This window comes from Bubalus bubalis, chromosome X, assembly GCF_019923935.1.
Source record: "Bubalus bubalis isolate 160015118507 breed Murrah chromosome X, NDDB_SH_1, whole genome shotgun sequence".
Classification (NCBI taxonomy): domain Eukaryota; kingdom Metazoa; phylum Chordata; class Mammalia; order Artiodactyla; family Bovidae; genus Bubalus; species Bubalus bubalis.
The window spans coordinates 75286785-75409505 of record NC_059181.1 but is presented as its reverse complement, the minus strand read 5'-3'; the positions used below and the strand labels follow the sequence as shown (position 1 = coordinate 75409505).

Sequence of the window (122721 nt, the reverse complement as noted above, 5' to 3'; positions counted from 1 at the left end):
GGAAGGTATTACATAGTACACTGTATCTGTGTATGTTTCTATCCTTTCTAGTAGGATATAAGCCTTTTGATAGAATTATAATTATTTTTTCACCCTATATTACAACCACCATGTGAGTTCCTACTACATACCAGGTATTATGGGTATAAAAGCTATGAAGTGAAAGTGAAAGTCGCTCAGTTGTGTCCACCTCTTTGCGACCTTATGGACTATAGCCCATCAGGCTCCTCTGTGGAATTCTTCAGGCAAGAATACCAGAGTGGGCAAGTTGCCATGAGCTTCTCCAGGGGATCTTCCCAACCCAGGGATCGAACCCAGGTCTCCTGCATTGCAGGCCAATCCTTTACCATTTAAGCTTACCTGGGAAGCCCATTTAAAAAGCTATACAAAGATGATTCAGTTATACCACAAAGAGCCTTGTAAATTAAAAAAAAAAATACTAATCTAGTTTTAGTTTTTATTTATTTATTTATTTTAATTAGAGGCTAATTACTTTACAATATTGTATTGGTTTTGCCATACATCAACGGGTATACACGTGTTCCCAATCCTGAACACCCCTCCCACCTCCCTCTGGGTCATCCCAGTGCACCAGCCTCAAGCATCCTGTATATACTGCATCAAATCTGGACTGGTGATTCGTTTCTTATATGATATTATATATGTTTTAATGCCATTCTGCCAAATCATCCCCCTGTGCCTCTCCCACAGAGTCCAAAAGACTGTTGTATACATCGGTGTCTCTTTTGCTGTCTCGCATACAGGGTTATTGTTACCATCTTTCTAAATTCCATATATATGCATTAGTATACTGTATTGGTGTTTTTCTTTCTGGCTTACTTCACTCTGTATAATCAGCTCCAGTTTCATCCACCTCATTAGAACTGATTCAAATGTATTCTTTTTAATGGCTGAGTAATACTCCATTGTGTATATGTACCACAGCATTCTTATCCATTCATCTGCTGATGGGCATCTAGGTTGCTTCCATGTCCTGGCTATTATAAACAGTGCTGTGATGAACATTGGGGTACATGTGTCTCTTTCAATTCTGGTTTCCTTGGTGTGTATGCCCAGCAGTGGGATTGCTGTGTCATATGGCAGTTCTATTTTCAGTCATTTAAGGAATCTCCACACTGTTCTCCATAGTGTCTGTACTAGTTTGCATTCCCACCAACAGGGTAAGAGGGTTCCCTTTTCTCCACACCCTCTCCAGCATTTATTGCTTGTAGACTTTTGGATAGCAGCCGTTCTGACTGGCGTGAAATGGTACCTCATTGTGGTTTTGATTTGCATTTCTCTGATAATGAGTGATGTTGAGCATCTTTTCATGTGTTTGTTAGTCATCTGTATGTCTTCCTTGGAGAAATGTCTGTTTAGTTCTTTGGCCCATTTTTTTGACTGGATTGTTTATTTTTCTGGAATTGAGCTGCCAGAGTTGCTTGTATATTTTTGAGATTAGTTGTTTGTCAGTTGCTTCATTTGCTATTATTTTCTCCCATTCTGAAGGCTGTCTTTTCACCTTGCTTACAGTTTCTTTTGTTGTGCAGAAGTTTTTAATTTTAATTAGGTGCCATTTGTTTATTTTTGCTTTTATTTCCAATATTCTGGGAGGTGGGTCATAGAGGATCCTGCTGTGATTTATGTTAGAGAGTATTTTGCCTATGTTCTCCTCTAAGAGTTTTATAGTTTCTGGTCTTATGTTTAGATCTTTAATCCATTTTGAGTTAATTTTTGTGTATGGTGTTAGAAAGTGTTCTAGTTTCATTCTTTTACAAGTGGTTGACCAGTTTTCCCAGCACTACTTGTTAAAGAGATTGTCTTTTCTCCACTGCATATTCTTGCCTTCTTTGTCAAAGATAAGGTGTCCATAGGTGCATGGGTTTATCTCTGGGCTTTCTATTTTGTTCCATTGATCTATATTTCTGTCTTTGTGCCAGTACCATGCTGTCTTGATGACTGTGGCTTTGTAGTAGAGCCTGAAGTCAGGCAAGTTGATTCCTCCAGTTCCATTCTTCTTTCTCAAGATTGCTTTGGCTATTTGAGGTTTTTTGTATTTCCATACAAATTGTGAAATTATTTGTTCTAGCTCTGTGAAAAATACCATTGGTAGCTTGATAGGGATTGCATTGAATCTATAGATTGCTTTGAGTATTATACTCATTTTCACTATATTGATTCTTCCGATCCATGAAAATGGTATATTTTTCCATCTATTAGTGTCCTCTTTGATTTCTTTCACCAGTGTTTTATAGTTTTCTATATATAGGACTTTAGTTTCTTTAGGTAGATATATTCCTGAGTATTTTATTCTTTTTGTTGCAATGGTGAATGTGACTGTTTCCTTAATTTCTCTTTCTATTTTCTCATTATTAGTGTCTAGGAATGCAAGGGATTTCTGTGTGTTGATTTTTTATCCTGCAACTTTACTATATTCATTGATTAGCTCTAGTAATTTTCTGGTGGAGTCTTTAGGGTTTTCTATGTAGAGGATCATGTCATCTGCAAACAGTGAGAGTTTTCCTTTTTATTTTCCAATTTGGATTCCTTTTCTTTTTCTGCTCTGATTGCTGTGGCCAAAACTTCCAAAACTATGTTGAATAGTAGTGGTGAGAGTGGGCACCCTTGTCTTGTTCCTGACTTTAGGGGAAATGCTTTCAATTTTTCACAATTGAGGATAATGTTTGCTGTGGGTTTATCATGTATAGCTTTTATTATGTTGAGGTATGTTTCTTCTGCTTTCTGGAGAGTTTTTATCATAAATGGGTGTTGAGTTTTGTCAAAGGCTTTCTCTGCATCTATGGAAATAATCCTATGGCTTTTATTTTTCAATTTGTTAATGTGGTGTGTTACAATGAGTGATTTGTGGATATTGAAGAATCCTTGCATCCCTAGGATAAAGCCCACTTGGTCATGTTATATGATCTTTTTAACATGTTGTTGGATTCTGATTGCTAGAATTTTGTTAAGGATTTTTGCATCTATGTTCATCAGTGATATAGGCCTGTAGTTTTCTTTTTTTGTGGCATCTTTGTCAGGTTTTGGTATTAGGATAATGGTTACCTCATAGAATGAGTTTGGAAGTTTATCTTCCTCTGCAATTTTCTGGAAGAGTTTGAATAGGATAGGTGTTAGCTCTTCTATAAATTAGTTTTATTTTTATAATAAATTATGTGGGCTATCACAGCAATAAATACCAAATGTAAGTTAATGTATAGGAGAGTATCTAAATCCTACCCTGGGGAACTGAGAAAGGATGAGTTTGAAGAATAAGTAGGAAGTTGGAATGAAGCGTGACGAGACAAAAACAACACTGAGACACTAGCACAGGCAGAGAAAGAGGTAATAAAAGAGCAAAGCATGTTTATGAAGCAAGTGGTATTATAGATAACATACTGGGCGGGCCAAGAAGTTTGTTCAAGTTTTTCTGTACAGTGTTATGGAAAAACCCAAATTAACTTTTTGGCCAACCCAATATTATATACTTGATAGTAGGGTGGGTGGGGAGACGGAAAGAAGGATTAAAGTTTAACTGGGATCATATATGAAGGCCTTGTATGTCATGCTAATGGGTCTTGATTTGATTCTGTAGACAATGTTGAGTCACTGAAGATCTCAGGAAGACAACTATGTCATAATAATCTGATAGATGGGTTAGAAGAATAGGGTAGCAGACACTATATATTAACTTAAACTGAACACCATTCCAAATCCCTTACCACTTGCCTTTCTCTTCATAGACAAAAATGTAATTTGCCAACCTTAAATTTGACTTACAAGACAAATTCTGGTTAAGATATAGACAGAAGTCTTTTGAGAGGGATTCTAATAAATAATTTAATTCTCTGATTAGAGGGAGTCAGAAGTATCTGGTACAGTTTTTTGTAACCCCTTTTCCTACTTTGAATGTGTGTGTTCCCGAGAGGTATAGGAGCCATTTTGTGATCATGAGGTGAAAAATCAACATGCTAAAGAGTAGAGTAGAAAGAGAAATATATCTAGATCCTTGATGACACCAATGAGTCACTATACCAACTCTGTACTGACCAATTCCAGACTTTAAACAGACTCATTTATTTAAGCAGCTACAGTTAACTGGTTTACTGTTACTTATAAGCAGAATGCAATGTTAAGTGACAGAAAGCAAGACTGATGGCAAGCAGATTGACCAGAAGCATATATAATAATCCAGGAAGTGATGATGAAGACCTGAATGAGAGTAAGGATTAGAGAAAGTACAATTGATTTGAGAAACACAGAAGTGAGAGACATGTAGAGACAATTTAGTTTTAGGTCTTTTGATATTGGGGCTTCCCAGGTGGCTCAGTGGTAAAGAATTCACCTGACAATGTAGAAGATGCAGGTAGACCTGGGTTCGATCCACTGGAGGAGCAAATGGCAACTCACTCCAGTATTCATGCCTGAAGAATCCCATGGACAGAAGAGCCTGGCCTCCTGAGAAACCTGTATGCAGGTCAAGAAGCAACAGTTAGAACCAGACATGGAACAACAGACTGGTTCCAAATTGGGAAAAGAGTATGTCAAGGCTGTATATTGTCACCATGCTTATTTAACTTATATGCAGAGTACATCATGTGAAATGCCAGGCTAGATGAAGCATAAGCTAGAATCAAGATTACAGGGAGAAATATCAATAACCTCAGATATGCAGATGACACCACCTTAGTGGCAAAAAGCCAAGAGGAACTAAACAGTGTATTGATGAAGGTGAAAGAGGAGAGTAAAAGAGCTGGCTTAAAACCCAACACTGAGAAAACTAAGAGCATGACATCTGGTCCCATCAGTTCATGGCAAATAGATGGGGAAACAATGGAAACAGTGACAGACTTTGTTTTCTTGGGCTCCAAAATCACTGCAGCCAATAAATTAACATAGCTCCTTGGAAGAAAAGCTATGACAAACCTATGCTGTGCTGTGATTAGTTGCTCAGTCATGTCCAACTGTTTGTAACCTCAGGGACTGTAGCCTTCCAGCCTCCTCTGTCCATGTGGATTCTCCAGGCAAGAATACTCAGTGGGTTGCCATGCCCTCCTCCATGAGATCTTCCCAACCTAGAGATCAAACCCAGGTTTCTTGCATTGCAGATGGATCTTGTCTATTAAAAAGCAGAGATATCACTGTGCTGATAAAGGTCCATCTAGTCAAAGCTATGGTTTTTCCAGTAGTCATGTATGGATGTGAGAGTTGGACTATAAAGAAGACTGAGTGCCAAAGAATTGATGCTTTTGAACTGTGGTGTTGGAGAAGACTCTTGAGAGTCCCTTGGACTGCAAGAAGATCCAACCAGTCAATCCTAAAGGAAATCGATCCTGAATGTTCATCGGAGGGACTAATTCTGAAGCTCCAATACTTTGGCCACCTGATGCGAAGAGCCAACTCATTAGAAGAGATGCTGATGCTGGAAAAGATTGAAGGCAGGAGGAGAAAGGCATGACAGAGTTTAAGATGGCTGGATGGCATCACTGACTCAATGAACACGAGTTTGAGCAGGCTCTGGGAGATGGTGAAGGACAAGGAGGCCTGGAGTGTTGCAGTCCATGGGGTCACAAAGAGTCAGACACGACTAAGTGATTGAACAAGTATTGATATTGAGAACCTCTATGGGATATACAGGGCTTTCCAGGTGGTGCTAGTGGTAAAAGAACCTGCCTGCCAATGAAGGAGACGTAAGAGATGTGGGTTCGATCCCTGGCTTGGGAAGAACCCCTGGAGGAGGGCCTGGCAACTCACTCCAGTATTCTTGACAGGAGAATCCCAGGATTTCTGGAGAATCCCTGTGGGCTACAGTCCATAGGGTCACAAAGAGTCGGACATGACTGAAGCAACTTAGCACACATGCACATATTGGATATAAGATAGACATGACTAATAATTAGAAAAATAGATACACACTTCTGGAGAAATATGGAAGATGGAAATATTAATAATAAGGACGTATAAATGATGCTTGGAGTCAGTGAAGTATGTTGAATGGAAATGAGAGAGCATTGAATGAGAAAAGACAAGAAATGCAAACTGAGGAGCCTTAACATGTAAGGGATTCAAAGCAAGAGAAGAATGAGTAACAAGAGGAGCAGGAATAACACTAAAAGGAGTACTGAATTTTAGGAGGGAGTAGTTACGAGTCAATCATTACATAAAATTCAAGTAGGTACAGAGGATGAGATTATTAGATAGCATCACTAACTCAATGAACATGAATTTGAGCAAATTCTGGGAGATAGTGACGGATAGGGAGACCTGTCTATGGGGTCACAAAGAATCAGACATAATTTACTGAAAAACAACATAGAGGCAAAGGTGTAGCAAGTTATAGAGGAATTGAAATTGAGAACTTAAGAAAATGACATTAATTACTGTTTTATGAAGTCTGAAAATCATAGGAAAGAGAAAGAAAAGATAGCTCAAGAGGAAGAGGGAGTTAGGGAAAGGTTTTTGCTACTGTTGTTTTTGGATAAAGAGGATTTGAAGCTGTTAGAGACTGAGGAAAAGAAATCAGTTGAAAGAGAAACAAAAGACTGAAAATTAAACAGGATGGAATATGGTACTAGAAAAGACGGAAAGGAGATCTGGAACACAAATAGAAGCATCAACTTTAGAAAAGGGGGATGCATGGCTGAAAAGAGGTAAGTCTTGAAAACAGATGGGAAGAAGTTGGGAAAGACTATGTCTAATAACTTATTTTTTTCCTCTCTGTAATAGGAGACATAGTCTTCTTTGGCAGGTATAGGAGGCTTCAGAATAAGAAAAAAGCAAAAGAGTTCCAGAAAAACATCTATTTCTGCTTTATTGACTATGCCAACGCCTTTAACTGTCAATAAACTGTGGAAAATTCTGAAAGAGATGGGAATACCAGACCACCTGACCTGCCTCCTGAGAAACCTATATGCAGGTCAGGAAGCAACAGTTAGAACTGGACATGGAACAACAGACTGGTTCCAAATAGGAAGAGGAGTACATCAGGGCTGTATATTGTCAACCTGCTTATTTAACTTATATGCAGAGTACATCATGAGAAACGCTGGACTGGAAGAAGCACAAGCTCGGATCAAGACTGCCAGGAGAAATATCAATAACCTCAGATATGCAGATGACACCACCCTTATGGCAGAAAGTGAAGAGGAACTAAAAAGCCTCTTGATGAAAGTGAAGGAGGAGAGTGAAAAAGTTGGCTTAAAGCTCAACATTCAGAAAACTAAGATCATGGCATCTGGTCCCATTACTTCATGGCACATAGAAGGGGAAACAGTGGAAACAGTGTCAGACTTTATTTTTTTGGGCTCCAAAATCACTGAAGATGGTGATTGCAGCCATGAAATTAAAAGACGCTTACTCCTTGGAAGGAAAGTTATGACCAACCTAGACAGCATATTAAAAAGCAGAGACATTACTTTGTCAACAAAGGTTCGTCTAGTCAAGGCTATGGTTTTTCCAGTAGTCATGTATGGATGTGAGAGTTGGACTGTGAAGAAAGTTGAGTGCCGAAGAACTGATGCTTTTTAATTGTGGTGTTCGAGAAGACTCTTGAGAGTCCCTTGGACTGCAAGGAGATCCAACCAGTCCATCCTAAAGGAGATCAGTCCTGGGTGTTCACTGGAAGGACTGATGGTAAAGCTGAAACTCCAATACTTTGGCTACCTCATGCGAAGAGTCGACTCATTGGAAAACACCCTGATGCTGGGAGGGATTGGGGGTAGGAGGGGAAGGGGACAACAGAGGATGAGATGGCTGGATGGCATCACCGACTCGATGCACTTGAGTTTGGGTGAACTCCGGGAGTTGGTGATGGACAGGGAGGCCTGACATGCTGTGATTCATGGGGTTGCAAAGAGTCGGACACGACTGAGTGACTGAACTGAACTGAAAACCTCTCCTGGAGACCAGAATAGGAAACTACATAGGAATCAGTAGAAGGAAAGCTAAGCAGCACTGAGGCGTCCCATGTAGCACATGGTCCTCTCAAACAGACTTATTTTTGGACATCTAAGAGGAATTAGCATTAATTAAACAAAGAGACAAAGCCAAGCACATGTCATAAAATATGTATATTTTATTATATCTCTGGTAAATGCAAAACAAACAGGGGGGAGGGAACACAACCTTCCACACACCATTCTAATTTAGCTGATATTAATTCAGAAAAGCTACAGCAAATATATATGTGTATATGTATATATATTTTATATATACACACTTTTTTTTTTTTAATAAACACCCTTAAAGTCATGAAATGCATCCTAATACTTCTACCTCTGCCTCCTCAGTGATCATTTAATGTTGTTTGGATTGTATCCAGTTTGCGTTTTAGTCACTAATGTGATTTTTCAAACTGTACATTAGAAGATGTAAGGGGAAAACTTGGTTTAATTTATATCCTATGCATCAGTTACACGTTACATGATTTTTTTCACCATTATTTGAAACTTCACACGTCTTGTAGTTCTCTATGCAGACTATTTCAGCTTCTAGTGCTGTACATATCTATATCTTCTGGATGGGACTGCCCGTGATCCATGAACTTGAGGTCAGGCATAAACTGTGTAGCACCTGATAAAGTATTAAAATGAAAAAGAAAATTAGTCATTAATTTAACAAAATTCTTGTTGATATGGGGGGCACATCAATGAGCAAAACAGATAAAAATCTCCACAAACATGGACCTAACATTCAAGTTGGGCAAAGGAGAAAATAAGTTAAGTAAACGGCATGTCAGATGGTGGTATGCAGAAAAATAAAACAGGGTGGAGAGGCATATGGAGAGATTGGGTAATCTGCAATTTTAAACAGGGTGGCCAGGGAAAGAAAGCCTTATATATTTGAGCAAAGAACTGAAGAAGGTGCAGGTATGAGCCCTGTAGCTATTTGAGGGAAATGACTTACTGGAGGAGCAGGTGGCAAGTGTAACAGACTTTAGGCATGTCTGAGGAGCCATAAAATAGCAAATATGGCTGTAACAGAGTTAGCAAGATGTGCTGATGGTGGATGCAATGAGTGTGATAGAAGTCATAATCAGAAAACAGTGGAATGCTAGGCCACACAGGTCATAGGAAAGTTTTTCTCTTTTATTCTAAGAGATGAGAAGTCACTGGACAGTTTTGAGCAGAAGTGTAACATAATATTATGTTTTTAAAAAGATTACTCTTGGCTATGGGTAGAAGAGAGTGTAGGGAAATAAGCATAGAAGTATGGAGACGAGTTAGGAAGCTATTATAGCAGAGAAGACTGCAGTACACCAGGATGGAAATGCTAATGGCTTTTATTAGGGCAGTGGAGGTGGTGATAACTTAAGGACAGGATTTCCAAAATGGATTCAGTATGTTGTGTGAGTGATACTCTTTAATTTGAGAAACTAAAAGAATGGAGATGACATTTACTGAGATGGGGGAAATGTAGAAACATGTTTTGTTGTTGTTGTCATTCAGTTGCTCAGTCGTGTCCAACTCTTTGCAACTTTATGGACTGTAGCCCACCAGGTCCCTCTGTCCATGGAATTTTTCAGGCAAGAATACTGGAGTACGTTACCATTTCCTTCTTCATGGCATCTCCCCCAAATCAGGAAATGAACTTGCATCTTTTGCATTGGCAGGCAGATTCTTGACCACTGAGCAACCAGGGAAGCCCCAGAAGCATGTTTGGGAGAAGGTAAATTAATTGTTGAGTTTTGGGTGTGCTATATTTGAATTGCTATCTAGACATCACTTCATGGCAAATAGATGGGGAAACAATGGAAACAGTGACAGACTTTGTTTTCTTGGGCTCTAAAATCACTGCAGCTATGAAATTAAAAGACGGTTGTTCCTTGGAAGAAAAGTGATGACAAACCCAGAAAGCATATTAAAAGCAAAGACTTTACCAACAAAGGTCCATTTAGTCAAAGCTATGGTTTTTCCAGTGGTCATGTATGGATGTGAGTTCAGTTCAGTTCAGTTTAGTCGCTCAGTCGTGTCCGACTCTTTGCGACCCCATGAAACGCAGCATACCAGACCTCCCTGTCCATCACCAACTCCCGGAGTCCACCCAAACTCACGTCCATCTAGTCAGTGATGCCATCCAACCATCTCATCCTCTGTAGCCCCCTTCTCCTGCCCTCAATCTTTCCCAGCATAAGGGTCTTTTCAAATAAGTCAGGTCTTCGCATCAAGTGGCCAAAGTATGGGAGTTTCAGATTCAAAATCAGTCGTCCCAATGTACACCCAGGACTGATCTCCTTTAGGATGGACTGGCAGGATTTCCTTGAAGTCCAAGGGACTCTTAAGAGTCTTCTCCAACAACACAGTTCAAAAACATCAGTTCTTTGGTGCTCAGCTTTCTTCACAGTCCAACTCTCACATCCATACATGACCACTGGAAAAACCATAGCCTTGACTAGATGGACCTTTGTTGGCAAAGTAATGTCTCTGCTTTTTAATATGCTGTCTAGGTTGGTCATAACTTTCCTTCCAAGGAGTAAGCGTCTTTTAATTTCATGGCTGCAATCACCATCTGCAGTGATTTTGGAGCCCCCCCAAAAAAGTCTGACACTGTTTCCACTGTTTCCCCATCTATTTCCCATGAAGTAATGGGACCAGATGCCATGATCTTAGTTTTCTGAATGTTGAGCTTTAAGCCAACTTTTTCACTCTCCTCTTTCACTTTCATCAAGAGGCTCTTTAGTTCCTCTTCACTTTCTGCCATAACGTTGGTGTCATCTGCATATCTGAGGTTATTGATATTTCTCCCTGCAGTCTTGATTCCAGCTTGTGCTTCCTCCAGCACAGCGTTTCTCATGCTGTACTCTGCATATAAGTTAAATAAGCAGGGTGACAATATACAGCCTTGACGTACTCCTTTTCCTATTTGGAACCAGTTTGTCGTTCCATGTCCAGTTCTAACTGTTGCTTCCTGACCTGCATATAGGTTTTTCAGGAGGCAGGTCAGGTGGTCTGGTATTCACATCTCTTTCAGAATTTTCCACAGTTTATTGTGATCCACACGGTGAAAGGCTTTGGCATAGTCAATAAAGCAGAAATAGAACTCTCTTGCTTTTTTGATGATCCAGCAGATGTTGGCAATTTGATATCTGGTTCCTCTGCCTTTTCTAAAACCAGCTTGAACATCAGGAATTTCACAGTTCACGTATTGCTGAAGCCTGGCTTGGAGAATTTTAAGTATTACTTTACTAGTGTGTGAGATGAGTGCAATTGTGTGGTAGTTTGAGCATTCTTTGGCATTGCCTTTCTTTGGGATTGGAATGAAAACTGACCTTTTCCAGTCCTGTGGCCACTGGTGAGTTTTCCAAATTTGCTGGCATATTGAGTGCAGCACTTTCACAGCATCATCTTTCAGGATTTGAAATAGCTCAACTGGAATTCCTTCACGTCCACTAGCTTTGTTCGTAGTGATGCTTTCTAAGGCCCACTTGACTTCACATTCCAGGATGTCTGGCTCTAGGTGAGTGATCACACCATCATGATTATATTGATCGTGAAGATCTTTTTTGTACAGTTCTTTTGTGTATTCTTGCCACCTCTTCTTAATATCTTCTGCTTCTGTTAAGTCCCTACCATTTCTGCCCTTTATTGAGCCCATCTTTGTATAAAATGTTCCCTTGGTATGAGAGTTGGACTATAAAGAACCCTGAGGGCCAAAGAATTGATGCTTTTGAACTGTGGTGTTGAAGAAGACTCTTGAGAGTTCCTTTTACTGCAAGGAGATCAAACCAGTCCATCCTAAAGGAAATAAGTCCTGAACATGCATTGGAAGGACTGATGCTGAAGCTGAATCTCCAATACTTTGGCCAACTGATGTGAAGAACTGACTTACTGGAAAGGACTCTGTTTGTTTTTTATTTTATTTTTTAAAATTAAATTTATTTATTTTAATTGGAGGTTAATTACTTTACAATATTGTATTGGTTTTGCCATACATCAACATGAATCCACCACGGGTGTACACGTGCTCCCCATCCTGAACCCCCCTCCCACCTCCCTCCCTGTACCATCCCTCTGGGTCATCCAGTGCACCAGCCCCAAGCAACCTGTATCCTCCATTGAACCTGGACTGGCGATTCGTTCCTTATATGATATTATACAAGTTTCAATGTCATTCTCCCAGATCATCCCTCCCTCTCCGTCTCCCACAGAGTCCAAAAGACTGTTCTATACATCTGTGTCTCTTTTGCTGTCTCGCATACAGGGTTATCGTTACCATCTTTCTAAATTCCATATTTATGCGTTAGTATACTGTATTGGTGTTTTTCTTTCTGGCTTACTTCACTCTGTATAATAGGCTCCAGTTTCATCCACCTCATTAGAACTGATTCAAATGTATTCTTTTCAATGGCTGAGTAATTTTTGGGCTCCAAAACCACTGCAGATGGTGACTGCAGCCATGAAATTAAAAGACACTTACTCCTTGGAAGGAAAGTTATGACCAACCTAGACAGCATATTGAAAAGCAGAGACATTACTTTGCCAACAAAGGTTCGTCTAGTCAAGGCTATGGTTTTTCCTGTGGTCATGTATGGATGTGAGAGTTGGACTGTGAAGAAGGCTGAGCGCCAAAGAATTGATGCTTTTGAACTGTGGTGTTGGAGAAGACTCTTGAGAGTCCCTTGGACTACAAGGAGATCCAACCAGTCCATTCTGAAGGAGATCAGCCCTGGGATTTCTTGGGAAGGAATGATGCTAAAGCTGAAACTCCAGTACTTTGGCCACCTCATGCGAAGAGTTGACTCATTGGAAAAGACTCTGATGCTGAGAGGGATTGAGGGCAGGAGGAGAAGGGGATGACAGAGGATGAGATGGCTGGATGGCATCACTGACTCGATGGACGTGAGTCTGGGTGAACTCCGGGAGTTGGTGATGGACAGGGAGGCCTGGCGTGCTGTGATTCATGGGGTCGCAAAGCGTCAGACATGACTGAGCGACTGAACTGAACTGAATACTCCATTGTGTATATGTACCACAGCTTTCTTATCCATTCATCTGCTGATGGACATCTAGGTTGCTTCCATATCCTGGCTATTATAAACAGTGCTGTGATGAACATTGGGGTACACGTGTCTCTTTCATTCTGGTTTCTTTGGTGTATATGCCCAGCAGTGGAAAAGACTCTGATGCTGGGAAACATTGAAGGTGGGAGGAGAAGGGGACGACAGAGGATGATATGGTTGGATGGCATCACCGATGTGATGGACACGAGTTTGAGTAGGCTCCAGGAGTTGGTGATGGACAGGGAGGTCTGTCGTGCTACAGTTCATGGGGTTGCAAAGAGTCGGACACAACTGAGTGACTGAACTGAACTTACTGAACATCTGAATACATATACTGAGTAAGCAGAAATGTGACTCTAACGTTCAGGAGTCTCCTGGGCTGGTTTATAAATTTTATGTTCCTAAGGTATAAATAGCATCTAAAACTATGGGACCATATGAGGTCATCCGTAACATCATAAAAGAAGTCCAAAGAATGAGACCTTTGGATACTCCAAGTTTTTGAGGTTAAGAATATTAGGAGAATATAGCAGAGAAGACTGAAGAAACAGCCAGTCAGTGAAGTAAGAGAACCAAGAGTAAGTGATATCCCACAGGCCAAGTAAAGAGACTGTTTCAAGGACGAAGGAATAATCATTTCTGTTAGAAATTACTGATGGATTACATAAGATAGAGATTGGGAATGGAACCTGGATTTGGCAGTGTGGATCAATGTGATCTTGATAAGCTGACTGTGTACCAGGCAAGATGCCACATTATTTTCATGCATTATCTCAGAATAACACTGTGAGATAGATGACATTTTTATATTATTCATGTTTTACAGATAAGGACATTTTAATGTAGATAGGTTAAGAAACTTGACCAGTGTCATCAAGGTGATAAGCATTGGAACCAGGACTGAATCCAGTTTTGTCTGACTCCCAATACAACAACCCTGGATCTTCTGAAAAATGGGGGTTAGAGTATGCAGAAGTGTCACAAAATGTCACAAACCCTGGGGTTAGAGTAGTCACAAAATGTCACAAAATTGTTTTTAGTATTCAACATAATAATATATACAAAGTGGTACATATAATACCCTGTGTATGTTAAGTAGGTAAGAATAGTTTTTATATTTATTTTGTGACATACACTAAAAATATTTTTCACAATTTTTAAAATTTTAAATATTTTTCAAATTCTGATTCATTTTGAAATGATTTTTTTTTTTTTTTACATTTGAGACACATCTTTTTGCCAGAGAGAAATTTAGTTTCTAGTTAAAAGTGAGAAATAGATTTACATACAATTATTTATTTTACATCTACCTTTTCAGAAATAGTTTCTGTTTTATAAACTGGGATAGCTCTATATGTAACTTCACCACTAAGTATATTTTAAAAACAGCCAGATCTTAAATAATCACTACGCATGAGAAGAATACAGTTCTCCATAGACTTTTAACCTGGAATCCCTTTGGAGGAGGGGAGTCTGTGGAAAGAATTCATATGATCTATGAACTTGGATAGGGGAAATTTGTCTTTGTTTTCATTAACCTCTGACTGAAAATGAATGTCTTCTTCAATAATGAATGCAGGCAACAAACCACAATACTATCCTCTAAGAATACCTTAGACTCTGTCACTAATAGAAACCATAGATATTTTCATATCACACTGCAGTTGCAGATATCTTGAAATATTTATACTTACTACCACTTCAAAATTATACCCTTTTTCAGTATGTTGTTAATTATTGTTGATTAATACAACTAGGGAAGCTCATACATTACTGTGTATTTTGTTTATGTATTTAAAAACATTCTGAGATGAGGTCTGTAGTACAAGTAGGTTAAGAAACAGTGTTCTGACTGCTCCTTTTCCAAATGTATCTTCCTGGTGGAAGCTTTTGGTCAGTACAAGTGAGAAATATACTAAGAAATAGTTTTATCAAATAGACATACTATAGTTCAGTTCAGTTGCTCAGTCATGTCCAACTCTTTGCAACCCCATGAACCGCAGCACGCCAGGCCTCCCTGTCCATCACCAACTCCCAGAGTCCACCCAAACCCATGTCCATCGAGTCAGTGATGCCATCTAACCATCTCATCCTCTGTCGTCCTCTTCTCCTCCTACCCTCAATCTTTCCCAGAATCAGGGTCTTTTCAGATGAGTCAGCTCTTCTCATCAGGTGGCCAAAGTATGGGAGTTTCAGCTTCAACATCAGTCCTTCCAATGAATACCCAGGAGTTATCTCCTTCAGGATGGACTGGTTGGATCTCCCTGCAGTCCAAGGGACTCTCAAGAGTCTTCTCCAACACCACAGTTCAAAAGCATCAATTCTTTGGCGCTCAGCCTTCTTTATAGTCCAACTCTTACCATAGACATACTATAGTAAGCATTGAGAAATACTTATTTTATATAAGTCTGAATGTGTCTGATTTGCTTAAAAATGTCCATTGACTGACTAAGTTTTCTAACACTCTACTAACTTTCTTAATTTATATTCTTGTTCAAAATCTGGTCAAATAGTCAGCTCACCTAAATTTGAAAGGCTCTGTTACCTTTAGATCCCCATCTCTCAAAATTTGTTGAGAGGCTTCAGATTTTTTGTTTATTCATAGCTTATGTTGGTCATTATTAACTAGAGGAATGTACATACAGAATTCCCTGTGGAGCTTTTCCTATAATCCACCTGCTTGGAGGCCTCACCTCTGGAAATTCTAATTTATAATTCTTATGTAGAGTGAATTTTAGAAAAAAAAAAAAAAGAAAGAAATTCAAGAAATTGTGATGTGGATCCCTCTGGCTTAGAACCACTTAGCCTAGGTCATTTGATTTCTGCCTTTTTAAAAAGGGTTTGTCTCATGCTTTTCTGAGTAATTAAAGATTATACCTTTCCTCAAATATTTCTTAATCCCTTTTGATAAAAGGCTCTCTGTCCTCCCAAAGAATTAGCCATCATAAAACTCTTCTTGAATCTCATTCTCCTAATCATCAAAATGATTTTCTTTGTATTTTATCATAAATCTCAAATGAAAAGCTATTTATGCTTAGCTTTTTATAGTCGACTTAAAAAAAAAAAACTGCTGTTATAGCAAACAGGTAAAGAATGAAGATGTTTATTAAAAAGCAATGAATTATTGTCTCAAATAGCCATTAGGTATTATCTGTTCATTGATAATTTAGTTCACTCCTTATCTCATTTATATTTTAAGCAAGTTAGGTATCAAAAATAGGACAGATCACTAATAAATTGCTGAGTGAAGTTATGAATATTAGAGATTCTATTTTTGTTTCTTCTGTATAAAATCGGGATGATACTCAGTATTCAGCTGTCTCAGTAACTGAAACACTTAAACATATTAATCATTGCAAAGTGCATTCTCACACTGATCTATTCTTTCCATTCTTTTTTCTCTCTGGCTTCAGTTTGTCTTTTTTATCCTATATTTGAGTTCATTATTTCTGTCCTCTTTTTGTATACAATCTGCTATTAAACCCATCCAATGAGTTCATAATTTCAGATACTGTATTTTTCACATCTAGAATATCCACTTGATTTTTTCACAGATTCCAACTGGCTGTGAAATTTTCCATCCTTTCATCTATTTTGTTCATCATATTTTCCATTTGATATATTAGTCATAGTTATTTTAAAGTGCTTTTCTTCTAACTTCAATATTTAGATCACCTGTGGATCTGCTGTAATGTTTTTTTCTCTTTTCTTAGTCACATCTTCCTGTCTCTTTGCATGACTAATATTTTATTTGTAGGACTTCCCTGTAGCTCAAATGGTAAAGAATCTGCCTGCAATTCAGGAGACCAGGGTTCTATCCCTGGATGTGGAAAATCCTCTGGAGAAGGGAACAGCAATCCACTCCAGTATTCTTGCCTGGAGAATCCCATGGACAGAAAAGCCTGGCGGGGTACAGTCCATGGGGTTGCAAAGAGTTGGACACGACTGAGTGACTAACACACATTTTATTTGTATGGTGGACACTGTGTAAAAAAGAATTGTAGAAGCTCCAGATGATATCATCTGCCAGAGTGGGGACTTTTTTCCTTTCTTGGGGAGGGGTAAAGTATTGATACTTATCATCTCCAATCAGGCACTGAGCTGTGTTGCAGTTTATAGAAGAGTTGGTCAACCCTGTTCCTCAGGTATGGTACTCTCTAGCTTCTGATTGACAGCTTGAGTTTCTGTCTCCCTAACACTAAAAGACTGTAGGAAATTTTGTTTTGCCTTTCAGGATTTTGATTTTGGATATTTAGTGTCATGACCCATATAATAATCTGGGAAATATCATGAGGGGAACATGAGTCATGTATGTATGGAACACCTCATCCCTCTAAAATAGGAATCAGCAAATCTATTTGCAAAGGACCAAAGTAAACATTTAAACTTCGTAAACCATAAGGTCTCCATCACAACCACTCAACTCTGCCATTTTAGGGTGAAAACAGCCACAGACAATACATAAGTGAGTGTGGCTGTGTTCCAATAAAACTTCGATGCACGATACTGGATGCTTGGGGCTGGTGCACTGGGACGACCCAGAGGGATGGAATGGGGAGGGAGGAGGGAGGAGGGTTCAGGATGGGGAACACATGTATACCTGTGGCGGATTCATTTTGATATTTGGCAAAACTAATACAGTTATGTAAAGTTTAAAAATAAAATAAAATTAAAAAAAAAAGAAAAAAAAATAAAATAAAATTTGAATTTCATACAATTTTCACTTGTCATGAAACATTTTTCTTCTGATATTTTTTTAAACTATTTAAATTACATAGGAACTATTCTTGGCTTGTGAAATGTGCAAAAATAATTAGTGAGCCAGATTTAGCACAAGGTCCATAGTTTGTCAACCTCTATTTGAGAGGGATATTAATCTTGTGAGACTGTGAAAGATTTCATTCTACTTTCATCATATTTTGAAGAAGTCCATGTCACCAAATTTCCAAACTTGTGATTCCCAAAATAAAAGTTGTCACCAAAAATGTATATGGATGATAGAGGACAATCAAACTCACACTGTGAGTTACAATATATTGTTGGACAGTATACACAATCTATTCTATATGGTGAGAAGTGGTGGCTAGGGACATGCTCCCCTGCTAAGTAATGTGCTCCCAAAATGTGCTCAATGGCAAATTTGTTTATTGGCAAAATGGCACCCCACTCCAGTACTCTTGCCTGGAAAATCCCATGGATGGAGGAGCCTGGTAGGCTGCAGTCCGTGGGGTCGCTAAGAGTCGGACACGAATGAGCGACTTCACTTCCACTTTTCACTTTCATGCATTGGAGAAGGAAATGGCAACCCACTCCAGTGTTCTTGCCTGGAGAATCCCAGGGATGGTACAGCCTGATGGGCTGTCGTCTATGGGTTCGCATAGAGTTGGACACGACTGAAGCGACTTAGCAGCAGCAATGATATCTCTTAACACTCGTTGAGAATTTAGTATGTGCTTGACATTGTACTTTTTGCTTTACATGCAATATTTCATTTAATCCTCATAACAATCATGTCAAAAAGATACTATTATTGACTCTCTTTTATAGATGAAGATACTGAGGCTTGGGGTATTAGATAACTTGCCCCAGGCAATAGAACTAGTAAATGTTGGATTTAGGATTAAGATTCATGTTCTATCTTAAAACCTATGTTCATGATCACTACTGTTTTTCACATAATAGACCTTTGGGATTGCATATGAAATGTGGAAATAATGAGTCTCAATTCTGGGTCTACTATATAATCAACCCTGAATGATATACGATAACGATGAATAGTACTGAGTATCTCTTTCCTCTACATGTCTCCTTAGGATGCTTTACATATACCAGATTACTTATGATAGGCAGTAAAAGGTTCCAGAATACAGATGTGAGAAGAAAAGACGTTGGCTAGGGATGGACAAGGCAATGGCACCCCACTCCAGCACTCTTGCCTGGAAAATCCCATGGACAGAGGAGCCTGGTGGGCTGCAGTCCATGGGGTCGCGAAGAGTCGGACACGACTGAGCGACTTCCCTTTCACTTTTCACTTTCCTGCATTGGAGAAGGAAATGGCAACCCACTCCAGTGTTCTTGCCTGGAGAATCCTAGGGATGGTGGAGCCTGGTGGGCTGCCGTCTATGGGGTTGCAAAGAGTCGGACACGACTGAAGCAACTTAGCAGCAGCAGCAGCAGGGATGGTCTGGTCCCGCTGATAAGCTCTAACATCTCCACAAAAATCTCTGGAGTTGACAGGCATTTAGAGAAATGACCAGATATATTATATACTTGAGGGAATATGGGCAACTGTGGATTATTCAGAGAGTCTAAAACCTGTACAACTTATCTTGATTAGAAAAGAGAAGTGACAGGAAAATATTAAAACTCAAATCAAGTTTGTTACTCAGTGAGAGCTTTTATAAAGATTAAGTGATAGGGGAGGAGACTAAAATCCCCTCAGAGGAAATTAGAGACTAAAATCTTGTTTTAAATTAGATAATCTATATGCAAAGGAGGAGCTTGGACTTCGGTGTCAAGAATATCTAGACTATAAACAGAACTCTATTTGTAAACTATAATTTTGGGCAAGTTACTTAAGCTCCCTGAATCTCAGTCTATTTATCATAAAATAATTATAATTACATACACACCAGAGTTTTTTTTTTTTTTTTTTTCTTTTTGGGAGAAGATTGAATAACACATTTATAGCTCTTTGCCCCACAGCAGTTGCTCAGTAAAGGGCACATATTCTCATTATTCTCTAATTCTCTACTTCTGAGTTGGTCCTATTTCCTTTGTAATAAGATGACTTGATGCATAGTATCATTTACTTAGTACAGATAAACCTACATAAGCCAATGACTGGTGAGTTTATGTGAATATACTATTGAACTGATATGTTTCTTTTTATCACGGTAAAACCATGATGTTTAGAAAGTATAACTGTCACATTTTGATCTCGCATAGTTGCCTGTATCTAATACTAGCAAAGATATTAGTATTATAATTTGTGCTATTTTTACTATTTTATCTTGAAAGTTTTCCTAGTATCTAAACTAAATAAAACTGACTGTGGAAGCAAAGATGGATGGGGATAGAACAAGAAATGGAAACCTGGTATTTCTTCTATGTAGATATGACATATTGTTATAGCCTATAACTAGAAGAATCCAGAAAGACACATTTTCCTCTACCTGATTGAGAACCTCATAACCTAAAAAGACACACAGACTACAGATATGAGGACAAAACATTTATGAAAACACATAAATAAATTCAAACTACTAATTATAATACTATAAAGTTATTTAAGAAAATAATTTAAAAAATGAATTATTCCAAACAAACCTGATGTAGATTTTGTCTTTGTTTCAGAGCTGAGTTCTGTTGGCAAAGGCACTGAATGTTTCAGGTTGTGAGTTGTTTCTGCAGGTGTTTCTGTTTCATCAGTGCTTCCTAGCTGTTTAACAAAAAGATTTTTCTTTCATAGGTAAATCATTTTACTAAAACAATAAAATATCCTAAAAAATTATAGCATGCAAGGTAGTATATTCCTTCATCTTTTTTCATTCCATCCTTGACCTCTGTCTAGGACATTCACCTAAACAAAACAGTCTACGTTTTTAGTCCATTTAAATTCTACCTTAGTTTTTTCTTTATGTTCAGGAAGTTTTTTGTTGTTTTTTGTCCACAGTGATTTAACTGCTTCATACATTTGCTGGCTTGTAGCATATGCCTTTTTCCCAGCTACCTAATTAAAAAAAAAAAGTGAGTCAAATAATATAAATTTTTAAAAGTTAAAATAACAAATATTTTAAAAAATTATGTCTTGTATTTTATATGAAAAACCAGGTCAGAATCAACAGTAAAGCTATAAGTCTCTAGAACATGATAACACAAAGCCTCATTTTCTATATCTTATACAAAAAATTATTTGCCTCACGATATATATTATTTGGAGGTGTGATTTTTTCAAAAGCTTAACAACATGTCACAGAGATGTTTCCATATCAGTTTATATACCAGAAGATCTGCTTCTAATAGCTGCAAAGTCTGTAGTCTATAATGAACATATCATAATTCATTTAACAAATCCCCTATTGATGGGCATATGAGCATTATGATTTAACAAATCCCTTGATGATGGGCATCCTTTTTTTTCTTTAGGCAATTATAACCATGCTGTAATTAGCACCCTTCCACAAATAACTGGGATCATATACCCTTGTGGTAATTCCTTGGGTATATCATTAAAGATGATATACATTTTAATTTTTTATACTATTGCCACATTGCCTTCAGAAATTCAGCACTGTACTACAGCAATTTACACTCCCATCAAGAGTATATAACTATTTTCCAACCCAATTTCTCAGCAGCAATGTTATGAATCTTTTAAATCTTTGTCAAATGGAAAGGCTAAAAATCAATATCTAAATGATCTTTTAAATTTGCATTTATTTGGTTGCTGATGAAGTTAAGCATCTTTAATATCAGATCAGATCAGATCAGATCAGTTGCTCAGTCGTGTCCCACTCTTTGCAACCCCATGAATCGCAGCACGCCAGGCCTCCCTGTCTATCACCAACTCCTGGAGTTCACTCAGACTCACATCCATCGAGTCAGTGATGCCATCCAGCCATCTCATCCTCTGTTGTCCCCTTCTCCTCTTGCCCCCAATCCCTCCCAGCATCAGAGTCTTTTCCAATGAGTCAACTCTTCGCATGAGGTGGCCAAAGTACTGGAGTTTCAGCTTTAGCATCATTCCTTCCCAAGAAATCCCAGGGCTGATCTCCTTCAGAATGGACTGGTTGGATCTCCTTGCAGTACAAGGAACTCTCAAGAGTCTTCTCCAACACCACAATTCCAAAGCATCAATTCTTTGGCACTCAGCCTTCTTCACAGTCCAACTCTCACATCCATACATGACCACAGGAAAAACCATAGCCTTGACTAGACGAACCTTTGTTGGCAAAGTAATGTCTCTGCTTTCGAATATGCTATTTAGGTTGGTCATAACTTTCCTTCCAAGGAGTAAGCGTCTTTTAATTTCATGGCTACAGTCACCATCTGCAGTGCTTTTGGAGCCCAGAAAAATAAAGTCTGATCTGCCTCTTGAGAAATTTGTATGCAGGTCAGGAAGCAACAGTTAGAACTGGACATGGAACAACAGACTGGATCCAAACAGGAAAAGGAGTACGTCAAGGCTGTATATTGTCACCCTGCTTATTTAACTTATATGCAGAGTACATCATGAGAAACGCTGGACTGGAAGAAACACAAGCTGGAATCAAGATTGCCGGGAGAAAGATCAATAACTGCAAATATACAGATGACACTGCCCTTATAGCAGAAAGTGAAGAGGAACTAAAAAGCCTCTTGATGAAAGTGAAAGTGGAGAGTGAAAAAGTTGGCTTAAAGCTCAACATTCAGAAAACGAAGATCTTTAATATATTAGGCCATTTATATTTCTTATTTTGTGGATTGTTTGTTCATATACTTTCTTCATTTTCTTAGAGGGCATTCATTGTTTTCCTATTGATTTACAGAAGCTTTTAATATATTGAAGGATATTATTTAGTCCTGTATTATATATGTGCAAATAACTTTCTCAGTTTTTCATTTATCCTTTAACTTTGTACATGGTATACCGTGATCAACAGAAATGTATGACTTTGATGTAGCAAAATACATTATTTTTTTCTTTCATGGCTTCTGGCTGTGTTTTAAGAAGGCCTTTCGTATCTCAAGATTATACAAAAATGCCTTTCTGCTCTTCTAATATTTTATAGCATTATATCTTCTCATTATATCTTTATTTCACCTGCAATATTTTTGCATGATATTTGGTAAAGGTCAAAGTATTTTTCTGAAATGTCAATTATTCCAACACGTTTCTTGAATAGTCTACCTTTTCTTTACACACTGATCTGAAATGCCACGTGTACATTAATCCTCAAACCAGCATTTATATTGTTGAATTATATTTTAACAAATTAATCCTATTTATTTGTGATAATCATGTAATTAACAATGGCATTAACAAGCTGAGATGCTAATGTGATTTTGCCAACAGAGTTGCCACCAGAGTTAATACCAACTATATTTCCCTGAAAATTAAATGTTACACGTACTGTGTGACATTTAAATATTGTCACACTGAGAATTTAAACAAATACTGAAATGAAGCTATCACTTAAAAAGAGCTTACCTTTGCAATTATTACTGATTGAACAGGGTAGCAAACAGTTGCTCCCAAAGTGGCCAATCCCAATGGATAAGCAATTCTCTTAAATCGAGAACCTGTAACATTCAAACAAACTATTAAACTCCAAACAGATGCTGCCAGACACTTGATGCTTTTAGAACTTTAATGTTTTCTTTGTTCCCCTTTAAGCCACCATCTATGCTAAGTTATTTTTTAGGTAAAAACACCAAACAAGATGAGAGTTAAAATGTCCTTAAGTATTACAGTTCAATTAATCTCCCTTAGTTGTCACATTCAATTTAAGAAAAGTATTCTCAATCTAACATTGATAATTAACTACACAAACGGGGTTGATAATTTTCTTCTTTTTAAAAGCTAGGTATTTTTTCATGTCCTAATAAACCCAGAGTTGTAGCCACAGTTTTTCCAAGTTTGTAACACCATGTTAAACTGAAATGGACTCTTTTCAGATATCTTTTTTTTTTTTACTAAGTCTCTAGAAAGCTGAAATGATCCAGCTAACTAATAAAGATTTTAAAAGGTACATAACTCCTTCATGTCATTGCTTTAGAATACTGAAGTAATAATTTAATAACTGCAAGTAATTTCTAATAATTCATTCATTTTCACTATTGCCTTAATTAAGCATCTAGGAGTCATTTTCAAAGTGTTTAAAGTAGCAAAATTCTTAAAAAAAAAATCTTCCAAATAGAACCTCACTAGGAACTTCATATATAAAATCTATGGACTTGAAGTTACTCCAGTTAGCCTGAGGAAGTGAAGCTCATATCATGCCTTACCTACATGGTTTTTCCAGTATTCCCATACCACCACTGAACACTTTCATGGAACCCTAGATTCTACAGAATAGTTTGAAACCCACTACTCTAAGCCGTAGCTTAGTTCAAACAGACTGTTAGTTCAAAACAGTATGTATCTTAAATGCTTGTGTGGGTACACTTGACTCTAAATATGATCTGGGAAACTATTATAGATGATGCAATTTCTAATTATGGTAAGTACTTTTATTCTCTGGAACAGAATTTACAACTCAGTTTAAAAATTGGACAGTTTATCTGGTATATCAGTAAAATATACCAGTTTATCTGGTATATCAGAAAAATATATCAGGCAACTTCACAGTTTAGGGAAGGTAAAACAAGAAATATTTCTCTATCTGGCTTTGACTATTAGTAATGAGGCCTTCTACAGTCATGTCTACAATAGATTGAGCATTGAGGGAGGTGGGTAGGTAGGCGGCTTCCACCCTTAGTTTTACTTTCCTTTAGATATAGACTTGTTTTGGTGATATTGGGAAAGAAGGTATAATTATATTAAAATATGTCTTGCTCACTATTATCCTAGTATCTGTAGTTTGGTTCTTGATTTTACTGACCTAATATTTCTTAATATAGGTTTCCTTGACTCAGCCAAATTTCTGCTGCTCCTAAACTTGGAAAGTGGCAGTTTTTCCTTTATGTGTCATCTTATTTTATTCTTTATTTACTTTCTTTGTAGTTGCTATACTTCTTAAAACCATTTTAAAATTGAAGCATAACCATTTCTTTATTGATTGACATTGAATAGTATACCATTCTCTAATCAACTATCCAAATGTCTAGTGTATGATGCATACATATGCTTGGATTTATTGTTTTTTTTTTCATATGAATATATATCTATGGAAAAAAATGAAAGTGTGGTTAATTTACAATGTTGTGTTAGTTTCAGGTGTATAGCAAAGTGATCTAGTTATATATATTCTCTTTCAGATTCTTTTCCATTATTGGTTATTACAAGATATTGAATATAGTTCCCTGTGTTATATCATTGTTGTTTATCTAGTTTATATATAATAGTGTGTATATGTTAATCCCGAACTCCTAATTTCCCTCCCTCTCTCATCCCCACTATCCCCTTTGACAACCATAAGTTTTTCTATGTCTATGATTCTATTTTTGTTTTTAAAATAAGTTCGTTTATATAATTTAGATTCCATATATAAGTGATATCATATGATACCTGTCTTTCTCTTACTTCACTTACTATGATAATTTCTAGGTCCATCCATGTTGCTGTAAATGGCATTATTTCATTCTTTTTTTATGGCTGAGTAATAATATTCCATTCTCTCTGTGTGTATATGTACACACGAGATGTATTCTTTATTATTTAAATATTAAAAAGATTTGCATTCATCCTTTCTTTACTTGATATGAAAGGCCAGGTTACAAGAAAATGAATTGCATTTGTGTTCAACTGCCCTACTCCTATAAGTAGGAAATGACTCTAGACATAGTCACTAACTAGCTATATAATATGTACTATGCAATCATTGAATGATTTCCTTTCTCTAGAGCTCTATCTGTAGCATTATATGATTACACTAAACCAACGTCTTTCATACTTTTTTGACCATGACTCACATTGAAGAACAAATTTGACCTATCTTTCTTTGTCTTTTTCTATTTCTCTTTCTCACACACACACACACACTACTGAAACAAAAGTTTCACAATATTTATCCATACTGAGTACAAAACACTCTTATATTTGCTATCCTCCTCTATTTTATTTTTGAATAAAATGCTTCCTGAGAATCACCATATTTATTTCACTACCTACTTATAAACTGAGCTCTGTAACTTAAAAAAAAAAATATTGGGTTAGATTATTCTAGCTCTGACACTTTGGAGTCATTGTGGATGACCTAAGGAACAGTTTCTCTTACAAGTGGATTATGAGAACTGAGTAATACACTTTGGCCAGTTTCCTTTAAAATTGAATTCTTTGTCTTATTGTTACATATGGTGATCTTGGTTTTCAATGTCTTTCCTAACAAATAATTTATAATATGTATGCAATTAGAGGTTGCATATAGTGTTAGAATAAAAACTATGATACAAGGAGCCATTAATATTATCTATAAAGAAAGTGTTAGATCTATTGTGATAGATACATGGGCTATAGTAGAATGCTGGAATGTTCTTATAACTTACAGAGGTTTTATATGTGATTAGGTATACTTGGGTTGAGGCTACTTTAAAGACTAAAGCTGGGTAAACCAACCATAATGTATCTGATGTCAAACTCCAGGCTGGTTCAGACATGTGGTTCAGCTGGTTCTAACCACATGTAATTTAGTTTGGAGATAATGACTGGCATTGGGAGACAGAGGATAAATGGAAGGCGCTCAAAATGCCTATTGACCAGAGAACTGACCAGCTTAGTAAGGGCTTAAGTGAGGAGGGGAGGCAGTAATTCCTACTGAGAGAGATTTCCATACCAGAGATGGAAGATGGGCAAATACAAAATTCACCATGTGCTTATGAGAGTTATTTAATGATGTGCAGAAAAGAGTTAACATATGCCCAAGACTGCTACCATTAGTAAGGTATGCTTGCAAGACTGGCAATTAGCTGGCACCTGGAAACCTGACTGGTAAGTAGTAGTTCACTACACTAACAGAAACTGTTTCCTGAATCACAAGAATGGTTCAGTTCAGTTGAGTTGCTCAGTTGTGTCTGACTCTTCACAACCCCATGGACCACAGTACGCCAGGCTTCCCTGTCCATCACCAACTCCTGGAGTTCACTCAAACTAATGCCCATCGAGTCGGTGATGCCATCCAACCATCTCATCCTCTGTTGTCCCCTTCTCCTCCCGCCTTCAATCCTTCCCAGCATCAGGGTCTTTTCAAATGAGTCAGTTATTCGTATCAGGTGGCCCAAGTATTGGAATTTCAGCTTTAGCATCAGTCCTTCCAATGAATATTCAGGACTGACTTCCTTTAGGATTGACTGGTTGGGTCTCCTTGCAGTCCAAGGGACTCTCAAGAGTCTTCACCAACACCACTGTTGAAAAGCACCAATTATTCAGTGCTCAGCTTTCTTTATAGTTCAGCTCTCACAAATAACATGGTTTATGCTGAACCACTATTGATACTTTCCTTCTGGGAGTCTGGAGTCTTGGTACATGCCAGAAAGACAGTGTTTATATGACTAGCCTCCAATAATAGCCTCGGTCACTCAGTCTCTAATGAGCTTCTCTGACTGACAACATCTCATAAGTACTGTCACAATTCATTAGTGGAGGAATTAGGTGCATCTTATATGTGAACCGTGAACTTCCAGATGTTCAAGCTGGTTTTAGAAAAGGCAGAGGAACAAGAGATCAAATTGCAAACATCTGCTGGATCATCAAAAAAGCAAGAGCATTCCAGAAAAATATCTATTTCTGCTTTATTGACTATGCCAAAGCCTTCGACTGTGTGGATCACAATAAACTGTGGAAAATTCTGAAAGAGATGGCAATACCAGAAGACCTGACCTGCCTCTTGAGAAACCTATATGCAGGTAAGGAAGAAACAGAACTGGACATGGAACAACAGACTGGTTCCAAATAGGAAAAGGAGTATGTCAAGGCTGTATATTGTCACCCTGCTTATTTAACTTCTATGCAGAGTACATCATGAGAAATGCTGGGCTGGAAGAAGCACAAGCTGGAATCAAGATTGCCGGGAGAAATATCAATAACCTCAGATATGCAGATGACACCACCCTTATGGCAGAAAGTGAAGAGGAACTAAAAAGCCTCTTAATGAAACTGAAAGAGGAGAGTGAAAAAGTTGGCTTAAAGCTCAACATTCAGGAAACGAAGATCATGGCATCTGGTCCCATCACTTCATGGGAAATAGATGGGGAAACAGTGGAAACAGTATCAGACTTTATTTTTGGGGGCTCCAAAATCACTGCAGATGGTGATTGCAGCCATGAAATTAAAAGACGCTTACTCCTTGGAAGGAAAGTTATGACCAACCTAGACAGCATATTCAAAAGCAGAGACATTACTTTGCCAACAAAGTTCTGTCTAGTCAAGGCTATGGTTTTTCCAGTGGTCATGTGTGGATGTGAGGGTTGGAGGGTGAAGAAAGCTGAGCACCGAAGAATCGATGCTTTTGAACTGTGGTGTTGGAGAAGACTCTTGAGAGTCCCTTGGACTGCAAGGAGATCCAACCAGTCCATTCTAAAGGAGATCGGTCCTGGGTGTTCTTTGGAAGGAATGATTCTAAAGCTGAAACACCAGTATTTTGGCCACTTCATGCAAAGAGTTGACTCAATGGAAAAGACTCTGATGCTGGGAGGGATTGGGGGCAGGAGGAGAAGGGGACAACAGAGGATGAGATGGCTGGATGGCATCACCGATTCGATGGACTTGAGTTTGAGTGAACTCCGGGAGTTGGTCATGGACAGGGAGGCCTGGTGTGCTGCAATTCATGGGGTTGCAAAGAGTCGGACACGACTGAGCAACTGAACTGAACTGAACTGAACTGAACTGAACTATGACTTATACAAGGAGCCTGGCGGAGTACAGTCATTAGGGTCACAAAGAGTTGGACATGACTGAAGTGACTGAGCATACACACATGACTTACACAACTCTACTGGGAGAAAACTCCTGGAAGCTTGTAATTCATTTCCTCTAAGCTTTGCCTGATGTATCTTTTCTCTTTGTTGATTTTACTTTGCATCCTTTCAATGGAATAAATCTTAGCCATGGATATGACTATAAGTTGACTCCTCTAAGTCTTCTGAACTAACCATCTAACCTGGAAATGGCTGTGGGGACTCTCTCTGTACAAGTGGTATAGTGGAATGAAGGACAAAGTTGGTAGAGATACAGAGTATAAAGATGAAAAGAAATGAAATATATTAACCCTCATATGCTGAATGAGAGTAGTGATTGAGTTGTCTACCTCAGAATCTCCATTCCCAGCTAGCTGATGTCAGTTCCAACAACCTTGGTCAGGATGAGACCAAGAGAGAATAAATTTTTTCTGAGATATATCAGTATCTCTGTCTCAATTTCTTAATATAGTCCCCCAAATATGGGTGTTCACAACTAAGCAGAGAAAAGCAGTTTGAGTGGTTAGTATACATTATTATATAAATGTAAAATTTTCAAGATCATTTTTTTTAATAGCGAGAGATTATTAAGATCTTGTCAAAAATAATGTTATCTAAGAGATGAAAAACAAAATGATAAATTACAATTTTAACAGGAACTGCTCTATATTTTTCAAATTTTATTTTTAAATGACCATGCGGGAAATTCAACTTTTGGGGAGGGTTCAGTTCTATCCATTTTAATATATGTACAGAGTCATGAAACCACCACTACTATCAGGATATGTTCTATCACTCCTAAAAATTATCTCATGCTATCCCTTTGTAGTCACACCTTTCCCCCACTCCTAACCCCTGTGAACCACTGACTTATTCTTTGTCACTAAAGTTTTGCCTTTTTGAGAATAATATGAATGGAATCATACATTGTGTAACTTTTTAAGACTGGCTTTTTTAACTCAGATTCATCAAGATTGTTGTACGTGTCAATGGTTCATTCCTTTTGTTCCTAAGTAGTATTCCTTTGTATGAATGTGCCATAGATTAGTTCACTGTTGAAAGACATTTAGGTTGTTTGCAGCTTTCGGTGGCTATGAATGGAGTTACTATAAATATATCAGGGAAGCCTGGCATGCTGTAGCTCATGGGATCACAAAGAGTCAGACATGACTGGGCGAATGAACAACAATGACAACTATAAACATTAGTGTACAGGTTATCCAGAGTAAATACCCAAGAGTGGGAATACTGCATCTCATAGTAATTACATGTTTAACTTTATGAGAAACTGTCAGGCTATTTTCCAGAATGGCTATCTCATTTTGTATTCCTACCAAAAGTGTACAAGAGTGCTAGTTGCTCTACATTCTCAACTATATTTTGTATGAGCATTCTTAATTTGAGATATTTTTTAATTGTTATTATTATTATTATTTTTTTTTACTTTACAATATTATATTGGTTTGCCATACGTCAACATGCATCCACCATGGGTGAACATGTGTTCCCCATCCTGAACCCCCCTCCCACCTCCCTCCCCATACCATCCCTCTGGGTCATCCCAGTGCACCAGCCCCAAGCTTCCTGTATCCTGCATCAAACCTGGACTGGTGATTCATTTCTTATATAATATTATACATGTTTTAATGCCATTCTCCCAAATCATCCCCCCTCCCCACCCATAGAGTCCAAAAGACTGCTCTATACATCTGTGTCTCTTTTGCTGTCTCGCATACAGGGTTATTGTTACCATCTTTCTAAATTCCATATATATGCATTAGTATACTGTATTGGTGTTTTTCTTTCTGGCTTACTTCACTCTGTACAATAGGCTCCAGTTTTATCCACCTCATTAAAACTGATTCAAATGTATTCTTTTTAATGGCTGAGTAATACTCCATTGTGTATATGTACCACTGCTTTCTTATCCATTCATCTGCTGATGGACATCTAGGTTGCTTCCATGTCCTGGCTATTATAATAGGTATGTATTGTTATCTCACTGTATCTTTTTGAAAAAAAAAATTATTTATTTTTTAATTGAAGGATAATTGCTTTACAGAATTTTGTTGTTTTCTGTCAAACATCAACAAGAATCAGCCATAGGTGCACCCATATCCCCTCCCTCCTGAGCCTCCCTCCAATCTCCCTCCCCATTGAACCCTTCTAGATTGCTATAGAATTCCCTGAATCATACAGCAAATTCCCATTGGCTATCTATTTTACATATGGTATTGCAAGTTTCCAGGTTACTCTCATCATACATCTCACTCACTGTAGTTTTAATTTGCATTTCCCTAATAACTAATGATATTGGACTTCTTTTTGAATCACTATATTTCTAAAAACACAAAAAAGTCTTTGTGAAAGTAAAGTAAACACACGGTACTATAGAATCTAAAAATTTTTTACATTAGCCTATCCTACTAATATTCAATAAGGGATATGTGGTTTTCCTGTAGCAGTAAAATTCAGAAATTAGTATAATAGCATTGAAAGAGGGAATATATATATTTTAACCTTACCTTTTCTTGCTGAAATGAAGCCTGCCAATCCTGAAACTGTAATCACTCCAATTTTTGGAAGAAAATCTCGAGGTGGATTCTTCAGATATACATATGCATCTCAAGAAATCAGTTAAAAATTAATATGAATAACTTACAATTGGGCATTCATATTAGTATGATGAAAAGTTAAGAGATTTGCTAAGATAATAGCAGATGATTCAAACATTCTTGAGAGCCAACTCATTGGAAAAGATCCTGATGCTGGGAAAGATCAAACACAAAAGGAGAAGGGGATGAAATGGTTGAATGGCATCACTGGCTCAATGGACATGAGTTTTAGCAAACTCCAGGAGATAGTGAAGGACAGAGGAGCCTGGCAGGCTACAGTCCATGGGGTTGCAAACAGCTGGACAAGGCTTAGTGACTGAAAAACAACAACAAAAAGAACTACACAAAATAATGATTTGAGAAGCAACTTAAAAAGCCAGTTATAATAGTTACCTGCTACAGAATAAAAATCTTCCTTCCACAGCTTATTTAATAGCATTTGTTTTCTTAATAGAGGTGATTATTACACTTTAATGAAATATAATGCTAGAGTGCACACCTTAAGATGGATTACTATAAATTCCTGATTGTGTATGTATAATAATGGAAATGCTTCTGGCCTTATCTATTTAAACAATGGTATGATACAGAATGGAGAAGGCAATGGCAACCCACTCCAGTACTCTTGCTTGAAAAATCCCATGGATGGAGGAGCCTGGTAGGCTGCAGCCCATGGGATCGCTAAGAGTTGGGCATGACTGAGCGACTTCACTTTCACTTTTCACTTTCATGCATTGGAGAAGGAAATGGCAACCCACTCCAGTATTCTTGCCTGGAGAATCCCAGGGACAGAGGAGCCTAGTGGGCTGCCGTCTATGGGGTCACACAGAGTCAGACACGACTGAAGTGACTTAGCAGCAGCAGCAGCAGCAGGATACAGAAAGAATTGAAATAGATACTTTATTAAGGAACTTTGAATAAGGGTCTAGTAAAACATGCAGCTACTACACTCTGCTTGTCACACTATCCCCAGTAACCTCAGAGTAGTTGTTGCTCTCAGTTAAAACCAATGGTCAGTGTACAGACAAAAAGTAGACGGAGAGTGGGTAGAGGTCCAGATTTCTTGACTTTTTTTTATATGTTTATATGGTTTCTGGTTCCATGCAACCCCAAAAAACACTCTTCTATCATAATTATTTAATGGATTTCATTTATTTAATATTCCTCAAGGCTGATGAGGCATATAACTTGGAATTAATTGGAATTAATCTCTACACACATTATATGATGATACATATACAGGTTATCAGTATCAGCGACATTTAAAGATTTTAGCTAATCTTTCTGTCCCTACCGCCAACACACATTTATTTTGACAACTGACTTAGTCTAAGAAAGGAGCTATATCTGCTGCCAAACTCTATTATCAAATTAACAAGTCAAATACAATTGTTTTCCAACATTAGCTCAAAAATTCTAGGGTGACTGAAGTACTGTTTCCGAGCAATAGGTAGCAAACTACTATGCATTTTAACAGCAAACAGTACTTATTTAACTAACTAATAATAATGGAGATATATTTCTAGTTTATGGTTTATGAATATGTAATATGGGTTTTGTAACCAAAACAGTTTGAGTCCAGGTGTTGCCACTTACTAGCTATGTGACCTTGGTAATCCACTTAACCCTTCTAAACTACAGGTTCGTCATCTATAAAATGGGAGTAAGTATAACACCAACACGAAGAAGGCAATGGCACCCCACTCCAGTACTCTTGCCTGGAAAATCCCATGGGTGGAGGAGCCTGGTAGGCTGCAGTCCATGGGGTTGCTAAGAGTCGGACACGACTGAGCAACTTCACTTTCACTGTTCACTTTCATGCACTGGAGAAGGAAATGGCAACCCGTTCCAGTGTTCTTGCCTGGAGAATCCCAGGGACGGGGGAGCCTGGTGAGCTGCCGTCTATGGGGTCGCACAGAGTCGGACACGACTGAAGCAACTTAGCAGCAGCAGCAACCCTGTTAGGCATTCTAAGGGCTACAGAACTCAAATAAGACACGGTTGCTGATCCTTGAGAATTCAACACCCTGATTGAGCTGTCTAAATCAGTAAGTGACTTAGCAGCAGTAGCAGCATAATACCAACATTCACAGGTTTGCTACAAAATTAAATTAGATAAATTATGTAAAATGCTTATTATAGTGCCTCAACATATAATAATTGCTAAATAAAAAATGTATACCATTGCTTTATTATTGTCATAAACTGCTATATGGAGTATCTTCTGAGTTAGTAAAACATGATAATGATTAACATTCCAGGTATGTTTTCTCACATGTAAACCCTGCAAGTTAAAAAGACAATAGAACATTTCTGAATATAGATGGTTCACTCACCTACCTTTTCCAAATTGCACTGTATCCATTATCCCATTTTTCACAAAGACATAAACGCCCTAAGTAAAAAGGAGGGGAAAAAGGACATCTGTATTTTTGAAGATGTTGATAATTAGATCAAATAGCCCACATCTCTGAGAGTGTATGAAATTTCACCAAAATAAATTTAGCTTCTCTATTATCTATCAGGACACTTCTTGAACTTAGCTTCTCTTCTTGTTTTTCATCTATTTAACATGGATAATACATGTTATTATTTTCCTCATATAAATGGGTAAAGTAATGCCTAGAAAATAATCATTGCAGCTCACAGAAAAGTTATTACAGAAATACAAAGATTTATCATCTTATTTTATGACAGTGTAGAAAAATGAATGGAATTTTTAAAAAGCATGAAGAGAGGTACATTTCAGCCTAGAAGCAACATCTGATTAATAAAAATTTAACAGCAACAACATTAATGATTTGTGGAGAAAACAACAAAAAGCCTAAACAAAGTGCTTCACCTCCCTTTTTCTTAGTGTGCATTCAGTTCAGTTCAGTAGCTCAGTTGCGTCCGACTTTAGGGATACTGTGGACAGCAGCACGCCAGGCTTCCCTGTCCATCACCAACTCCCGGAACTTGCTCAAACTCATGTCTATTGAGTCAGAGATGCCATCCAACCATCTCATCCTTTGTTGTCCCCTTCTCCTCCCACCTTCAATCTTTCCCAGCATCAGGGTCTTTTCAAATGAGTCAGTTCTTTGCATCAGGTGGCCAAAGTATTGGAGTTTCAGCTTTAGCATCAGCCCTTCCAATGAATATTCAGGACTGACTTCCTTTAGGATTGACTGGTTGGGTCTCCTTGCAGTCCAAGGGACTCTAAAGAGTCTTCTCCAACACCACGGTTCAAAAGCATCAATTCTTCAGTGCTCAGCTTTCTTTATAGTCCAACGCTCACATCCATACATGACTACTGGAAAAACCATAGCTTTGACTATATGGACCTTGTCAGCAAAGTAATGTCTCTGCTTTTAATATGATGTCTGGATTTGTCATAGCTTCTCTTCCAAGGAACAAATGTCTTAATTTCATGGCTGCAGTCACCATCTGCAGTGATTTTGGAGCCCAAGAAAATAAAGTTTGTCACTGTTTCCATTGTTTCCCCATCTATTTGCCATGAAGTGATGGGACCGAATGTCATGATCTTAGTTTTTTGAATGTTGAGTTTTATAGTATGCATTAGAAAAATAAATAAGACATTTATCTTAGGATAGAAATCATCCTACACAGTTTTTCAATAGGAACATAAATTCTCTGCAAATCAACATCATATTAACCCATTGGAGGGATTAAAGCTTTAAATTAAATTACTTCTTTTACCTGTTTATATTTTAATACAGGAAATATTGTTACACACATTTTTTTAAACAGGTATTATCTCAATTACATCAGAAGAAAAATGAAGGTATGGTATAATTTACCAGTATCAATTGCCCATTGTCATGCTGTACTCTATCAATGGAACTACAAAACACAATGTAAATATAGTCTCCTTCTATGAACTAGATGCTATGAAATCATGGAATAAAAACAACAAAAGAAAACAACAACAAAAGATTTTCAAAGAAAAGAAAACAGAAATAATTACATTAAATAAGAAAGAAATAAGTTATTGCTATTGACAAAGTATTAGTAACTTTGTCTCAGATACATTCATGATGATCAGGTGCAGAACATGTTCATTGTGTTTTAAAGCTGTACAAACCAACAGGTACCTTAATTGCCACTGAGCTATTTCTCTTTAGGTATTGTCTCTTGAGAAAATGTTACCTTCAAAGTTATAATACTTACAGACCAGTTGATTGGGAATCATGTAACTGTTGAGGAAGAAAACTAGTCACTTCTTTTGGGAAATTTTCCTTAGCTGTGTTTAGGAATTCACTTTTACCACTGGAGGTCACTGCTACCTGAATTTCAAAACACTAAGGAATAGGAGTAGAAAATGAATTTGCCCTCCATGATTCTAAGTTTAATGCAGAATGTAATTTGAGTCAGAGGTAATTTTTAGAGAATAGATTATTTTTAAGAGAAAATTAGAGAGGAAATGTTTACATTGAAGATGAAATGCATTTTAAAGCACCCTCCTTCAACTTATTCAGTTCAGCATATTAACAGAATAAAAAGTTCTTTTGGTCTTAAATTGGGTGACGGTAACAATAGCAATTGAAAGATCTCTCAGGAACAATTTCCCTCACTGAAAATGACTTTGAGGACACGATGGAAAATGAGCTCTCAAGAGACTTCAGTCTGAATCATCCAGATGTTGACATATAGCCTCAGGGGCATGATTCAGACCTTATTAGTTAAGCTATTTCTTGCTAAGACCAAACTATAGTACAACTAGTCAAACTATTAAGAGTGTATTAAAAGTCCATCAGAATTGTTTGACAGGCATAAAATAAAACACCATATATTCATCAGATGTTTGAAATGCCAGCTGAAATGACCATAGTTCAAAGATTTGCTATTTAAGAACATTAGAATTTTCTTTCTAAAAAGAATGGATTAGAAACAAAAAAGGCACAGGGGCTCACAATTGGATAGGTTAGATTTGAGGGAAAGTTGTGTGGTTATTAGGTCACAATGATTAAAATAATAGTACCAACATTATCACTATGACACTGATACTGGAAATGTTGATGTTAGCACACATCTATGTGGATGTGATAATGAAACAACAGTAATGTACTAGCTTATTCCACCATTCTACTCCTGGATAGTGTCGATTCAAAGCTAAGTATTAAAATAAGGTGAATTCTATTTTGCCCAATAGATGACTATAGTCGGAAATGTCTTATGAACCAAACCCAATATGTGAACATTTTACTTAGTCAAATAAGGAACAATGCAGACATAACCTCAGAACTTCATGTAAAAACTCAAACAATGTTTTGTACATGCCATGTGACATAAATGCTTGTTGAACTTCTTTAATCTACGCAGTAGTGGTAGAGTACATTATATATGGCCACAAATTTTTTGCTGCTACTCATACTGAGAGATGGCATCTAATTCCTCTCTCATAAAAACTGGGTTGGCCTTAGTGACTTTATTTAACAACAAAGTATTGTACAAGTAACCTTCCTGGATATCTTAAGATAGGTTGGTGAATTGTGACTACGGCTTCTTGTAACATTTTCTCTAGAAGCCCTGAACTGTACATATAAGTTATCTGACTATCTGAGGCTGGGTATAGATGCTTCAGTCAACATTCCCAGCTGAGCCCAGCCTTCTAGCCATCTGTGATAAGGTACCAGCGATGAGAATGAAGTTGTCTTGGACCCTCTAGATCAATCCATTCACCTGACGAATATCACTGAGTGACCTTTGTCAATAACATATGCGACAGAAGAATCAGCTATCTGAAGTACGATTAAATTTCTGACTTACAAAATCATGAGTTAGAATAGTTACCATTTTAAACCATTAAGTTTTGGGGAAGTTTGTTACACATCAGTGGATAACTGGAACAACTGTTATGTAAGACAAATGAGAACCCTCTGATATTAAACCACTATCAGAATTCACTTACCTTGCACCAGCCAATATAACGACCGGTTGTAGTGCGAATGGATGCAAAGCCCATTTGTAAATGACCAGGCTGCTCTTCAACATATTTAGACTGGAGCGGTGGTGCAGTATATATGGGGAGCTAGAAGGGAAAAAGTTCATGTCAAAAATATAAAATAGCTGGACTTCTTTTTTCTAGCATATGGCAGGATAAGAATCCTTACCAACCTTGCTACTGAAAACAACTGAAAAATGCTGATAAAATATATTTCGCATGTGTGCTAGGTCATTTCAGTCACATCCGACTCTTTGCGACCCTATGGACTATGTTGCCCTCCAGGCTCTTCCAGGAAAGAATACTGGAGTGTGTTGCCATGCCCTCCTCCAGGGGATCTTCCTGACCCAGGGATCGAGTCTGCATCTCCTACGTCTCCTGCATTGGCAGGCAAATTCCTTACCACTAACGCCACCTGGGAAGACCAAAATATATTGTAAACCATCTTAAATGCAGGAATAACCTGGTAACCTGTTTATAAAGACTATTCAAAAGCCAGACATTAAGTGAAGGCAAAAATGCAGAGATGAACAACAAAACCAGCTTTTACCTTGATGTCATTGGCTGTGAAACAGATGGTTATTGGAGTATGGATTCAGAAAACAAAACCCAGAATGAGCTTGAGGTGGGCAATCTTACTGGAGACCATTTAAAAACTGGCATCTCAAGGTGCTGTATCCCAAATTAAGGTTGAGCTAGAAATAAACATTTCACTGTAAGGGACTGTTAAGATAACTGATTGTCTCAAAGATTGGTCACTGAATAGAGAAGAAAGAACATTTCCTAAGAATTGGCAATCACAAGTGAGAACTCATAAACTACAGCACAAAACTATCTCAATAATTTAAGAAATCTCAAATCAAGTATACATGTAGTGTGCTCCCAGGCTGGTATCCCCCACAGATATGTGGCAGATGCAAATGAACAGATCCTCTCTGGAGGAAGCTACGCAGACTTCAAAGAATTATAACAGATAAAGTTCTATGAAATATTAAACCACAATTTTGAAAAATTTAAAAAATTCAAAGAAGCAAAATTAGAAAGGATCTTGACAAGAGCTAGCAGAAACAACAAAGAGCAGAATCAGAGCCACAAAAATGTCAACACTAGAACACATGATATCAAATACATGTATTTTTTTTGTTGTTGACAATAAGGGCTACTCCATTTCTTCTAAGGGGATCCTTGCCCACAGTAGTAGATAAAATGGTCATCTGAATTAAATTTGCCCATTCCTGTTCATTTTAGTTCACTGATTCCTAAAATGTTGATGTTCACTCTTGCCATCTCCTCCTTGACCATGTCCAATTTGCCTTGATTCATGAACCTAACATTCCAGGTTCCTATGTACCATTTTTTGTCTACAGGATTGGAATTTACTTTCAACACCATACCCATTCATACCTGATCATCATTTCTGCTTTAGCTCAGACAATTCATTCTTTCTAGAGCTATTTCTCTGCTCTTCCTCAGTAGCATATTGTACACCTACCAACTTGGGGTGCTCATCATCCAGAGTCATATATTTTTCCCTTTTCATAGGTTCATGGGTTCTCAAGGCAACAATACTGAAGTGGTTTGCCATTCCCTTCTCCACTGGACAACATTTTTCCAGAACTCTCAACCATGACCCATCCGTATTTGGTGACAAGATTCCAAAATGCAGTACATGGGTACAATCTCAAAAATGACAGAATAATCTCAGCTTGTTCACAAGGCAAACCATTCAATATCACAGTAATCCAAATCTATGCCTCAACCACTAATGCTGAAGAAACTGAAGTTGTATGGTTATATGAAGATCTAACCTAGAACTAACATAAAAAACAAACAAACAAACAAAAAACAGATGTCCTTTTCACAATAGGGGATTGGAATGCAAAAGTAGGAAGTCAAGAGTTACCTGGAGTAATAGGCAAGTTTGGCCTTGGGAGTACAAAATGAACTAGAGCAAAAGCTAATAGAGTTTTGCTACAAGAACACAATGGTCATAGCAAACACTTCTTCAAACAACACAAGAGATGACTCTACACATGGATATCACCAGATGGTCAATACCAAAATCAGATTATATTCTTTGAAGCCAAAGATGGAGAAGCAAAAACAAGACCAGGAGCTGACTGTGGCTCAGATCATGAGCTCCTTATTGAAAACTTCAGGCTTAAATTGAAGAAAGTAGAGAAAATCACTAGATCATTCAGGTATGACCTAAATCAAATTCTTTATGATTATTCAGTGGGGATGACACATAGATTCAAGGTATTAGATCTGATAAGAGTGCTTGAAGAACTATGGGGGGGGGTTCATAACATTGTACAAGAGGTGGTGACCAAAATCATTCCACAGAAAAAGAAATGCAAGAAGGCAAAATGGTTGTCTGAGGAGGTCTTACAAACAGCTGAGAAAAGAAGAAAAGCTGAAGGCAAATTAGAAAGGGAAAAACATACCCAACTGAATGCAGAGTTCCAGAGAGTAGAAAGGAGAGGTAAGAAAGCCTTCCTAAGCTAACAATGAAAAGAATAGGCGAAAACAATAGAATGGGAAAGACTAGATATCTCTTCAAGAAAATTGGAGATATCAAGGGAATATTTCATGCAAAGATGGCCACTACAAAGGACAGAAATGGTAAGGACTTAACAGAAGCAGAAGAGATTAAGAAGAGGTAGCAAAAATACACAGAAGAACTATATAAAAGCCTTAAGACCTGCATAACCATGATGTTGTGATCACTCACCTAGAGCCAGACATCCTAGAACATGAAGTCAAGCGGGCCTTAGGAAGCATTACTACAAACAAAGCTAGTGAGGGTGATGAAATTCCAGCAGAACTATTTAAAATCCTAAAAGATGATGCTGTTAAAGTGTTGCACTCAATATGCCAATAAATTTTGAAAACTCCTCAATGGCTATAGGACTGGAAAAGGTCTGTTTTCATTCCAATCTCAAAGACAAACAATGCCAAAGAATGCTCAAACTATCGTACAACTGCATTAATTTCGCATGCTAGCAAGGGAATGCTCAAAATCCTTCAACCTAGACTTCAGCAGTACATGAACTGAAAAATTCCAGATGTACAAGCTGGATTTAGAAAAGGCAGAAGAACCAGAACCCCAATTGCTGACATCTGTTGGATCATAGAAAAAGCAAGAGAATTCCAGAAAAATATCTAATTCTGCTTTATTGACTATGCCAAAGCCTTTAATTGTGTGGATCACAATTGCAGAAAATTCTTAAAGAGATGGGAATACCAGACCACCTTACCCATCTCCTCAGAAACGTGTATGCAGGTCAAAAAGCAATAGTTAGTACTGGACATAGAACATGGACTGGTTCAAAATTGGGAAAGGAGTATTGCATGGCTGTATATTGTTATACTGCTTATTTAACTTATATGCAGATTACATCATATGAAATGCCAGGCTGGATGAATCACGAGCTGTAATCAAGTTTGCCAGGAGAAATATCAAAAATCTCAGATATGCAGATGATACCATTATAATGGCAGAAAGCAAAGAGGAACTAAAAAAACCTCTTGATGAGGTTCAAAGAAAAGAGTTAAAAAGATAGGTTAAAATTCAACATTCAAAAAACTAAATTCACGGCATGGCAGGCATCTGGTCCCTTTCAGTTCAGTTCAGTTCAGTCGCTCAGTCATGTCCGACTCTTTGCGACCCCATGAACTGCAGCACACCAGGCCTCCCTGTCCATCACCAACTCCCAGAGTCTACCCATATACATGTCCATCAGTCGGTGATGTCATCCAACCATCTTATCCTCTGTCGGCCCCTTCTACTCCTGCCCTCAATCTTTCCCAGCATCAGGGTCTTTTCAAATGAGTCAGCTCTTCACATCAGGTGGCCAAAGTATTGGAGTTTCAGCTTCAACATCAGTCCTTCCAATGAACACCCAGGACTGATCTCCCCCAGGATGGACTGGTTGGATCTCCTTGCAGTCCAAACTCTCAAGAGTCTTCTCCAATACCACAGTTCAAAAGCATCAAGTCTTTGGCATACAGCTTCCTTTATAGTCCAACTCTCACATCCATACATGACCACTGGAAAAACCATAGCCTTGACTAGACGGACCTTTGTTGGCAAAGTAATGTCTCTGCTTTTGAATACGCTGCCTAGGTTGGTCATAACTTTTCTTCCAAGGAGTAAGTGCCTTTTAATTTCATGGCTGCAATCACCATATGCAGTGATTTTGGAGCCCCCCAAAATAAAGTCAGCCACTGTTTCCACTGTTTCCCCATCTATTTGCCATGAAGTGATGGGACCAGATGCCATGATCTTAATGAATTTTTCTGAATGTTGAGCTTTAAGCCAACTTTTTCACTCTCCTCTTTCACTTTCATCAAGAGGCTCTTTAGTTCTTCACTTTCTGCCATAAGGGTGGTGTCATCTGCATATCTGAGGTTATTGATATTTCTCCCAGCAATATTGATTCTCATGGCAAATAGATAAGGAAAAAGTGGAAAAGTGGCAGATTATATTTTCTTATGCTTGAAAATCACTGTGAATGGTGACCATAGCCACGAAATTAAAAGACACTTGCTCCTTGGAAGAAAAGCTATGACAAACCTAGACATTAAAAAGCAGAGACATCACTTTGCTGACAAAGGTCCATATAGTTCAAGCTATGGTTTCTCAAGTATTCATGTACAGATGGGAGAGTTGTACCATAAAGAAGGCTTAGTGCCAAATAATTGTTTTTATTTTTCAAATTGTGGTGCTGGAGAAGACTCCTGAGAATACCTCAGATAGCAAGGACATCAAACCAGTCAACCCTGAAGGAAATCAACCCTGAATATTCATTGGAAGTACTGATGCTTAAGCTGAAGCTCTGATATTTTGGCCACCTGATGAGAGGAGCCGACTCATTGGAAAAGACCCTAATGCTGGGAAAGACTGAGGGCAGGAGAAGAAGGGGTGACAGAGAATGAGATGGTTGGATGGCATCACCGACTCAATGGACATGAGCTTAAGCAAACTCCAGGAGATGGAGTGAAGGACAGTGAAGTCTGGTATGCTCCATTCCTTGCAGTCGCAACGAGTTGGACAGAACTCAGTGATTGAACAACAACAACATATGTTTTTACATTTAGAGAAATAAAAGGGGAAATTTGAGTTTAAAGCTAGAGACTACTGAAAGGTTGTTGTTGAATCACGTGAAGACACCGGGATTCTTGGCCCCGGGAGGAGAAGAATTCAATCTAGGGCCAGAGACGAGGCTTGATCACTCAGGGCTTTTGTGTAATGAAGTTCTATTAAAGTATAAAGGAGATAGAGAAAGCTTCTGACATAGGCATCAGAAGGGGGCAGAAAGAGTACCCGCTTGCTAGTGTTAGCAATGAAGTTATATACTCTACAATGAATCCAAAGAATGTCTTGAGGTTATAAAGACCTCACCAGACCTACTCTCATAATTTACATTTTAAGATAACAGAATTAGCCAGAAGGTTTAATCCAGAGACTATCCTCAAGCAGGATACATTATTGTTATATAATCCTAAGGAATGCAGAGAAGGAAAAAAAGTTTGTCCTTCCTCCTTGAGAATTCCAGACCCCTCTCTGCTTGGGGACCCCTAGACTCCTTATCAACCTGCCTAGGAAATGACTCTCTCACTACAAAAATTACCAAAGCTAAGGAAAATAAAGTGAAAGAGAACTAACTTCTAGAACTGGAGATTAAAACTTAAAGAAGTCAGTCGATAAGTTTTGATAGATCAGAAACAGTTTAGAGCTTCTGACGGATTTTGTGAACTAGTAGTCCTGAAAGAAATTGTTATGCAAAGAAATGAAAAAAATATGAAAGTGGTATGTACAATAGATTGAGAACTATCAACTTAGGTCTAATCAGAGTTCCAAAAGAAAGGAGAAAGATTGGGGCAGAAGTAATATTTAAAGAGAATGGTTAAGATTTTTCTAGAACTTACAAACACTTGACAAGTTCAGAAATGCAACATATCCCAAACAGGATAAATAAAAAGTGGTCCACAATTAGACAAACAATAGTGAAACTCCATAATGCCAAGAACAAAGAGCGGGTATTAAAAAGAAAACCAGATAGAAAAAACAGATTACCTTCAAATGAATAAAAATTAGATAAAATTATGAAAAACAACACTGGAAAGCATAATATAATATCTTCAATGTGCTAAAAAAGTAACTTTACTGAGAATTATATATTCAGTAGAATATCTTTGTTTCAAAAATGAGGGGAGAAGTAAGAACACATTCAGACAGACAAAATCCAAGATAGTTTGAAACGAAATGACGTTCAGTGGGAAATTTCAAATCATGTACTTAAGGTAGAAGAAAAATGTTCCCATTGAGAAGGTCTGTGATAGAAGAAAGAATCATTAGCAAAGAAAGTTGTAGATACGTGAGTAAAACTGAAACAATGAAAATATACCATAATAATTGTATGCATGTATTTAAAAAAAGAACTATATCCCTGAAGGTAGTATAAATTAGGAAAGGCTTCCCAGGTGGTGCAGTGGTCAAGAATCCACCTGCCAATGCAGGAGATGAGGGTTCAATCCCTGGGTCAGGAAGATCTCCTAGAGCAGAAAATGGCAACCCACTCCAGTATTCTTGCCTGAAAAATTCCATGGACAGAGGAGCCTGGCAGGCTACAGTTCATGGGGTCTCAAATAGTCAGACATGACTAAGCGTGCACACACACACACACACACACACACACGTAAGTTAGGAAGGGATGACAGAAATTAAAATGTTCTCAGTTTCTAGTATTGTTTGGATGGGGGGTGAATATAATGATGAGACTGAAATGATGGAGTGTTACCCAGCCATTAAAAATAATACATTTGAATCAGTTCTAATGAGGTGGATGAAACTGGAGCCTATTATACAGAGTGAAGTAAGCCAGAAAGAAAAACACCAATACAGTATACTAACGCATATATATGGAATTTAGAAAGATGGTAACAAAAACCCTGTATACAAGACAGCAAAAGAGACACTGATGTATAGAACAGTCTTTTGGACTCTGTGGGAGAGGGACAGGGTGGGATGATTTGGGAGAATGGCATTGAAATATGTATAATATCATATATGAAACGAGTCGCCAGTCCAGGTTCGATGCATGATACTGGATGCTTGGGGCTGGTGCACTGGGACAACCCAGAGGGATGGTACGGGGAGGGAGGAGGGAAGAGGGTTCAGGACGGGGAACACGTGTATACCTGTGGTGGATGTATGTTGATATATGGCAAAACCAATACAATATTGTAAAGTTAAAAAGTAAAATAAAATAAAAAGATGTGAACACAGGTTAAAATTTCTAGGGTGACCAATAAAGAAAATAAAAAGAAGGTAGAGTCAACAAATTCTGTTATAGAAAAAAATTAAGTGTAAACATAAAGCAAAGAAATAAGAAGAGGTAACAAAACCCACAAAAACTTGATATAAAAAATTCCAAAGATATTAAAAATTATAGTAAATGCAAATGGTAAAAATGATCTAGTTAAAAGTCAAAGACAAAAAGAGTGTATTTACAAAATACAGTCACATGCTTTTTATATGAGACATTCCTAAAACAACTACTTAGAAAAGTCAGGGGAAAAACAGGAATAAAAAAATACATATTGGGCAAACAGCCACCAAAAGAAAGGTACTATAAGTTATATGAATATTAGGATAAATAGATTTTAAGACAAAAACCACTACTAGAGATAAAGTGCCTATATTAAGGCCAAAAGTTTAAATAAGAGAGATTACTTTCTTAAACTTGTATGAATCTATTAATATATTCTCAAAATTAATGAAACAAGGAAAAACAGGCAAAATCACCATCACAGAGGGAGTTTAACTTATTATCTATGATGGGTTATCAAAAGAAGATTTAAAAAATAGTAATGAGCAGAAATGGGCAAATGACAACCTGTGGACCAGTCACCTGTTTATGTAACTCAAATTTTACTGAATCACAGCTATACTCATTCATTAATACATTGTCTGTGGCTGCTTTTGTGCTACAACAATAATTAAGAAGGTGTGACAGAGATGCGTATGTTTAAAATATTTACTATAAGGCTTTTTAAAGAAAAAAACTCTATTGACTCCTGGTCTCATGGACACATGTAACACAAAGAATTGAACAACTGTAAAATACATAATATTTTCAAGCACAAATGAAAATATATAAAAATTGAGCACACCCTGTGCCATTTCAGGAACTGAAACTCTCAGGAAGTTTCAAAGGACTAATATACAGAATATGCTAACACAAAATTCCAACAGCTAAATCTTACTTAATGGTAAGAGACTGATTGTTTATTCCCTTACATCAGCAACATAAAAAATGCCACTCTTAATACTTCTAGTCAACATTTTACTGGAGGTTCTAGTCAGTGCATTCAGGCAAGAATAAGAAATAGAAGACAATAAACCTGAAAGGAATAAATAAAACTCTCTCTATTCACAGATGACATGATCTTGTACACAGAAAATCCTAACAAACCCAGCATAATCCCTACAACAAATAAATTCTACAAGGCTGCAGGATAAAATATCAATGCACAAAAATCAACTGTATTGTTATATACTAGCAATAAATGATCTGAAAATGAAATTAAGAAAGCAATTCCATTTAAAACATCAAAAAATAAAATCCTTAGGAATAAATTTAACAAAGAAGTGTAAGACTTGTACACCAAAACCTGTAAAAAATGTTGAAAGAAATAGAGAAGATGTAAATAAATAGAAGGCATCACAGATATCCCAAGTTCTTGGATTAGAAAGTTAATATTGTTAAAATGCCAATTACTTCCCAAATTGATCCACAGATTTCACTTTGAAAATTCCAATTGCCTTTTTTCCCCATAAAAATAAAAATTTTATGCTAAATTCATACAGATGTGAAAGGAACCCAGAATAGCCAAAACAATCTTGAAAAAGAAGAAAAATGTTAGAAGACATGTAGTCCCCAATTTCAAAACTTGTTACAAAATGATAGTGTGTTATAGCTATAGGGATAGACATATATACAAATGGAATAGAATTTTGAGTCTAGAAATGAACCCATGCATTTATAGTCAACTGATTTTCAACAAAAGAACAAAGAAAATTCAATGGAGTAAAAATAGTATTTTCTATAAATAGTACATGGACACCTGAAAACTCACAAAAGGACAAAGTTGGATCCTAACATCATGCCACAGACAAAAAATTAATGCAAAATGGATCATGTAAATAACTATAAGAGCTAAAACTATAAAACTCTTAAAAGAAAACATAAAGGTGAATCTTCATGATTTTGGGTTAAGCAATGATTTCTTGTATACAACATTAGAAGCAATAGCAACAAAACTAAAAAAATAAAAATAAGTTGGACTTCATCAAAATTAAAAACTTGTGTTGCAAATGATATCAATATAGTAAAAGGACAAACCATAGACAATACTTACAAATCATATGTCTCATAAAGAACTTGTATCTAGAATATATAAACTATATATATTCTGAACTTGCAATTCAGCAATAAAAAGGCTAATTACCCAATTTAAAAAATGACAAAGAATCTGAATAGACAATTCTTCAAAGATGTACAAATTATCAGCAAGCAGATGAAAAAATGCTTGACATTATTACTTATTACAGAAATGCAAATCAAAATCCCCACTAGGATGGCTACAATCAAAAAAAGCATACAATAACAAGGACTGGTAAATAAGTGGAAAAACTGGAACCTTAATATACTGCAGGTGAGAAGATAAAATGGTGTAGTTGCTTTGGAAAACAGCCTGGCACTTCCTCAAAAAGTGAAAGCTGATTTACTATATGGACCAGAAATTCCATTCCTAGGTCTATACCCAAGAGAAATGAAAGTAAATGTTGACACAAAATTTATACACCAAAGGTCATAGCAACATCAGCCATAATAGTCCCAAAGTGAAAATAACCCAAATATCTATCAGCTGATACATGGAAAAATATTCGCTGTATTTTCAAAATGAAGTATTCAGTTCAGTTCAGTTCAGTCACTCAGTCGTGTCTGACTCTTTGTGACCCCATGAATCACAGCACGCCAGGCTTCCCTGTCCATCACCAACTCCCCGAATTCACTCAGACTCACATCCAGCGAGTCAGTGATGCCATCCAGTCATCTCATCCTCTGTCATCCCCTTCTCCTCCTGCCCCCAATCCCTCCCAGCATCAGAGCCTTTTCCAATGAGTCAACTCTTCACATGAGGTGGCCAAAGTACTGGAGTTTCAGCTTTAGCATCATTCCTTCCAAAGAAATCCCAGGGCTGTTCTCCTTCTGAATGGACTGGTTGGATCTTCTTGCAGTCCAAGGGACTCTCAAGAGTCTTCTCCAACACCACAGTTCAAAAGCATCAATTCTTCGGTGCTCAGCTTTCTTCAGAGTCCAAATCTCACATCCATACATGACCACTGGAAAAACCACAGCACTGACTAGACGGACCTTTGTTGGCAAAGTAATGTCTCTGCTTTTCAATATGCTATCTAGGTTGGTCATAACTTTTCTTCCAAGGAGTAAGCTATTACTCATCAATAAAAAGAAACTACATAATGATACATTCTATAACATGGATGAAACTCGAAAACATTTTGGTAATTGAAAGAAGCCAGTAACAAAAGGTCATATATTATGACCTTTAGAATCATATAATTCTATTTATATGTCATGTCTGGCATCGGCATTGATCTACTTTCGTCAGAAAGTAGATTAGACCAGGGGCTTAGGAAAGAGTGAAATTGAAGTGATGATAATGGGTATAGGGTTTCTTTTTGTAGTGATGATTTTTTTTCCCCTAAAATTAGCAGTAAGGGGATTTCCAAGATGGCAGAGGAGAAGACGGATGTGAAGTTCATCTGCCCCTACAAACACATCAAGAATACATCTACATATGGAACAGTTCTCACAGAGCACCTGATGAACACTAGCAGAGGACCTTGGACACCTAAAGGACAAGAAAGATCCCCACGTAACTGGGCAGGACAAAAGAAAGAAGAGAAAAGGAAGAGAGGAAGCAGGATGGGACCTGAGTCCCTGGTGGGGAGCTGGAGGTGAGGAGAAGCTCCAACATCTGGGGAAGCCCCTTTATCAGCAAGGAAATCAGATAGGACAGAAGGGGAGATTTGGGGTCTTGGAGGAGAGGTCAGCAATTGGTCAGTGGCAGGGAGGACAGAGGCAGACCTACAGAGGGTTTGTCCCACAGCACTGTGCACCTCAGTCTGAGATGGGTGTCCTGGGGCTAGGTTCTGTAACGTGGGGTTTGGAAAGCAGACTAAAGGAGGATATTGCTGCTGGCTATGAGAAGACAGCATGAGGGGATGAGGGTGAGGAACTCTGAAATCAGGAATGCCTGTGGAGAAAGCCATGACCACTATAGAGGCAACGTGCCACTGTTGAGTGATGCTCAGTTGCGCCCGACTCTTTGCAACCTCATGTACTATACAATCCATGGAATTCTCCAGACCAGAATACTGGAGTGAGTAGCCTTTCCCTTCTCCAGGGGATCTTCCCAACCCAGGGATCGAACCCAGGTCTCCCACAGTGAACACAGATTCTTCACCAACTGAGCCACAATGGAAGCCCAAGAATACTGGAGTGAGCAGCCTTTCCCTTCTCCAGTGGATCTTCCTGACCCAGGAATCGAACTGGGGTCTCCTGCATTGGAGGTGGATTCTTTACCAACAGAGATATCAGGGAAGTCCAAGATGAAGTAGGAGAAAGGCAAATTTATGATATCACTTATATGTGGAATCTAAATAAGGGTACAAATGAGCTTATCTACAGAACAGAAATAGAGTTACAGATATAGCAAACAAACTGATGGTTACAGAGGGGGAGGGGGGAGGAATAAATCGAGAGATTAGGATTTACATATACAAAATGTGCATGTGTGCATGTGTGCTAAGTTGTTTCAGTCATGTCCAACTCTTTGCAACCCCATGAACTGTAGCCCACCAGGCTCCTTGGGATTCTCCAGGCAAGAATACTGGAGTGGGGTACCATGCCCTCCTCCAGGGGATCTTCCCAACCCAGGGATCAAACCTACCTCTCTTATGTCTCCTGCATTGGCAGGTGGGTCCCTTGCCACTAGTGCTACCTGAGAAGCCCACATATACACATTACTATATATAAAATAGATAACTAATAAGGATCTGCTATATACTGCTGGAACTTCTGGGAACTCTGGCCTATATGGGGACGAAAAACTCTAAAAAATAGTTGATATATGTATATATAAAACTGATTCACTTTACGGTACATCTGAAACTAACACATTGTAAATCAATTATATTCCAATGAAAATTTAAAAAAAATAATATTAGCATTAAATCTAAATATTCTAAAACCCAATTATTTCTAAAAAATAACTAAAACATGAATAAATGCTTATGACTTGATTAGGCAAAAATTTCTTAGACATGACATCAAAATCATAACCCATAAATTCAAGAACTGACAAATTCGATTTTATAAAAATCAAAATATTCTGTTCCTGAAAAGACACTGTTAAAATGAGGTAGTGTGTGCAGAACAATGACCCCCACCCAAAAACCTCTTAATCCTTGGAAGCCATGAATATGTTATGTTACAATAAATGAGAGTTAAAGTTGCATATATAACTAACATTAATCAGTTAACCTTAAGAGAAGAAGATTTTCCTGGATTATCTGGGTGGGTTCAAAGTAATCTTAAGACATTAGAAGTAGAAGGGGCACGTGGAAGGGTAATGTCAGGGGGAGATGTGACTGTAGAAGAATGGTCAGTATGCTGTGACACGAGAATGACGTACACTATTTTTCCTAGCTTTGAAAATGCATAGTTTTGGAAGTTTTGGCCACAGCAATCAGAGCAGAAAAAGAAATAAAAGGAATCCAGATCAGAAAAGAAGAATTAAAACTCTCACTCTTTGCAGATGACCTGATCCTCTACATACAAAACCCTAAAGTCTCCACCAGAAAATTACTAGAGCTACTCAATGAATATAGTAAAGTTACAGGATATAAAATTAACACACAGAAATCCCTTGCATTCCTATACACTAATAATGAGAAAGCAGAAAGAGAAATTAAGGAAACAATTCCATTCACCACTGCAACGAAAAGAATAAAATAATTAGGAATATATTTACCTAAAGAAACAAAAGGCCTATTTATAGCAAACTATAAAACACTGGTGAAAGAAATCAAAGAGGACACAAATAGATGGAGAAATATACAATGTTCATGGATCGGAAGAATCGATATAGTGAAAATGAGTATACTACCTAAAACAATCTAAGATTCAATGCAATCCCTATCAAGCTACCAATGGTATTTTTCACAGAACTAAAACAAATAATTTCACAATTTGTATGGAAATACAGAAAACCTCGAATAGCCAAAGCAATCTTGAGAAAAAAGAATGGAACTGGAGGCATCAACCTGCCTGACTTCAGTCTCTACTACAAAGCCACAGTCATCAAGACAGTATGGTACTGGCACAAAGACAGAAATATAGATCAATGGAACAAAATAGAAAGCCCACAGATAAATCCATGCACCTATGGACACCTTATCTTTGACAAAGGAGGCAAGAATATACAATGGATTAAAGACAGTCTCTTTATCAAGTGGTGCTGGGAAAACTGGTCAACCACCTGTGAAAGAATGAAACTAGAACACTTTCTAACACCATACATAAAAATAAACTCAAAATGGATTAAAGATCTAAATGTAAGATCAGAAACTATGAAACTCCTAGAGGAAAACATAGGCAAAACACTCTCTGACATAAACCACAGCAGGATCCTCTATGACCCACCTCCCAGAATACTGGAAATAAAAGCAAAAATAAACAAATGGGATCTAATTAAAATTAAAAGCTTTTGCACAACAAAGGAAACTATATGCAAGGTGAAAAGGCAGCCTTCAGAATGGGAGAAAATAATAACAAATGAAGCAAGTGATAAAGAATTAACCACAAAAATACACAAACAACTCCTGCAGCTCAATTCCAGAAAAATAAATGACCCAATCAAAAAGTGGGCCAAAGAATTAAACAGACATTTCTCAAAAGAAGACATACAGATGGCTAACAAACACATGAAAAGATGCTCAACATCACTCATTATCAGAGAAATGCAAATCAAAACCACAGTGAGGTACCATTAAACCCTCTTACACTGTTGGTGGGAATGCAAACTAGTACAGCCACTATGGAGAACAGTGCAGATTCCTTAAAAAACTGGAAACAGAACTGCCATATGACCAGCAATCCCACTGTTGGGCATACACACTGAGGAAACCAGAATCGAAAGAGACACGTGTACCCCAATGTTCAGTGCAGCACTGTTTATAATAGCCAGGGCATGGAAGCAACCTAGATGTCCATCAGCAGATGAATGGATAAGAAAGCTGTGGTACATATACACAATGGAGTATTACTCAGCCATTAAAAAGAATACATTTGAATCAGTTCTAATGAGGTGGATGAAACTGGAGCCTATTATACAGAGTGAAGTAAGCCAGAAAGAAAAACACTAATACAGTATCCTAATGCATATATATGAAATTTAGAAAGAAGGTAATGATAACCCTGTATGTGAGACAGCAAAAGAGACACAGATGTATAGAACAGTCTTTTGGACTCTGTGAGAGAGGGAGAGGGTGGGATGATATGGGAGAATGGCATTGAAACATGTAAAATACATTTGTGAAACAAAGTGCCAGTACAGGCTTGATGCATGATAAGGGTGCTTAGGGCTGGTGCACTGGGATGACCCAGAGGGGTAGGATGGGGAGGGAGGTGAGAAGGGGGTTCAGGACGGGGAACACATGTACACTCATGGTGGATTCAAGTCAATGTATGGCAAAACCAATACAATATTGTAAAGTAAAATTAATTAATTAATTAATTAAAAAATAAAACATTTTGCTTGCATTAAAAAAAAAAAAAATGAATGAAATGGCCATAAGCCAAGGGAAGTGGTCCAGTCTCTAAAGCTGAAAAAAAGAAGAAAGTGGATTCTCTCAAGATGCTCCAGAAACAAATGCAACCCTGCCAACACCTTGACTTTAGTCCAGTATACTTGTATTAGAATTCTAGCTTAATAAAAACTACAAGATGATAAAATTGTGCTGTGTAAAATCACTAATTTCCTGGTAGTCTTTTACAGAAGCAATGAAAAAGTAATATATAAAGAAGAGATAAGTCACAGTTTAGGAGAAAATATGTGCAAATCACATACTTAATATAGGGCTGAAAGTCCAGAATATATAAAAAATTTTAAAGCACAATAATAACAAACTAAACAAATAACCTAATAAAAATGGCCCAAACATTTTAACAGATTATTCACAAAAAAAGAATGGCAAATAAACACATGAAAATATGCTCAACATATTAGTTAATAGAAAAATACAGGTGCAATGTTAGGTCTATATATAACCATTAGAATAACTAATATATATATATAATGATGTTCAACTTTATCAATAACACAGAAATGCAAATGAAAACCACAGTGAGAAAGTATTTCAATTCCACCTATTTGGCAAAGTCTGACAATATCAAGTTGACAAGAATATGGAGCAACCTTGAATTGGGCTATATACACACAATGAAATATTATAAATTAAGGAGAAATGTATAAATTACAGCTACATGGAAAAATCTGGATGAATCTCAGAAATGTTGAGAATAAAAAAGTATTTGTAGAGCAAAAGAGGAAAATTGGAGAAAATTATATGCAGGTATATTTCCATCAACATATAGTTCAAAAACTTATAAAACCAAAAACATTGTTTAGTAATACTGACATACAAGATAAAGGTAAAAAGTAAAGAAAGGAAGCAATAATCAAAATTCAGGATAGGGTAATGGTTATCTCTGTATGGACAGGGAATGCTATAAGAACAAAGGGATTTTATTTTGTTTTTCCTTTAAACTAGATGGTAGGTATATGGTTGTTCATCATGTTATTTTTATACTTTTCATAAACTGATTAAATAGTCTTTTAATTCTAATCCATAGTCAATAAAAACAAATATAAAACGTAAAAGAATTATGAAAAACTTAATGAGGTAAGGACTTAGTCTCTTCAAAATTACATATTATCTGCTTTATATTCAGGGTGTATCATCTTTCCTTAAGATTTGAGAAAGACATATTTGGGAAGAATCAAGTTTACCAATCAACAGCAAGGGAACTAGATTATTAATAGCTTTAGATCTGATCTACCAGCAACAAATATGAGACAGTTTAGGTTTGGTAAAACTTTACAAGTAATGGGTCACACAATTCTTGTTTTACCATTAGACAGATCACCCTTTGCTACCTGTACCGGGATTAAAATGTTTCTCTTTTCACGCTAATACTTGAAAATTAAATTCACTACATTAGCAACTATGTGTAATTAGGAAGGTCAGAGGTACATATTTTATATTAAAGGAATGTAACATGCATAAAAAGCAGGTACACAGCAGGTAAGGAAGTTTCCCAGCTCCCAAGAAAGGAAGAATATATGTGGATATATGGGTGTTAAAACAGATAAAATCATTTACTTACATGTTTGTTTCTTTACATGTACATGTTCCTTTTTACACTCCCCAATTCAAACCTTATGAGTCATAAAGTGTTCTTGTTCTCTCTTGTATCCTAATCAAAACCTGCTGATTTTTCATTTATACCCCAGTATAAATTAGATCAACAGTCTAAAGAACAGGTTTGTTTATTGTGGTTTATTGTAAGCAAAATTTTGAATATGAACTTTTCCAGGAAGAACATTCAAAGTTTCATCAGATTCTCAAAGGAATCAAAATGGTTAAAATCGGTGCTTTAAACTATTTTCCTTCTTAGATATGGGCATTCAAGCATACTTGAAAGGTTTATTATAAAAATACTTCTTGAAATGATAAACAAAATTGACAAACCCTTAGCTAGTCTAACTAGCAAAAATAAATAAATAAATAAATAAAAAGAGTAGATTCAAATAAAATTAGAAATGAAATACCAGAGATTATAATTGGTGCCTCAGAAACAAAAAGGATCATAAAAGACTATCATGAATAAGTACATGCCAACAAATTGGATAACTTAGAAGAAATCAGTAAATTGCTAGAAACATACAACCTACCAAGAAGAAATGCAAAGTCTGAAGAGACCAGTTAGGAGACTGAGTCAGTAGTCAAAATCCCCTCAACAAAGAAGAACCCAGGATGAGATGGCTTCACAGGTAAATTAAAAATTCAAATACCAGTTCTTCTTGAACTCTCCCACAAAACGGAAGAGGGAATACTCCTAAACTCATTTGATTGTATCACTCTGATCAAAAACAGACACAGAAACTATAGGAAAATAAAACCACAAACCAGTATCCTTAGCGAAGTGAAAGTGAAAGTTGCTCAGGCATGTCTGACTCTTCGCGACCCCATGGACTATACAGTCCATGGAGTTCTCCAGGCCAGAATACTGGAGTGGGTAAACTTTCCCTTCCCAGGGGATCATCCCAACCCAGTGACTGAACCCAGGTCTCCCCCACTACAGGCAGATTCTTTACCAGCTGAGCCACAAAGGAAGCCCGTCCCTAGTGAACACAGATGCAAAAAATTTCAATAAAGTCAGTGAAAGTGAAAGTGAAGTAGCTCAGTCATGTCCGACTCTTTGCGACCCCGTGGACTGTAGCCTACCATGCTCTTCACTCCATGGGATTCTGCAGGCAAGAATACTGGAGTGGGTTGCCATTTCCTTCTCCAGGGGATCTTCCCAGCTCAGGGATCAAACCTGGGTCTCCCATATTGCAGGAAGACGCTTTAACATCTGAGCCACTAGGGATTCCAAGTAAACTAAATTCAACAGCATAGTAAAAGGATTAAATAACAGGAACAAGTGGACTGTATCCCTGGAATGCAAGGATGATTTATCATGTGCATATCAACGTGATACACCACATTAACAGAATAAAAGACAAAACTCATATTTGTCATCATCTCAATAGATGCAGAAAAAGTATTTTATGAAATTCAAAATCCATTCATGAGCGAAAGCTCTCAACAAAATAGGTACAGAAGGAACTTAACTCAATAAACATATATGAAAAACCCATGGCTAACATCAACTGGAAAAAAAAAACAAAACTGAAAAATTATTCTCTAAGTCCACTCAAGTCAGGGATACCCACATTCAAAACTTCTATTTAATACAATATTAGAAATCCTAGCTAGAACAACTAGACAACAAAAAGAAATTAAAAAAATCAAATCAGAAAGGAAGAAGTTAAGGATCTGCACAAGACACAATAATGTATGTTGAAAACTCAAAGAACAACCAAAAATTATGAGAATTAATAAACAAAGTCATTAAACTTCAAAATATAAAATCAACATACAAAAAGTTAGTGGTGTTTCTACACATTAATGGTGAACTATCCAAAAAAATTAAGAAAATAATTCCATTTCCAATAGCAATAAAAAGAATAAAATAGACAAGAATAAACTCAACAAGAGGTGAAAGACTTGGACACTGAAAATTATTAAAAAACTGATAAAGGAAATTAAAGAAGACACACAAAAAGGAAAGATATCCCATGTCCATGGATTGGAAGAATTAATATTGCTAAAATGTCCATGCTGCCCAAAGTGATGTATAGATTAAATGCAACTATTAAAATCCCAATGGCATTCTTTATAGAAACAGAAAAAAAAGTCCTAAATTTCAAATGAAAAAAAGAAAAGAAATCTTGAATAGAAAAGCAAGTTTTAAGCAAGAACAAGCTGGAGGTATCACACTTTCTGATTTCAAAACCATTATCAAGAAAAAGAAATGCAACAAGGCAAAGCGGTTGTCTGAGCAAGTCATAAAAATAGCTAAGAAAGGAAGAGAAGCAAAAGGCAAATGAGAAAGGGAAAGATGTACACATTTGAATGCAGAAGCAACAGTTAGAACTGGATATAGAACACGGACTGGTTCAAAACTGGGAAAGGAGTATGTCAAGGCCGTATATTGTAATCTTGCTTATTTAACTTACATGCAGAGTACATCATGAAAAATGCTGGGCTGGATGAAGCACAAGCTGTAATCAAGATTGCTAGGAGAAATATCAATAATCTCAAATATGCAGATGACACCATGCTAATGGCAGAAATCACTGCAGATGGTGGCTGCAGCCATGAAATTAAAAGATGTTTGATCCTTGGAAGAAAAATTATGACAAACCTAGACAGCATGTTAAAAAGCAGAGATGTTACTTTGCCAACAAAGGTCTGTAGAGTCAAAGCCATGGTTATTCCAGTAGTCGTGTATAGATGTGAGAGCTAGACCATAAAGAAGGCTAAGTGCTAAAGAATTGATGCTTTTGAACTGTGGTGCTGGAGATTCTTGAGAGTCCTTTGGACAGCAAGGAGATCAAACCAATCAGTGCTAAAGGAAATCAATCCTGAATATTCATTAGAAGGACTGATGCTGAAGCTCAAACTCCAATACTTTGGCCACCTGATGCGAAGAGTTGACTCATTGGAAAAGACTCTAATGCTGGGAAAGATTAAGGGCAGGAGGAGAAGGGGGCAACAGAGGATGAGATGGTTGGATGGCATTATTAAATTAATGGAAATTAGTTTGAGCATACTCCATGAGGTAGTGAAAGACTGGAAAGCCTGGTGTGCTGGAGTCCACAGAGTCACAAAAAGTTGGGTATGAGTGAGCGACTGACCAACAACAACAAATCACACTTTCTGATTTCAAAATATATTACAAAGTTATAGTAATCCAAATATTATTATATTGGCATAAAACAGGCATATAGAACAATGTAACAGAACAGACTACACAGAAATAAATATATGCCTTTATGGCCAATCTTGATCTTTGACAAGGGTGATAAAGACAGTGGGAAAAGGACAGTCATTTCAATAAACGGTGTTGGGGGCTTCCCTGGTGGATCAGTGGTGAAGAATCTGCCTGCCAAGGGAGGAGACACAGGTTTGACCCCTGATCTGGGAAGACCCACATGCCACAGTGCAACTAAGCCTGTGTGCCACAACTATTGAGCCTGTGCTCTAGAGCCTGGGAACCACAACTACTGAACCCACATGCCACAACTACTGAAATCTGGGCACTGTAGAGCCCATACTCTGCAACAAGAGAAACCACTGCAATGTGAAGTTCGCAACTAAAGAGTGGCTCCTGCTGACCACAACTAGCGAAAGCCCACACCCACGGAATGAAGACCCAGCACAGCCAAAAATAAATAAATAAAACTATTTTTAAAAAAATGGTGTTGGGAGAACTGGGTATCTAGATGCAGAAGAATGAAATGGGACCCAAATTTCACATCTCATACCATATACAAAGATCAACGCAAAACACATGAAGCACGGCACTCAAAGCCAGTGCACTGGGAACCCAGAGGGATGGGATGGGAAAGGAGGTGGGAGGGGAGTTCACAGTAGGGAGACACATGTACACCTGTGACTGATTCATGCCAATGTATGGCAAAAACCATCACAATACTGTAAAGTAATTAGCCTACAATTAAAAGAAATAAATTAAAGAAAATAAAAAAAGGAAAACAGATTGAAGAATTAAATGTAAAACTATTAAAAAAAAAAGAAACAGGGTTAAAGCTTCCGGACACTGGTCTTAGCAATGACCCCCAAAGCACAAACATAAGCAAAAATAAACAAGTGAAATAACGTTAAACTAAAAAGCCTCTGTACAGCAAAGGAAAAAGTTAACAGGGACAACCTAAAGAAAGGGAGAAAATATTTGCAAAACTTACATCTGATCAAGGTTAACATCCCAAACATATAAGTAGCTCATATAACTTAATACCAAAAACCAACTGATTAAAAACATGGGCATGCTGGGGGCAGAGAGGCCAGTGTGCAACAGCCAGAGTCAGAAGGCAAAGGGCAATCTTGGCCCCAGAGACTGGCATCCTCCACCAAACTGTGAGCAGGCTCCCAGTTGCTAACCAAGTCTTCTTGGGATCTTGGACGGCTGACATCTGCCAGGAGGGTCGCAGCCTGAGATCAGCTTCCTAGAGGAGACACACAGCACACCTGAGACAATGTTCTTGTGGTGCATCCAGGAAACCTCGAATAGCCAAAGCAATCTTGAGAAAGAAGAATGGAACTGGAGGAATGAACCTGCCTGACTTCAGGCTCTACTACAAAGCTACAGTCATCAAGACAGTATGGTACTGGTACAAAGATGGAAATATAGATCAGTGGAACAAAATAGAAAGCCCAGAGATAAATCCACGCACCTATGAACACCTTATCTGTGACAAAGGAGGCAAGAATATACAATGGAGAAAAGACAATCTCTTTCACAAGTGGTGCTGGGAAAACTGGCCAACCACTTGTAAAAGAATTAAACGAGAACACTTTCTAACACCATACACAACAATAAACTCAAAATGGATTAAAGATCTAAATGTAAGGCCAGAAACTATGAAACTCCTAGAGGAAAACATAGGCAAAACACTCTCTGACATAAATCACAGCAGGATCCTCTATGACCCACTTCCCAGAATGGAAATAAAAGCAAAAATAAGCAAATGGGACCTAATTAAACTTAAAAGTTTTTGCACAATGAAGGAAACTGTTAGCAAGGTGAAGAGAGAGACTTCAGAATGGGAGAAAATAATAGCAAATGAAGCAAGTGACAAAGAATTAATCTCAAAAATATACAAGCAGCTCAGGCAGCTCAATACCAGAAAAATAAATGACCCAATCAAAAAATAGGCCGAAGAACTAAAAAGGCATTTCCAAAGAAGACATACAGATGGCTAACAAACACATGAAAAGATGCTCAACATCACTTTTTATCAGAGAAATGCGAATCAAAACCACAATGTGGTAGTACCATCTTATGCCCGTCAGAATGGCTGTTATTCAAAAGTCTACAAAAAATAAATGCTGGAGAGGGTGTGGAGAAAAGGGAGCCCTCTTACACTGTTGGTGGGAATGCAAACTAGTACAGCCACTATGGAGAACAGTGTGGAGATTCCTTAAAAAACTGAAAATAGAATTGCCATATGCCCCAGCAATCCCACTGCTGGGCATACACATCGAGGAAACCAGAATTGAATGAGACATGTGTACCCCAATGTTCATTGCAGCACTGTTTACAATAGTACAATAGCTAGGACATGGAAGCAACCTATATGTCCATTGGCAGACAAATGGATAAGAAAGCTGTGGTACGTATGCACAATGGAATATTACTCAGCTATTAAAAGGAACACATTTGAATCAGTTCTAATGAGGTGGATGAAACTGGAGCCTGTTATACAGAGTGAAGTAAGCCAGAAAGAAAACACCCATACAGTATATTAATGCATATATATGGAATTTAGTAAGATGGTAATGATGACCCTATATGCAAGACAGCAAAAGAGACACAGATATAAAGAACATACATTTGGACTCTGTGGGAGAAGGCAAGGGTCGGATGATTTGAGAGAAAAGCATTGAAACATGTATATTATCATATGTGAAACAGATTGCCAGTCCAGGTTCAATGCATGAGACAGGGTGCTCAGGGCCAGTGCACTGGGACAACCCTGAGCGATGGGATGGGGAGGGAGGTGGGAGGGGGCTTCAGGATGGGGGACACATGTTCACCCATGGCTGATTCATGTTAATGTAAGGCAAAAGCCACTACAATATTGTATAGTAATTAGCCTCCAATTAAAATAAATAAATAAATGTCAAATAATTTTAACAGACATTTCTCAAAAGAAGACATACAAATGTCCAACAGGTATATGAAAATGTGTTCAACACCCACAATCATCAGGTGCAAATTAAAACCTCAATGATATACCATGTCAAAACTGTTAGGATGGCAAAACTCAAGACATAACAAGTGTTGGTAAGAATTTGGACTAAACAGATCCCTTAAACACTGCTGGTAGGAACGTAAATTTGTATAGTTATAATGGAAAACAAAATGGGGGTTTCTCAAAAAGTCAAAAACAGATCTACCATATGATTTGCAATCTCACTTCTGTAACTATATCCAAAGAAAATGAAATATGGATCTTGAAGAGATATTTGTACCTCCCATGTTCACCGCAGCATTATTCAAAGAGCCAGATATGAAAACAACCTAAATGTCAATCAGCAGATGAATGGATAAAGAAAGGTGTATTATGAGTGTGTGTGATACTGAATACTTCAAATTTCATGGCTTAAAAATGTATACATATATGTGTGTGCATGAATGGAATATTAGGATATCCCCCATTTTTGACAAGATGGCTGATCCTAGAGGACATTATGCTAAGAGAAGTAAGGGAGATACAGAAAGAGAAATATTGCACAATCTCATTTATATGTAGAATCTAAAATAGACTCAAAACCAGAGGTAGAATAGTGGTTACCAGTGTGAGGTGAGGTAGAGGGAAAGTGGGGAGGTCTTGGTCCAAGAGTACAAAGTTTTAGTTATGTAAGAAGAACAAGTTCTAGAGATTCAATGTATATCATAGCGACTAGTGACTATGGTTAATAATGATGTATTCTATATTTAACATTTGCTAACAGGGTCAGATATGCAGATGACACCACCCTTATGGCAGAAAGTGAAGAGGAACTAAAAAACCTCTTGATAAAAGTGAAGAGGAGAGTGAAAAAGTTGGCTTAAAGCTCAACATTCAGAAAATGAAGATCATGGCATCTGGTCCCATCACTTCATGGGAAATAGATGGGGAAACGGTATCAGACTTTATTTTTTTGGGCTCCAAAATCACTGCAGATGGTGACTGCAGCCATGAAATTAAAAGACGCTTACTCCTTGGAAGAAAAGTTATGACCAACCTAGATAGCATATTGAAAAGCAGAGACATTACTTTGCCAACAAAGGTCCATCTAGTCAAGGCTATGTTTTTTCCAGTGGTCATGTATGGATGTGAGAGTTGGACTGTGAAGAAAGCAGAGCACCGAAGAATTGATGCTTTTGAACTGTGGTGTTGGAGAAGACTCTTGAGAGTCCCTTGGACTGCAAGGAGATCCAACCAGTCCATCCTAAAGGAGATCAGCCCTGGGTTTTCTTTGGAAGCAATGACGCTAAAGCTGAAACTCCAGTACTTTGGCTGCCTCATGAGAAGAGCTGACTCATTGGAAAAGACTCTGATGCTGGGAGGGATTGGGGAAAGGAGGAAAAGGGACCAACAGAGGATGAGATGGCTGGATGGCATCACCAACTCGATGAACATGAGTTTGAGTGAACTCCGGGAGTTGGTGATGGACAGGGAGGCCTGGTGTGCTGCGATTCATGGGGTCGCAAAGAGTCGGACACGACTGAGCGACTGAACTGAACTGAATTGAAGAGGACAGATCTTAAATATTCTCACCACACACACAAGGAAAATGGTAACTATATAAGATGTCAGATGTTAATTAGCTTGACTGTGCTCATTTCCCAATGTACATATATATAAAAAAAATCAAGCTGTGCACTTTAAATTTGAGAAGGCTTTCTTATCCTTGCTATTCTCTGGTACTCCGTATTCAGTTGGGTATAGCTTTTCCTTTCTCCTTTACCTTTCAATTCTCTTCTTTCTTCAGCTACTTGCAAAGCCTCCTCAGACAACCTCTTTGCCTTCCTGCATTTCTTGGTCACTGCCTCCTGCACAATGTTTTGAACCTCCGTCCCTAGTTCCTCAGGCACTCTATCAAATCTAATAAAGACAGAAATGGTATGGATCTAACAGGAAAAAAAAAAAAAAAAAAAGGTGAAGTCGCTCAGTTGTGTCTGACTCTTTGTAACCCCATACACTAGAGCCTGCCAGGCTCCTCCTTCCATGGGATTTTCCAAGCAAGAATACTGGTGTGGGTTACCACTTCCTTCTCCAGGAGATCTTCCTGATCCAGGGATCGAACCCAGGTCTCCTGCACTACAGGCAGCTTTTACCATCTGATCCACCAGGGAAGCACATGCGAAGATATTAAGAAGAGATGGCAAGAATGCACAGAGGAACTATGAAAAAAAAGGTCTAATGACCAAGATAACCACAATGATGTGTTCACTCACCTAGAGCCAGACATCCTGGAATGTGAAGTCAAGTGGGCCTTGGCAAGCATTACTATGAGCAAAGCTAGTGGTGTTGATGGAATTCCAGCTGAGCTATTTAAAATCCTAAAAGATAATGCTGTTGTAGTGCTGCACTCAATATGTCAACAAATTTGGAAAACTTAGCAGTGGCCACAGAACTGGAAAAGGTCAGTTTTCATTCCAATCCCAAAGAAGAGCAATGCCAAAGCACGTTCAAACTACAGTGAATCTTCAGTCATTTGACATACTAGTAAGGTTATTTTCAAAATCCTTCAAGCTAGGCTTTAGTAGTATGTGAACCAAGAAATTTCAGATGTACACACTGGGCTTCAAAGAGGCAGAGGAACCAGAGATCAAATTTCCAGCATTTCTTTTTTTTTTTTTCCCCCTAAATATATTTATTTTAATTGGAGGCTAATTACTTTACAATATTGTATTGGTTTCGCCATTACACTGACATGAATCTGCCACAGGTGTACATGTGTTCCCCATCCTGAACCACCCTCCCACCTCCCTCCCCATACCATCCCTCTGGGTCATCCAGTGCACCAGCCCAGAGCATACTGTATCATGCATCAAACCTGGACTGGTGATTTTTTTCACATATAATCATATACATGCTTTAATGCCATTCTCCCAAATCATCCCACCCTCGCCTTCTCCCAGAGTCCAAAAGACATATCTGTGTCGCTTTTACTGTCTCACATAAAGGGTTATCATTTGTCAGGGTGTGTTTAACAGGAAGATTCCTACATGCTGTTTCTTACAAGTCCTTTGTTTCTTTTTAATCAGAACAGCAGGCTGCTCCCAGGAACTGAGATAATTGTGTGAGACAGGCTTGAATCTCCTTTAGTAAACATTCTCTTTACGACAAACTTGCTTAGTCTTGATCCCCTTTCTTGAGATATGGATTGTCTCCTGACTTGTGACCATTATTAATCCCTTGTTCCCTTGGTAACGGTTGCTGTACATTTGGTTTTCTGATCTTTATCATTGTTGAAAGAACTTTCTTGTACCACAGACTATATATACTCACAGAAAAATCATTAAGCACTTTTGCTCCATCAGACCTTGGATCCCCATGTCTTTCTTTCTTCCTTCCTTCCTTCCTCCCTCCCTCCCTTCCTTCTCTCTTTCTTTCTCTCTTTCATTCTCTCTTTCACTCTTTCTTTCTCTCTCTCTCTCTCTCTCTCTCCCTCCAGCTCTCTCTTTCACTTTCTTATCGTCGACTCTGGGCCACCAGGTCCCGGTCCATTAAAGGACCCCAACAATCTTTACTGTCTTTCTAAATTCCATATATATGCATTAGTATACTGTATTGGTGTTTTACTTTCTGGCTTGCTTCACTCTGCATAATAGGCTCCAGTTTCATCCAACTCATTAGAACTGATTGAAATGCATTGTTTTTGACGGCTAAGTAATACACCATTGTGTATATGTACCACAGCTTTCTTATACATTTGTCTCCTGATGGACATCTAGGTTACTTCCATGCCCTGGCTATTATAAACAGTGCTGCAATGAACATTGGGGTACATGTGTCTCTTTTATTTCTGGTTTCCTCAGTGTGTATGTCCAGCAGTGGGATTGCTGGGTCATATGGCAGTTCTATTTCCAGTTTTTTAAGGAATCTCCACACTGTTCTCCATAGTGGCTGTACTAGTTTGCATTCCCACCAACAGTGTAAGAGGGTTCCCTTTTCTCCACACCCTCTCCAGCATTTATTGTTTGTAGACTTTTGAATAGCCACCATAAAACTGGTGTGAAATGGTACCTCATTGTGGTTTTGATTTGCATTTATCTGATAATGAGTGATGTTGAGCATCTTTTCATGTGTTTGTTAGCCATCTGTATGTCTTCTTTGGAGAAATGTCTCTTTAGTTCTTTGGCCCACTTTTTGATTGGGTTGTTTATTTTTCTGGAATTGAGCTGCAGGAGTTGCTTGTATATTTATGAGATTCATTCTTTGTCAGTTGCTTCGTTTGCTGTTATTTTCTCCCATTCTGAAGGCTGTCTTTTCACCTTGCTTATAGTTTCCTTTGTTGTGCAGAAGCTTTTAATTTTAATTAGGTCCCATTTGTTTATTTTTGCTTGTATTTCCAATATTATGGGAGGTGGGTCATAGAGGATCTTGTTGTGATTTCTGTCGGAGAGTGTTTTGCCTATGTTCTCCTCTAAGAGTTTTATAGGTTCTGGTCTTATGTTTAGATCTTTAATCCATTTTGAGTTTATTTTTGTGTATGGTGTTAGAAAGTGTTCTAGTTTCTTTCTGTTACAAGTGGTTGACCAGTTTTCCCAGCACCACTTGTTAAAGAGATTGTCTTTTCTCCATTGTATATTCTTGCCTTCTTGGTCAAATATAAGGTGTCCATTTGTGCGTGGATTTATCTCTGGGCTTTCTATTTTGTTCCATTGATCTATATTTCTGTCTTTGTGCCAGTACCATACTGTCTTGATGACTGTAGCTTTGTAGTAGAGCCTGAAGTCAAACAGGTTGATTCCTTCAGTTCCATTCTTCTTTCTCAAGATTGCTTTGGCTATTCGAGGTTTTTTGTATTTCCATACAAATTGTGAAATTATTTGTTCTAGCTCTGTAAAAAATACCATTGGTAGCTTGATAGGGATTGCAATGAATTTACAGATTGCTTTGGGTAGTACACTCATTTTCACTATATTGATTATTCCAATCCATGAACACAGTATATTTCTCCATCTATTAGTGTCCTCTTTGATTTCTCTCACCAGTGTTTTATAGTTTTCTATATAGAAGTCTTTTGTTTCTTTAGGTAGATATATTCCTAAGTATTTTATTCTTTTCGTTGCAATGGTGAATGGAATAGTTTCCTTAATTTCTCTATTTTCTCATTTATAGTGTATAGGAATGCAAGGGATTTCTGTGTGCTGATTTTATATCCTGCAAGTTTACTATATTCATTGATTAGTTCTAGTAATTTTCTGTCATGTCATCTGCAAACAGTGAGTGTATTACTTCTTCTTTTCCAATTTGGATTACTTTTATTTCTTTTTCTGCTCTGATTGTTCTGGCAAAAACTTCCAAAACTATGTTGAATAGTAGTGGTGAGAGTGGGCATTTGTTTCTGACTTTATGGGAAACGCTTTCAATTTTTCAGCAATGAGGATAATGTTTTCTGTGGGTTTGTCACATATAGCTTTTATTATGTTGAGGTATGTTCCTTCTATTCCTGCTTTTTGGAGGGTTTTTATCATAAATGAATGCTGAATTTTGTCAAAGGCTTTCTCTGCATCTATTGAGATAACCATGTGGTTTTTATTTTTCAATTTTTTAATGTGGTATATTACATTGATTGATTTGCAGATATTGAAGAGTCCTTGCATCCCTATGATAAAGCCCACTTGGTCAGGATGTACCATCTTTTTAGTGTGATGTTGGATTCTATTTGCTAGAATTTTGTTAAGGATTTTTGCATCTATGTTCATCACTGATATTGGACTGAAGTTTTCTTTTTTTGTGGCATCTTTCTCAGGATTTGGTATTAGGGTGATGGTGGCCCCATAGAATGGGTCTGGAAGTTTACCTTCCTCTGAAATTTTCTGGAAGAGTTTGAGTAGGATAGGTGTTAGCTCTTGTCTAAATTTTTGGTAGAATTCAGCTGTAAAGCTGTCTGGTCCTGGGCTTTTGTTTGCTGGAAGACTTCTAATTACACTTTCAATTTTTGTGCTTGTGATGGGTCTGTTAAGATTTTCTGTTTCTTCCTGGTTCAGTTTTGGAAAGTTGTACTTTCCTAAGAATTTGTCTATTTCTTCCAAGTTGTCCATATTATTGGCATATAGTTGCTGACAGTAGTCTTTTATATTCCTTTGTGTGATCTCTCCATTTTCATTTCTAATTTTATTGATTTGATTTCTCTCCCTTTGTTTCTTGAAGAGTCTGGCTAATGGTTTGTCAATTTTATTTATCTTCTCAAAGAACCAGCTTTTGGCCTTGTTGATTTTTGTTATGGTCTCTTTTGTTTCTTTTGCATTTATTTCTGCCCTAATTTTTAAGATTTCTTTCCTTCTACTAACCCTGGGGTTCTTTGGTTCTTCCTTTTCTAGTTGCTTTAGGTGTAGAGTTAGGTTATGTATCTAACTTTTTTTCTTGTTTCTTGAGGTAAGCCTGTATTGCTATGAACCTTCCCCTTAGCACTGCTTTTACAGTGCCCCATGGGTTTTGGGTTGTTGTGTTTTCATTTGCATTCGTTTCTATGCATATTTTGAGATTTCTTCTGGGATTTGTTGGTTATCCAGCAGCGTGTTGTTCAGCCTCCATATGTTGGAATTTTTAATAGTGTTTCTCCTGTAATTGAGATCTAATCTTACAGCGTTGTGGTCAGAAAAGATGCTTGGAATGATTTCAATTTTTTTAAATTTACCAAGGCTAGATTTATGGCCCAGGATGTGATCTATCCTGGAGAAGGTTCCGTGTGTGCTTGAGAAAAAGGTGAAATTCATTGTTTTGGGGTGAAATGTCCTATAGATATCAATTAGGTCTAACTGGTCTATTGTATCATTTAAAGTTTGTGTTTCCTTGTTAATTTTCTGTTTAGTTGATCTATCCATAGGTGTGAGTGGGGTATTGAAGTCTCACACTATTATTGTGTTATTGTTAATTTCCCCTTGCATATTGTTAGCATTTGTCTTACATATTGTGGTGCTCCAATGTTGGGTGCATATATATTTATAACTGTTATATCTTCTTCTTGGATTGATCCTTTGATCATTATGTAGTGTCCTTCTTTGTCTCTTTTCACAGCCTTTATTTTAAAGTCTATTTTATCTGATATGAGTATTACTACTCCTGCTTTCTTTTGGTCTCTATTTGCATGGAATATCTTTTTCCAGCCCTTCAGTTTCAGTCTGTATGTGTCCCTTGTTTTGAGGTGGGTGTCTTGTAGACAACATATATAGGGGTCTTGCTTTTTTATCCATTCAGCCAGTTTTTGCTTTTGGTTGGGGCATTCAACCCATTTACATTTAAGGTAATTATTGATAAGTATGATCCTGCTGCCATTTACTTTTTGTTTTGGGTTCAAGCTTATACACCCTTTATGTGTTTCCTCTCTAGAGAAGATCCTTTAGCATTTGTTGGAGAGCTGGTTTGGTGGTGCAGAATTCTCTCAGTTTTGCTTCTCTGTAAAGATTTTGATTTCCCCTTCATATCTGAATAAGATCCTTGCTGGGTACATTTGAATGAGACCTGGGCTCTAGGTTATTTTCTTTAATCCCTTCAGTATTTCCTGCCATTCCCTCTTGTCCTGAAGAGTTTCTATTGAAAGATCAGCTGTTATCCTTATGGGAATCCTCTTGTGTGTTAGTTGTTGTTTTCCCCCTGTTGCTTTTAATATTTGTTCTTTGTGTTTGATCTTTGTTAATTTGATTAATATGTGTCTTGGGGTGTTTTGCCTTGGGTTTATCCTGTTTGGGACTCTCTGGGTTCCTTGGACTTGGGTGATTATTTCCTTCCCCATTTTAGGGAAGTTTTCAACTATTATCTTCTCAAGTATTTTCTCATGGTCTTGCTTTTTGTCTTGTTCTTCTGGGACTCCTGTGATTCGAATGTTGGGGCATTTCACATTGTCCCAGAGGTCTCTGAGATTGTTCTCATTTCTTTTAATTCGTTTTTCTTTTTTCCTCTCTGTTTCATTTATTTCTACCATTCTATCCTCTACCTCACTTATCCTATCTTCTGCCTCTGTTATTCTACTGTTGGTTCCCTCCAGAGTGTTTATCTCAGTTATTGCATTATTCATTACATATTGACTCTTTCTTATTTCTTCTAGGTCCTTGTTAAATTTTTCTTGCATCTTCTCAATCCTTGTCTCCAGGCTATTTATCTGTAACTCCATTTTGTGTTCAAGATTTTGGATCATTTTCACTGTCATTATTTGGAATTCTTTATCAGGTAGATTCCCTATCTCTTCCTCTTTTGTTTGGTTTGGTGGGCGTTTATCCTGTTCCTTTACCTGCTGAGTATTTCTCTGCCTTTTCATCTTGTTTATCAGCATTTCTTTTATATCTTTTTGTTCTATGATTGCCATGGCTAGGATTATCAAAACTCTCTTGAATAATAGTGGTGAGAGTGGGCACCCTTTCTTGTCCTAATTTTAGAGGATATTCTTTCAATTTTTCACCACTGAGGGTAATGTTTACTGTGTGTTTGACCTATATGGCTTTTATTATTCTGAGGAATGTTCTTTTTATGCCTGCTTTCTGGAGAGTTTTTTAATCATAAATAGGTGTTTAATTTTGTCAAAGTCTTTCTCTGCATCTGTTGAGATAATCATATGGTTTTTAATCATTCAATTTGTTAATATGATGTATCACATTGATTGATTTGCAAATACTGAAGAATCCTTGCATCCCTGGAATAAAGCCCACTTGACCATGATCTTTTAAATATGTTGCTGGATTCTGTTTCCTAGAATTTTGTCGAGGATTTTTGTATCTATGTTCATCAGTGATATTGGCCTGTAGTTTTGTTTGTGGCATCTTTGGTTTTGGTATTAGGGTGCTGGTGACCTCATAGAATGAACTTGGGAGTTTGCCTTCCTCTGCAATTTTCTGGCAGAGTTTAAGATTGGTGTTCGCTCTTCTCTAAAATTTAGGTAGAATTCACCTGTGAAGCCATTTGTTCCTGGGCTTTTGGTTGTTGGAAGATTTTTGATAACAGTTTCAATGTCCATGCTTGTGATGGGTCTGTTAAGATTTTCTATTTCTTCCTGATTCAGTTTTGAAAGGTTATACTTTTCTACTAATTTGTCCATTTCTTCCAAGTTGTCAATTGTTCATACTAGTCTCTTATGATCTTCTGTATTTCTGTGTTGTCTGTCTGTTGTGACTTCTCCATTTTCATTTCTCATTTTATTGATTTGATTCTTCTCTCTTTTTTTCTTGTTGACTGTGGCTAATGGTTTATCTATTTTATGTATATTCTCAAAGAACCAGTTTTTAGTTTTGTTGATTTTTGCTATAGCCTCATTCGTTTCTTTTTCAGTTATTTCTGCTCTGATTTTCATGATTTCTTTCCTTCTATTAACTTTGGGGTTTTTCTGTTCTTCTTTTTCTAGCTGCTTTAGGTGTAAAAGTTTGGTTGTTTATTTGATGTTTCTGGTTTTTTTTTTTTTTTTTTTTTTTTTTTTTTGAGGTATGCCTGTATTGCTAAGAATCTCCCTCTTAGCACTGCTTTTACTGAATCCCATAGGTTTCGGGTTGTCATGTTTCATTATTATTTGTTTCTATGCATAGTTTGATTTCCTTTTTGATGTCTTCCATGATCTATTAGTTATTAAGAAACATGTTGTTTAGCCTCCATGTGTTTGTGTATTTTTATAGTTTTTTTTCCCTATAGTTGATATGATCTTACTTACCATTCTGTGATCAGAAAAGATGCTTGAAATGATTTCATTTTTTTACAATTTACTAAGAGTAAATTCGTGGCCCAGGACATGATCTATCCTGGAGAATGTTCCGTGTGCACTTGAGAAAAAGGAAAAATCCATTGCTTTTAGGTGAAATGCCCTGTATATATCAATGAGATCTAACTGGTCCATTGTATCATTTAAAGGTCTGTTTCCATATTAATTTTCTGTTTTGTTGATCTATCCACAGGTGTGAGTGGGGTATTAAAGTCCCCCACTATTAGTGTGTTACTGCTAATATAGCCTCTCATACATGTTAGCATTTCCCTTACATATTGTGGTGATCCTATGTTGGCTGCATATATACTTACAATTGTTATATCTTCTGGGATTGATCCCTTGATCATTATGTAGTGTCCTTCTTTGTCACTTCTACATAGAAAACACTAATAATACCACCAGAAAATTACTACAGCTAATCAAAGAATGTAGTAAAGTTGCAGGATATAAAATTAATATACAAAAAAACCCTTGCATTCCTATACACTAACAATGAAAAACAACAGAAAGAGAAATTAAGGAAACAATCCCATTCTCCATGGCAATGAAAAGAATAAAATACTTAGGAATAAATTTAAAGAAACAAAAGACCTATATATAGAAAACTATGAAACACTGATGAAAGAAATCAAAGATGACACAAACAGATGAAGAAATACACCATGTTCATGGATTGGAAGAGTCAACAGAGTGAAAATGAGTATACTACCCAAAGCAATCTAAAGATTCAATGCAATCCCTATCAAGCTACCAGTGGTATTTTTCACAGAACTAGAACAAATAATTTCACAATTTGTATGGAAATCCAAAAAACCTCGAATAGCCAAAGCAATCTTGAGAAAGAAGCATGGAACTGGAGGAATCAACCTGCCTGACTTCAGACTATACTACAAAGCTACAGTTATCAAGACAGTATGGTACTTGAACAAAGACAGAAATATAGATCAATGGAACAAAATAGAAAGCCCAGAGATAATTCCATGCACCTATGGACACCTTATCTTTGACAAAGGAGGCAAAAATATACCATGGAGAAAAGAAAATCTCTTTAACAAGTGGTGCAGGAAAAACTGGTCAACCCTGTGTAAAAGAATGCAAATAGAACACTTTCTAACACCATACACAAAAATAAACTCAAAATGGATTAAAGATCTAAATGTAAGGCCAGAAAGTATAAAATTTGTAGAAGAAAACACAGGCAGAACACTCTCTGACATAAATGACAGCAAGATCCTTTATGACCCACTTCCCAAAGTAATAGAAACAAAAAATAAATAAATAAACAAATAGGATCTAACTAAACTTAAAAGCCTTTGGGCAATGAAGAAACTATAAGCAAGGTGAAAAAGAAGCCTTCAGAATGGGAGAAAATAATAGAAAATGTAAAAACTAACAAAGAATTAATCTCCAAAATACACAAGCAATCCATGCAGCTCAATACCAGAAAAATGCACAATACAATCAAAAAGTGGAGAAAGAACTAAACAGACATTTCTCCAAAGAGGACATACAGATGGCAATGTAGGAGACCTGGGTTCGATCAGTAGGTTGGGAAGATTCCCAGAGAAGGGAAAGGCTGCCCACTCCAGGATTCTGACCTGGAAAATTCCATGGATTGCATACTCCATGGGATCATGAGATGGACACGACTGAGCGACTTCAACATACATACATATGTAAATAGTCCATAGCACTTAGCTGGCAACTTTGTTTAATAAGTAACTCAATTGAATTCTGTTTAAAATATACTGGGGAACACAATAAATACCAAGATATCTTGTTCATTCCATAACATAGTAAGGAGCACAAATTTATTTTAAAATACAGAAATATGTAAATTAAGCATTAGAGCCAAATGCCAGTTTCCTATTATCCAACCTAGATTTTAAACTTTCCAAAGATAGAAGTGCCAAGGTAGGCTTAAAAACAACATCTCACTAAGATTAATAAAAAGGAGAAAAAAATACTGAGAGTCTGCAAGTATACAGGAGAGTAAATCTATTCTAGACTGCTAATGAAAATTAATAAAACTTTACCCAGTGCTTTTTATATGCCTCACATATATAAGAGGAGCTCAGGAAATATTTTTTTGTTTAATGAATAAGTAAATACCACCTTTATGCATGTTGGTTTGGCAACTTACTGATATTTTTCATGCTTTCTCACCTACAATTCCATTTCTAGAGATTTATTCTAAGGAAACAGTTACATATGTACACAAAGATTCAGGTACAAAGTGTTTTGACAAAGCCCTGATTACATTTGCAAAATAATTGGAAATATACTAAATTTCCAGAATATATGAAAAATATATATTTGATATGATATATTCATACAACAGAATATTTATGCCAATATTAAGAATTCTGTCCAATGCCATCCAACAGTCCATGACAGGGTCAAGATTCAGATTTAGGCCTGTTTGCCTCCAATATATATTTCTAAGCATGCAGATATATCTTAAGGGTAACTTGAGGCTAGAAAAGATGAAACGTACCATGGTGAAGAGAATAAGTTACTACAATGAGACATTAAAAGGCTGATATGATAGACTAGATTAATGAGATGTAAGTTAAAAAGGCATAAATGTACCTGTAACTAAGTCTAAAATGTACATATGCATAAGTACAAACTCGGAAATTACTAGTAAGCTATGTACTAGTAGCTTACTAGTAGCCCATATAAAAATGTTTAATGAATTTTAGAAAACTGCACATTCACTATGTCATGGTCAAAAGCTGATTTTAAGCAAGGTTGATTGTGATGACCCAAAACAAAAATAAATATAAAAACAAATGTAATCTTAGACTGAAACACCAGGGAAGCCTAATCAGCATTAAAACAGAAATCAATTATCTTGAACAAGAAAAGTCAGAGTCTGACTCTATCTTGCAGTATTCAAAATACTTACACCAGAAGAAAACACTAGCCATCCTGAACATGTTTGGCAGAAAAAGATCATGAAAGTGAAGGAACTCAAAGCTTTGACCCAGGAGTAATTGTTAAATTACTAATATGTTTACCCAGGAAACAAAACTAAATAAAGTGAATGGACATCTGAAGAGTTGTTTTGTGGAAGAGAGATGAGAACTGTTCTGGATAGCATCAATGCAAGAGATACAGGGCCAATAGATAGAATATGATTATGAGACAGGTAGAATATGTGGAAGAGAGATGAGAATTGTTCTGGATAGCATCAATGCAAGAGATACAGGGCCAATAGGTAGAATATGATTATGAGACAGGTTTGTGTTTGATGAAAGAAAGGACCTTAAATTGAATGAGAGCTGCCAGAAAATGGAATGGACTGCCTTAGGTTCCTTTATCCAGTTTTATTCACATTGAAGAAAACAGCCAGTTAGTGTGCCTATTGTAGAGGGGATTACAATACTATAGAGTAGGCAAATTAGAAAACATCTAAGATTGCTTTCAAAACTGAGATCTTAATGAATTTCTTAAACTAAAGCTTCCAAATATCATGTGCACCTGTATAATTTTTTTTCCAGAAACAAAAACTAGACTGCTTACAAGAACTAAAACCCTATACTACTCATCGATTATTCATTAAAAAAATCAAAAAACTGTTTTTTATTGGAGTTAGTATTTTAGATGTTTGGGCTAAAAATAATAAAATATTTACTTTGAGACATCTTGTAACTATTTCTCTCAACTTGAAAAACATGCCTAACAAATACTTCAAAGACATTTTTGATGAATAGAGTTAACAAAGAAACAAACCTAACAGTTTTTACATCATATTTATGTCATACAAAATTCACAAACTTTTGTAGGCAAGTTACCTGCTCTGGTTTCACTAGCTGCTTTTTGGACTCCTCTTCTTTGGCCGCATGCACACTTATAGATGCATATATTAGACCTGCTGGCATGGTTGTCAACTTTCCCATCTGAGAAAATATATCAAAATGTATTTTTAATTGAAAAGCTTCCCACCCCATATTTCCTGATAAATTTGGGGGTGGCACATTTGAGGAACACTATGGGTTTCATTTAGGTGTATTAAAAACTCAAGCATTCCAAACAATTCATACCTTTTTAGGATATAATTCCTAAAATTCTCCTCTCATGATAAATGGTAGAGTATTATTTTCACCAATTTGTTAACTACTTACTTCATATGGAATACAGCAATATAGTAATTAGCAGGAAGAAGTGAATATAAAATTTTACAGGTGAAGTGAGATAGATTATGATATTCACTCAGTTCACAAATATTAACTGAGTAATTACTATATGCCAGACCCATTGGGAACAAAACAACAATTCTTGCTTTCATGGAGCTGACATTCTAGTGGAGTAGAGACAGAAGATATATACAATACATAAATTATATGGTATACTACAATCGATAATGCTAAGGAGAAAGTAAAAAATAAGGGTGATCTGGAGTACTAGGTGATTCAGGTTGTATCTTGAAACATAATTTATAATCACATTATTTATAAAAATAACTTCCTACCATTACAAATCTTATTCCCCTAATACATTCTTTTTTAGCTATTATATTTAATGCTTGATCTAAAGCCAAAAGTGACCTTTGTTTTTGATATAACTTGATTTAAATTAAGAATGCTGGAAAATTACTGTCTCTAAGAACAAAGTGCTCCAGTGTTTATCCAGTGTCAAAATAATTCCTAAAAATTATACATTCAACAAGGCCAAATGAAAAACTCTCCAGAGAACAACTATTTTAAGAGCTTTATTCTTTAGACTCGAAAGGAGGGCCTGATGAAATTGACAAAAGACATCCACAGGGAAGAGGTTTCTCTGGCTTACACATAAGTGGAATTGTTCAAGAACTGGAAGAAACACCAGCCAAAGGATTCCAAATGTTCTCAGATAACAGTGATAGTAACTGCATTTCATTTCTGACATATTTTTTCCATAATTTCTGGGCAAAATAAGGGAAAGTACTGGTACTAGTAAAGCAATTTCCTGTTTAGGCATGACTCTGATTTAGATTGAGACTCCAAAAATATACAGTAAAATTAAGACAACACTAATAAAAAGAAATTGTTTTCACTGTTTTTCTACCTTCAACCTTCCCTCTAGTACGTATGTCAGCATCATAGAACAATTGATCTAGTCCTGGCTTCCCGAAATACATCACTTTTGATTTCTTATACATATTTGGTATTTACTAATGAAATAACAAGATTCCCACTCAATATATAATGTCAGGTATCAAAAAAATATATATTAAAACTGATGCTGGCAAGAATGTTCTCCTATGTACCTGAAAAAAAATATTTTAATAAAGCTCTGAAGTGATTATTTGAAGCAAGTCAATTCTTACAATATTTTAAAGCTATTTTTAAAATACCTGATTAGACATTACTTCCTAGATAAAAGAAAAATATCTTTGAATATTGCTAATATCTGAAAAAATTTCAACAATCTGTGTTCTCATAGTCATTTTACTTCACATAATGGAAAAATAACATGTAGACTATAAAATAGTTTCATAGGTATTACTTAATAATTATAATCCTGTGCTACAGAGTGTGGACTAATTAAACTAGTGGCCTAAACTTTTCCATATTTCAGCCCGGGAACTTGGGGCACAGTTTCCAGCCTGATATATGAACTTTTCCATATTTCAGCCTGGGAACTTGGGGAGTAAGCCACTAATTAGTCCACAGAAGAGAACATTCTTGCCAGCATCAGTTTGAATATATATATATATATATATATATATATATATATATATTTTAAAGTTAGGGCTTCCCTTACAGCGCAGTTGGTAAAGAATCTGCTTGCATTGCAGAAGACCCCAGTTCAATTCCTGGGTCGCAAAGATCTGCTAGAAAAGGGATAGGCTACCCACTCCGGTATTCTTGGGCTTCCCTTGTGGCTCAGCTGGTAAAGAATCTGCCTGCAATGCGGGAGACCTGGGTTCCATCCCTGGGTTGGAAAGATCCCCTGGAGAAGAGAAAGGCTACCCACTCCAGTATTCTGGCCTGGAGAATTCCATGGACTGTATAGTCCATGGAGTTGCAAAGAGTTGGACACAACTGAGCAACTTTCACTTTCACTAAAAAGTTAAAGCAGTAGTATAACCTTTAAAAATGCCCAAGTATTGATATCCTTGGCTACATTTTCTACTCTGTAGGGCAGAGTCCATCCACCTTGACTTTCAGTGATAAAGCTGTATGGCATAATGGCAAAAATATAAGCTCACAAGTTGCACAGACTTGGTTTTGAACTCAAGTTTTGGAGCTTACTGTCTACGTTTGGGCAAGTTACTTAAGCTCCTAAGAGGTATGCTGCCCAATATGGTAATTACTAGCTACACTGTTGTTCAGTTACTAAGTCATGTCCGACTCTTTGCAACTCCAAAACTCCAAGCTTCCCCATCCTTTATCATCTCCCATAGTTTGCTCAAACTCATGTCCATTGAGTCAATGATGCCATCCAACCATCTCATCCTCTTGGCCCCCTTCTCCTCTTGCCCTTAATCTTTCCCAACATCAGGGTCTTTTCCAGTGAGTTGGTTCTTTGCATCAGGTGGCCAAAGTATTGGGGCTTCAGCTTCAGCATCAGTCCTTCCCATGAATATTTAAGGCTGATTTCCTTTATGACTGACAGGTTAAATCTCCTTGCAGACCAAGGGACTCTCAAGAGTTTAGTCCCAGCTCTGTTCTTAAACAACTATGTAATCTCTAGTTAAGTCACAGGCCTACGTTTCTTTATTTGTAAAAATATCTTGTGCAGATAATCTCTGAGGGCCTTAGACCTGCACTCTCCAATAGGGTAGCCAATATCCACATGTTATTTAAAATTATATCTCAATTGATGAAAATTTAAAAATTAAAATTAAATTTTAATTAAAATTAAAAATTAGTTCTTTCATCCCCCTAGCCACATTTCAAGGTCTCAATAGATGCATAGGACTCTAGTGGCTACCAACTGGACAGCACAGAAACAGAACATTCCTACCATAGGGGAAAGTTTTATTGGATAGCACTGCCTTAAAGCTCCAACATTTAGGATTTTCTTATAATTCTATCAAAAAAGAGATTAAGATTTTAATGAGATATATACACTCCTATGTTTATCACAGCATTATTCACAATGGCCAAGATATGGAAACAACCCAAAAGTCCATTGACAGATGAATGGATAAAAAAGATGTGGTATACATATATATGCATGACTGCCTGTGCACTAAATTGCTTTGATCATGTAACCATAGGGCTACTCTGTGTAACCCTATGGACTGTAGCCCCCCAGGCCCCTCTGCTCATGGGATTCTCCAGGCAAGAATATTGGATTGGGTTGCCATGCTCTTCTCCAGGGGATCTTCGCAACCCAGGGATCAAACCTGGGTCTCTTATGTCTCCTGCATTGGCAAGTAGGTTCTTTACCACTACCACCACTTGAGAAGCCCATACACAATGGAATATTATTCAGCCATGATAAAGGAGGATATCAAACTATTTTCAACGATATGGATGGACTTTGAGCATATTATACTAAGCCATATAAGTCAGAGAAAGACAAGTACTGGAGAATGTCACTTAGATGTGAAATCTAAAAAGTCAAACATGTAAAAACCAGATAGTAAAATGATGGTTACTAAGGGATGTGGGGGAGGGGAATAAGATTGATGGGGTTTAAGGGTACAAACTTGTACATAGTAAATAAGCCATAGAGATCTAACGCACAATATAGACAACGTTGTAATATAATTATATAATTTGATAAGTATTATATAACAGCAGTCACATTACAACCTATACATGTATAAAAGCAACATACAATACACCTTAAACTTACACATTACATATCAAATTTATTCAATAAGAAACGATTATTTCTGATTTCAAATATACCAGTTTTAATTCTAAATCCATCTATTCAGGGCATATATGTTAACCTGAAAACAGCAGAAGAAAGAACTGGACACTATTTATACCACTGCAGAAGAATATAATGGCATTACATTTTTAAGAGAGTAAAATATGAAAATGAGAAATGTTATCCTGTTATAGGAATGGTGGTTTAAATCTATAAATCAGAAAACATTCTCATAAAATGAAAACAAACCCATGAAACAGTTGACCCTGGAACAGTGGAGGGCTTAGGGGTGCTGACCCTCCTTGTAGTCAAAAATTCATGTATAACTTTATAGTTGGCTTTCTATATCTGTGGCTCCACACCCACAGATTCAACCAAACTGGGATCATGTAGTACTGCAGTAAAAATTTAGTGAAAAGAATCTGCATATAAGTGGACCTGGGCAGTTCAAACTCACGTTGTTCACTGTATTCATTATACTTACATCTTTCCATTTTTTACACAAATAATAGTCAAACAACTGTGCTAGATACTAGAAAAATAAACATAAAAAAATATGCCCCCACTTCCCATGCCCCATCTCCAAGGGAATTTACCATAACTTTTCTATCCTTGTCTCTGTTCACTACTCTCCCTCAGGAATTCTTTGACATAGTTAAGCTCAACTGGTTGCTTATTTCCATGTAATAACCCCCAGGAATACCCTCTTTACTATATTGGCATTCTTAAGAACTACTTAGATATAGTACTCTTCATGTGGTCTTTCCTACCCCTCTAATTATATATATATATATATATATATATATAATTTCTAATTAGAAATAGTCAACCAAATCCAGGAAGCACAGAGAGTCCCAGGCAGGAAAAACCCAAAGAGGAACACACTGAGACACATAGTAATCAAACTGACAAAAATGAAAGACAAACATAAAATATTAAAATCAACAAAGGAAAAACAACAAATAAAATACAAGGGAATTCCCATCAGGCTATCAGCTGATTTCTCAACAGAAACTCTACAAGCCACAAGGGAATGGCATGATATATTTAAAGTGATGAAAGGGAAGAACCTACAACCAAGAATACTCTACCCAGCAACACTCTCCTTCAGATTTGATGAAGAAAAATCAAAAACTTTCCAGACAAGAAAAAGTTAAGAGAATTCAGCATCACCAAATCAACTTTACAATAAATGCTAAAGGAACTTCTCTAGATAGGAAATAAGAGAAGGAAAAGACCTACCTCTACAAAATAAACCCAAAACAATTAAGAAAACAGTAATAGGATCATGTGTTGTGCTGTGCTTAGTCACTCAGTCATGTCCGACTCTTTGCGACCCCATGGACTGCAGCCCACCAGGCTCCTCTGTTCACGGGATTCTCCGGGCAAGAATACTGGAGTGGGTTGCCATGCCCTCCTCCAGGGCACCTTCTCAACACAGGGATCAAACCAGGTCTGCCACATTGCAGGCAGATTCTTTACTATCTGAGGCAGGGAAGCCCAATAGGATTATATGTATTAATAATTACCTTAAACGTAAATGGATTAAATGTACCAACCAAAAGACAGACTGGCTGAGCAGATGAAAACATGTACATATATGAAAATATGTGCACTCCACTTACCACCTCACTCTGCTTGATCCCCCAAATTGCAAGTAATTATTTGTTAGGTTAATCATGTTCCTATTATAGCTTGCATTTGTAATTATCTTTTTTTTTTTTGCGGGGGGGGGCGGGGGGCGGGTCTGGCTAATGATGGTGAAGGGCTTCCCTGGTGGCTCAGAGGTTAAAGCATCTGCCTGCAATGCGGGAGACCTGGGTCCGATCCCTGGTTCGGGAAGATCCCCTGGAGAAGGAAATGGCAACCCACTCCAGTATTCTTGCCTGGAGAATCCCATGGGCAGAGAAGCCTGGTGGGCTACTGTCCACGGGGTTGCAAAGACTGGAACATGACTGAGCGATTTCACTTTCACTTTCATTGATCGTGAAAACCAATAAACATTTTTCACTATTATGATTATGTAACTATTCCTCACTTAAAACAAGTGTACCATGATTGGTCAACAGAAAAATAAGAGAATTCTGTATCAGAAAAACTACCATTTAATAGAAAAACCTGTAATCACTTTTTAAAATCCAGATGCATATCGGAATTATCTTGGAAGTTTTTGAAAAATTCAAATGCCCAGTTATTGCTTTCTTTTTTCCACCAGAGCTCCAGATATGATTCTAGTTAGCATCCGTGTTTAAAAACAACTGAACTATATAAGGACCTTTTATTTTTATCTAGTTAAATGCCAACCCACTCCAGTATTCTTGCCTGGAGAATCCCAGGGACAGAGGAGCCTAGTGGGCTGCCGTCTATGGGGTCACACAGAGTTGGACATGACTGAAGTGACTTAGCAGCAGCAGCAGCAGTTTGCTTCACTTTTTCTATTTAATATTCAGTGCTCCCGTTTCATTTAGTTTGTTTCCAATTTTTCCAACTTTTTTTAATGTTATTTCTCAAGCCTTCATCAAGTGTAGCAGAAAACCTCTTGTATACACATAGATGAATAATATGTGTAATATATATATATATATATTAGAATACTTATGAATTTTTCCTTAACTAAAAAATGTATAACGTTTGATTCCACCTGTTTGACTTAGTATGAATAGAATGTAAGACTTCTAATTTTAAGAAATAGATATGCAACAAGAAAAAAAAGGTTTACTGTATAGCATAGGGAACTATAGTAAATAGCTTGCAATAACCTGTAATGGAAAATAATTTCAAAAATAATATAAATGCATATATAACTGAATTACAAAACAAAAGAATTCTACTTTTTGAAATTTAGAAATGTTTATCTTTTTGCTAGTTTTTCTAAATGTCCTATGGACATCTCATAACAATGTATGAGACACAAAATCTAAATATATTTGTTTAGGATATCAGATTAATATAAAGAGAAATCTATTATATTTAAATTATTAATGATATCATTCAAGATGCTCCTATTCTTATTTTTTCTGTACTTGATAAAATATTCTCAGAGAAATATTAATATGTCTCATTATGATTATACATATTTTTCTTTCCTCTTATATTTTCTGATTTTGCTTCATGTATCTTTGTTTCTTGTTGTTAGGTGTCTAATGGTTTATAATGTCTATCTTCTTTGTGAACTGTACCTTTTATCATTAAAAATATTCATATTTTTTCATTTAAAAGTAAATAATTAATTAAAAAACAAAAAGAAAAATAGCTAGAGCATATTAAAACCAGCAAAGTTAAATAATGAAGATATCGAACGATAAAGAACAGGTTAAATTCTCTCTGGTTAAAGATGAATGGGAAGTACTTCTTACACTTCAGTTCTAATCTTCATCAAAATTAAAATTCCAGTACTTAAAACGTCCAATCTTAAATTAGCCAGAACTAATAACTGCCCATCTCAGTATGGCTTGGATAGATATGTTTGTTTGTTTGTTTGTTTTTCAACTGTAGCATTAACTTGTAGAACATTATGTTAAAGCATTTCAAGCACCAAGTGCTTTAATTATGATGTAATAAAGAACTAAATTATTTTCAAATTTATTTGACCTTGGAGTACGGAATGAAGCAGGGCAAAGGCTAATAGAGTTTTGCCAAGAGAACACACTGGTCATAGCAAACACTCTCTTCCAACAACACAAGAGAAGAATCTACACATGGACATCACCAGGTGGTCAACACCGAAATCAGATTGATTATATTCTTTGCAGCCAGAGATGGAGAAGCGCTATACAGTAAGCAAAAACAAGACCAGGAGCTGACTGTGGCTCAGATCATGAACTCTTTGTTGCCAAATTCAGACTTAAATTGAACAAAGTGCAGAAAACCACACTTTGATTTGATTCAGGAATGGCCTAAATCAAATCCCTTATGATTATACAGTGGAAGTGAGAAATAGATTTAAGGGACTAGATCTGATAGATAGAGTGCTTGATGAACTATGGACTGAGGTTCGTGACACTGTACAGGAGACAGGGATCAAGATCATCCCCATGGAAAAGAAATGCAAAAAAGCAAAATGGCTCTCTGAGGAGGCCTTACAAATAGCTGTGAAGAGAAGTGAAAAGCAAAGGAGAAAAGGAAAGATATAAGCATCTGAATGCAGAGTTCCAAAGAATAGCAAGAAGAGATAAGAAAGCCTTCCTCAGCGATCAATGCAAAGAAATAGAGGAAAACAACAGAATGGGAAAGACTAGAGATCTCTTCAAGAAATTTAGAGATACCAAGGGAACATTTCATGCAAAGATGGGCTCAATAAAGGACAGAAATCGTATGGAACTAACAGAATCAGAAAATATTAAGAAGAGGCGGCAAAAATACACAGAAGATCTGTACAAAAAAGATCTTCACGACCCAGATAATCATGATGGTATGCTCACTCACCTAGAGCCAGACATCCTGGAATGTGAAGTCAAGTGGGCCTTAGAAAACATCACTATGAACAAAGCCAGTGGAGGCGATGGGGTCCCAGTTGTGCTATTTCAAACCCTGAAAGATGATGCTGTGAATGTGCTGCACTCAATATGCCAGCAAATTTGGAAAACTCAGCAGTGGCCACAGGACTGGAAAAGGTCAGTTTTCATTCCAATCCCAAAGAAAGGTAATGCCAAAGAATGCTCAAACTACCGCACAATTGCACTCATCTCAAATGCCAGTAAAGTAATGCTCAAAATTATCCAAGCCAGGCTTCAGCAATATGTGAACCATGAACCTCCAGATGATCAAGCTGGTTTTAGAAAAGGCAAAGGAACCAGATCAAATTGCCAACATCCGCTGGATCATAGAAAAAGCAAGAGAGTTCCAAAAAAACATCTATTTCTGCTTTATTGACTATGTCAAAACCTTTGACTGTGTGGATCACAATAAACTGTGGAAAATTCTGAAAGAGATGGGAACACCAGACCACCTGATCTGCCTCCTGAGAAGCCTATATGCAGGTCAGGAAGCAACAGTTAGAACTCGACATGGAACAACAGACTGGTTCCAAAGAGGAAAAGGAGTACGTCAAGGCTGTATATTGTCACCCTGCTTATTTAACTAATATGCAGAGTACATCATGATAAACGCTGGGCTGGAAGAAGCACAAGCTGGAATCAAGATTGCTGGGAGAAAGATCAATAACCGCAGATATGCAGATGACACCACCTTTATGGCAGAAAGTGAAGAGGAACTAAAAAGCCTCTTGACGAAAGTGAAAGAGGAGAGTGAAAAAGTTGGCTTAAAACTCAACATACAGAAAACTAAGATCATGGCATCTGGTCCCATCAGATCAGATCAGATCAGATCAGCCACTCAGTCGTGTCCGAGTCTTTGTGACTCCATGAATCGCAGCACGCCAGGCCTCCCTGTCCATCACCAACTGCCGGAGTTCACTGAGACTCATGTCTATCGAGTCAGTCAGCGATGCCATCCAACCATCTCATCATCTGTCGTCCACTTCTCCTCTTGCCCCCAATCCCTCCCAGCATCAGAGTCTTTTCCAATGAGTCAACTCTTTGCATGAGGTGGCCAAAGTATTGGAGTTTCAGCTTTAGCATAATTCCTTCCAAAGAAATCCCAGGGCTGATCTCCTTCAGAATGGACTGGTTGGATCTCCTTGCAGTCCAAGGGACTCTCAAGAGTCTTCTCCAACACCACAGTTTAAAAGCATCAATTATTTGGGGCTCAGCCTTCTTCACAGTCCAACTCTCACATCCATACATGACCACAGGAAAAACCATAGCCTTGACTAGATGAACCTTTGTTGGCAAAGTAATGCCTCTGCTTTTGAATATGCTATCTAGGTTGGTCATAACTTTCCTTCCGAGGAGCAAGCATCTTTTAATTTCATGGCTGCAGTCACCATCTACAGTGATTTTGGAGCCCTTTAAAGTCTGACACTGTTTCCATTGCTTCCCCATCTATTTCCCATGAAGTGATGGGACCGGATGCCATGATCTTTGTTTTCTGAATGTTGAGCTTTAAGCCAACTTTTTCACTCTCCACTTTCACTTTCATCAAGAGGCTTTTTAGTTCCTCTCCACTTTCTGCCATAAGGGTGGTGTCATCTGCATATCTGAGGTTATTGATATTTCTCCCAGCAATCTTGATTCCAGCTTGTGTTTCTTCCAGTCCAGCGTTTTTCATGATGTACTCTGCATATTAGTTAAATAAGCAGGTGACAATATACAGCCTTGACGTACTCCTTTTCCTCTTTGGAACCAGTCTGTTGTTCCATGTCCAGTTCTAACTGTTGCTTCCTGACCTGCATACAAATTTCTCAAGAGGCAGGTCAGGTGGTCTGGTATTCCCATCTCTTTCAGAATTTTCCACAGTTTATTGTGATCCACACAGTCAAAGGCTTTGGCATAGTCAATAAAGCAGAAATAGATGTTTTTCTGGAACTCTCTTGCTTTTTTGATGATCCAATGGATGTTGGCAATTTGATCTCTGGTTCCTCTGCCTTTTCTAAAACCAGCTTGAACATCAGGAAGTTCACGGTTCACATATTGCTGAAGCCTGGCTTGGAGAATTTTGAGCATTACTTTACTAGCGTGTGAGATGACTGAAATCGTGCGGTAGTTTGAGCATTCTTTGGCATTGCCTTTCTTTGGGATTGGAATGAAAACTGACCTTTTCCAGTCCTGTGGCCACTGCTGAGTGGGAAATAGATGGGGAAAAAAGTGGAAACATTGGCACACTTTATTTTGGGGGGCTCCAAAATCACTGCAGATGGTGATTGCAGCCATGAAATTAAAAGACGCTTACTCCTTGGAAGGAAAGTTATGACCTACCTAGACAGCATATTGAAAAGCAGAAATATTACTTTGCCAACAAAAGTCCGTCAGGTCAAGGCTATGGTTTTTCCAGTGGTCATGTATGGATGCGAGAATTGGAGTATGAAGAAAGCTGAGCACTGAAGAATTGATGCTTTTGAACTGTGGTGTTGGAGAAGACTCTTGAGAGTCCCTTGGACTGCAAGGAGATCCAACCAGTCCATCCTAAAGGAGATCAGTCCGGGGTGTTCATTGGAAGTACTGATGCTAAAGCTGAAACTCCAGTACTTTGGCCACCTCATTTGAGGAGTTGACTCATTGGAAAATACCCTGATGCTGGGAGGGATTGGGGGCAGGAGGAGAAGGGGATGACAGAGGATGAGATGGCTGGATGGCATCACCGACTTGATGGACATGAGTTTGAGTGAACTCCGGGAGTTGGTGATGGACAGGAAAGCCTGGCATGCTGTGATTCATGGGGTCGCAAAGAGTTGGTCATGACTGAGTGACTGAACTGAGCTGAACTGAATTATTACTAAATCCTAAACAAATCAATTCTAAAGGAAATCAGTCCTGAATATTCATTGGAAGGACTGATGCTGAAGCTCCAATACTTTGGCCACCTGATGTGAAGAACTGACTCATTGGAAAAAACCCTGATGCTGGGAAAGTTTGAAGGCAGGAGGAGAAGGGCATGACAGAGGACGAGATGGTTGGATGGCATCACCAACTCGATGGACATGAGTTTGAACAAGTTCCGGGTATTGGTGATGGACAAGGAAGCCTGGCATGCTGCAATCCATGGGGTCACAAAGTGACACATGACCGAGTGACTGAACTGAATTATTACTAACATCTGAAAGTGTCAAAAGTTGATCTTAGATAAATAAAAACTAAAGTAGAAAATTAAAAATAAGAACAGGGAATGTAGCAGTTACATAAACACTTTAAACATCCTCCAGAAATAGTAATGTAGATTGGTGCAATTCAATTTTATTCAGTTTATGGTAATCAGAGTCAGGAAAATACTAACTTACTGTCAATAGCAGTAAATAAATTTTCAAAAACATCTAAAAGCTCCCTTTCACATACATATTTACAAGCAATTGTATATCAAAGAATCTAGGCTATATCTACCTTATAGTGTTGTAGGAAAGGAATATTGAGAGCATTCTATTTACTTGAGAATATGATGATACTCCAGTAAGAGATGATTTTCAAGGTGTTGTCAATTTAGAGTTCAGTTGCTACTAAATTTCAAAAGAGCATTATATAAACTATACAGAAAATGAAGTGAATCTTTCTAAAATACTGTTTTGTTTTCCTGGCTCAACAAACAAGCCATCTTAGTTTCTCCCTCTGTATATATCCTCTGGGGTTAGCAGACAGTTGCTCTTGTTCAAAATGTTTGTAAGACGTTTGGCCCACATCAAAAGGTCTTTGATATTTGGTCCTATCCAAAAGCATTTGACACAGATCAAATATGCTCACGGATGTTTTAGACGGGACCAAATTTCAAGGAGGTGTTGTCCAAATGTCTCATTAACCAATTGTCTTATGGATCAAATGTGTTTGTTAGACCCTCTGGCTCTAACCAAATTCATCTTCCTAGGCCAAAATATGTCAAGTACATTCCTTCCTCAGGGCCTTCACTCCATTTTCTCTGCTAAAGTATCTACCCCTCTCCTAAACCTAACAGTGACTGGTACATAGTAGGCACTCAAAAAATATCTGGAGAATGAATACACTTGTCCAAACCCTGCCCTTCCTTGAAGGTCTAGCTCAAGTCCTACTAGCTCACTCAGAGCCATCTTTCTAAATTCATAAAGCTCTTGTGTGAAACACTAATCTGGAATTAGACAAACATAATGTTATGTTACTATTTACCCTCAATTATACACATATATAGCCTATTTTTCTAATAAAATATAGGTTCCTAGTGAGTAGGCTTATGCCTCTTTGCATTCACAGGGCTCTGTAGGGATAAGGATCTGAAAAAAGTTATAAAATAATTCACTTGTTTATATAGGGCAGTATGCATACGTAATCTAGCAAGTTCTACTATGTAACATTTATTGACTACCTATGTGCCAACCATTTGTGAAGGGAAATGATAACTAAAGGTCCTTAAAACTAATCTGAAATTGTAAGACTGATTCAATGGTCTGAGTTTTTTGAGAATTAAATGAAAACTATGTATTATGGTCTGTCCAAATGTAGTTATTCTCAAAATTTTGCATATGCTTGCAGGCTCTGCCACACTCTCTGACACATTTGGGGGCCCAATTAATTCAGCCCCACCACAACTAAAATTTTTCACAAATACATCTTATCCTAATTCAAGTATAAATGCCTCAGATAAATTTTCTTAACAATTCTCACAAGAATGTTTAAAGAATCAAATACTACAATAGATGAAAACTTTATGAACTGTTTAGTGTTAGATAAATGGAAGGAAGTATTCTTATTCCACATTTCTTGACTAAATCTCAACCTTCTGAATACTATATCTAATGAACAAGCCTGATTCCTTCTTACTAGAAACAACATTCTACTTTGCATGTGCCATGCCAAAACTTCTTCATGAAATTAATGTAATTATTATATCAAATATCTTAAAATATAATACTCTCTAAGTTGATGCATTTTTAGCTACAATGGTCAATAATACCTTGCTTAGGGAAAAATATACCTTTATACGATAATTGCTTAATTTTTAAAAGGCTTCATTTTTGAGGTCAAAAGATTCAGAAATGGAGGGAGCTGGAAAGGTATGAAAAGAAGTATTCCTCTTAGTGTAAGGCTGGTGCCTGAGGAGCTGTTCACAAGGAAAATCTCATCAGCACAAGGATGTTTATGATTTGCGACTTAGCAACTAAACCACCACCACCACCACACTTTGGTAGAGAAAAGAGGAAAGGTATAGTCTGCCATCCCTGGTAAAGGAAAAAAGTAGCTTATTCATCGCCAATTGCTCCTACTTTTTGCTCTTTCTTCTCGTCACCTCTTTCCCCCACCCGTTTTTCCCCCAGAAACTATCTATTCTACTTATTTTTCTTTTCTAATAGACTTTAACAAAAAATATATTTATTTATTTAGGTTGCTCTGGGTCTTCATTGTTATGCACAAGCTTTCTCTAGTTGCAGTGAGCAGGGGCTATGGTTCATTGTGGTGTGTGGGCTTCTCATTACAGTGGCATCTCTTGGGAACACAGGCTCTAAGTGTGTGGGCTTCGGTAGTTGTAGCATGTGGGCTCAGTAGTTTGGTACATGGCATATGGGATCTTCCTAGACCAGAGATTGAACCCACGTCCTCTGTATTAGCAGGTGGATTTTTAACCATGGGACCAGCAGGGAAGTCCTTGTTTCACTTATTTTTCTATCCTTATTTTACCTCCATTTCCTACTTTTCCATCTTTCTCCCTTTCCTTTGTAGATCTGAATGGCTAATAGCTTGCCTTATCAGCAGGGGAGAGAAGACTGTGACTTTCTGGGTGATTTCCTTCATTCACAGAGCTAAAGTACAAACACACAGGCATAAATATGCAACTGATGAAGTTTAGCCTCTTTTGAAATATTAGGTAGGAGACAGGAAGAACATAAATTGGCCTGAAAAATCAAGCACTGCTTCAAGATAAACTAAACATTATTGAAACCAATATAAAATGGTAAGAGAGACTGGTTTCAAAATGTGCTGTGTTTCAGCACCTTCTTTGTACTAGAGTTTCAGTCTCAGAATACAAAGGGACCTTACTGGTCTTCTGGTTCAGACATTCATCTGACAATAGAATCCCTCCTATAACACACTACCAAGTGACCCCAAGTGAGTGTATGTACTGACCCCCCCCTCAGTAATGGGAATCTCCACTAACAGATCATTCCATCTTTTTATAGCTCTATGAGAAAATTCTACTAAAGACAGAACTGAAACATGCAATTTTCACTGGTCCTGATTACACTCTTGGTTTATGGAGCAGAGGTCCAACCACTCTTGTCAATGAAAGCATATTATAATTCTCCATTACTAATTTGTGTGTCCCCTATATTACTTTTTCAAGATTAATAAATTTTATGGCAATGGCAAGTGCACTAACTCATCTTCTGCTTTAACAGAGATATTACCATATCTTTTTTTCTGACTAAAATTGAAACAAGAAAAGGTGCTTAATGCTTCATTATGTAGCTATTGTATAAGAACTATTTCTTGAGAGCAAGATAAAAGTCTTACACAAGACTTTGTTCTGTTTTAAAGTAATCACCAGTGAGTCACTAACATGTCTATATATATCATGGTGCTTATTTTCTTAAAGAAATAATGAGTGGGTGAATCATCTCTAAGAGAATAAGCTATTATTAAATCTACTGAGAACACAGTCTATCGGCTACAGCATTACTTATTATATTGGTACATGGAAAGCAGATACTTTGCTGAAATAGGAAATTTTAAAACTCTGCCTGTATTTTTTCAAAACACTTGTGATAAAGAGCAAATACTATGAAAACGTATTTGTACAATTTGGGCCTTCCATGTCAGCATTTCAAACAGTCTATTTTTCAAAGGGTTGAAATGCTAAGACAAAAATAAAGAACCTGTGAAAAAGCTATAGGGGTAAAACAGCCACAAACTATAAAGGCTTTAGCATCTCAATCCTCAAAGGTTTGAGACTCTAGCATACCTTAATTTACACTCTTATCAGTTAGCTTTTTAATAGATGATCAATGAAAATGGTAATCTCATTTCCACTCTACTAGAATTCTACCAAGAGAATCCTTAAATTTGGGTTATTCTTAAGGAAACCTTTCTTAATGCATGTTTCACATTATAGTTTTTGAGTAAACAATCTCAGAAATAACCTCTACATTTAAATTACACATAAATGGAATGGTAACCAAATAAATACATTGTATTTTACACTTTTAAAGATGATTTCTCTCATTAAAATATAATGAATAACCATCAAGGGTCTGAAACAAATCAAAATAATTCTAAGAAGAAACAAGGATACCCAGGTTTGATCCCTGGGTCAAGAGGATCCCCTGGAGAAGGAATTGGCAATCCACTCCAGTATTCTTGCTTGGTAAATTCCATGGATGGAGGAACCTGACAGGCTAAAGTCATAGGGTTGCAAAGAGTAAGACACGACTGAAGGATTTCACTTCAAGAAGAAACAAGGCTATAAATATGTACTCATTTTAATAAAAACTGAATATATAACACAACAAATTCCTATTCTACTTGCTTGAAACTGTTATTGTTCACTGTTATGAAAAGCAAGTTACCAGCCTACTGGCATATAACAATAATGAATACTTGGGAATGTTTTCCATAGTAAGAACTTCTGTTTTCTTGGTCTCAAAATAACTTGATAAATAATTCTTCTATTGATGAAAGTAATCAAGTGGTACAAAAAAATTCTTCATGACCCAGATAATCATGATGGTGTGATCACTCACCTAGAGCCAGACATCCTGGAATGTGAAGTCAAGTGGGCCTTAGGAAGCATCACTACAAACAATGCTAGTGGAGGGGACAGAATTACAGTTGAGCTATTTCAAATCCTGAAAGATGATGCTGTTAAAGTGCTACACTCAATATGCCAGCAAATTTGGAAAACTCAGCAGTGGCCACAGGACTGGAAAAGGTCAGTTTTCACTCCAACCCCAAAGAAAGAAAGAAAGAAAGTGAAGTCGCTAAGTCATGTCTGACTCTTTGCGACCCCATGGACTGTAGCCTACCAGGCTTCTCCGTCCATGGGATTCTCCAGGCAAGAATAATGCATTGGGTTACCATTTCCTTCTCCAGGGGATCTTCCTGACCCAGGTATCAAACCCCGGTCTCCCGCATTGGAGACAATGCCAAAGAATGGCACTACCGCACAATTGCACTCATCTTACATGCTAGTAAAGTGATGCTCAAAATTCTCCAAGCCGGCTTCAGCAATACATGAACTGTGAACGTCCAGATGTTCAAGCTGGTCTTAGAAAAGGCAGAGGAACCAGAGATCAAACTGCCAACATCTGCTGGATCATTGAAGAAGCAAGAGAGTTCCAGAAAAACATATATTTCTGCCTTATTGAATATGCCAAAGCCTTTGACTGGATCGCAATAAACTGTGGAAAATTCTGAAAGAGATGGGAATACCAGACCACCTGACCTGCCTCTTGAGAAATCTGTATGCAGGTCAGGAAGCAACAGTTAGAACTGGACATGGAACAACAGACTGGTTCCAAATAGGAAAAGGAGTACGTCAAGGCTGTATATTGTCACCCTGCTTATTTAACTTATATGCAGAGTACATCATGAGAAACACTGGGATGGAGGAAGCACAAGCTGGAATCAAGACTGCGGGAGAAATATCAATAACCTCAGATATACAGATGACACCACCCTTATGGCAGAAAGTGAAGAAGAACTAAAGAGCCTCTTGATGAGACTGAAAGAGGAGAGTGAAAAAGCTCAACATTCAGAAAACTAAGATCATGGCATCTGGTCCCATCACTTCATGGGAAATAGATAGGGAAACAGTGGCTGACTTTATTTTTCTGGGCTCCAAAATCACTGCAGATGGTGATTGCAGCCGTGAAATTAAAAGACGCTTACTCCTGGAAAGAAAAGTTATGACCAACCTAGACAGTATATTAAAAAGCAGAGACATTACTTTGTCAACAAAGGTCCATCTAGTCAAGGCTATGGTTTTTCCAGTGGTCATGTATGGATGTGAGAGTTGGACTATAAAGAAAGCTGAGTGCAGAAGAATCGATGCTTTTGAACTGTGGTGTTAGAGAGGACTCTTGAGAGTCCTTTGGACTGCAAGGAGATCCAGACAGTCCATCCTAAAGGAGATCAGTCCTGGGTGTTCATTGGAAGGACTGATGTTGAAGCTGAAACTCCAGTACTCTGGCCACCTGATGTGAAGAGCTGACTCATTTGAGAAGACCCTGATACTGGGAAAGATTAAGGGCAGGAGGAAAAGGGGATGACAAAGGATGAGATAGTTGTATGGCATCACCGTCTCAATGGACATGAGTTTGGGTAAACTCCGGGAGTTGGTGATAGACAGGGAGGCCTGGCGTGCTGTGGTTCATGGGGTCACAAAGAGTCGGACATAACTGAGCGACTGAACTGAACTGAACTGAACATATCTGAGAGAGCTAGTTCTTAGGTAGGTTGATAAGGAGTCCAGTTGAGGAGGAGGAGGAAGTGACAAACATTTTCCATCCTTTGTCTTAGTCACATAGGACGTTTTTTCTTAAGCTCTGTGTTGTTATGGCAACAATCTAACTTTCTTTAAGCCAGAACTAATGATTACACAACAAAACAACTCATCTTGCTCAAGGGTATGTTTTTCCTTAAGCTCTGTACTAATGATTATATAACAACAATGTATCTTGCTGGATGATATGTTTCTCCTTAACAGGAACCTGTTCCTTCTGGCTAATCTTGTTATTTGTTATTTTAAGATGCATGTTGTGGGAGTGGGTCTGCTAAGACCTTCACAACCTTGAGGCATTCTTTTGACCTATTTTTAGTAAACAAGTGAAAAGGTCTATAAATCCCTTGCTAAAACTGGGAGGTGGGGGGAGGGGTGGTGGGGGGGGTGGGGCACTCTTTCTGCCCACTTCTAATGTCTGTGTCAGAATCTTTCTCTATCCCTTTCCACTTTAATAAAACTTTTGCTATACAAAGCTTTGAGTGAGTGAAGCTGTGTCTTTGTCCCAAAGTGAAATTATCTCCTCCAGAGATCATGAATCCGACACTGTTTACTGTAAGCTGTCATCTCCATCTCAAACTTTAACTATCCCTTCTCCCGATCCTTCCCCCAGCAGTCATGAATCAGTCTGTTCTCTTAGTGTGAGTCTCTTTCTGTTTTGTAAGTAAGTTCGTTTGAATTATTTCCTTTTAGATTTCACATATAAGGGATGTCATATGATATTTTTCCTTCTCTGACTTACTTCACTTAGTAGGAAGCAATTAATATATTTTTAAATCTAGTGAAAGTGAAAGTCACTCAGTCATGTCCGACTGTTGGTGACCCCATGGACTGTACAGTCCATGGAATTCTCCAGGCCAGAATACTGGAGTGGGTAGCCTTTCCCTTCTCCAGGGGATCTTCCCAACCCAGGGACTGAACCCAGGTCTCCCGTACTGCAGGTGGATTCTTTACCAGCTGAGCCACATGGGAAGCCCATCTAGAGTTATGATTAATTTCCCTCTAAATATATTTAAGTATAAATGTCTAAACATTAAAATTTGAATCATATGTTTGCATATATAGGTGTAACAGAATGCACTGATTCATTCATTCAACAACCATTCAAGTGTCTTCTGTATATTATATCTCAAGACCCTGAGAAACTTGAGCTACAAATATGAATAAAACATGATCTCTGCTTTAAAGGAAACTTTTAGCTTAATGAAGAAAAAACACAAAAATAAATGCAATACATGGTTTTAAGCAGCATAAAAGAAGTAAGTACAATGGGGATACAGAGAAGGAATTAATATTTTCTATTTAGGGAGCAGATAAGGATGATATCTTCATTTTCAAGTATTTCAAAGAGATGGAAAATTTTACCTATACAGGACATAAATTGCCCAGTCTATGAAAGCCTGGGATAATTCAGAATTTAATCATGTTACTCTTATGAACTATTAATTAATATTTCTTCAACCAGGATGCTATGTTCTTTAAGGGCAAGAAATCTAAAAGTTATTCAAAGTTTTAACTCAGTCAACAAACAGTTCCTAAAGAAACACTATGCTCCAAGAAAGTGTCATCTTAGGCCATGAGGGGTATAAATATGCAAAAACATTATTCTTGCCCTCAAGTATTGTATAATCTCTAGTGTGGGAGTTGGACAAATATATCACCAGTAAAGGATGATAAAAGAATATGGTGGAGGACTTCCACTTATGGAAAAATGAAGAAGATATATTTTTCCCAATTCCTTTTACTAAGTACAGCTCAAATACAAGATATTATATAGAAAATAAGTACAGGAAGACTCAATGGTGGAGAGAAGATGGAAGACCAGATAGGGATGTCGGGACCTGAGGAATGACATGGCAGCGAGGTCCCTGGATTTTCTTTTTGCCTCATATGTCTTAGACTGTCTGCTGAAGAAGCTAGCAACACAGAAATGGCAACCAGTGAGGACAGACACCCAAGAAAAGCAGCTCTCTTTAGCCAAAAGAGCCGGAAAGGGGTGGTCCAGCAAGATACAAAATAGTCATTCTACTACAGTCAAACACCACAGACACAATTGCATGAGCCAAGGCTGAGGGGAGAGAGAACCTAGACTTCCATTCTGGCTAGGCTGAAATACAGTATTCTAACACTCCCCATCCCACCAACGTAGCATTACAGAAGGTAGAACTTTCATCCCTGCCAGATGGTAATAAGCCCTGGCTCCCAAGATATTAGTCCAGACCATGTAGGGAATCTGAATATCCACTACCATCTGATATTAGTGAGGACACCCCTCCCCTTCCCTGCTAAAGCAGTACCTGAGAAGGCCTAGTGGAGAGTTTTCCCTATCATCAAATGGTAACAAGGTCACTCCCCCTCCCCACTCCACTAACAGTGCTCACTAGTGGGAAGCACTAATAAGATACTTCTACCCCTCCCAGCCGGGGTGCTAATAGCAGAAATCTATGGGAGACCTAAACTCACTCTTGATCAGGAATATCAAATGGGCTCTCCCCTCCTTGGGTGTCAAAAGACACTGAGCAGGCAAGCTTGACTTTTACCCTCAATCGCAACTTAATTTAAAAGGACAATAAGACAAATATCAACAAGTGATAGAGATGCAGAATTATCTGACAAACATTTTAAAGCAACAATCAGAAAATGTTTCAACAAGCAATTATAAACATTTGAAGCAAATTAAAAATAGAAAGTCTCAGCAAAGAAACACAGTCTTGGCAGATAAATATAAGATTTAAAGAAAAATCAAATGGAAAATTTAGGCTTGAATAATGCAATGACTGAAATAAAAAACTCAGTGGGTGAGCTCAAAGAACCCAAAGAAGTCCATACCAAGATACATCACAGTTGAACTTCTAAAAACTAAAGAAAAAGAAAAAATATTGAAAACAATGAAAGAGAAGCAACATCTAAACTACACGGAGAAAATGATTCAAATAACAGCAGATATCTCATCAGAAACCACACAGTCCAAAAGAAAGTGTCACATTTCTCAAGTGGTGAAAGAAATGAACTGTTAGCCTGTATTTCTATATCTAGAAAAGATTTCCACTAAGAATAAGGAGGAAAGAAAACTAAAAGAATTTTTAACCAGCACACCAATCCTAAAAGAAGAAAGAAATGATGTGTTACCAAAAGCTAAGCTTCTCTATACACTAGTGTCGAACTGAATCTCGGAGAAAGAGTTTTGGCCAAATAGAAAAGGACTGGTGCCGAGCACAACCCTGTGGAGCTCCTGCACACTGAGGCCTCATTGTCTCCCATTTCTTGTAGGCAAGACCCCAGCCTCCATGAACTTCTGTGAGTTAAAAAAGGAGAAGCAGCAACAAAACCACCTGAGGCAAGATTAAAGGGACAAGAGCAGCTCATCAGGATTAGGAGACCTGGCCACCTGAGACCCTGAACACATCCTAATCTTGTCAGTGTGTGTGCTAGGCCACTTCAGTCTTGTCTGACTCTTTGAGGCTCTGTAGATTATAGCCTGTCAGATTCCTCTGACCAAGGGATTCTCCAGGCAAGAACACTGGAATGGATTGCCAGGCCCTCCTCCAGGGAATCTCCCCAAACCAGGGATTGAACCTGGATCTCTTACATCTCCAGCATTGGAAGGCAGATTCTTTACCACTAGCACCACCTAGGAAGCACAAGCTGGAATCAAGATTGCCGGGAGAAATATCAATAACCTCAGATATGCAGATGACACCACCCTTATGGCAGAAAGCGAAGAGGAACTAAAGAGCCTCTTGATGAAAATGAAAGAGGAGAGTGAAAAAGTTGGTTTAAAGCTCAACACTCAAAAAACTAAGATCATGGCACCTCTTCCCATCACTTCATAGCAAATACATGGGGAAACAGTGGAAACAGTGGCACACTTTATTTTGGGGGGCTCCAAAATCACTGTAGATGGTGACTGCAGCCATGAAATTAAAAGACACTTGCTCCTTGGAAGAAAAGTTATGACCAACCTAGACAGCATATTAAAAAGCAGAGACATTACTTTGCCAGCAAAGTTCCGTCTAGTCAATGCTATGGTTTTACCAGTGGTCATGTATGGATGTGAGAGTTGGACTATAAAGAAAGCTGAGAGCTGAAGACTTGATGCTTTTGAACTGTGGTGTTGGAGAAGACTCTTGACAGTCCTTTGGACTGCAAGGAGATCCAACCAGTTCATCCTAAAGGAAATTAGTCCTGAATAGTCATTGGAAGGACTGATGTTGAAGCAGAAACTCCAATACTTTGGCCACCTGATATGCAAGAACTGACTCATTGGAGAAGACCCTGATGCTAGAAAAGATTGAAGGTGGGAGGAGAAGGGGATAATAGAGGATGAGATGTTTGGATAGCATCACCCACGCAAAGGACATGAGTTTGAGTAAACTCAGGGAGTTGGTGATAGACAGGGAGGCCTGGCATGCTGCAGTCCATGGGGTCACAAAGAGTCAGACAGGACTGAGCTAACTGACTGAATTGAACTGAACCACATAGGAAGCCCATAATCTTGTCAGCAACTCCACCCTTTTGAAACTCTAAAGAAGAAAGACTGTTACTGCCTTGATCCTTATCACATACCCCTGTCTGATTCCTCCCTATTCACCAGGGAGGAGTGCATAGCTCTTGAGGCACTAGCCTACTGTGTTCCCCCTTTGCCTGGCAAAGTAATAAAGCCATTCTTTCCTTCTCATCTATAACTCTGTCTCTGTATTACTGTTTGGCACACACTATTGATGCACAGATAGCCAAGATTTTGGCAACAGGATGGCTTTATAACTTTGTCAGGCAAATGGGGACACAGTGGGCTCCTGCCTTTAAAAACTATGTTTCCCAAGCCCAGAGGATTTGATGAAGGGTTTCATAATAATGGTTCAAGGGGCAAGGGAGGGTGGGGCCTGCACTCCTTTAATCTACTCTCAGGTGGTCTCCAAAAAAAACTGTGGACATTGACTGCAGTCATGAAGTTAAAGTTGTTTGCTCCTTGGAAGAAAAGCTATGACAAACCTAGACGGCATATTAAGAAGTGGAGACATCACTTTGCCAACAAAGGTCCATATAGTCAAAGCTATTGTTTTTCCAGTAGTCAGGTATGGATGTGAGAGTTGGACCATAAAGAAGGCTGAGCACCAAGGAATTGATACTTTTGGACTGTAGTGCTGTGGAAGACTTTTGAGTTGGACAGCAAATGGATAAAACCAGTGAATCCTAAAGGAAATCAGTCCTGAATATTCATTGGAAGGGCTGATGCTGAAGCTGAAGCTCCAATACTTTGGCTACCTGATGCAAAGACCTGAATCATTGGAAAAGACCCTGATGCTGGGAAAGATTGAAGGCAAGAAGAGGAAGGGATGACAGAGGATGCGATGGTTGGATGGCATCACTGAGTCAATGGACATGAGTTTGAGCAAGCTCAGGGAGTTGGTGAAGGACAGGGAAGCCTGGTCTGCTGTAGTTCATGTGGTAGCAAAGAGTTGGACATGACCTAGCAACTGAGCATGCACACGTGCATAGGTGGATTTGGCAGTTGGTGAAAACCAGAAGATATCATACACACTAATTCCCCATGCCTAGCTCCTTCTCTATTGAGAAGGTTAAGAAAGCCAGTTGGTGAAAATTCCAGTCCCATATTCCCTCATGTCTCTATGCTGTTAAAGAGTTGTTCTGATACTCACAGTACCTGATTGGCACACCATAAAATATCTACTGAATACAAGTAAAGGCATTAAAGGAGGAAGAGAAGAACAAAAATCGACATGAGACATAGAAAATGAAAGCAAAATCACAAAAATAAATCTAATTGCCTCAATAATTACATTAAATCTGAGTGAGTTAAACAATCAAAAGACAAAGTTTGTCAGATTTTATATATATAAAAAAAAAATCCAAGTATACCCTGTCCAAAGAAAATATATTTTAGATACAAAGATATATTTAGGTTAAAAATAAAAGCATAGGGATTTCCCTGGTGGCCCAGTAGTAAGAGGCAGGGGATATATGTATACCTATGTCTGATTCATGTAGAGGTTTGATAGAAAACAACAAAATTCTGTAAAGTAATTATCCTTCAATTAACAAATAAATAAAATTTTTAAAAAGAATTAAAAACAAAAAGACTCTACCCTCCCTGGTCAGGGAACTAAGATCCCATATGCTATGGAGCAACTAAATCAACAAGCTGCGACTAGAGAGCCCACACACCACAACTACTAAGCCCATGCACTCTGGGGCCCGAGCCACAAATAGAAGCCCACATGCTACAATGAAAGATTCTGTGTGCCACAACTAAGACCCAATGCAGCCAAATAAATAAATAGTTTTTAAAAAGTAAAAGCATAGAAAATGGTACACCAGGAAAACAGCCACCATGATTTGACTTTTAGGCAAAAATTGTAACTAGAGCTAAAGAGACATATTATGATGGTAAAATAGTAAATCTACCTGAAACATATATGATCACAATTATAAACATATATGCACCTAACAACAGAGCCACAAAATACTTAAAACAAAAACTGACACAAAACACAGCAAGGAAAAACAGAACAAACAGAAAGTAAAGAACAAAGAAAACAGAAGGGAAAAATTAGACAATGTAATAATAACAGAAATTTCAATGTCTTATTTTAATAAATTAAATTAGGCAGAAAATCAGCAATTCAGAAGATCTGAACAATATAAACTAAGTAGACCTAACAGACTTCCACAGCACACTTCTATCTCACAACAGTAGAATATACATTCTTATTAAGTGCATATGGAACATTCTCCAGGATAGACCATACAGTAGCCATAGAACATGTCTCAAAATATGTTAAATTATACAAAGAAAATACAGTCTCTAACTACAACAAAATTAAATTAGAAAAGAACAACATAAAGATCTAAAAAATGCCCAAGTATGTAAAAAATAATTAAAAACAAAAACCGACTAAACACTCCTAAATACCAACAGGCCAAAGAAGAAAATTCACAAGTAAAATCAGATGACACTTTGAGTTGAATGAAAATTAAAACACGAGACCAAAACTTACGTATCCAGTAAAAGCAGTATTGAAAGGGAAATTTATATATAGCTGTAAATGCTAGAAAAACAATACCTCAAATCAATAATCTAATAATTTATCTTAGGAAAGTAGAAAAGGAAACTTAACCCCAAAGCCAGTAGAAGGAAGGAAGGAATGAAGATTAGAGTGTAAATCAATGAAATAGAGAAAAGAAAATCAACCCAGAAAAATCAACACAACCAAAGGTCACTTTTTTGAAATGAGCAACAAAATTGACAAACCTTTGAACAAGGTCAGAAAACGCTCAAATTACTAAAATTAGTAATAAAAGTTGTTGTTGTTGTTTAGTTGCTCAGTCGTGTCCAACTCCTTTGCAACCCCATGGATTATAGCCCACCAGGCTTCTCTGTCCATGGGATTCCCCAGGCAAGAATACTGGAGTGGGTTACCACTTCCTTCTCCAGGGGATCTTCCTGACCCAGGGATCAAACCTATGTCTCCTGCATTGGCAGGCAGATTCTTCCCTGCTGAGCCACAAGGGAAGCCCATTAATGAAAGAGAGGACATCACATACTGACTTTACAAGAAAAACATTTTAAGTTAATATTATGAAAAACTGTACAACATCAAATTAGATAACTCAGAAGAAATGAACAAATTCCTAGAAAGACACAAATTACCAAAAAAAATGAAGAGGAAATGGAAAATCTGAATATGTAACAGTATGAGGGGAAATGTTGCCTCCTGTGCTATTTTTTGAACAAGTTTTTGAAAGATTGATGTTAATTCTTTTTTAAAGATTAGGCAGAATTATTAACACTAAAAAATCTTCCTATAAGGAAAGCTCACGTGTAGACTGCTTCATGGGTCAGTTAAATTCAGTTCAGTTGCTAAGTCATGTACAACTCTTTGCAGCCTCATGAACTGCAGCATGCCAGGCTTCCCTGTCCATCACCAACTCCTGGATCTTGCTCAAACTCATGTCCATCAAATCAGTGGTGCCATCCAACCATCTCATCCTCTATTGTCTCCTTCTCCCTCTGCCTTCAATCTTTCCCAGCATCAGGGTCTTTTCCAATGAGTCAGTTCTTCCCATCAGGTGGCCAAAGTATTGGAGCTTCAGCTTCAGCATCAGTCCTTCCAATGAATATTCAGGACTGATTTCCTTTAGGATGGACTGGTTGGATCTCCTTGCAGTCCAAGGGACTCTCAAGAGTCTTCTCCAACACCACAGTTCAAAAGCATCAATTCTTCGGCACTCAGCTTTCTTTATGGTCCAACTCTCACATTCATACATGACTACTGGAAAAACCATAGCTTTGACTAGACAGATCTTTGTTGGCAAAGTAATGTCTCTGCTTTTTAATATGCTGTCTAGGTTTGTCATAGCTTCATGGGTAAATTCTATCTAATGTTTAAAGAAGAAAAAAGAGCAGAGGAGGCAACACTTTCCCTCTCATTTGGTGTCCTGGTACTAAAACCAAAGACGTCACAAGAAAATTACAGACCAACATTGCTTATAAATATAGATTAAAAACCTTCAAGTAAAAAATAATAAAATTGAGTATAGACACATATAAAGAGACCTATGCATCTGACCAAGTGGGATATGTATCAAGAATGCAAGGTTATCTAGAGGGGCTGGATGGGGTGGGAGGTGGGAAGGAGGGCATGGAAGGAGGGTACATAGGTATACCTGTCTATGGTGGATTCATGTTGATGCATGGCAGAAACCAACACAACACTGTATACCAATTACCCTCCAATTAAAAATAAATAAATTTTAAAAAAGAATGCAAGGTTAGTCTAACAAATGAAAATTACTCAATGTATCATATTAGTAAAATAATGGACAATAAAACAAATGACCATATCAACAGACACAGAAAAAGCATTTGACAAATACTAGTACTTTTCCATGTTTTTAAAAAGCCACTCAACAAATTAGGAATAGAAAAGAACTCCCTTAACCCAGTGAAGGGTGCCTATAAAATCCCACAGCTAACAATTTCATGACAAGTAGCTGAAAGCTATGATCAGGAAGAAGAACAGAATGTCTACTGTCACTACTTCTATTCAACACTTCACTGGAAGTTCCAGTCAGGGCAATAAGACAATAAAAAGAAATAAAAGGCATGTAGTTTAGAAAAGAAGTAAAACTATCTCTATACATGACATGATCTTGTACATAGAAAATCCTAAGAAATACACTCATACACACACATGTACATGCATGCACTCGACTATTCAAGATAATAAACGAATTCAGCAAGGTTGCAAGGTACACAGGATATAAATCTATATACCAAGGTACACTTTATTTCTATTTGCCTGTAATGAATAATATGAAAATGAAATGAAAACCATTTCATTAACAAGAACATTAAAAGAATAAAATAGGAATAAATTCAATACAGTGCTAAATTTTCAAGTCTTGCAAGACTTGCAAAATAAGTACAAGACTCTCTAGGCTGAAAACTACCAAATATTGTTGAAAAAAATTGAAGACTTAAATCGACTTAAAGACATCCCAAATTCATGGATTGTCAGACTCAGCATTGTCAAGATAGCAATATTCTCCAAAGTGATCTACTGATTAAATGTAATTACTATCAAAATTCAATTCAAATTTCAAATGTCTCTTTTTTCAAATTGATATGCTGATTATATATTCATATGGAAATGCAAGGAACCCAGAAAAGTCAACATCTTGAGAAAAAAAAGATAAAAATTGGAATTCTCATCACAAGAAATTTTTTTTTCTATTTCTTTAATTTTGTATCTAAATGAGATGATATGTATTCACTAAAGTTACTATGATAATCATTTCAGGTTGTAAGTCAAATCATTCTGTACAATTTAAACTTATGAAGTTCTGCATGTCAATGACATCTCAATAAAACTGGAAGAAAAAAATAATTTTAAGGTCATTCATGAAAGACAGGAAGACTGAGGAAATATTTCAGATTAAAGCAGATCAAAAAGGAATGATAAGGAAATGTTATGCATGATTCTAGATTTGGATCCTGGCCTCTGGGCTTCCGGGGTACCTCAGATGGTAAAGAATCTGCCTGCAATGTGGGAAACATGGGTTCGATCCCTGGGTCAGGAAGATCCCCTGGAGAAGGGAATGGCTACCCACTCCAGTATTCTTGCCTGGAGAATCCCATGGACAGAGGAGCTACAGTCCATAGGGTCGCAAAGAGTCAGACACGATGAATGACTAACACACTAGAAAAGAAAAGGAGATATTGTGCAGTGGATGAAATTTGAATGGCATCTATGGTTTGGATGGTAGCATTCTATCAGTGTTACCATCTCAGATTGGGAGGCTTGCGCAAAGGTTAAAGAACAGTATATGCTTCTGAGGAATTACACAGTGAAATATTCATGGGTGAAATAGCAACATGTCTGCAACTTGCTCTCAGACTGATCAGAAAAGGAAACATTAAAAAAAAAAAAAAAAGAAAAGAAAAATTATAATAGAGGTGAAAGGGGGAAAATGGCAAAAGCTAACAACTCTAGGATCTGATTTAACATGAGTTCTTTGTACTCTTCTTTAAGCTTTTCCGTACGTTTGAAATTATTTCACAATAAATAATACTAAAAAAAAAAAGCCAAATTTAGAAAACTCACATTTTCCCATTTCAAACTTAATAAAAAGCTATAGCAAAGAAGACAATATAATATTGGCACGAAGACAATACAAATCAATGGAATAGAACTGAGAGTTCAAAAATAAACCCTTATGTTTAGGGTCAATTAAGTTTTGATAAACGTGCCAAAACAATTTAATGGAAGGATGAATTGTCCCTGCCAGTGCATGGCTCTGTGAGTTTTTGTCATAGGAGCTCTATTGTGAATTTTGTCAAAGGGACCAAAATTGCAATTTTTGCATTAGGCAGAAAAATACATATAAAAATACATTCCAAAGTTAAATGCAATATTGGTTTTCAATTATTTATGCTGTTCCTTTCCTTCCATTAGCACTGATGAGTGAATAGATATAATGGTACTTTCTCTGCCTACAAAATTAAGTTCTGTTTAACTCTACTGGTTCTTTCATGATAAACACAAGGATTTGTGTTTCAATTAAACTAAGGTGGAGTAAATATTTTATTTTAACCATATTTTGATCAGTACCAAGATATGCCAAAAACAAATTATAAAATTATTTACCTAGTAAAGTAATACGAGTCATTCTTGCGGTAGAGGAAAAGAATAAGAAATCTAGGCAGGGTTGTATAATACTCTTACAGTAAGAGATTGCAAATATTTAAAATAAAAAATACAATCTACCACCACTTGGCAAATAGAGGTTCTTAACACATGGCAGGTGTTTAATCCATACCTGAATGAACTAAAATGAACAATAATGAAGCAGTCTTATATTCTGTAGGCATTTAAACTATTTCCTCCTCTTTTCTCCCATAGTAACTTTTAGATTATGCGCAGGTCAGGAAGCAACAGTTAGAATTGGACATGGAACAACAAACTGGTTCCAAATAGGAAAAGGAGTACGTCAAGGCTGTATATTGTCACTCTGCTTATTTAACTTCTATGCAGAGTACATCATGAGAAACGCTGGTCTGGAAGAAGCACAAGCTGGAATCAAGATGGCAGAGAGAAATATCAATAATCTCAGATATGCAGATGACACCACCCTTATGGCAGAAAGTGAAGAGGAACTAAAAAGCCTGTTGATGAAAGTGAAAGAGGAGAGTGAAAAAGTTGGCTTAAAGCTCAACATTCAGAAAACGAAGATCATGGCATCTGGTCCCATCACTTCATGGCACATAGATGGGGAAACAGTGGAAACAGTGGCTGACTTTGTTTTTGGGGGGGCTCCAAAATCACTGCAGATGGTGACTGTAGCCATGAAATTAAAAGATGCTTACTCCTTGGAAAGAAAGTTATAACCAACCTAGATAGCATATTGAAAAGCAGAGACATTACTTTGCCAACAAAGTTCTGTCTAGTCAAGGCTATGGTTTTTCCAGTGGTCATGTATGGATGTGAGAGTTGGACTGTGAAGAAAGCTGAGTGCCAAGAATTGATGCTTTTGAACTGTGGTGTTGGAGAAGACTCTTGCGAGTCCCTTGGACTGCAAGGAGATCCAACCAGTCCTGGGTGTTCATTGGAAGGATGGATGCTGAAGCTGAAACTCCAATACTTTGGCCACCTCATGCGAAGAGTTGACTCATTGGAAAAGACCCTGATGTTGGGAGGGATTGGGGGTAGGAGGAGAAGGGGACGACAGAGGATGAGATGGTTGGATGGCATCACCGACTCGATGCACTTGAGTTTGGGTGAACTCCAGGAGTTGGTGGTAGACAGGGAGGCCTGGCGTGCTGCATTGCATGGGGTCGCAAAAAGTCGGACATGACTGAGCAACTGAACTGAACTGAACTTTTAAATATCTTTTGTTTTGAATAGAATTTGTGTTTATTTATCAATTTCGGTTAGTAGAGTCCATTCCTTGAGGACAATAGTTTGGTCTTGCTTCTCTTTGGCCTTCTGCTTTTAAAATTGATTGATTAATTAATTTCCTTTAAACATCAAATCTCACTCTAATTTACCCATCATATGTATGTGGGTATTTTAACGTGTTTAGTGATTGTATTATCTTTTTGTTTGCATTTTTAAAAATGCATATTGTAGTAACATGTACATATATTTTTAACTGTTGACTTCCCAGATGGTGCAGTGGTAGAGAATCTGCCTGCCAGTGCAGGAGATGCAAGAGACAAAGGTTTGATCCCTGAGTCAGGAAGATCCCCTGGAGTAGGAAATAGCAACCCACTCCAGTATTCCTGCCTGGGAAATCCCATGGACAGAGAAGCCTGGCAGGCTCCATAGGGTTGCAAAAAGTCAGACACATTTAAACACAGACACATTTTTTGTTATTACATATCTCATTTTTTCTTACTTTTTAAAATAACATAAATGGTGTATTACAGTTATTTTGTTTCTTACCCTTTTTCATAAAACATAGCCATCTGTGTTCATACAACCAATTTCTTCCAGCTGATGTACAGTGTATATCCACCACATTTCACCTATCCACTGTCAGTGATAGACAACTACATTGCCTTAAACTCCCTGTCACCATAAAAAAAAATACTGTGAGGAATATTACTCAATAAGTGTCCTCATGAACTTGTATATCTTTGTGATATACACCCAAGAACAGAACTGCCATGCCATAGGATATGTATATATACTTAATTTCACTGAATAAATCCCTACCAACATTAACTAGAATTCTATTTTTCTCTAGCTTAATAGTTACCTCATTGTTCTAGTATGCAGTTATCTGCTAATTGTTTTAAGCATTTCTTCATGTGTTTATTAGTTTTAGTTTTTCTCTTCTACATACCTTGTTTATATTTTGCTGATCTTTGTATCCCCAGTGTTTATCACCATCTCCTATACATTATAGGCATTAAGATTTTTTTTTTATCAATGAATGTATAAAAGAACAAGAATGTATGAAAGTATAAAGTATCCAGAAGACTCGTTAACAGTATGGGTGTAGAGGATAATTTAAAATGACCCCAAGCTTAGAAGCTCATGTTCTTAAATGAAATAAGGAATGCAGAAGAAAAGTCAAATTTGGCAAACAGAAAGGAATTTTGCCCTTGTTGAATTTGATGCACCTAAAGATATCAAGTATGAATTTGGAAATATGAATGAAAGAGGTGAACTACAGAGCCAGACTAAGCAGGGATATGGCAGTAGCAGTTAGCCTAGTGATACAAAAAGTCCCTGGTAAGCCTCAGAATGACTGAGAGAAAAGATTCAAAAACAGCCAGGCCAAATCTACATTAAGTATGCAACTCATGACTTAGCTTAGACTACTAATATAGATCAAGTCTATATAACAGATGGTCTCAATCAGGGAAATTATAGAAATGGGTTACTTTTCCCCCCTAACATGTTCAAATTGTAACTAAACAAAATTTGTTATCAACTATAGATTGCTATTACACTGGTTGTCTCAATGGTCTTTTTTTTTTTCATGGGCAACCAATTTTCCAATTTAAATTATAAGACCTTAATAAGTAAGCTTTTAAAAACAACTCTAAATATATTCCATTATATTTTCAACAACCTTATTACTTACTTCTAGAAAGTATTCAAAAGTACATTGTACCAGAAAAACCATGAACACCAAAGGTACCCATCAATTGCCTTGCCCCTTCTAAGAAGCCCTGGAACACAGGTCACCATGCAGGACTGATACACTGGCCAAAACCGACTGGACCAGGATTCGTACCTGAGCCAAAGACAGCCAACAAGAAACTGCCTTGCCAAAGGGCCTGATGTGCAATTTCTGCCTAAGAAGGGTACTTTGCAGTGGTTTGTGTCTAGCCAACCTGATCAGATCCTGGCTCTAGGAAAATCTGAATATGAAACATACAGAGTTAACAGAAGCAGAATAATCATGAGAATGACTACCAGCATTGATACAGTATCCTGAATGGTTCTACTTGCAATCTGTTTAGCTGGTGAGACAGTTTCCTAGGCATTCTTCCTAACCTAAATATTTTTTCATTAAACTACTATTTAAGATAACTTGATCTTGCATCTGTTCTTTATAACCTGAAAAGGCCTAATACTCTTTTTCTCTAATTTGTATGAAAGCCACAAATTCCCTCCTAAACCAGTGGTTCTTGAACCTAGCAACACAGCAGAACCATTGGTGGAGTTTTAAAATATTAAAATGTCCAATCGGGGATGGGGGTCAGGCATCAGTACTTTTTTCCAGGATATCACATAGCACACAAGAATGAATGAACTAGCATGCATGTGTAATGGCTGAATCTCAAAAATATAATATTGGGTGAAAGAAGCCAGATATAACAAAGTAAATACTGCATAATTCTATTTATATAAAGTTAAAAAACAGGCAAGATTAATCTATGGTGGAGGAGGAGAAAAGGGGAAAGTTTCTGGGCTGCTGGTAATGTTCTTTTTTTCTTTTAATTTAGGTGCCAGTTGAATAAGTATGTTCATCTTTTGACAATTTACTAAGCTGCTTGTGATTTGTGTACTTAATCGTACGTATGCTACACTTAAACTGAAAACAAGTTCCCATTAAGGAAAGAAAAGTAGTTCTCCTTTGAGGTTCATACCACCCACCTATTCATCCTTAGCACCTGCCTCCCGGACACTTCATCACATTGAAGATTTAGGATCCTGGTCAATAGCCTTCTTCTATACTCTGTCTGCTGTACTAAGTTGCTTCAGTTGTGTCCAGCTCTTTGCAAACCTATGAACTATAGCCCACCAGGTGCCTCTGTCCATAGGGTTCTCCAAGCAAGAATACTGGAGTGGGTTGCCATTTCTTCCTCCAGAGGATCTTCCTGACCCAGGGTTCAAACACTCATTTCTTACTTCTTCTGCATTGGCAGAAGGTTCTTTACCACTAGTGACACCTGGGAAGCCCTCTTCTATACTCTAAATCCTGCCATAATTCTGAGTGACTTTAATGTCCATGTGATTGAGCCACTCAAAAGCCTCACCTTGCTGTTCTTTGGTTTCACCTTCTTAGAGCTTTCAGTCCACTCCAGTTACACTCTCCATGAGTACACCCTGAATTTACCATTTTCTGGAACTTGTTAACAGCTTAAATTATAAACTCAATAAGCTTTTCTCTGACTACAACCTCCTATTTCAGTTTTGACTTCCTTACTGTCCTACTCCTGTTCTTTGAGCCAATATTATCTACCACAGAAAACTTTTTGTGAGAATTAAGTAAAATGATGTCATCAACAGCATAATACAATATCTGACACACAGGAACTGCTCAGTACATGGTAGCCATATTTCAATATTATGCATTTTATTATAAACAAACATTTTTCAGGACCCAAATTTTCCCCAAATTCACTCAACTTTTGGCATTAATGAAATCTGGCTTTTGACACTATATTTCTCCTGATCCTTTTAAATGAAAGCCAGTCCTCCAGCTATTCTCTCTGATTCAAGAAGTAAGGAGGAAAGATCAGTACAGACCTTGTTCTCAAGGCTAATTCCACATCAGTGTTCTATCATCATGTTTGCTCAAAAAGCTCTTATCTTTCAAAATGAATGTAAACTATTTTCAGAATTATCTAACCAACATTCAGGACTCCTTTCTACATTATCCCTTATTATTATTAAACTCTGGGACTTCATAATTAACACAGATCATCCGTTTCATACCTTGGCTTTACAGATGCTTCATCAAGGTTAAGCCCCATGATCTGGACTCAGATCAGAGATTTCAGATTCAGATTGACCACTTACAACTGTGTGACTGTGGCAGAGTTATTTAACCTTTCTAAATTTCAGCTTCTTTACCTGTAAAACGCTCATAACAGCAACTACTCATTGGGCCATTGTGACGCATAAATGTGAAAATTCACATAATGCACTTAGCAAAATGCCTAGTGCAATAGCTGTGATCACTATCATTAATTTGTAATAGTTCTTGCACATTTCTCCCTGTCTCCAAACCTGCTCAGGTCTCCTGACATGTTTTTCCCCCAGTTTCATTGAGATTTAATTGGCATATAGTCTCCCACTTTTTTTTAAATGAAAAGACATCTTTTCTGGAACTTCCTACCACCATCTTAAGATCTCTTCCCTACTTTGACCATAACATTTTTCTAAAGAGTGATGTACACCTCCCTTTCAGAGGAGACAAGGAGTAGTGGAAAGATCAGGGACTTTGAAGACAAATATACCTGTGTTTGAACCTGGTTCTTCCACCTAGTAGCTATATGACCAGGACCCAGCACTTTTTCTAAGCCTCAGTTTTTTCATATGTAAAATGGGTATATTACCCCCATTTCTTAGGGTCATCAAAAAGATTAAACGGAAATAATACATGTAAAGCAGCTGGTCAAAGTAGGTGCTAAATGAATGCCAGTTTCCCACCCCTTATCCTTTCCCTCAGTTCAGTTCAGTCGCTCAGTCATGTCCAACTCTTTGAAACGCCATGAACTGCAGCACGCCAGGCTTCCCTGTCCATCACCAACTCCCAGAGCTTCCTCTAACTCATGTTCATTGAGTCAGTGATGCCATCCAACCATCTCATCCTCTCTTGTCCCCTTCTCCTCCTGCCTTCAATCTCTCCGAGCATCAGGGTCTTTTCCAATGAGTCAGTTCTTCACATCAGATGGCCAAAGTATTGGAGCTTCAGCATCAGTCTTTCCAATGGATATTCAGGACTGATTTCCTTTAGGAAATCCTTTCCTTAACCCCTTATAATCTGGGGATTCCCCAGTGGCTCAGCAGTAAAGACCCACCTGCCAATGCAGGAGATGTAAGAGACACAGGTTCTATCCCTGGGTTAGGAATATCCCCTGGAGGAGGGCATGGCAACCCACTCCAGTATTCTTGCCTGGAGAATCCCATATGCAGAGAAGCCTGGCAGTCTACAGTCCATAGGGTTGCAAAGAGTAGGACATGACTGAAGCAACTGAGCACAATACAACATAACTCTTTACAATCTAGGTTCCCACTCTACCACTTTACCTCACTTCAGCTCTTATGAGCATTATAACTTTGGAGAACTTAATTGAATTTTCTTAGCCTTAGTTTCTCATTTGTAAAATGGTGATCATAGTATCTTCAACATAAAGTTGTCTTGATAATTAAGTGAAATAACATACACAAAGTATTTTAGCAAGGTGCCTAGCCTTGTAGTAAGCACTTAATAAATGGCAGCTACCAATGACTTTTTACTGGCCAAATCAAAAAACTGTTCAACTGTCTCCTTCTCTAGGTTTTGGTGACAACATACTTTTTAGGTTTGCTTTTTAATCATTGACCACTCATTCTCTCTCTGTACTCCCTCCATGAAGTCTTTCTTTATTCTCTTCAACCAGGTGTGAGCTCTCTTCTGAACCCTCAGATCACTTTTTGCTTCTCCTGAGGCAAACCACTTCCCCTACTCTGAATCATTATCATTTGTTATACAATGCTTAACTTAATTTCTTTTATCTCCATTGCCTGGCACTTATTTATTCATGCAGAATTTATTGAGTACTTAATATAAGTCATACTTGTGTTTAGTACTAAGGATACAAAAATTAACATATAATTACTGCTCTCAAGTAGCTTATCATTTAGGAGGGTAGAATAGACAGTAAATAGTCTATTACTTGCAGTATGATAAGTCCAAAGGTAAAACTATGCCCAGGGTCCTCTGGGAGCATAAAGGCGAGTTACTTAAATCAGACTGGGGAGATCTGGGACACTATCTCGGAAAAGGCATTTTGCATTTAGCATATGGGGAGGCAGTACACAAATCACTGTTAAATTAATCAGTGAAATATGAATAGGAACTAACTACATGAGGATGGTAAAGGGCACTTCAGACCCAGAGAAAGAGCAGGGAAAAAGTACAGATGTTAGGAGAGTTCCTGAAAGATAGGAAAAGAAGCTGGAAAGGCAAGGCAGGCTGGGCTGTTGTAGACACATAAGAGTCTGACCTGAGCCCAGAGGACAGATGATGGCGTACCAATAAAGATTTTTAAGTAGTGGAGGAACATAATCAGATTGCCATTTTAGTACTCTGGCAGTGCAGGGGAAAATGAATTCCATTAGAACCAGGCTAGAGGCAGCGAGTCCAGTTGGACGGGTATTGTGGTAATTCAAATAAATTATGAATGCAGAAGAAGAGAAGAGCAATGGCAACCCACTCCAGTACTCTTGCCTAGAGAATCCCTTGGACAGAGGAACCTGGTGGGGTGCTGTCCATGGAGTCACAGAGTCGGACACGACTGAAGTGACTCAGCATGCACGCATGCATGAATGCAGAAATGAAGTGAGAACGGCTTATCAAGCCCGATATAGAGCCTGAATTATTCATATTTGTATCTCCTGCAAGAGTGCATTTTACACTTAAAACCTGCTACAAATATCTACCCATAGATATTTGTCGACGACTGTTACTGAAACTTACTAAGGGAACTGCAGTTGGCAGCCAGTTGGGTCACTTCCTGTACAGATTTCTAAGTAAAAGGATCATTTCGCATTGCAGAACTCAAAAGAAACAGGTTTGTTATTCAAACCCGTAGAGTAACAGCAGTGAATACAAACCCGCGCACTGCGGAGAGACCTCTCTATCCTGGTCTATTTTACCAGAAATAATTTTCGAACGAAGTCCTCCAAAGGGTCGTGAGGCTCCGCCCTATGCACTCAGACAAATGCCCAGGCTTTTTTTCTCTTTGTTCCAGCTCAAGACACAAGTCTGTTTGCTGCTCGTCGCCCAGGCGGCCATTTTCACCCAGCAGTTTCCCAGTTTTCACCCCACCGCAGTATAAAGTCAACAGCAGGGAACTGAGGAGAGTACAGTTCCAGGCTGCTGCTGCGGCTGCTGCTGCGGCTGCTGCTAAGTCGCTTCAGTCGTGTCCGACTCTGTGAGACCCCAGAGAAGGCAGCCCACCAGGCTCCCCCGTCCCTGGGATTCTCCAGGCAAGAACACTGGAGTGGGTTGCCATTTCATTTTCCAATGCATGAAAGTGAAAAGTGAAAGTAAACCGTTCAGTCCTGTCCGACTCTTAGCGACCCCATGGACTGCAGCCTAGGCAGATGTATTGAGGCTTCAAACCGGTTAAAGATTCCCTGACCTTGCTAGTCCTTTCGCAACCTCATCTCCATCTCGCCTCTTGCTGTGGGACTCCTTTTTGAAGTTAGGAGGACCCCTTCTATGGTTATTATAGTGCTATCAGCACTTCAGAAACTAAGCAAGGTATTTTTTTTTTTTTTTAACTTACCCTAAGGGCTGCCATAGCTGTGACCGCCTCCGCCCAAGTCGTCGCACGGAGAGCGGAAAGGGACAAAACATTTCAACTAGATTCCACTTACACTAGCCTCAGCCAGTCCCGCCCCTCGCCGGCTGGCTCCGCCCTTTCTCCGCCCTTGTAGTGCTGCTCTGGGAAGCTGCAGCAGTTTGTCCTTTCTGGGGAGAAATGATTTAACTTTGTGATTGATTGTCGCTGTCCCTGATAACACCTTTCAGAATATATTCTCCATAGTCCATTTGAAACGTACTTTTCTGGGTACAGAACTTTTCATTATGTTAGTTGTTTCTGGGATATGAGAGTTTTTCTAGCTGAGGACTTAAAATCCAAGTTCAGCTGCCTTAATAAATACTGATAGTGAAAGTCCCTCAGTCGTGTCCGCCTTTTTGCGACCTCATGGACTATACGGTCCATGGAATTCTCCAGGCCAGAAAACTGGAGTAGCTAGCCATTCCTTTCTCCCGAGGATCTTCTCAATCCAGGGATTGAACCCAGGTCTCCCTCATTGCAGGCGGATTATTTACCCTGAGCCACCAGGGAAGCCCCCCTTAATAAATAACTAGTTACAAAAAGAAGGGGTTATTTCTACAATACGTGGGCAAGTTCATACAGTCTAAAACTATGTGACTAAGCACCTACTATGTGCCAGGCATTTGTTCAAAGTAAAGAATAATGTAATACCTTCCCTCACGGAGCTTACGATTCCAGGAATAAAAGAGAAACAGACAAATTTTACAAAATGCCAAGTGCTATGAAGGAAAATAAAAAGAGTATGGGGATGAGGTGTGAATTTACTGATTTCAATCCATTCAGTTCAGTTCAGTGTCTCAGTCGTGTCTGACTCTTTACGACCCCATGAATCATAGCACGCCAGGCCTCCCTGTCCATCACCAACTCCCGGAGTTCACCACACTCATGTCCATTGAGTCAGTGATGCCATGCAGTCATCTCATCCTCTGGCGTCCCCTTCTCCCAGCATCTCCCCAATTCCTCCCAGCATCAGGGTCTTTTCCAATGAGTCAACTTTTTGCATGAGGAGGCCAAATATTGGAGTTTCAGCTTCAGCATCAGTCCTTCCAATGAACACCCAGGACTTATCTCCATTAGGATGGACTGGTTGAATCTCCTTGCAGTCCAAGGGACTCTCAAGAGTCTTCTCCAACACCACAGATCAAAAGCATCAATTCTTTAGCGCTCAGTTTTCTTCAGAGTCCAACTCTCACATCCATACATGACCACTGGAAAAACCATAGCCTTGACTAGACATTTGTTGGCAAAGTAATATCTCTGCTTTTAAATACGCTATCTAGGTTAGTCATAACTTTCCTTCCAAGGAGTAAGTGTCTTTTAATTTCATGGCTGCAGTCACCATCTGCAGTGATTTTGGAGCCCCAGAAAATAAAGTCAGCCACTGTTTCCCCATCTATGCGCCATGAAGTGATGGGACTGGATGCCATGATCTTCGTTTTCTGAATGTCAGGCTTTAAGCCAACTTTTTCACTCTCCTCTTTCACTTTCATCAGCAGGCTTTTTAGTTCCTCTTCACTTTCTGCCATAAGAGTGGTGTCATCTGCATATCTGAGGTTATTGATATTTCTCCCTGCAATCTTGATTCCAGGTTGTGCTTCTTCCAGCCCAGCATTTCTCATGATGTACTCTGCATATAAGTTAAATAAATAGGGTGACAATAAATGGCCTTGATGTACTCAAGGGACTAGATCTGGTAGACAGAACTATGGATGGAGTTTCAATACATTAGGGAAAGGCATTCTGATAAGGTGACATTTGAGAAAAGTCCTGAAGGAATTTAGGGAAGAACCTTCCATGCAGAAGCAGCAGCAATTAAAGAAAAGCCAGTGTGTCAGAAGTGGCTACATCTGATGGCATTGACTTAATTTAAGGTGAGATAATCACAGTAATCCAAGTCTATGCCCCAACCAGTAATGCTGAAGAAGCTCAAGTTGAACAGTTCTATGAAGACCTACAAGAACTTTTAAAACGAACACCCCCAAAAAGATGTCCTTTTCATTATAGGGGACTGGAATGCAAAAGTAGGAAGTCAAGAAACACCTGGAGTAACAGGCAAATTTGGCCTTGGAATACAGAAGAAAGCAGGGCAAAGACTAATAGAATTTTGCCGAGAAAATGCACTGGTTATAGCAAACAACTTCTTCCAACAACACAAGAGAAGACTCTACACATGGACATCACCAGATGGTCAACACCAAAATCAGATTGATTATATTCTTTGCAGTCAAAGATGGAGAAGCTCTATACAGCCAATGAAAACAAGATCAGTAGCTAACTGTGGCTCAGATCATGAACTCCTTATTGCCAAATTCAGACTTAAATTGAAGAAAGTAGGGAAAACCACTAGACCATTCAGGTATGACCTAAATCAAATCCCTTATGATTATACAGTGGAAGTGAGAAATAGATTTAAGGGCCTAGATCTGATAGACAGAGTGCCTGATGAACTATGGAGTGAGGCTCATACATTGTACAGGAGACAGGGATAAAGACCATCCCCATGGAAAAGAAATGCAAAATGGCTGTCTGGAGAGGCCATACAAATAGCTGTGAAAAGAAGAGAAGCAAAAAGCAAAGGAGAAAAGGAAAGATATAAGCATCTGAATGCAGAGTTCCAAAGAATAGCAAGAAGAGATAAGAAAGCCTTCCTCAGCGATCAATGCAAAGAAATAGAAGAAAACAACAGAATGGGAAAGACTAGAGATCTATTCAAGAAAATTAGAGATACCAAGGGAACATTTCATGCAAAGATGGGCTCAATAAAGGACAGAAATGGTATGGACCTAACAGAAGCAGAAGATATTAAGAAGAGGTGGCAAGAATACACAGAAGAACTGCACAAAAAAGACCTTCACGACCAAGATAATCACAATGGTATGATCACTCTCCTAGAGCCAGACATCCTGGAATGTGAAGTCAAGTGGGCCTTAGAAAACATCACTATGAAGAAAGGTAGTGGAGGTGATGCAATTCCAGTTGAGCTATTCCAAATCCTGAAAGATGATGCTGTGAAAGTGCCGCACTCAATATGCCAGCAAATTTGGAAAACTCAGCAGTGGCCACAGGACTGGAAAAGGTCAGTTTTCATTCCAATCCCAAAGAAAGGCAATGCCAAAGAATGCTCAAACTACTGCACAATTGCACTCATCTCACACGCTAGTAAAGTAATGCTCAAAATTCTCCAAGCCAGGCTTCAGCAGTATGTGAACCGTGAACTTCCTGATGTTCAAGCTGGTTTTAGAAAAGGCAAAGGAACCAGAAACCAAATTGCCAACATCCGCTGGATCATAGAAAAAGCAAGAGAGTTCCAGAAAAACATCTATTTCTGCTTTATTTACTATGCCAAAGCCTTTGACTGTGTGGATCACAATAAACTGTGGAAAATTCTTCAAGAGATGGGAATACCAGACCACCTGACCTGCCTCTTGAGAAATTTGTATGCAGGTCAGGAAGCAACAGTGAGAACTGGACATAGAACAACAGACTGGTTCCAAATAGGAAAAGGAGTACATCTAGGCTGTATATTGTCACCCTGCTTATTTAACTTCTATGCAGAGTACATCATGAGAAACGCTGGGCTGGAAGAAGCACAACCTGGAATCAAGATTGCCGGGAGAAAGATCAATAACTGCAGATATACAGATGACTCTGCCCTTATAGCAGAAAGTGAAGAGGAACTAAAAAGCCTCTTGATAAATGTGAAAAAGGAGAGTGAAAAAGTTGGCTTAAAACTCAACATTCAGAAAACGAAGATCATGGCATCTGGTTCCATTACTTCATGGGAAATAGATGGGGAAACAGCGTCAGACTTTATTTTTCTGGGCTCCAAAATCACTGCAGATGGTGACTGTAGCCATGAAATTAAAAGACGCTTACTCCTTGTAAGAAAAGTTATGACCAACCTAGATAGCATATTGAAAAGCAGAGACATTACTTTGCCAACAAAGGTCGGTCTAGTCAAGGCTATGTTTTTTCCAGTGGTCATGTATGGATGTGAGAGTTGGACTCTGAAGAAAGCTGAGTGCCAAAGAATTGATGCTTTTGAACTGTGGTGTTGGAGAAGACTCTCGAGAGTCCCTTGAACTGCAAGGAGATCCAACCAGTCCATTCTGAAGGAGATCAGCCCTGGGATTTCTTTGGAAGGAATTATGCTAAAGCTGAAACTCCAGTACTTTGGCCACCTCATGCGAAGAGTTGACTCATTGGAAAAGACCCTGATGCTGGGAGGGATTGGGGGTAGGAGGAGAAGGGGACGACAGAGCATAAGATGGCTCAATGGCATCACTGACTGGATGGACTTGAGTCTGAGTGAACTCCGGCAGTTGGTGATGGACAGGGAGGCCTGGCGTGCTGCAATTCATGGGGTCGCAAAGAGTCGGACACGGCTGAGAACTAAACTGAACTGAAGGTGAGAAGAAAAGTATGTGCAACTTTAAAAAATTTCCCCAAGACATATGGTAAACCTCAGTGACTTTTTATAGCCATACTAAAGAAAGCAAAGCTCCTTTACTTCACATGGTCAAAAAAGCAGAGATTTTAAAAGCTAAACTCAAAGACTGATTCTTTGTGTTTCTCAAATTACTTCAGCCTGTTACCAATTTCTGTATTGGTTCGCATTCTTTGTTGACAGGCAACAAAGCCCAGCTCTGGATGATATAAGCAAAAATGGAACTTATTTTAGACAAATAATTGAATCAAACGTAAAGCTAAATAACTAGAACTTTAAAATGTCAGGAACCAAGATAGCAAGAGAATCTAAATAGGAAGAACTAATCGACAATCAATTCCAGGCTTTGTTGTCTAAAAGCATGTGTTCCATCAAATTGTAATTATTACAATGTCTGCTTATTACAAAGTCTGCTTATTGGGCTCCAATCCGTCCATGTCCATCTGTTTACATCTTCTATAAATCTTAGTTGTAAGCTACAGTTGTTAGCAATTTTAGCTAACATTAATAAATATAAAATAAATTTTAAAGATATTAGCCAATAAGCCAAATTAAGAGAAATTCTGGAGACATAGGGTCAGAAACATCAGCAGAGATCAGTGAAGGCTAGGATGCAGGCAACACAGTTAAGGATGTTCCACAGAATAAGTATGCATGTCCTTTTCATCATAGAGGATTGGAATGCAAAAGTAGTAAGTCAAGAGTTAGCTGGAGTAACAGGCAAGTTTGGCCTTAGAGTAGAAAATGAAGCAGGGCAAAGGGTAACAGAGTTTTGCCAAGAGAATGCACTGGTCATAGCAAATGCAGTCTACCAAAAATGTAAGTGATGACTCTGCACATAGATATCACCAAATGGTCAAAACCAAAAACAGATTGTTTATACTCTCTGCAGCCAAAGATGGAGTAGCTTTATACTGTCAGTAAAAACAAGATATGGCAATGACTATGGCTAATATGATGAGGTCCTTATGGCAAAATTTAGGCTGAAATTGAAGAAAGTAGGGAAAACTCATAGACCATTCATGTATGACCTAAATCAAACCCCTTATGATAATACATTGGAGGTGACAATAGATTCAAGGGATTAGATCTAGTAGACAGAGTGCTTGAAGAACTATGGATGTAGGCTTATTACATTGTACATGAGGTGGTGACTAAAACTATGCCAAAGAAAAAGAAATGCAAGTAGGCAAAGTGGTTGTTTGAGGACGTCTTACAAACAGCTGAAAAAAGAAGAGAAACAAAAGCAAAGGAGAAAAGGGAAGATAAACCTAACTGGTTGCAGAGTTCTAGAGAATAGCAAGGAGAGATAAGAAAGCTTCTTTAAGTGAACACTGCAAAGAAATAAAGGAAAACCACAGGAGAAAGACTATAGATCTCTTTAAGAAAATTGGAGATGCCAACGGAACATTTTGGGCAAAGATGGGCACAATAAAAGAAAGAGATGGCAAGGACATAACACAAGCAGAAGAGATTAGGAAGAGGTGGCAGGAATACACAGAGGAACTATACAAAAAAGATCTTCATGACACATATAACCCTAGAGCCAGAGATTCTGGAGTGTGACATCAAGTGGGCCTTAGGAAGCATCACTATGAACAAAGCTAGTGGAGGTAATGGAATTCCAGCAGAGCTCTTTCAAATCCTAAAAGATGATGCTGTTAATGTGCTACACTCAATATGCCAGCAAGTTTGGAATACTCAGCAGTGGCCACATAACTGGAAAATGTCAGTTTTAATTCCAATTTCAAAGACAGGCAATGCGAAAAAATGTTGAAACTACCATGCAATTGTGCTCATTTCACATACTAGCAAGGTAATGTTCAAAATTCTTCAAGCTAGGCTTCAGCAGTATATGAACTGAGAACTTCCAGATGTACAAGCTGGATTTAGAAAAGGCAGAGGAACCAGATCAAATTGCCAACTGCTGTTGGATCATCAAAAAAGCAAGAGAGTTCCAGAAAAGCATCTACTTCTGCTTTATTGACTACAGCAAAGCCTTTGACTGTGTGGATCACAACAAACTGTGGAAAATTCTTAAAGAGATAGAAATACCAGACCACCTTATCTGTCTTCTATGAAACCTGTATGCAGGTCAAGAAGCAGAAGTTAGAACTGGACATGGAACAATAATGGACTGTTTCAAAATTGGGAAAGGAGAACATCAAGGCTGTAATCCTGTCACCATGCTTGTGTAACTTATATACAGAGTACACCATGTAAAATGCTGGGCTGGATGAAGCACAAGCTGGAATCAAGATTGTCAGGAGAAATATCAACAAGCTAACATATGCAGATGATACCACTCTAATGGCAGAAAGCAAAGAGGAACTAAAGAGCCTCTTGATGAAAGTGAAAGAGGGGAGTGAAAAAGCTGGCTTAAAGCAATATTCAAAAAACAAAGATCATGGCATCCAGTCCCATCATTTCATGGCATATATATGGGGGAAAAGTGGAAACAATGACAGATTTTATTTTCCCGGGCTCCAAAATCACTGCAGATGGTGACTGCAGTCATGAAATTAAAAGAGGGTTGCTCCTTGGAAGAAAACCTATGAGATACCTAGACAGCATATTAAAAAAAAAAAAAAAAAGGCAGAGACATCTCTTTGCTGACAAAGGTCCATCTAGTCAAAGCTGTGGTTTTTCCAGTAGTCATGTATGGATGCGAGAGTTGGACTATAAAGAAGGCTGAGTGACTTCCCTCCTTCCCTCTCTCTCTGTCTTTGTAATGACCATTGTAACAGATGTGAAAAGACTACCTCATTGTGATTTTGCATTTGTCTGATGATATTTGATGTTGAGCACTTTTCATATAGTTTTTGGCCATTGATATGTTCTCTTTGGAGGACTGTCTATTTAAGACCTTTGCCCATTTTAAATCTGCACATTTTTGGGGGGCTATTGAATTATAGAATTCCTCATGCTTTTTGGAAATTAACCCTTTTCAGATATGTGGTTTGCAAATATTTTCTCCCATTTCATGGATTGTCTGACAACAAAAGCACAGACAACAAAAGTAAAAATGAACAAGTGAGATTACAATCATTTAAGCTTTTAAAGTTGAAATATAACCTGTTTGTAGAAAAGTGTATAAACTGGTGTTATTATAGAGTATACCCATTCAAGCAACTGCACACAGATCAAGAAATAGAACATTTTCGGCACTCCAGATTCCTTTCTTGTGCTCACTCTCAGTAAGTACCTACCATCAACTCTAAAGATAAATACTAGAGTGTCTTTTAGCACTATATATTAGTTTTATCATGTTTGAACCTTATGTAAGTGGAATCATATTGTAGGCCCCCTTTGTGCTTGACTTCTTTTCTCACATGTTAAAATCTATTGATGTTATACTTTTATGGGCATTTGAGTTGTTTCCAGTTACTCAATATTGTGAATAATGTTGCTGTAAACATTTTTGCACATGTCTCTTGACACATGTACAGGATTCATGTACAAGATGTATATGGTTCAGTCAGGTATTTCCTTAGCTTGCATTCCTTAGAACATTGAGCCTGAGATAAAGTTTATATGTTGCTACTTTATTAGGGAGCACATTCCCAAGGCGATTAAGTCTCAGAAGAAGTGAGTCAACAAAAGTGTGTGTTCCCTGGGTCTACCACAATTTGTAATGAAAACAACTGACTGTTCAATATCACAATCTCTTCTTTGAGAGGCTATATCGATTGTCATAAGACAGTCTGGCAGTGGGAAGAAAGGGAAGATTATTTATTCAGTGGATCTCCCCGTGCTCATTCTCAGTTGCTCAATAATAGATCGTCCCAGAGTGAATTCAATGGGAGTCCATATCGGTTCAGTTCAGTTCAGTCACTCAGTCGTGTCCAACTCTTTGTGACCCCATGGACTGCAGCACGCCAGGCTTCCCTGTCCATCACTGACTCCTGGATCTTGGTCAAACTCATATTCATAGAGTCAGTGATGCCATCCAACCATCTCACCCTCTGTTGTCCCCTTCTCCTCCTGCCTTCAATCTTTCCCAGCATCAGGGTCTTTTCCAGTAAGTCAGTTCTTCCCATCAGGTGGCCAAAGTATTGGAGTTTCAGCTTCAGCATCAGTCCTTCCAATGAATATTAACGTCTGATTTCCTTTAGAATTGACTGGTTGGATCTCCTTGCAGTCCAAGGGACTCTCAAGAGTCTTCTCCAACACCACAGTTCAAAAGCATCAATTCTTCAGCGCTCAACTTTCTTTATGGTCAAACTCTCACATGCATACATGACTACTGGAAAAACCATAGCTTTGACTAGACAGACCTGTGTTGGCAAAGTAATGTCTCTGCTTTTTAATATGCTGTCTAGGTTGGTCATAGCTTTTCTTCCAAGGATCAGGTGTCTTTTAATTTCATGGCTGCAGTCACCATCTGCAGTGATTTTGTGCCCCCCCAAAAAAAGTCTCTCACTGTTTCCATTGTTTCCCCATCTATTTGCCATGAAGTGATGGGACCAGATGTCATGATCTTAGTTTTTTGAATGTTGAGTTTTAAGTCAGCTTTTTCGTTGCCCTCTTTCACTTTCATCAAGAAGCTCTGTAGTTATTCTTTGCTTTCTGCCATAAGGATAGTGTCATCTGCATATCTGAGGTTATTGAAACTTTTTCCAGCAATCTTGAGTCCAGCTTGTGCTTCATCCAGCCCAGCATTTTGCATGATGTACTCTCCATATAAGTTAAATAAGCAGAGTGATAAATATACAGCCTTGATATACTCCTTTCCCAATTTGGAACCAGTCTTTTGTTCCATATACCATTCTAACTGTTGCTTCTTGACCTGAATACAGATTTATCAGGTTAGGTGGTATGGTATTCCCATCTCTTGAAGAGTTTTCCACAGTTTGCTGTGATCCACACAGTCAAAGGCTTTGGCATAATTAATAAAGAAGAAGTAGATTATTTTCTGGAACTCTTTTGGTTTTTCTATGATCCAACAGATGTTGGCAATTTGATCTCTGCTTCCTCTGCCTTTTGTAAACCCATCTTGAACATCTGAAAGTTCATGGTCTACATACTGTTGAAGCCTGGCTTGGAGAATTTTGAGCACTACTTTGCCAGCATGTGAGATAAGTGCAATTGTGCAGTATGTTGAACATACTTTGGCATTGCCCTCCTTTGGGATGGGAATGAAAACTGACCTTTTCTAGTGCTGTGATCATTGCTGAGTTTTCCAAGTTTGCTGGCACATTGAGTGCAGCACTTTAACAGCGCCATATTTTAAGATATTAAATAGCTCTGCTGGAATTCCATCACCTCCATTAGCTTTGTTCATAGTGATGCTTCCTAAGGCCCACTTGACTTCACATTCCAGGATGTCTGACTCTAGGTGAGTGATCACACCATCATGATTATCTGGGTCATGAAGATTTTTCTTTGTATACTTCTTCTGTGTTCTTGCTACCTCTTCTGAATATCTTCTGCTTCCGTTATATCCATACTGTTTTTGTCCTTTATTGTTCCCATCTTTGCATGAAATGTTCCCTTGGTATCATTAATTTTCTTGAAGCGATCTCTAGTCTTTGCCATTCTTTTTTTTTTTTTTTCTTTCTTTTTTAAAAAAAAATTATCTATCTTTTTTAAATTGTCTTTTTTAATTTTATTTTATTATTATTATTATTATTATTATTTTTACTTTACAATATTGTATTGGTTTTGCCATACATCAACATGCATCTGCCATGGGTGTACACATGTTCCCCATCCTGAACCCCACTCCCACCTCCCTCCCCATACCATCCCTCTGGGTCATCCCAGAGCACCAGCCCCAAGCTTCCTGTATAATAATGGAAGAATAATTGCTTTACAGAATTTTGTTGATTTCTGTCAAACCTCAACATGAATCAGCCATATATATACATATATCCCCCCTGTTTTGAACCTCCCTCCCATCTCCTTCCCTCTAGATTAATACAGAGCCCCTGTTTGAGTTTCCTGAGTCATACAGCAAATTCCCATTGGCCATCTCTTTTACAATATGGTAACGTAAGTTTCCATGTTACTCTTTCTATACATTTCACCCTCTCCTCCCCTCTATTTCTTTGCATTGATCACAGAGGAAGACTTTCTTATCTCTCCTTGCCATTCTGTGGAACTCTGCATTCAAATGGGTATATCTTTCCTTTTTCCCTTTGCCTTTAGCTTCTCTTCTTTACTCAGCTATTTGTAAGGCCTCCTCAGACAATTATTTTGCCTTTTTGCATCTCTTTTTCTTAGGGATGGTCTTGATCCCTGCCTCCTGTACAATGTCATAAACCTCGGTTCATTATTCTTCAGGCACACTGTCTATCAGATCTAATCCCTTCAATATATTTGTCATTTTCACCGTATAATTATAAGGAATTTGATTCAGGTCATACCTGAATGGTTTAGTGGTTTTCTCTATTTTCTTCAATGTAAGTCTGAATTTTGCAGTAAGGAGGTCATGATCTGAGCCACAGTCAGCTCCCAGTCTTGTTTTTGCTGACTGTATAGACCTTCTCCATCTTTGACTGCAAGGAATATAATCAATCTGATTTCAGTATTGACCATCTGGTGATTTCCATGTGTAGTTGTGTTGTTCCACACACACACACACACACACACACACACAGAACACACAAGTTCTCTTGTGTTGTTGGAAGAGGATATTTGCTATGACCTGTGCGTTCCCTTGGCAAAACTCTGTTAGCCTTTGCCCTGATTCATTTTGTACTCCAGGGTCAAATTTGCCTGTTACTCCACATATCTCTTGACTTCTACTTTTGCGTTTCAGTCCCCTGTGATGAAAAGGACATCTTTTTTTTGGTTGTTAGTTCTATAAGGTCTTGTAGGTATTCATAGAACCATTCAACTTCAGCTTCTTCAGTGTCGGGAGCTGCGTTAGGTATTACTGACAAAATGGAGGCATGGCCCCAACCCCCTCTCCTCATCCCGCAGTCACGGTCCCAGGATGAAGGAGTTAGGTCTTGTGATTCTGACTTGTTCTTTCCTTTCTTCGGTTGAGTTGGCTGGAA

The 122721-nt window shown here is 37.8% G+C and overlaps 1 protein-coding gene across 3 annotated transcripts; it reads right to left on the bottom strand.

Moving 5' to 3' along the window:
• Positions 1-8051: 8051 nt before the first annotated feature.
• APOOL (apolipoprotein O like) lies at positions 8052-111322 on the bottom strand. Of its 3 annotated transcripts, XM_006065023.4 has the most exons (9): positions 111214-111322; positions 73424-73528; positions 37115-37234; positions 33544-33598; positions 31114-31212; positions 23187-23278; positions 20619-20726; positions 20324-20435; positions 8052-8568 (listed from the first exon to the last, which is right to left on the bottom strand). In XM_006065023.4, the coding sequence occupies exons 1-9, from the start codon at positions 111226-111228 to the stop codon at positions 8480-8482; spliced, it is 795 nt and encodes a 264-aa protein (XP_006065085.1). In that variant the 5' UTR covers positions 111229-111322; the 3' UTR covers positions 8052-8479. The 3 variants fall into 3 exon arrangements, with proteins under 3 accessions (XP_006065085.1, XP_006065087.1, XP_006065086.1); XM_006065025.4 differs by lacking the exon at positions 73424-73528 and having other exon boundaries at positions 111214-111309; XM_006065024.4 differs by lacking the exons at positions 73424-73528; positions 111214-111322 and adding an exon at positions 37321-37465.
• Between the last annotated feature and the right edge of the window lie 11399 nt (positions 111323-122721).

Excerpts from the sequence above, each read along its gene's own strand:
- APOOL (XM_006065023.4), bottom strand. Across the intron at positions 37,235-73,423 it reads AGCTAGTGAAACCAGAGCAG|CTCCCCATATATACTGCACC; the intron begins GTAACTTGCCTA and ends TTTCCCTTCTAG. Across the intron at positions 31,213-33,543 it reads TACAGTGCAATTTGGAAAAG|ATGCATATGTATATCTGAAG; the intron begins GTAGGTGAGTGA and ends TGATTTCTTGAG.